Source organism: Xenopus tropicalis, chromosome 7 (genome assembly GCF_000004195.4).
Source record: "Xenopus tropicalis strain Nigerian chromosome 7, UCB_Xtro_10.0, whole genome shotgun sequence".
Taxonomy (NCBI): Eukaryota; Metazoa; Chordata; class Amphibia; order Anura; family Pipidae; genus Xenopus; species Xenopus tropicalis.
In genome coordinates, this window is record NC_030683.2 from 12937345 (window position 1) to 13081523 (window position 144179).

At 44.7% G+C, this 144179-nt stretch overlaps 4 protein-coding genes across 8 annotated transcripts in view; 1 reads left to right on the forward strand and 3 right to left on the reverse strand.

The window, feature by feature from the left end:
• Positions 1–963: 963 nt before the first annotated feature.
• pten (phosphatase and tensin homolog) lies at positions 964–40935 on the reverse strand. Its single transcript, NM_001123471.1, is given in 9 exon segments — positions 964–1533; positions 4688–4915; positions 7777–7940; positions 13434–13575; positions 14194–14429; positions 15537–15580; positions 16055–16099; positions 27078–27162; positions 40307–40935. Coding segments are annotated over 9 exon segments (1209 nt in total). The 5' UTR covers positions 40386–40935; the 3' UTR covers positions 964–1347.
• A 12028-nt stretch (positions 40936–52963) lies between these two features.
• atad1 (ATPase family, AAA domain containing 1) lies at positions 52964–64579 on the forward strand. 2 transcript variants are annotated; one of them, XM_012966196.3, is made up of 10 exons: positions 52964–53106; positions 54623–54787; positions 54907–55005; positions 56181–56301; positions 57606–57806; positions 58082–58188; positions 58710–58799; positions 59911–59961; positions 60584–60717; positions 62045–62536. In XM_012966196.3, exons 2-10 carry the CDS (start codon positions 54626–54628, stop codon positions 62160–62162), a joined length of 1083 nt encoding a protein of 360 aa, XP_012821650.1. In that variant the 5' UTR covers positions 52964–53106; positions 54623–54625; the 3' UTR covers positions 62163–62536.
• A 1973-nt stretch (positions 64580–66552) lies between these two features.
• papss2 (3'-phosphoadenosine 5'-phosphosulfate synthase 2) lies at positions 66553–102546 on the reverse strand. 2 transcript variants are annotated; one of them, XM_031905508.1, is made up of 13 exons: positions 102440–102546; positions 83721–83838; positions 82882–83117; positions 82446–82584; positions 81002–81120; positions 80778–80891; positions 80344–80455; positions 78615–78647; positions 75286–75491; positions 74856–74991; positions 72680–72948; positions 70823–71052; positions 66553–68356 (listed from the first exon to the last, which is right to left on the reverse strand). In XM_031905508.1, the coding sequence occupies exons 1-13, from the start codon at positions 102449–102451 to the stop codon at positions 68215–68217; spliced, it is 1866 nt and encodes a 621-aa protein (XP_031761368.1). In that variant the 5' UTR covers positions 102452–102546; the 3' UTR covers positions 66553–68214. The 2 variants fall into 2 exon arrangements, with proteins under 2 accessions (XP_031761368.1, XP_031761367.1); XM_031905507.1 differs by lacking the exon at positions 78615–78647.
• A 26492-nt stretch (positions 102547–129038) lies between these two features.
• minpp1 (multiple inositol-polyphosphate phosphatase 1) overlaps positions 129039–144179 on the reverse strand; it is a 40391-nt gene continuing 25250 nt past the window's right edge. For all 3 annotated transcript variants that reach the window (XM_031905308.1, XM_031905309.1, XM_002935426.5), the window contains one exon: positions 129039–130422. In XM_031905308.1, coding sequence (XP_031761168.1) covers positions 130023–130422 — 400 coding nt within the window. In that variant the 3' untranslated portion in view covers positions 129039–130022. The remainder of the gene's footprint in view (positions 130423–144179) is intronic.

Consider the following 144179-nt stretch of genomic DNA (forward strand, 5'->3'; position numbering starts at 1 on the left):
TTCAAGTAAAATTCCCTAACAGTTAATGACATTAAAAGTGTGCAAAACTGCAAAACGCATTGTAATAGAATGTGTACGATTTTTTTAAAAAAAAAAACAACGAAAACAAAAAAAAAAGTGGACCTGCTGACTGTAATGAATTTTACCCTACGCATCATGCCGGCTTGCCTTTCTTTTTTTTTTTTTTTTTTTTAAACCTATAAATTAAATCGATAGAATCACATTGAAATATCCTGTGCACCAATAAAAATGGATGTTGAATGAAAAGAGTAAGGGACCGGGAAAAAAAGTTGCAGGCAGCACATAAAGCATTCACAGCACGTACGTTGGGAATCAATGCAATAACTGGGGGGTAAGTGATTATCAGATCTGCCCCCACATGGGGGAAAACTGGCCCTGCTTACACAAGAGATGGAACAGCCAATAGAATGGAGGGATGGGGTAATAAAAAATGCCAATGTTTATTCGCTGTGTTGGTGAATGAAAACAAAAAGAGGGTTCCTGTACCTGCGTAACACAGAATCGCTCCCTACAGCTGCCCTTTCTAGCACCATTTGCTTTCAAAAAATATAAACGCACAAAAAATGAAGCAGCATTCCTTATTATGTTCCGGATTGGTTTCTCATCATAGCATGCTAAGGGGGAGGGGGGGGAAACAAAAAGGGGGCGTGGCAGAAGACACCACGCGGTGAATGCGGCTGGAATTGCGTTACTAAGCATCCCCCCTCGTTACCCCGCCCCATCTAAACGCAACGAAACCCCCTCGGCACGATGCGCAAGGTTACCTATTGCGTAGAGCCGGGGGGGGGGGGGGGGGGGGGGGTGTCACAATGCACGTGATTGGTTGTTTTTTTTTTTTTTAGTTGGTGACACAAACACATAAAAAAAAAAAAAGAAAAAAAAAAGGCATGATTGCTAAAGTATACAAATCTCCACTTTCAAAAAAAAAAAAAAAACCTGGAATAAAATGGGAAAGTGCCATCTTTATTTAACCTAATTAAGATATATATGTCCTCAGACATGAAAAGGGTATATACATAACAACGCTACGTAACCTTTTCATTCACGATTTTTTTCGCCCGTCTCTCTCTTTCCGTTTGGGCAGCAGCGCCATTAACACCTCGCTGGCAGGATTGGTCAAGGAATAGATAATTGCTCCTATAACTTGGTGTCTGACACAATGTCACATGCCGGGTTTTTTGTTTTTAAAAAGGTCCTTTTTTTCTCAGTTTATTCAAGTTTGCATTCCTGTGTGGTTTTCCCTCGATTTAAAAAAAAACAAAAAAAACAAAAAATTGGGGAAAAACAAAAAAAAGAGGAAAAAAAAAAAACACAACAAAACCCCCTTCAGACTTTTGTAATTTGTGTGATCTGATCTTCATCAAAAGGTTCATTCTCTGGATCAGAGTCAGTGGTGTCAGAATATCGATAATGATCAGGTTCATTGTCACTAACATCCGGCGTTACAGAGGTTGAGCTGCTAGCTTCCGAGTTTGAAGATTCTTCTACTGTCTTGGTGAAAAATAGCTTCACCTACGGGCGGAAAAGAAAGAGTTAAGTGTCAGGATCCCAAGCAGTTGGCCTAATGTTAGAGTAAACCCCCAGCCAGGAGTGATAAGGATCAGCCAATCTATGTTTATGCCTCATTGATGGATAATTTCCTGAGTCAGATTAGGGTTCTTCTTCTCTGTATATAATACTTAAGGGGCACATCCCTAAAGATCCCCATACACTGTAAGATCCACTCGCTTGGCGAGATCGCCAAGCGAGCGGATCTTCCACCGATATCCCCACCTACGGGTGGTGGGCGATATCGGGGAGCTTGAAGTTAAAAAAAAAAAAAAAAAAAAAAAAAAATCCGATCGTTTGGCCCTGGGGCCAAACGACCGGATTATGTAGGCGGCAATGGGGCAGTCGGTTCGGGGACCGCATCAACGAGCCAATGCAGCCCCCGATCCGACTGAATCTTTTAACCTGGCTGATCGATATCTGGCCAATTTCAGGCCAGATATCGGTTGGCCAGCCCGCTCGTTTCTGCCCCTACACGATAAGCTGCCGAGTTGGTCCAAGGGACCGATATCGATAGCTTCTATCAGGCCCGTGTATGGGGGCCTTTATAAAGGAACAGTAACAAAAAAAAATGAAAGCTTTAAAGTAATTAAATTATAATGTATTGTTGCCCTGCACTGGTAACACTGGTTTATATAAATAAAGGTGCCCATACACGGGGCAATTCTAGTTGCCAATATGGGTCCCTTAGACCGATTCGGGGCACTACCAACGGGCCTGCCCGACCGATATCTGGCCTGAAATCGGGCAGATTAAAAAAATCTAGTCGGATCGGGGACTGCATCGGCTCGTTGATGTGGTCCCTGGATCGACTTTGCCTATACCCGTCGTTAAAATAGATTCTCCCGATATCGCCCACCCATCGGGATATCGGGAGAAGATCCGCTCGCTTGGCAACATCACCAAGCGAACGGATCTGAGGGTGTATGGGGACCTTAAGCTGCTGTGTAGACATTGAAGCTGGTAAAAGGAGAAAAGCCACAGGATACATAGCAGATAACAGATAAACTCTATAGAATATAAAGGTGTTTTATCTGTTATCTCCTATGTAACCTGTGCCTTTTTTTCCAGATTGAATGTCTGCCCCCATATTTATATAAACTATAGTAGTGTCTCTAAGGCAAAAATACAACTTTTACACCAGTGCAGGGCAACAGTATATTACATGGTAATTATGTTTATACAGTTTCATTTTTTGGTGTAACTGTTCCTTTAATAAAGCTGCTAAGGAAGGGGTGGCCCCGTGGATTTCTGTGTCTCGTACATACGCATTCACGCCGCACTTCCATATCGGTCCGGTCGATCATATGCATTGAGCATATCTGTTTTTACCACTTGCCTATTGCCTTTCCCCTGCCTCTTCTGCTGCTTGGGCTTCCCCCCAAACAAGCAAGCGGCTCATTTGCAGTAGGAACAGTGGCATACTGACAGTCTGGCCCCTGAAGATCAGTATGCCAGTTACCAGCCACTAATAGTGGGGAGAAGACAGATGGGGCGGCCACGATTTGTAAAAAAATTACCCGCAGCGACAGTGAGCCCCGTAGCTGGCTAAGTTACCACATCCGCATGGGTACTAGTCACCGTCATTCTAGCTAGCTTGCAATTAGTAGCTGCAATTTTTCAAAATCGCCGCGACTAATAGTGAAGTCTGCCTTCGCCTATAGAGAGACACCTCAGACCTGGTTACTATGCACTTGATGAGAGATACGGCAGAAGAAAAGGCTGTCCAAACAAGTGAGAACAATGGAGACAAGCAGCAAAGCTGAACAGCAACATGAATCCAGGCAAACATAGCAAAGAATAAAGATATATTCAGTGTCTAATATTTACATTAGACAAAGACACATCTCTATTTTCTATCAGTAAAAGCGGCCAGCTAATCACCTGCAGCGGGAGATAACAGGGGAAAGAGGCAGCAGATGTTACTATAATATATATAATATAGCTCTAACACACAGACACAGTGTGTGCATTACATACACAGGGCCATGGAATATACTACAGTGGGAAATAGTAAATGGGCAGGGCTGAGAGGTCTAGAGAAAGATTATGGCCTACGGCACATCAGACGATTCTTTGCTTATACAGGTATGAGACCTGAATCCTTGGGGCCTGGGGTTATCTGCATAAGGGGTCTTTCTGTAATTTGGATCTCCATACCTTAAGTCAGGGGTCCCCAACCTTTCTTACCCGTGAGCCACAGTCAAATGTAAAAAGACTTGGGGAGCAACACAAGCACCATAAAAGTTCATGGAGGAGCCAAATAAGGGCTGTGATTGGCTATTAGGCAGCCTCTATGCACCCTATCAGCTTACAGGGGGCTTTATTTGGTAGGAAATCTTGTTTTTATTCAACCAAAACTTGCCCCCAAGTCAGGAATTCAAAAATAACTCTCTGGTTTGGGGTCACTGAGAGCAACATCCAAGGGGTTGGGGAGCAACATGTTGCCCCTGAGCCACTGGTTGGGGATCCCTGGCTTAAATCTACTGAAAGATCATTTAAACATTAAATAAACCCCATAGGACTGTTTTGCCTCCAATAAGGTACAAGGTACTATTTTATAATTAGAGAAAAAGGAAATTTCTAAAAAAAATTTTAATTATTTTATCAAAAAAGAGAGTCTATAGAAGATAGCCTCTCTGTAATTTCGAGCCTTCTGGATAACAGGTTTCTGGATAATGGATCCCATACCTGTAATAGCAATGTACTGAAGCTTGCCCACGACCTAACACTACCAGCCTTTGCCTTCAGTTTTGTGACATCATTGCAGGGTGGGATGGACGCGGGCCTATAAATACAGGGCAGAAGCTGGGTCGGGTAGGAAGTGGGCAGGTTAGGGGCGACTTTCTCACTCTGCACATCACTACTAATCACAGCTACTGTAGGCAGGTAATGGAGAACTCTCTGTGCAATTGCTGCAACCAGGGGAGCCTCACTGTGATTGGTCGCAATGCTATGTATTGCAGTTCAGTCAGCTGGCAGTGAGGATTCCTGCCGAGCATGTAGCTCAGTAAATGCCAGCTGAAGCGCCCCTCGGAGGGTATGTCAGATGCCAGCCATTTGGCTGCAGGGTACAGTACATTTGTGCGTTCCATCAAACAAGGCTTTGGGTACTTACTTTGAAGTTTGGAGAGAATAATCTGTTGGCTTTGTCTTTGTTAGCTTTATCTAGGTCGTTTTTAGTTAAAGTGAGGGTGAGATATTCCTTGTCATTATCTGAACGTTCTGTACTGTATATGCCATCAAGCTCCTGCTCCCCGACTAACGTTCCATTTTCTACTTTTTCTGAATACTCTTCCGGTCCTGGTATGAAGAATGTGTTTATCCAAAAATGGAACATCTTTTCCTGAAAACAAAAAACACAATTTTTTTTTTAGTAAACAGTGCTGCAGGAAATAACCTTCAATGGCTTCGTAAAAATGAAAAAGTATTCAAAAGGAGCTGTGTGGACTGGGCCAGGAGCGGCCATGTTGGTAAAGCCATGGCTGTGGACTGGGCCAGGAGTGGCCATGTTAGTAAAGGTATGGCTGGGGACTGGGCCAGGAGTGGCCATGTTAGCAAAGGTATGGCTGTAGACTGGGCCAGGAGTGGCCATGTTAGTAAAGGTATGGCTGGGGACTGGGCCAGGAGTGGCCATGTTAGTAAAGGTATGGCTGGGGACTGGGCCAGGAGTGGCCATGTTGGTAAAGGTATGGCTGTGGACTGGGCCAGGAGTGGCCATGTTGGTAAAGGTATGGCTTGTGTGTGTAGAGGACACGAGTCATCCAAGTAACGGTCATTTATAAGGAATATTTGCCTCTTGTAGGTGTGTGGGGAGTCACGAATGGCATTTGACCCCTTGCAAATTAGACCCTCTCCAGCACTACAGAATGGCTATTTCCATTGATACAATGGAACTGGTTTCTATGAACTACAAACATTACAGGCTCTAAAGTAAACACTGGATAGCTGTCACGAGGTCTGACTGACCACTGGTGGAACGCACAAGTACTTTAACACTTTGTAACCAACAGAGTCCATTGCCGATATCAAACAAAAAGCCAAAGAGATGTTTTAGTCAGCCAACTGCACATCAGGCATTTTGTCAACCACTGCCCCCAGTTGATGAACAGCGGAGGACAAACAACCCCCCCCCCCACATCTGTCATTACGGAGACTACTACTGAATGTGCCCTATTCAATGCACACAGAGCTGAAACAGATGGCCCTCTCTGCATGTCACTGCTTTACGTTTTTATCCTGTAGTATTTGGATTAATGACAGGTGGAGAGGGGCATTTTGTCTGCGCCTCTGTCTGTGGGCAGTGGGGGATAAAATGCCCCATGTGCCATAGGCCAAAGAGCACTGATAAGATGTCTGCTCTGCCAATTAATGCCTTTAGATTAGGGGATATTAATCGCCCATGATAAATCTCTACTACTGTGGGCGACTAATCTCCCCGAAAAGCTCTCCCACCAGCAATAAATGGAAAAGGCCTAAACCTCGAAGTTGCCTGCAGAAGGAAACACTGCGCCAGTGAAAATGCTTTTTGGGAGATTAGTTGCCCAAGGTACCAGAGATTGATGGTGGGCGACTGATCTCCCAGTGGTGCATTAGCCTTAGTTGCCTGAGATAGATCTCCGCAATGTATAAGCCTTTCCACTGGCGATTGGAAAGGCATTTTAGTCACCAGTGGTAGCAGATGACTAAATCACTCTGTAGGACATTAGCTTTAGTGTGGCTTTGGGCGATTTCTTAAACAAGCAATGAAATAAACAAACAATGAAAAGGCTATTTCGGTTGTATAATCTACAGCTGGTATAGAGAATGGTATATATAGTTAATGTGAGTTGAATAGATAGGTTGGTAAGACTGTCTATATGTGCACTGGGGTTCATTTGGAAGGGTTGAACTTGTTGGACTTTGGTCTTTTTTCAACCCAACTTAACTATATTATATATGTGTGTGTTTTTCTGAACAGGAGATTTTCAGAACTCCCACATGTTGCATTATTTGCCTTTTTTGACAAGTTTACAAAAGCAAAACGTCTTATTCCAATCCAAACCTTATTTCCGTGTAAGATAAACAAGGGCCTACTTGCCTGTGTAAATAAATTCCATCAGTTATACAAAAGCATAAATAGTGCGGTCAACATTTAGGGCGCTGTAGCACACAGCAGATTGACTAACAGTGGTTCCCAAGGAAACCAATGGCAAGAACAGAGGACTACTTATTAGAAAAGATAAAAAATGCCCTGTGACTGGGGGGTATAAAGACATTGGCTAGTGGCTGTGCTTAAATGCAGGAAGAGAAACAGCCCCCGCTGCAGCCTGAGAGTCGGCCCCGTGTGTGACTTGCTATCACAAGTAGCTGTGATTAAAGTACATGCCCCACAGCCCCAATGTTTAGTCTACAGTGCCACAAGTGTAAATGATCAACTGATAATCAATGCTGTCAGATAAAGGCTACTTTGTTGCAAAGGAAGAACAGTTTGCTTTATTTTTTATGATTCCTTTCTTCCTCAAACGATAAAAAAAAAACCTACAATATTCCACAGTGCCTTCACGCATGAGCCACCAATGGGAAGGCAAGGAGAGATGAAGCTGGCGTTCGTTCCCACAGGTCAGGGTTCAGCCTTAAACTAGTGTGTGGCTCTGTTTCACAGGGTGTACTTGCAAGTAGCTTGTGTGTAAATATTTAATTCAAGTGACAGAGCAGAGGTATGGCTGATAAGAGCCGGTCATTTATAGTTAATTACAGCTACACGTGATGCAAATAACGTCCCAGATGCAAACGTTCACATCGCCATACAGATTAAACAGGAATATTAGTCGGAATAAATGGACCAGACATTCTCTTTATGAGTGTGTGTGCACCACGTTTGTGCCAGGGCACCGTACCCAAAGCTGCCAGAGTCTTCAGGGGCAAGAAATCCAACGCCGTAAGGGTGAAGACACACTGAGCTACTAGTAGCAGCTACTTTTTCATGGCTACTAAACTCCAGAAAATCCCCTGCCATAGACAATACCGAGAACTGACCCTGCTAAAACACACGTAGAGACAATTATCAGTAAATAATCAGCATTGTCTATTTTAGTAGCCACGACAAGTAGCTGCTACTAGTAGCTCCGTGTCTCTTCACCCTAAATGGACACTTGTGCAGTTGTTGTGTAACCGTGTGTGAACATATTTATAACATTGCTTAGAAAAAAAATAAGCCACACTAACCTTTTTCATCACTTTGTTCTGTTTGTGGAAAAATTCTACCTTGATATCCCCGCAAACGGGCAAAGGCTGGGGGAAATCAAAATACATCAACTTCTCGATGCGCTTGGGACCTGCTGTTGAGGTGAAGATCTTGACTTTCAGCTGGTAAACGACAAACTGGGGATCTAGGAGAATACAGAGAGGTTGTTAGTTGGTCTGAAGGAAAGCAGGTTATTGAGAAAGAAAAGCCTGTTGTTCTAGGGTGAAGACACACAGATACTAGTAGCAGCTACAGATACAGACAATGCTGATCATTTACTGATAATTGTCTCTACGTGTGTTTTAGCAGAGGCAATTCTCAGTATTGTCTATGGCAGGGGATTTTCTGGCATTTAGTAGCCGTGACAAGTAGCTGCTACTAGTAACTCTGTGTGTCTTCCTTAATGTCACATCAGAGATCTGATGTCTGCACCATTGTATCATTTAAACCAGTGTTTTTCAACCTTTTTTGGGGAAAGGCACACTTGTTTCATGAAAAAAATCACGAGGCACACCACCATTAGAAAATGTTAAAAAATTTAACTCTGTGCCCAGCAGCAGTGCCCCCCTAGTACACTGGTGCCCAGCAGCAGTGCCCCCCTAGTACATTGGTGCCAAGAGCAGTGCCCCCCTGTTACATTGGTGCCCAGCAGCAGTGCCCCCCTAGTACATTGGTGCCAAGAGCAGTGCCCCTCTAGTACATTGGTGCCCAGCAGCAGTGCCCCCCTAGTACATTGGTGCCAAGAGCCAGCCCCCCTAGTACATTGGTGCCCAGCAGCAGTGCCCCCATAAGTCAGTGTGCCCCGTGGCCCCCCTTAATACATTGGTGCCCAGCAGCATTTTACTCTTCGGCGGCTTCAGCAGCATCTTCCCCTCACGCGCGCCGCCTCTGCACTTCTGCCTACACGCGACCGCACACAGGCCCTTTTATAACGTTGCGCCCCGTGCGTACTGACGTCACCCATACACACGGGGCGCAACCAATGACAGGGCTCGGATTTTTTTTAAAGTAAAAATTGCGGCCCTGCCTACGGCACACCAGGCAACATCTCGGAACAGCGGTTGAAAAACGCTGATTTAAAAGATGTGGTTTATTTGCTTATAATCATCCCTTGGAGTAGGGCCCCAGCCTCTATTCTTAGAGGTCTTGCAAGCATTTTCCCATGTTATAGTTTATAAAGAAAATGACATATACATATTTTGGCAATGCCCTATTAACTAGGACTATTGGGGAGGGGGGGGTTGTAGTTACTGGAATGAAACTCTGCTATACAAGCCCGGCTTCTTTGGCCCATGGTGATCAATGTTTTGCATTTCTAGCCTGTTCTTTGTTAGGCTTTAGTTGTCCATTATTAAAGGAATTTGTGTACTAGCCTTAGGCCACAACAGCCCATTAGCAATATTGATGCCCCCAGTAGCTTCCCATCTTCTTTTCTGCCGATGCCCTGGGCTGCCGCCATTTACCTCACTAACAATGTATAGTATACACACAATGTAAATTCACCATACAATGCTGAATTCACATTTGCAATATAGGGCAGTAAACAAACTAGTCCATTCTCTGGAATCCCATTATCTAGAAAGTTCTAAATTACAGAAAGTCTATGGGAGATGGCCTATTATAAGCAAATCATTCTAATTACTGAAAATTATTTCCTTTTTCTCTGTAATAAAACAGTACCTGTACTTGATCCCAAGATATAATTACCCCTTATTGGGGGCAGAACAGCCCTATTGGGTTTATTTCATGGTTAAATGATTCCCTTTTCTCTGTAATAATAAAACAGTACCTGTACTTGATCCCAACTAAGATATAATTACCCCTTATTGGGGGCAGAACAGCCCTATTGGGTTTATTTCATGGTTAAATGATTCCCTTTTCTCTGTAATAATAAAACAGTACCTGTACTTGATCCCAACTAAGATATAATTACCCCTTATTGGGGCAGAACAGCCCTATTGGGTTTATTTAATGGTTAAATGATTCCCTTTTCTCTGTAATAATAAAACAGTACCTGTACGTGATCCCAACTAAGATATAATTACCCCTTATTGGGGGCAGAACAGCCCTATTGGGTTTATTTAATGGTTAAATGATTCCCTTTTCTCTGTAATAATAAAACAGTATCTGTACTTGATCCCAACTAAGATATAATTACCCCTTATTGGGGCAGAACAGCCCTGCTGGGTTTATTTAATGGTTAAATGATTCCCTTTTCTCTGTAATAATAAAACAGTATCTGTACTTGATCCCAACTAAGATATAATTACCCCTTATTGGGGCAGAACAGCCCTATTGGGTTTATTTAATGGTTAAATGATTCCCTTTTCTCTGTAATAATAAAACAGTACCTGTACTTGATCCCAACTAAGATATAATTACCCCTTATTGGGGGCAGAACAGCCCTATTGGGTTTATTTCATGGTTAAATGATTCCCTTTTCTCTGTAATAATAAAACAGTACCTGTACTTGATCCCAACTAAGATATAATTACCCCTTATTGGGGCAGAACAGCCCTATTGGGTTTATTTCATGTTTAAATTATTTTTACCAGACATAAGGTATGGAGATTCAAATTACAGAAAGATCCCTTATCCGTAAAACCCAGGTCCCGAGCATTCTGGATAACAGGTGCCACAGTACCGACTACTATGACAGGGGTTGGATCAGGCTCATTACTTTTATAGAGCTGCCGACGTTCAGCTAGTTGGTTGCTAGGGTCTAGCTTATCTTAGCAACCAGCTAAGAATATGAATAATGACGGGGCTTTGATAGAAAGATAAGAAACAAAGTTAAAACAACATTGTAAGATCACAGACCAATAGCATTCTAGCTGCCGGGGTCACTGACTGCCATTTGAAAGTTCAATAGATGTAGAAGAGAGGAAGGCAAATAATTTAAAAAAGTAGAAAAAATAATACAGACCAAGTTTCTAGAAACAGAACATTTTATAACATATTAAAAGTTTACTTTAAACGGCGCAGGCATAAATGTGGCCTTAGACTAGAGAGACTGTCAGCTTTTGTTGGGGGAGGGGATTTTTTTCTCATTTATGTAGGAACAAAGTCCTGTTTGAATTCTACTACCGCATTGGAGATACTGTAGATATATATATATATGTGCATGGCTTGCATCTTGGCAGAAAATAAAAACTGTTTTTACTATAAAGGGGGGGTTACCAGATGCAAAGGGATCAGATGCCCGGGGAAAATAATTGATATTTACATAATTAAAGGGCCCTTGACACCCGGCTGAATGGATCAGGTTTTATTGCCTAGTTACCAAATAGAAAGAATAACTGTCCTTGTTTACAAGCGGGACAGGAAAATCTCACCCACCTGCTTCTCTGGCTACACAATCCTATGGCACCGCCGCAGCTCCAGCTACGCTGCACGGCTTCTGCCAGGGGTATCTATCTACAGGCATGTGTGCACTGCAGCTTGTCAGATACCGGCCCCCAGGCATCCCCGACACCCCGGCCACCAGGGGAAGGGACCCAGGCCCCCCCCAGCCACCAGGGGAAGGGACCCAGGCCCCCCCCCGGCCACCAGGGGAAGGGACCCAGGCCCCCCCCGGCCACCAGGGGAAGGGACCCAGGCCCCCCCCGGCCACCAGGGGAAGGGACCCAGGCCCCCCCCGGCCACCAGGGGAAGGGACCCAGGCCCCCCCCGGCCACCAGGGGAAGGGACCCAGGCCCCCCCCGGCCACCAGGGGAAGGGACCCAGGCCCCCCCCGGCCACCAGGGGAAGGGACCCAGGAACCCAGGCCCCCCTCGGCCACCAGGGGAAGGGACCCAGGCACCCAGGCCCCCCTCGGCCACCAGGGGAAGGGACCCAGGCACCCAGGCCCCCCTCGGCCACCAGGGGAAGGGACCCAGGCACCCAGGCCCCCCTCGGCCACCAGGGGAAGGGACCCAGGCACCCAGGCCCCCCTCGGCCACCAGGGGAAGGGACCCAGGCACCCAGGCCCCCCTCGGCCACCAGGGGAAGGGACCCAGGCACCCAGGCCCCCCTCGGCCACCAGGGGAAGGGACCCAGGCACCCAGGCCCCCCTCGGCCACCAGGGGAAGGCACCCAGGCCCCCCTCGGCCACCAGGGGAAGGCACCCAGGCCCCCCTCGGCCACCAGGGAAGGCACCCAGGCATGATAAAGTCTCACACAACTGGTGATTCAAGGGCCAAACACTACACAGAAAATAAGCAGAGCTGCTTTCTCTAGAGAAACTCTAGAAACTGCTCCATTTAGGTGACGATGGGCCTCCGCCCTTTAAATCAAAGGTGCAAAGACTGCACAGCAGATAACAAGGTTGCACCCTCTAATCAATTCACAGGTTAGCGTTTCCAGCCATGTGAAGTGGCAGCTTAGGTGTCAGTAAGGTGTAGATAGAAGCCCGGCGGTGTGGTTACTCAGGAAGGGTGGGTGTATGGAACTTACAGTGGAACAAAGGTAGCGCAAAACCACAGCAGCGAGTGCAGAGAGAATGCCCCGACTGCACGAGGGGTTTGTGGTATTCCGTTTATACAAAAGCAAAGAGAAAGACTGGTTCAGCTACTGCAGCAGTTATTCTAAAGTATAATCGGCACAGAAAGCAGATCAAATTGGGAATATTTATAGAAACGAGCTGAAAAGCTGAAGTGTAAGGGGAAACCGGGGGGGTGTTTAGATGCCTGTGACTATGCAAAATGGAACATGAAATTTGCTATAAGTTGGTTTGTCCTTTTGTGGTTGCAATGCCATCCCCCAAAAATGCCCTGCCCTTGCTTTTTATTAGTCGTTTAACTAGAAAAACCTGCTGCTACTGTGCAAGTTGTGCAGGGCCCAATCATATAACAAGCCTGGCCGTGCCACTCAATGGCTTCCTATGAATATAACGGTTCCGACAGAAGTGTAATTGCATAAAACCAGACCCCATGACCCTAGGAGAACCTAGTAACACCACCAATCCCCCCACCCTGTTGCCGTGTCTTACCTTACAGAGACCATAGTCTGAAAAATTTAAGGTCACCCTGCCTTTTGGTTGGTTGTTAGGTATAACACAACAGGAGGGTTAGGGGTAATAAGGTTCTATCTATAAAGCTTGGGAACACAGCAAATTATGCAATGCAAACTCAATTGGTAACACCTTAACTGGAGCCAAAAATACAAGTAACTGTATATCTTCCCTTAAGATTTCCATTAGACAAACCTTAAATGAACCTTTAAGGGCTATGCCACACTGACATCGACCCACATCAGAACACTTAACGCTAAATTTAAAGGGAAAGCAGCTGAATATGCAGCACACCCCATCTCAAACTCTAACCAACAGATGGAGAGCATATGAGGGGCCACACAAGGGGAGATGGTCTTCCTATTGCTCCAGTCCTTCCTGCTCTCAGCACAATAAGAAGCGAAAAGAAGCTGCAGCGTCCTCATCCACCAAAGCAACTGTGCAATGACGACATGGTGCATCAGCTAGGGAAATTTCCTAATCTAATCTCTAGGCTGTTGGATATCCAATGTACATGAGTATTAAGCTATCAATTCAAAAACTCTTAACTGCCCTCCCTTTTGGTTCATTATATACACACACAGGCAGCAGTGTCGGTGCCAGAAAGCAATAGTTCGAGAATGAAAAGAAAAATGGAATGATACTTACTGCATGTTGAGCCACTGAACATTGGAATAGTTTCAAATTCAATCTTGTGAAAGAGCAGGGGCACCGGTCTGTATTCCAGGTTATTTTTTAACAAGTAGCTATAGTAATATACATAGCGCCTTTGGCTGGGAATTGTAACTCCCTAGAAAGAGAAAGATAAGGTGAGCTTGGAATGTCTGAGCTCGGCATTAAATGGTTAAAGCTGGTCATACATTTTGCGATTTGCTCATATGGCAAGGTCATTAAAGAGCGGCCGATATGGCCACCTACGTACTGGGTCGAATCAGGCTGATCCGATTGTTGGACAGGAGGCCATGGATGACATCAAAAACCCATTGGACAAGGACTAAGCAATTGGATGCTGCCTTTGGCCAATAGGATTTTCAGTCATATGAAATAGTTATCTGGACTGTTGCTTTAAGAGATCTTTATATAAGGGACTAATATTTACCACAGTACAGCTCAATGTGGCCATCATTTTAGCTTAACATGTATCACCTCCATTTAAAAAGCAGCTCTGCAGCCAATGCTTCGGCCAATAAGTCAGTTTGTGCCAGAGGTTAAAGTTCCCCATTAGGAAATAAAACATTAACTGGACAGGCAAGCTGGTGAAAGGCTTGTAGCAATATTTAATCTACTCATGGAATGACACCGTGCATACGGCTCAGACATGACATTCGGGCAGTTTTTAGGATTAAAGCAAACAGACGACGAAAGTGTTTCTAGATTAGGTAACAAGACATTAACCCTTCAGACGTACCTTTTTATCTCTGGTCCGCACTTCTCCATAAAAATCTAGGGCTTCTTGTGCTCTAGGAAATTTGCCTCTGTGTAGCAAATAGGCACAAATCATAACCCCCGTCCGGCCCTTGCCGGCTTTACAATGTATAGCTGCTACGTTCTCATTTTCACTTAACCACTGGTCAAGATCTTCACAGAAAGGTTTGATTAGCTCTAGCTGTGGTGGGTTGTGGTCTTCAAACGGATACTGTGCAACTGTGGATTAAAGACATGGCAAATTCATTTTATACATTTATAAAATTCTTCAAGTAAAGGATGACTGTAAAAGGAGCTGGGGAAACTTAGCCATATATTCCTATATCCCAAGTGAAGGTCTGAAGGTCACAAATATGGGGTCTCAAATGCCCCCTCTTATATTAATATGCATTATTTTAGTAGGCGCAACCATATGCACCCGCAGGTCCCACTCCAACTCTGAAAGTGGGTTCTAACACAACAGGAAGGTTATGGAAGTATTCCTGCATCCAATCACTTTTACACATAATGGCTAAATAGACAGACTGCAAGCATTAAAGCCAGTGTCCCCTTCATCTTAAAGATTAAATTTGTGATTTGTAATAGAGGTTCCAGGAGGTGATTGACTGGCTAGGCTGGTAAAATACTGGCCAGATGGCAACCCTATATCCCTGACATAATTAGTAGATTTGCCCAAAGTTGCCCATTCACATCCCCTACAGCCAGTGTGCTTACCAATGCCTGGGTGTCTAAAGTCTTTTAGTTCACACGACCTACAAATTCCAGCTCTCAAATGTTTTTAAAAGCTGCTGCTGGAAGTATCAGTTCTCAACAGCAGGAAAGCAAAATGATCGACTCCCCAGTCAGCGGCAATCCTGGGGCTACTGCCGCCTAAGGCAGCAAACCTGATGCTGCCCCCAAAATGCAGCTTCTAACCCAAAACTGTTTAGTTATATTTTCAAATTGGAGCATTATAATAAATGGCTGCCTATCAATCTGAGGAACCAAGTACTAGTATTTATTTTTAGCAGGTCACATAGTGTTTATACACCTATTTTCACAGAAGCCCAACTGAATGAGCTTGTGACAAAAGGCGGTTAGATCTTTTCCTCTTTAAGAGAGGCACTGATGTGATTCCTGCAATTCCTTCGGCCTATGAAAAGCCAGAATGTCCACAGGGGAATGTTCTGCCCCATAATTCACCCCATCAAGCTGCAGAAGAGAGCTGCAAGCAGGAACTCAAGTGTCAAGATCTCTTCCAAAACATATCAGTCAATCGTCAACTCACACATGGTTACCGAAATATATATTTCAGCGTGAACGCTTATAACCGAGGTCTGAACTCACCTCTGCAGCTAAATTTGTTGGTATCATAATGTCTCTCCGCACATCTGCAAAGGCAAAAGAACTGAAGTTAGAGAAGCAATAGATACTGCAATACCCTGCAACAATATATACACACACATTATATATATATATTGCATTTACATTAATTTCAGCAACTTCAATCCACCTGTGATTTTGTGTGAGCTTTCTCCAAGAGTCTGCAAGTCAATTACATTATCTGTACCTTCTATTTCTATTCAGTGCACAGTAACAGGCCATAGCATGGGCCCCATTCCAAGCCATTTAAAAGGAGATCAAGTAACATGGCAGCCTTCCAAAATTCCATTTAACCTCATCACTCCACTAGCACAACAGAGCTAAGAGAACTCTCCATTAGAGCCCTCAAACTAATTGTTTCAGGCACACAAGTGTGTAAGACAATACCTTGTTCTCTTGCTCTGCAGACATGAAAAGCACTATACTTTCTTTTGCTAAGGTTTTTTTTATTGTTTTATCCATAATAAACACAGAATACTTACAAGTTGTAGATCTTGTAATGATTTTTATGCTTTGAATCCAGAAACCTGGCAGAGGGAAAAAAAAAGAATTAGAATCTTGAATGTATTCAAGGTGCGATTCACAAGTACACGCAGAATAAAACAGAGAAAGTCTATTTCTGTCAACTATTCTACCCATTCTAATGAACACAAATCAGTTAAAATACTGGCGCTGGGAAGCTGGACCGGAGTGAAGCACCAAAAGGTGAAGCTGCATTTGGTGGAGTTATCAAACAGTTAATGTCAAAGGGAAACAGTTAATGACAGGGAAATCAACAGTTCATCTATATGGAATGAGAGCTAAACTAGTCATGCACAGGGAACTTCACCTAGTACATTGCCTGTATATGGACAAAAATAAATGCCACAATTGATACCCAATTACCCTCATTTAAACATTAAATTGGCCAGGCAGAGTATAAGCCAAGGACTGCAACTGCATCAGACGTAGATTCAGCGCTATGTCAAACAGTCTATACAGGACCCTGTGGGTCCAACTGCAAATACTAAAAGTAAAGAAATAATATAATGGCGTTACAGCCTTGTTCCTTTATATGGTCACATAACCTCTCAGTGACTGCTAATATCCTTATCATTTACAGTAGGGGGTACATTATCCCTTATAATACATGAGTGATACTCAGAGTTCCCTGTATAACTCAGCCTGCAGCCTTGTGCCTTTATATGGGCACAGAACCCCTCAGTGACTGCTAATATCCTTATCATTTACAGTAGGGGGTACATTATCCCTTATAATACATGAGTGATACTCAGAGTTCCCTGTATAACTCAGCCTGCAGCCTTGTGCCTTTATATGGGGGGCACAGAACCCCTCAGTGACTAATATTCTTATAATTTACACTGCTTAGCGGTATCACTTGTAACATGACCGACAATTGTGCATTACAATTAATGTACTCTGTTCATAAATAACTTGTATTTTATTATTTAAAAGCCAGTGTTTTGGTAAAACCAGTGCCACTGAAGACAAAGTGAAGAAGCACCAATATAATTCTGTGTGACTATGCATTGAGGGTAAAGCCCTTTATATGTTGGCAATGCAATGAGAGGTGTGCAGAGAGACACGTTGAAGCCACAAGCAGAACTGGAAGTGCATGAAACTGTTGAACGCAGCTGAAGTTTTACAATAAGTACAGACAGAGATGAAATAGGGAAGGACTGGCTTTTGTGGTTAAACATGCAGGGCCGTTACCCATTTTCATAACCATAGGACCCTTTTTAACACCGTCGCTGCCAAGAGTGATGTACCCTCAGCCAAATCAGTCCCAATCGGTTATACCATTTGTATATAATGCATATTAGGGGAGAGTCTGCTTGTAAATATGGTATCTCCCGTAGCAAGTACAGGGATGGATACTGTTTGTATACACAATAAGCTGTACCCAACATTTTGTTACAAAGGAATCTGGTAATGAGTGTCGTCTAATTTAGAAAGGTGTTTGTGGGCGAGGAAGGACACGAACTAGGAATGATACATATGCACCTGAACAGTAAGTGTGAAGACACACAGAGCTACTAGTAGCAGCTACTTGTCGCGGCTACTAAAACAAACAATGCTGATCATTAACTGATAATTGTCTCTGTTTTAGCAATTCTCAGTACTGTCTATGGCAGGGGATTTTCTGGCCTTTAGTAGCCGTGACAAGTAGTTGCTAAGTAGCTCCATGTGGCTTCACTCTAACAGAGTTAATTGCATGGGGGGGGGGGGCTCAGCTTTCAGTTCCCTCTCTGCACCGCCCCTCCACTTCCTGAAAGCAGCAAACCCTTTTAACTCTATGGAGGTTGCCACTGAATTTTAGGCCTAAAACAAGTTACAATTGCAATTAATCCTAGCAGGAAAGCAATGAAGGATTTTATTTAGTCTCCAGCGATCTTACCCCAGCACTAACCTACCTCTCCAGTTCTCTGCCCGTAGCTTAATAAAACCTATTCTTAAAACAAAGGGAGCCAGGCCCTCCTATGCCTTCATGCCGCTGGTCACTATTCTTGTTCATGCACTTGTATGCTTAGCGCAGCTTACTCAAATTACTCCTAAATGACTGAATAATCCTACTCCTTCCTCCCTTGACAGCTCTGCAGCTTTTCCTATGGCCACTCAAAGCGTTCCCTGGGACCCACGTCATTCGCTTGGCATTCACACCAAACACCTTTCCTGCTTTCCCTACACTTCCCCCAGTACAGACATTTATTGTTTGCCTCCATTAAGCATTTTCTCTCTTTTTACAGGCAGAGTCCATCAAAACATCCAGCAAATTTAGCTCACAATCCCATCTTTCTGCGCTGGAACCTTCACCTTTAGTTCAAGTCTCCGGTTTCAAAATATCTTGGGGCAAGTTTTATACCGGACAGTAACATTCAGTAACATTGTCTCCTTGTCAGCACCATCAACATTCAGGCAAGTCCCTAAGCCCCTCTGCTGTCTGGCTATCATAACTGATTCTTTCCTTCTCATAAAAAACACAGACCCCAGCCGGCACCTCCACTTTCCCCTCCATTACACTAACAATTTAACCTTTCCTATGGCCAAATGGATTGTATTCAGTATTTAACTCTTGCATATGTTCAGATCCTTTCACTTCCACTGCTAGACTGGTATTCCCCAATGGGTAGTATGGCAAGCAATGGCTAAGCATGCCAAGCAATGGCTAAGCATGCCAAGCAATGGCTAAGCATGCCAAGCAATGGCTAAGCAATGGCTAAGCATGGCAAGCAATGGCTAAGCATGGCAAGCAATGGCTAAGCATGGCAAGCAATGGGTAAGCATGGCAAGCAATGGGTAAGCATGGCAAGCAATGGCATGGCAAGCATGGCAAGCAATGGGTAAGCATGGCAAGCATGGCAAGCAATGGCTAAGCATGGCAAGCAATGGCTAAGCATGGCAAGCAATGGCTAAGCATGGCAAGCAATGGCTAAGCATGGCAAGCAATGGCTAAGCATGGCAAGCAATGGCTAAGCATGGCAAGCAATGGCTAAGCATGGCAAGCAATGGGTAAGCATGGCAAGCAATGGGTAAGCATGGCAAGCAATGGGTAAGCATGGCAAGCAATGGGTAAGCATGGCAAGCAATGGGTAAGCATGGCAAGCATGGCAAGCAATGGCTAAGCATGGCAAGCAATGGCTAAGCATGGCAAGCAATGGCTAAGCATGGCAAGCAATGGCTAAGCATGGCAAGCAATGGCTAAGCATGGCAAGCAATGGCTAAGCATGGCAAGCAATGGCTAAGCATGGCAAGCAATGGCTAAGCAATGGGTAAGCATGGCAAGCAATGGGTAAGCATGGCAAGCAATGGGTAAGCATGGCAAGCAATGGGTAAGCATGGCAAGCAATGGGTAAGCATGGCAAGCAATGGGCAAGCATGGCAAGCAATGGGCAAGCATGGCAAGCAATGGGCAAGCATGGCAAGCAATGGGCAAGCATGGTAAGAGAATCAGTTGCATGTTCACTATACAATCTCTTTTACAGGTACAATTAAAGGGGTGGTTCACCTTTAAGTTAACTCTTGTAGTATGTTATAAAATGGCCTACTACTAGCAATTTTGCTATTGTTCTTCATTTACTCTTATTTACATTCTTCTTTCCAGCTTTCAAATGGGGGTCACTGACCCCAGCAGGCAAAAACTATCGCTCTGTAAAGGCTACAATTTTATTGATATTGTTACTTTATTATTTAGACACCTATTTTTTTTTTCAGTCCCTTATTCAAACTACTGCCTGTTTGATAAGGAAAATAAGACCCTAGAAACCACATTGCTGAAAAACCACACTGAAGAGCTGCTGAACAAAAGGCTAAACAACTGAAAAACCATCAAAATAAAAAAAATCTCTGCCGACATTATACTAAGAGTAAGATGTAAAGGTGATCAACCCCTTTAACCAACAACCCAAAGGGCCATCCCGTGCTGCAGCTTTATATCCAATACTTGCAGCTAACTCTCCCGTAGCCCCAACACAGCTAAGCGACTCCCCCAACATACATGAAGATATAGCTAAAGCTACCTCATTTCACACTATTTCTATACATAAACAAGACACAGAGGCAGAGTTGAGTTGGACTGCAGGCGATAGTGACTGAACCAAGACAATCTGTACCTTGCTGCAAGCCACGTGCTACACACTTACAATACCAACTGAGGGCTTCCCCCCTCCCTTATATACATAGTGCAGCAGCCAAGGTAAGATTCTGTAAGATAACTGGCCTGATATAGATTGGGATGGTTCATTTTTCCAGCTGGATTGAGGACCATTGATGTGGTCCTCACTTATCTGCCTGTGTATGGGCACGATTGGCCTGCCCCACTGATCTCTCGATCAGGCAGGTTTAATTTTTCCATCGCATTGGCGCCTATACCCACCATTCTAATTTGATCATTTGGCCCCAAACTACCAAATTAGCCCAATATCGCCCAACATTAGGTGGGGATATCCACTCGCTTGGTGACCTCGCCAAGCAAGTGGATCTTACCGTGTATAACCACCTTTAGGGTGAAGACACAGGGAGCTACAAAAGTAGCAGCTACTTGTTGTGGCTACATGTGTTTTAGCAGAGGCAATTATCAGTATTGTCTATGGCAGGGGATTTTCTGGTGTTTAGTAGTCATGAAAAAGTAGCTGCTACTAAGTAGTCTTCACCCTTAGGGCAGTGGTACATGGGGAGATTAGTCACCCCACGACAAATCTTCGTTGTCACGGGCGACCAATCTCCCCGCAATGCCATCCCAGCTGGTGGGATGGCATTGCGGGGAGATTGGTTGCCCGTGACAACGAAGATTTGTCATGGGGACTGACCTCCCTTAAGGTGGCCATACACGGGCCGAGCGTAGGCGCCGATATCGGTCCGCATCGGCTTGTTAATGCGGTCCCCGAACCGACTGCCCCATTGCTGCCATTATAACTTGATTGAATAATAATGGCGAATTAGCCTACATTTTCCCCGATATCACCCACACGTAGGTGGGAATATCGGGAGAAGATCCGCTCACTTGGCGACCTCGCCAAGCGAGCGGATCTTCACGTGTATGGGCACCATTAGGGCCATGGCAGACGGGGAGATTAGTTACGTACGACAAATCTCCCCAATATGCCATCCCACAGGCTTGAATGTGTATCGCCGGTGGGATGGCATAACAAGGGAGATTAGTCATGGGGCGACTAATCTCCCCATCTGCCACGGCCCGAGCGGATCTTTACCCGATATCCCCACCTACGGGTGGGCGATATCGGGTAGGAAGTTGCTTTAAAAAAAAAAAAAAATCCGATCGTTTGGCCCTGAGGCCAAACGATCGAATTACATTTGCGGCCATGGGCAGTCGGTTCGGGGACCGCATCAACGAGCCGATGCGGTCCCCGATCCAACCGGATTTTCTAACCTGGCCGAACGATAACTGGCCAATTTCAGGCCAGATATTGGTCGGCCAGGCCGCTCGTTTCTGCCCATACACGGGCCGATTAGCTGCCGAATCGGCCCAAGGGACCGTTATCGCCAGCTTCTATCGGCCCGTGTATGGGGGCCTTTAGAAGCAAATGAAAGATTCCAGGGAATGGATTGTACCGACGAGCCAATCTGACACACACATTACACCAACTATTCGTTAGAGCAAGTCACAACAAATTTAGCAGCCTGATTTTTATCACCACAAACAGGAAACAAGAGGGATTTCAGTGCTATTCATCAGGGCCGACCAACCCCACCACCTACAATCCCTTTGTTACTTTCTGTAATGATCATGCAAAGGAGCAGCCTTACAAATCCATGTCACAGCTGAATGCCGCCACACACGGCACATACTTGGCTATGGACCTGCGCTTCCTCATAACTTGCTGCACCACTTTGGCTTCCACCACATAATCAGTGCATTGTAAGCATTCTTATCTGTGTGTGTGTACACTCCTTGTGGAACCGGTATGCTCACTATGCTACACCTTTATTTGTCATTGGGCTTGGAGCTCGGCCAAATCAAGAGACTATTAAAGGGACAGCGTAGCACCTTTTTAAACATTAGCTCAATGAATAGGGCCGTACATACATTTTTGCCTGTTTTAATTAAGAAATATGTATGGTTTCTTTTGTTTCTGGCACTAAGCAGGAATATGGAGCCAGTTTATGGAGTCAGTAGTGCTTCCTGATCCTGAAGAACTTTAAAGGAGTTGATAAAATGAATTACCAGCACATTGCGACGCCACTGATAATGAGCTGCTCAGGGAAGGAAGGGGTTTGTTTAAGGGTGAAGACACACAGACCTACTAGTAGCAGCTAGAGATAAAGACAATGCTGATCGTTTACTGATAATTGTCTCTACATGTACTTTAGCAGAGGCAATTCCCAGTATTGTCTATGGCAGGGTATTTTCTGGAGCTTAGTATCCTTGAAAAAGTAGTTGGGTGAAGACACACAGAGGTACTTAGTACCAGCTACTTTTTCACAGCTACTAAATGCCAGAAAATACCCCGCCACAGACACTACTGAGACTTGCTTGTGCTAAAACACACAGACAATTATCAGTAAATGATCAGCATTGTCTATTTTAGCAGCCGTGACAAGTAGCTGCTACTAGTGGCTCCGTGTCTCTTCACCCTAAAGGTCAAAAGGCACGTCTGAACAAACTGTCCTGTTAAGAAAGGAAAGGGAGGGGGGGGTAAACTCAGTGAAAACCTTTCACTGCTTCATAAATGGCAAAAATAGCATTTTCATAATTAAAAATATAGGCAGACTGTAATTTTTAATACCTCAATACTTTCAAGCTCTGATTGTCATGTGATCAGGCAAATATCAGGGTTGTAATGGCCAATACAAGGCATGCCCAGTGCCAATCCTATAAACACAACACCATACAGGTAGGCTGTGTTTATGTTGTTCTTATTAATAATAAACTGGTGGCTACAATATCCAGTCTGAGTGCCTTGTGTGTAAGTATGATTCCTTTCTAGACACACAGCCAGGGCATCAGGGAGGGGATTTCTAGGAATGTAGTTTGGAGAGTCTGGCCAGTCAGCAATGTGGGCCACGCTTTTTCTAAATTAGGATGGGGACCTTACTACCTACTACTGGGATGGCTGTGACAGCAAATACTATTAATGCTCATCGGTGCAGCAAGGTTGCCCAACGAGTAGATCTTTGCCAGATTAACACACGTGCTGGGCCAAATTAGGCTGAGCCGATCATTTGCCCCCCTGCTGACAATGCTGCGGGACGTAACTATACATGACACACTGGAGAGGTTTTAAAAATTGGCCGATTAAAATACATGAGCAGTGAAACAGAAACAACGCCGCTCTGCCACCCCCTGCCGCAGCCTACACTGTCTGGGAGAGAGATTAAGTGTGACATTTTACTAGACATTCAGAATTTAAACACCAAGACATCTTACCCTTCCCTTTTTTGTGAGCATACATCTTTCTGTATTTATATATATATTATATATTTTCATATTCTTCTGAGGCACTTATACACTGCACTTATACACTTATTAAAAGTAGAACAAAACCCCCCAAAAAAAGATTAAAAAACACTCTGCCATGTATTTTGGGTTTGTGTACCTGCCCAACACCATAAATATCATTAGCAAAGAAGACCTGTCCTGTGTTTAGGGACTGACTCAGTACAGAAGTCATGATACACAATAAGTTCAGTACAGGTATGGGACCAGTTATCCAGAATGCTGGGGACCTGGGGATTTCCCATATAAGGGATTTTTCCATAATTTGGATCTCCATACCTTACGGGTGAAGACACACTGGGCTACTTAGTAGCAGCTACTTGTCATGGCTACTAAATGCCAGAAAATACCCTGCCATAGACAGTACTGAGAATTGCCTCTGCTAAACCACACAGAGACAATTATCAGTAAATGATCAGCATTGTCTATTTTAGTAGCCACAACAAGTAGCTGCTACTAGTAGCTCTGTGTGTCTTCGCCCATAGTCTGCTAAAAAATAATTTAACCATTAAATAAACTCAATAGGACTGTTCTGCCCTCAATAAGGGGTAATTATATCTTAGTTGGGATCAAGTACAAGTACTGTTTTATTATTACAGAGAAAAGGGAATCATTTAACCATGAAATAAACCCAATAGGGCTGTTCTGCCCCCAATAAGGGGTAATTATATCTTAGTTGGGATCAAGTACAGGTACTGTTTTATTATTACAGAGAAAAGGGAATCATTTAACCATTAAATAAAGCCAATAGGGCTGTTCTGCCCCCAATAAGGGGTAATTATATCTTAGTTGGGATCAAGTACAGGTACTGTTTTATTATTACAGAGAAAAGGGAATCATTTAACCATTAAATAAACCCAATAGGGCTGTTCTGCCCCCAATAAGGGGTAATTATATATTAGTCGGGATCATGTACAGGTACTGTTATTACAGAAGAAAAGAACTTTTTAAAAATTTGAATTTTTTGATTAAAATGGAGTCTGTGGGAGATGGCCTTCCTGTAAATCGAAGCTTTCTAGATAATGGATCCTATAACTGTATATATCATACAGCATTCCTAGTCTAGCCACTGTTAAGTTTATTTCTACTTTAACAGAACCTGTGGGTATTTTGCATTCACCAATCACATATTGCTCTTTGCACCCCCACAATGGTGGTGTTTTTCTCTGTATTAGGGACACATCAGCCATGGGATTTTGCCACAAGCCCAGCGATATTCCCAATACAGGTATGGGATCTGTTATCCGGAAACCCGATATCCACAAAGCTCCAAATTACGGAAAGCCCGTCTCCCATAGACTCCATTTTAATCAAATAATTCAGATTTTTAAAACGGATTTCTCCGAGATTTTTCTCTGTAAAAATAAAACCGTGCTTTGTATTTGATCCCAACTAAGATAATAAATCCTTACTGCATGAAAAACAATCCTATTGGGTTTAATTAATGTTTTATTTTTGAGTAGACTTATGGTATGAAGAGCCAAATTACGGAAATCCCCCTTATAACGGGTCCTATACCTGTACTAGAATCCTGTTCCAAATCATAATAAAATACACCTGGTACCATTGGTTTGGAACCTCCATGCAGGTACATATAACGGAGCGTACGACAGGTGGCTGATGTAGCTGAGGCCTAATGTTCCTTATTTCATTGTAGCAACTAATAAGGACAAACAAAAGCCAGCGGGAACAAGCTTTAACCAATTCTGAAATGTTACAGGGAAAGCAAAATAACAGTCTGTCATCCGCACCATTGGGACCCTGCGAAGCTGCAGCCTAACATGAAAACAAAGCATGTAGCAAGCAGCCGGCCAATGGCAGGGCAGAACATGGATGGCATGTTGGTGCCTTTGTGTTATTTCCCTTCCTGTTTGAGTATGAAGGAAGTTGTTTAAACAATGCAGTCTGGGTCACATCTAGTTCACTCACAACAATCTGCTAATACAGAAGTGCTAGTGGGGGGCCGGGGAACATTTTCATATAAAAATGACAAGGAGGAAGGCACAACAACATCTATTACGAGTTAGGAACAAAGGGCCATAGTAGGACAGGTCTCCCATTACAATTATCCAGAATGCTTGGTACCTGGGGTTTTCTGTATATGGGATCTTTCTGTAATTTTACCTCCATACCTTAAGTCTACTAAAAAAAAATATTTAAACATTAAACCCATTAGGATTGTTTTGCCTCCAATAAGGATGAATTATATCTTAGTTGGGATCAAGTACAGGTACTGTTTTATTATTACAGAGAAAAGGGAATCATTTAACCATGAAATAAACCCAATAGGGCTGTTCTGCCCCCAATAAGGGGTAATTATATCTTAGTTGGGATCAAGTACAGGTACTGTTTTATTATTACAGAGAAAAGGAAATCATTTAACCATGAAATAAACCCAATAGGGCTGTTCTGCCCCAATAAGGGGTAATTATATCTTAGTTGGGATCAAGTACAGGTACTGTTTTATTATTACAGAGAAAAGGGAATCATTTAACCATTAAATAAACCCAATAGGGCTGTTCTGCCCCAATAAGGGGTAATTATATCTTAGTTGGGATCAAGTACAGGTACTGTTTTATTATTACAGAGAAAAGAAAATCATTTAACCATGAAATAAACCCAATAGGGCTGTTCTGCCCCAATAAGGGTAATTATATCTTAGTTGGATCAAGTACAGGTACTGTTTTATTATTACAGAGAAAAGGGAATCATTTAACCATGAAATAAACCCAATAGGGCTGTTCTGCCCCCAATAAGGGGTAATTATATCTTAGTTGGGATCAAGTACAGGTACTGTTTTATTATTACAGAGAAAAGGGAATCATTTAACCATTAAATAAACCCAATAGGGCTGTTCTGCCCCAATAAGGGGTAATTATATCTTAGTTGGGATCAAGTACAGGTACTGTTTTATTATTACAGAGAAAAGGGAATCATTTAACCATTAAATAAACCCAATAGGGCTGTTCTGCCCCCAATAAGGGGTAATTATATCTTAGTTGGGATCAAGTACAGGTAGTTTTATTATTACAGAGGAAAAGGGAATCATTTTTAAAAACATGAATTATTTGCTTAGAATGGAGTCTATGGGAGATGGCCTTTCCATAATTCTGAGCTTTCTGGGTATCTGGTTCCCGGATAACTGATCCCATACCTGTATAAATAGAATCAGTGAGACATAGGAGTGGAAGAACCTGAGTGGCCTACACAGAGCCCTGACCTCAACCCAAATGAACGCCTGACCACCCAAAGACCCCCAAATACATTAACAGTCTTATCCATCTGCCTGATTTTACATTTTGGGCAATTTGTCTGTAATTTGATCCTAAAGCTTTGCCATCTGGCTCATTTTGGGGACCGTACTGTTTGGAAAGCCCATAAAACATCTGAGAACGTGACCAGATTAAAGAAAGGGGGGATTAGGGAAACATTTAATGTACATTTATAACCATAAAGCAACGTAAGGGTGAACACACAGCCACCCACTGTGCAAGAAATACATGTGAATCATAATCAGAACAGGTTATAGAAGATTGCGGTTAGCTACTTACCTCACTACATCATCTATGTTATTTCTGTATACACCTTCAAGCCTCTCTGCAGGAAAGCCCATGGCAATGATGTTTGGATAAATATCTGAGCAGTTGAGTCAAGGAAAAAAAACCAGCAGCGAAACAAGAAAAACATCTTGTGCAAGTAATCTTCATTTCATTTTTGATTTAAACATTGTAATGAATGGCAAAGACCTTTTTAAGTAGAATACAAAAGTAACTGGGCAATTGAAAACTTGGCCTAAGTGCATAAATACATTGTTTTCCCACAGTTACTTATATGATTTGGCATGGTTGCAACGCGTTTTACGCTCGAGTTAGATAGGTTGCAGTATAATTGCACATCTACCCATACAGAAGAGCAGGGGTCTCCAATGTTTTTTTTACCTTTGAGCCACATTCAAATGTAAAGAGTTGGGGAGCAAAAATGTTCCTGGGGTAACAAATAGGGACTCTGATTGGCAACTTGGCAGCCCCTATGTAGACAGTTTGGCAGTACACCTTGTTTTTGTGCAACCAAAACTTGCCCAGGAATTCAAAAATAAGCATCTGCTTTGAGGCCACTGGAAGCCACGTCCAAGGGACTGGTGAGCAACATGTTGTTTCTAAGCCACTGGTTGGGGATCACCGCAAAGCAGCGTAGCCCCCTATTCAGAAAAGCCAAATATCTTATTGCAACCTTCAATCCACCAAAACACTTGCCTCCAAGTTCTATCCATAGACACATACCTGCCAAGTTCTATCCATAGACACATACCAGCCAAGTTCTATCCATAGACACATACCAGCCAAGTTCTATCCATAGACACATACCAGCCAAGTTCTGTCCATAGACACATACCAGCCAAGTTCTATCCATAGAAACATACCAGGCAAGTTACCCGGTCTAACTAGTCATTTGGGCAAGCTCTACCCTCCAGTGTGACCCTAAAGAGTGTCAAACGTTTCACTGAGAGACCTACTTTCCCTACAAAAGAGATTACCCCTTCTACAGGCGCAGGAATGTTTGGAACAAATGGAAACAATTTTCAGTATTTCATTAAGAATCTGAGAGCACTTGGATTTCCCAGATCCATGAGTTAAATATATTAGAAGGGAGTATAAAGCGGTGTCTGTTCCAGCGGCAGTACAGACTTTCTGTAGAATCCCCCCCCTTTTAAGACAGTGAAGACTTTGTGCTCGTGCGGCCTTGGCCGGGCGAAAGGAGCAGGGGAAAAAGCCTTTGGTATTTTCAGCATAGGGGATATATTCATGGCATTTGCCAAGCTCATTTCTAAAGTGAATGTACTTGAAAACAGCTCTGTTATATTCCACACTTCAAATACTGTTGCAGGAAATAATCCTTTCTGGCTTAAGCCCGTGTAGAAAAAGTTCCTCGAAGAATGGCGATTTCACTTGCCCTGTAGTTAGCGGCGGCGGCACAGTTGTGCCACTCATAGGGCTGATCTTAATGACCAGAATCCACTGCAGCCTGGGAATCTGTATACTGAGGAGACGGTAAGCCCCTATGAAGTAGTTCAAGATAAAAAGCATAAATACTGCCATAGAAACTCAGCAGTCTCCCAACGATCGTAAAAAAGGCTAACTACAGCAAAAGAAAAAATGAAAGGCGATGTGAATGCACCATAAAGGCGGCCATACACGCTAAGATCCGCTCGTTTGGCGAGATCACCAAGCGAGTGGATCTTCTCCCGATATTCCCACCTACGGGTGGGCGACACTGGGCTAATTCGGTTGTTTGGTCCCCGATCTGACTAAATTTTTAAACCTGCCCGATCGAGATCTGGACGATTTCGGGCAGGCCCGTCATTGGTGCCCATACACGGCCATATCGGCAGCTAGAATCGGCCCGTGTATGGGGATCTTGCGTCCAAAACCTCTGTACCAGCCCAAAAACACCAGCAGTGAGACCCTATGCCTCGGATGATAGGCCCCATTTTGTTTCTGTTGAATCACAGCATTAGCTCGGGGCCCCTGAGCTTAGGGATTATCGCAATATACAGCATATAGCAATGTATGATTAGCAATTCAGATTCCCATTACATGGCAGTACAGAAACCAGTGCAGTCTGCATCACAACTGATTAATCACCAGCCCTGTAACATTAGATTCCATGACAATAACTTTCTGATAATATCTTTATGATTTCTGACAACCCCTAAAGCTCAGCTCTTCAAAAGAGCACACTGAGCATGTGCAGTGCCACTGACACTCCCAATATGGCCCAACAAGATCCAAGATGGCATTGCTCCTGTGACAAAGGCCTGGATCAGTACCGTAAATCCAGTATATTTAAAATCCAACATTTCTAGCCACTTCTTTATGGTTTAGTTCTGCCAGCATCTATACCATTTTTAGCAGCTTCTCTTCCCCTGCTCAACTAATGAAGCAATATGATTAAGCAACACTTTGCCTGAAGCAAGCAAATACAGTAAATACCTTCTTGTAATTCATCTGGCTGAGGAACAATACAAGGAGGAAAAACTTTGTGACCTCTCCCAGAGGTTAATCACGCTAACCATACTTGCTCATATGTACCGCAGTGTATGCACTGACAGCTGGGCCATTAGGTCTTTAAAAGGCACCGGTTAAACGTCTGTAGCACAGCGGAATACATATGGCGCTATTCCTTTTGTACAAGCATAGAGAATGACTAGAACCTCCATAGGTGCCAGCTGAAAGTGTCATATAAAGGAAAAATCTATGCTTAATACACAAAAACAGCAAAACAAAGTTTAAATCGAGCTGGATAATAGAAAATAACTGCAATGAACATTCTGCCTATTCCCTTTTTTAATAATTATCTATGGTTTTGGTTATTTCTTTCACTAAACAGAGAAAACTATGAAACTGAAAGTACTTTCATTTCAACACTTAATCACGATTTAAAAGAAACTGTGGTTAGAATAGAAGATAATCAATTTACCATCCCACTGATAAAGCCCCTGTATAATCAACTCTTCCTCATCTGTAAGGGCAAAGACACACAGAGATACTAGTAGCAGCTACTTTGTTGTAGCAACTACAATAGACAATGCTGATCACTTTCTGATAACTGTCTGTTTTAGCAGAGCCTATTCTCAGTATTGTCTATGGCAGGGGATTTTCTGGCATTTAGTAGCCGTGAAAAAGTAGCTGCTACTAGTAGCTCTGTATCTTCACCCTAAGCCTCAGACACACACTGCAGCTAGGGGGTGAGGCCTTCTGTACACAAAGGTCATTATTAGTATAATCCTGATTAACAGTTCTGGGAAATCAGTAAGTTCATGAACAAAGTTGAATGGCAAGGACGCACAGAAAATATACAGTGAATACCAGCAAATCAAAAGTTAGGAGAATTTTCTGGATTTATGAACATATAACTCAAACCATAGGCCTATGGGACGTTTTGGTCCAGATGCAACGCTTAATCTGCATTATATGTCAACCAGTGTACATGGCCACAAAAGGGTCAAGGGGAAACAAAACAGAAATTCGTCACATTTTGATGCCACTAGGCCATATGGGACAATGTAATAAAATCTGCACAATTTCCTTTAGGTCTAGTAATCCATAACAACAAATCCAAAAATGTTATATACCTGGACAAGATAAAAAATAAATCTATTCTGGTATGCCAATGAATCACCGGAGTAATTACATGGTGAAAATATACAGTGTGAAAGCAATCAACACCGAGTAGCAGAGTTAACACAACTAATGGGAAGAGACGATAAAAACAGCCTAAAGTGGCCCAATTTGTCTTCACCAGGAAACTAGACAAGTGATGGGCCACATGAATTTAGAAGCTCTAATGTACACGTTTATAACGATTCGCTATAATTCACTATAACATTTAAAGCTGTATTCCCCCCTGGATCAAGGCCGCACAATACATAATATACCTTATGTAGTAACGGTGTCAAATGTAAAATTCAGATGCCTTAGTGTGGCCATACACGATAAGATCCACTTGCCAAGCGAGTGGATCTTCTCCCAATATACCCATCAACAGGTGGGTGATATCGGTGCAATGGCGATGAAATAAGAACGGTGCGTATTAGACGCTGTCGGTTTGGGTACGGAATTGGCTCTTCCGATCCGACAAAAAATTAAACCTGCCTGATCGAGATCTGGCTGATTTCAGGCCACATGTTGGTCGTTCGTGCCCGTACATAGGCCGATAAAGCTGCCTAATTGGTCTAAAGGACCAATATCGGCAGATAAAATCAGCCCGTGTATGGCCACCTTGAGGGTAAAGACACACAGAGCTACTAGTAGCAGCTACTTGTCGAGGCTACTAAATGCTGATCATTTACTGATAATTGTCTCTACGTGTGTTTTAGCAGAGGCAATTCTCAGTATGGTCTATGGCAAGATATTTTTTCGCATTTAGTAGCCGTGACTTAGTAGCTGTTACTAAGTAGATCCGTGTGTCTTCACCCTACATTTTGTCTAATGAAAGAAAAAGTATTTCTAAGACACTTTTCAATTTACCTTCATTAACATTTTTCAGTGGTCTTCTTTAATTGTAATTCTTTAAAAGTAATTGCTGTTGCTTTTCTCTGCATTAGTGGTCCTGGACCTTAAAGAAAGTGTAGCAGGCTTGCCTTGGCTGGAGAAAAACCGACATCAACTGCATTTGTTGAAGAGTCAGAACCAGGGGTGCAGGAGGGGACAGACAATTCTTTCGACTTTTACCTTTTAAAACCACCGAACATTATGTTTTTTTTGTTTATATCGCCGTTGACTTTATATGCGGCACTGAACCAAGTTGCAGGATGTTTGTGTAGTTTCAATGTTTTGCAAGTAGCCCCCAGCTAACATTTACACCATTATAACCATGACCAATTTAGGACAAATATCAGACTAAGCAAAGGACTGCGACTATGCCAGCCGACCCAGCTTGATCAGAAAGGTGAAGTTCAAACACAGCTGACAGATTCTGTGCTGGTAGTGTTACACAGATAAGAAAAAAATATATACATTATGCCTGTGACATCTAATCAACAATAAAACAATCAATTCTACACGGACAGCTACTTCAAGCCTTTATCAGACTAATTTATGGTGATAGTTTAGGTAACCTTTGTATATTTCAATACACTGTAATCAATGAGTGATGCCACACAGTTTACTCTGGCACAAACAAGCATACTCTATACATTTTTGAACACAGCACTAATAATTGATTGGAAATGTTCTATAGCGTCTATTGGGAATGCTGCCATACAAACCTATACGGCAGAGCGCTGTATGTATGCAAAGACAATAAAACACAGAATACATTAGTTTAGCTGTACCCAATTCAGGTTCACTCTTACATTGGCTAATTTTGAAAATACTGCACGACATTCTTGGCATATAGGCCACGTCAAGGACCATCCAGCCGTCCTTTTGAATTGCTGTTGAATGGACACGTATGAAATGTTATCTGCACCTAGCAACATCTCACCGCTGAAGGTTGGGTTATACTAATAGGCAGAATGGTCAGGTACTGCATGCCAAGGCCAGTCAAATAACACAGATACTCACCCCTGCCCACTGGGCTAGAAAAACATAATATAAATCTAGTACTGTGGACTGTGGAAGAGTAACACCAAAAAACAAAAGTGTTTTAAAATATAATGTACTATCGCCATACACTGGTAAAACTGTTTTTTGATTCAGGAATGCTACTATAGTTTATAAAAAATAAGCTGTTTTGTTGCCATGTTGGTAGCTGGAAAAAAGGCACAGGTTACATAGCAGATAACCGCTAAACGCCATTGTATTCTACAGAGTTTCTGTTATCCACTATGTAACCTGTGCCTTTCTGCTTTTGAACGGCTGCCCCCGTGGCTACACAGCAGGATATTTATATAAACTATAGTAGGGTTTCTGTAGCAAACACCCCAGCTGTACCAGTGCAGGAATGGCTGCCCCCGGGGCTACACAGCGGGGTATTTATATAAACTATAGTAGGGTTTCTGTAGCAAACACCCCAGCTGTACCAGTGCAGGAATGGCTGCCCCCGGGGCTACACACCGGGGTGTTTATATAAACTATAGTAGGGTTTCTGTAGCAAACACCCCAGTTGTACCAGTGCAGGAATGGCTGCCCCCGGGGCTACACAGCGGGGTATTTATATAAACTATAGTAGGGTTTCTGTAGCAAATACCCCAGCTGTACCAGTGCAGGAATGGCTGCCCCCGGGGCTACACAGCAGGATATTTATATAAACTATAGTAGGGTTTCTGTAGCAAACACCCCAGCTGTACCAGTGCAGGAATGGCTGCCCCCGGGGCTACACAGCGGGGTATTTATATAAACTATAGTAGGGTTTCTGTAGCAAATACACAACTTTACTAGTGCAGAACAACAGTACATTATAGTTTAATTACTTTGATTTAATTTTTTGGTGTTACTGTTCCTTTAAGGTGGCCATACACATTAAGATCCGCTTGTTTGACGAGGTCGCCAAATGAGTGGGATAGGCCCACCTAAAGTATTACAGCAATGGGCAGACTGAGAATAGCATCAATTAGCCAATGCGGCCCCCAACCCGAAGGGAAAATAAACCTGATGGATCGGGGAGGCCCATAAGGGGTCCCATACATGGGCAGATAAGCTGCCAAATCGGTCTAAAAGGACTTGAATCAGGTGCTTATATCTGCCCATGTATGGCCACCTTTAATCTCAATGCAAGAGAGAAGGAAGTTGTGCTGCTAACACAGTAATGCAAGGATAACCTGTTCCTCTTAAAACCTTGAATACGTCTCTATCCATTTAAAGCAACATACATAGATTAGCAGCTTGTGTTTTATTTTCTAAATGGTGCATGAAGGACTTTAGTCCCAGGGCTTACTGGGAAATTCACAGGTATTATGCCTGACATTTCTCTAAACCTGAACGTGACATCAAAAACTCCCATAAATCACCCCATCCCCTCCCTAATTGTGTCACTGCATTTCTAGATACCAAGAAATGCCCCGTGTGTCATACAAATTAGTCACGACTACACACCTTCCCTGGTTTCCCAGCACCTGTAAAATTCAATTACTTCCTGGCAACAAGTCCTTTATCTCAAAAATTGGCTTTCAAAATGGATTAGTTAAGAGCCATAAATGCTAACTGGGATCTCTCTCCGAGCAGAATTGCCACGGTGTCTCAAAACTGGCACAGGTTTGGCATTCACCATCTCACCCACTTCTGACCATGTTCTGTGGGAGATGGCGGCTGGAGTAGCCACAGTTGAACACCACTGAGCAACTCCCAATTTTGTTAAGGAGGTATATGGAAAGTCACTTCTGAAAAATTATCTCCGTTAGCTTAGAAAACACAGGCGGAGAAGAGGCCGGTTCAACGGACGCACAAAGCAGATTCCGGTGTAGAAATGCATACTGAACAGAAGGGCCTTTTCTCCATTATGCCATTGGCCTAACGGGTACTATGGAGGGGTCCTGGGTTTTAAGTACTAATGCCAATGTAGCAAGCCCAGTGTAACTACACCACAGTTTATGTAAACTACATAAGCTTAGGAAGCAGACACTTATCAGTGCGGTGCAAAAATCCATTATATAAAACATGTATATTTGGTGTCTGCCACAAATCCTACATTTCAGTTTAATCTTATCTGTACTTTGGATCTCAGACTCAAGCAAATATTAATATTTCACTATTCATACATTTAAGGAGATTTCAATGGATTATTGGCAACATACAGTTTAAAATGATAATTATAATTTATAAACACTAAAGCCAAATATATTTGAAGCTCTAACAGGGGGCTCTTAGGACTGGGTGCTTTGGCATTTTTAAACTACAACTCCTAGTAACCCTTGGAACGATTTTGACAACCGTTGTCCAGTAACATCTGCTTGGGGTTTTAGTCTGGCTTATCAACAATGCCATAGGGTGAAGATACACAGAGCTACTAGTAGCAGCTACTTGTCACGGCTACTAAAATAGACAATGCTGAACATTTACTGATAATTGTCTTGTGTTTTAGCAGAGGCAATTCTCTTTCTATGGCAGGGTATTTTCTGGCGTTTAGTAACAGTGAATAACTAGCTGCTGCTAGAAGCTCAGTGTGTCTTCAGCCATAAGCATCACAGGTTAACATCCAAGTAATGGAGCCACCAAACAAAGCAACCAACAGATCCAGCGGATACACTAGATCAACAGTGTATGCAAAACGTCAGAATATATATTTCTCTACCCTTATGTTTCCTAGTTTAAAACATTACACATATTTGTATTCCAGAGCCCAGGACAGGAGGTGTAACTTTGTTTGGATTTATCAAGCAATACCATTTCATACTAAGCCTCCCCAACATCCAGGTATCAGTTTGCACTCTCCAATAACATCTATTCGATGCTTGGTTTAAACACTAACATCCATAATGAGTTTAACAAAGGGCAGGCATCTGTCAAACGTTGGAAAAGCTCTGGTCTGCTTTTAGTCACACGTAAACACTTCTACAGCATATAAAAAGCCACATTAAAGCTTCCAAGGATCACTTCGTATTGGCTGACAAGAGTGGGGATGGTCACCGTGAAATGTAATTATGTGGTGCCTCCTTGATAGTACAGTAAGAACATCAGCATGTGTGACTCAGATGACCCAAGCTGACCCAGCTCCCTCCTACAACAGAGTCAGAAGTGAAAGCCCTTACTCACCCCAGAGGCATTAACTGCAAGGGCTTGTAGAACATGACTAGTAGGGCTGCGCCACATAAGAATCTGATCTGACCAACTTGCATGAATCCAAACAGTAATAGCGAGTCCAGCACAACAGCTCCTAGATGCACCAATACCCACACACACTGATGTCAACTCCATGCATCCAAAAGAACATCTGTGCTGCAGGGACACTGCTGCAATGGAAAAACAATGTTTCATACACAAAAAAAACCCTACAAATTAAACCCTATTGATACTGGGAAATATTGCCTTGAAAGGGGATACATAAGGCAAAATTGTAACAGTTCTTGGCTCTTGGCTAACAAAGTTTCACCTTCCTTTCCTGCTCTCCCCATCCTTTTCCTTACCCTAACTCCCCTCTATCTTCAACTTCTAGCCATTTCCGCCTTCCCCTTTATCTTTTGCGCTCTTCTTCCAGATTCTCCAACATACTGCTATTCTCACAACCTATCCAGCAGACCTCCATCTTTATCATGACACCTTCACTACAGACTTGAACAGCAGCAGCCATTCTAACCCTCAGCATCTCCCACAGCTGTTATGGGCAGGATGATACTAGTGTAAGTCACGCCACTGCTTCATTATCTTCTCATTCTGCTCTTAGGCTGATGGACCACTTAGTGAGTTATTCGGCCACAATAGATCTCTGTTACCACAGGCAATTTACCACTCCAAATTGCCTTTCCACCAGCAACAATAGGAGTTGCCGGTGTTAAGGCCTAAGCAACAATTTGGCTTTCCAAAGTCGCGCAAAGTTTCGTCCTGCAGGCAACTTTGGAAAGCGATGTGTTGGCCTTTCCATCTATCATAGGCGACTAACTCGCTCTGTGGGCCATCAGCCTTCACACTCCTTCCCCCTACTTTCTCATAGTTCTTTTTATTCTTTCCCTTTTAGCTTTTGATTCCTCAAATTTCTACCCTTTTCCACAAACTACACCCTATACGCCTTCCCACTTTTCTTTGCAGCCAATCCCCATGCACCCTTTTCCCCACTTCATTTTACTGTTTGGATTTTCATGGTCTGCCCCCTCCCTAGTATATCTATATATAAGGGTGGTCACTAAGTACAATTAACACCGGGTACAAGCCTTGACCTTACATACCATTGATACATATTATGCAAACCACCTTACTCAGGGTCTCTTGTGAATTCTTTGCCTTTCCTTTCTCCCCTCAACTCTCCCTTGCATCCTTTTGCCTTAAGTGCTTTTCTAAAACTCTTATCCTCATTCCTCCTCTAACAATTCCAAAAAAGACATGACCTTGTTATATTCTACCTACTGCACTCAATTTAATAGTATTTTTTTACTTTTCCCATATATATTTTTATGACTTATTTTTCTAGTCATCTTTTGCTTTTAATGTTTCTTTTTTTTTTTAAATGTTATTATATGTTCTCTACCCTCGGCCCCCAACCACCTGCAGAGTGCTTTTCCCCTTTAATACCAAGCTACTGTACATGACCATTATACACGCAGATGCTGTAATTGCTTTAAATATATGTTGCACAACCACTTTCACTTACATTCGCTGGCATGCAGTAGGTACTACTTATCTGCCCTGTTCTACTTTTTAATTCCAGTGCTTTAGGCCACTAGAGAATTGGATGGGCTAGGAGAACTCTGAACATCACTAAAGCCTGTGCAATCTCCATTTAGCCAAGCCAGGTTGTTACCTGTGACTAGACAGGTGAATACAGCACATAAGTAGTACCCAAAGCCTAATGTAAAAGGAAGAGGATGACTGTATAGATTGGAATTTCAGTGAATGTGCACTTCATTAAAATGTGATGTGCCAACCTCTCTTTTCTATCACTCTCATTGCTTTACAGTAGCCATCATGTTCTGCAGGACAGACTCTCTGATTGCACAGGCAGCAGGTTTAAAGGTCCCAATACACGGGCCGATTCTAGCTGCCGATATGGGTCCCTTAGACCGTTTCGGCAGCTAATCGGCCCGTGTATGGGCACTACCGACGGGACTGCCTGACCGATATCTGGCCTGAAATCGCCCAGATCTCAATTGGGCAGGTTTAAAAATCTAGTCAGATCGGGGACCGCATCGGTTTGTTGATGCGGTCCCCGGACCGACTTTTCCTATACCCTTGATCGTATGGCCCCAGGGCTGTTAGCCTGGATTCTCCTAATATCGCCCACCCATAGGTTTGGGTATAGGGACAAGATCCGCTCGCTTGGCGACATCGCCAAGTGAGCAGATCTGAAGGTGCATGAGCACCTTTAGTCTGGACCTAATTGCTGCCTATTAAATCAGAGAGAGTGGTTCGCATCCTGCCCAATGCAAGTGAAGCAGTCAAGTAATCAGAGGGAAAAAAAGCATATATTAACTGTCATACAATAGGCCATGCAACCTTTTCATAGTAAATTATTGTCCCACTGTTCAGCAACCAATGATAAAGAAGTAGCAAGGGGAATTACCATTTGCCCTTCAAGGTCAGTCAGGGCAGGAATTGGGGTTAACACCCGTATAAGCTCATATGCAAACAGAAAGAAAAAAAATCAGCTCCCATGATTACATTGCATCTATGAAGAAAGAATGTAACATGCGAAAAAAAAAAATTGGAATAAACTGCAAAGAACCGTTTAATCCTAGCCAACTCAATACACGCTGTGGGCCAATTATCTAAAATACCAAATGTCAGAGGACCAAATTAGATTAAAATTGCATCATACTAAAACGAAGGCTGGCTTGAGAAAAAAAAAAAAAAAAAACCCTCTAGGAGCGCCACAACTCGCTCCTCCACATCCTGTTGGGCAGCCAAAGCCTACACTCACAGGGAGAGGAACACTTTTCATAAAAATTAAAAAAAAAAAAAAACTTCCTAGAATGGAAAGAGAATACTGCCCAAGTACTGTGCTCTACTATGGGAACAAAGCCAATAATGTTCTGCATCTGCAGCGGCCTTAACCATATTAAACCTTCTACCTCATCGTGCACAGAATCTGGGATCGGAGGGAATCGCAGCCTTTCAGCAGAATCTTTAACCGAACCCTTAAGGCAATGAGATTAAAATCCACAATTTTTGGGGAACGTCGCTTAAATTTGAACATGCCAATCAAGGTTCGGTATTACTGAATCTTATGCCAAGAAGGTGGTGTTCGGCTTAATCTAAAAACCAAGGGATTCAGTACATGATCCAAAAGGATTCATTTTGAGAATAAGAGGGCACTGAGCATACAAACATAGGTGCAGCGGTATAATAAATCGGGAGAATGTATTAATGTAAGACACCCCCACTGACATGGCAATCATATACAATGAAGCGGGCACTGCAATATAACCTCTACATTCCTACGTGGAATCCTGCAGCACACATCTATTTGCATTACCTTGCAGGACTCTCTGTAAATGGCTAATAATGAACCGCTTGTTAAATATTAGCCTTACAGCATGGCAACTCCGCTTTCTAAGAGGTTCCACAGGAACCAAGAGCAATGGGACAATGCCAGAGCATAGCCAGGGCCATTTTACAGGATGGAAGTCGAACTTCCAGGGAGTTTCAATATTAAGAGGCCTCAGTGTGGACCATCCCTAGATTAAAATACAGGTAAGACTGAATGGTAACCTACAGCGATGCTAATAAAGCTTTAGCGTGAAGACACACTGGGCTACTAGTAGCAGCTACTGAATACCAGAAAATCCCCTGCCATAGAAAATACTGAGAATTGCCTCTACTAAAACACACGTAGAGACAATTATCAGTAAATGATCAGCATTGTCTATTTTAGTAGCTGCGACAAGTAGCTGCTACTAGTAGCTCTGTGTGTCTTAGCCTTAGACCACTGCTAATATATGGGACATATATATGTTCTATAGTCTCCAAACAATGGCTGTCTCCCAATGACCCGATTTATAGGGTATTAGGGTTAACGTATTCGCCAAAGGGGATTTAGGACCTGACTAGTTTCCCTGCAGGAATCATGGGAACAATCAATGGTCAGGATTAGGGGGGATGCCCCAAATGCATCATTTTTTGGAACCGAAGCAAAACCCTAATCTCACCTGAGATATATATATATATATATATAGTGCCTATGATTGGTAGTCCAGGGCCATGAAGTCACATGACTTTTAGGGTTTGGAATCGGCCAAATTCGAACCCTTAAAAATGGCAGAATTTGGCCGAATCCCAAAAGGAACCCTGGAATGGGTGCACCCACAGTCAGCATAAGCAGACCCCCGTAGAACAACTGAACCCTTATTTTCCCAACATTCCAAGAACCCCGCTGCTCCCTGAATTTCCAATTTTCCAACATGGGCCATCCCATTATTGTAGGTGCCCCCCCCCCTGTATAACCATCCGCAGACATTGAGAGCAGAGTGACTGACAGGTTGCACATTCTTCCCTCGCCAAGAGGTTCTGCAGATGCCAAATCATCAGCCCCCCGTGTATATATCCAGATCCAAGCAAGACATTGAAGAAAAAGGGATATATCCAAGTAGATGTTGGACTACAATTCCCAGCATCCCACCCACCACACTAAAGCCATGATTTTTTTTTTTCGAGGGGGGAAGGGGATGGCACAGGATGGTGCTAGGAAGGGATACAGGTCAGGTCCAAGTCGAATCCATCCTCCTGGTACCGCCTCTTGTTCCTACTGACGAACTCCTTGATAATGGCGGTCATGTCGGGGAACCTGGGGGTGGGGAAGAAGGAGGAGAGGGGCTGCTGTAGGGAATGGGGGGCAGCAGCGGCCCCCTGATCCGGCTCCTCTCCCCCCCGGCCGCTCGGCTCTCCTCTCCTCCCCCTTCTCCTCCTCCTGCTGCTGCCGCCGCCGCTGCTGGTGTTGCCGGGGGAGGCCAGAGTACGGCCGGGGGTGGGGGTTACCCAAGCTCCCCGGGAGGCTCAGGGCCTACAATCACGTCCAGCGGAGGCTTGAGCCTGACGGGGAAAGGTTGGCCGCGCCTCCCCTCACTCTGCGGGTTCTTCCCCCAGGGGCTGCGTGCGGGGAGGGAGGAAAAAAAGAACAAGATATCCGTTCGGCTATTCCCTATGTCCGTGCTGTGGGCCGGGGAAGGGTCGGAAAGTGCTCTCTCTCAGGCGGCCTCTACTCAGTGCCGTGTGCAGGAGCCCGCCCGCCGCCACCGCCTCCGCCGCTGCTGCTCATGTCTCCTCAGCCCGCCGCCGCCACACGCTCAGGCTCCCATCATGGCTTCCTTCGGCAAAAGCCAGCGCGTATCCCTCCGCCTGTAGCGCTGCCAGTGCGATCCTTCCGCGCCTTCTCACCACTGCGCAGTGATCTGCACCCTAGCAAACTACAACCCCCACCGATCCTCCCGCCGCCAGACTAGGGATTGGGCGGTCGGGAAATGTAGTTCCGGAGCTGCAGTTCTTAGTTCCACACAGGTTGACGAAATCCTACAGATCCCTCCGCTTATAATACTTCTCTTCACAGCGCCACATCATCCGACCCCCACAGTCACCTCTTATCCCGCCAGCCGCCTTACACTAATCAGCACCTCTTCTTAACTATTTTTCCCAAAGGGATATTGGGGTGCTTAGCCAAAAAAATACACATTCTAATGGTAAAGACACCCTTTCAAAGATATGAATCTTGCATTACCGCGGAAGGATATAAGGAACTATTTCTTTTTTCCTTGAGGAGAGAGAGGGGGGGGGGGAGAGGTCACGTGGTGCAGGAGAGGAGGGAGGGGGCACTTTGTAAATGTCATTTTTTTCAAGCACTTCATTTCCCTCTCTTCCTCTCTCATGAATACAAAAAAGTGAGAGGCCTTTAACTGTTAGGGGGATGGTGCACAAGGCAAAGTCTGGCTACATGCAGCACACTCATGGCTCAGCTTGCATTCTCATTCTCCTTATACATGTGTATATTAACGTGTGTGTAGAATATAGTTATAACTGTACATGGTATAAGTGTTATATGCTGGGACTGTGTTTTAGGAAAAAAAATAAGCACCAACTTTACCATGTTGACAAGATGTGACGCATTTTTAGTCGAAAACCTAATTACAACATGAGCAAACCCCCTCAGTGACTTCTAATATCCTTATCATTTACAGTAGGGGGTACATTATCCCTTATAATACATGAGTGATACTCAGAGTTCCCTGTATAACTCAGCCTGCAGCCTTGTGCCTTTATATGGGCACAGAACCCCTCAGTGACTGCTAATATCCTTATCATTTACAGTAGGGGGTACATTATCCCTTATAATACATGAGTGATACTCAGAGTTCCCTGTATAACTCAGCCTGCAGCCTTGTGCCTTTATATGGGGGGCACAGAACCCCTCAGTGACTTCTAATATCCTTATCATTTACAGTAGGGGGTACATTATCCCTTATAATACATGAGTGATACTCAGAGTTCCCTGTATAACTCAGCCTGCAGCCTTGTGCCTTTATATGGGCACAGAACCCCTCAGTGACTGCTAATATCCTTATCATTTACAGTAGGGGGTACATTATCCCTTATAATACATGAGTGATACTCAGTGACTTCTAATATCCTTATCATTTACAGTAGGGGGTACATTATCCCTTATAATACATGAGTGATACTCAGAGTTCCCTGTATAACTCAGCCTGCAGCCTTGTGCCTTTATATGGGCACAGAACCCCTCAGTGACTGCTAATATCCTTATCATTTACAGTAGGGGGTACATTATCCCTTATAATACATGAGTGATACTCAGTGACTTCTAATATCCTTATCATTTTGGGGTGTATTATCCCATATAATTCATGAGCGATACTTAAAAAGCACTAGAAGGATATCCCCTTTTTGATCTGTCATTTTAAGTGTTCCTTGAAATTAAGTTTGAAGCCTAAGGATTTGGTGAAATCCAAACCTTGCAAAAAGTTCTGGAAGTTGGCTAAATTCTAGGTTCATTGCATCCCTAAAATATATACAATCTTACAGCTGTAGTTCAACCAGAACCATATCCACTACTTGTCCCAAGCTTTATGGGGGCCCACAGATCAGCAGTTCCAGGCAGCAGGAACATGATCAAATTCCATTGCAGCTCTCAGATTTATCTCTTTTCTGGTAAGGGCCTGTAATTGTGGGATAGTGGCAGTCCCTTCCCAGAGGCTATTATCCCCCCACTGCTACTATAGGCACCATCTCTCCCTACTATACCTGCTATCCCACAGCCCCAGTCCCTTCCCAGAGGCTATTATCCCTCCACTGTTACTATAGGCACCATCTCTCCCTACTATACCTGCTATCCCACAGCCCCAGTCCCTTCCCAGAGGCTATTATCCTCCCCACTGCTACTATAGGCACCATCTCTCCCTACTATACCTGCTATCCCACAGCCCCAGTCCCTTCCCAGAGGCTATTATCCCCCCACTGCTACTATAGGCACCATCTCTCCCTACTATACCTGCTATCCCACAGCCCCAGTCCCTTCCCAGAGGCTATTATCCCCCCACTGCTACTATAGGCACCATCTCTCCCTACTATACCTGCTATCTCACAGCCACAGTCCATTCCCAGAGGCTATTATCCCCCCCACTGCTAATATAGGCACCATCTCTCCCTACTATACCTGCTATCCCACAGCCCCAGTCCCTTCCCAGAGGCTATTATCCCCCCACTGCTACTATAGGCACCATCTCTCCCTACTATACCTGCTATCCCACAGCCCCAGTCCCTTCCCAGAGGCTATTATCCCACTGCTACTATAGGCACCATCTCTCCCTACTATCCCACAGTCGCAGTCCCTTCCCAGAGGCTATTATCCCCCCACTGCTACTATAGGCACCATCTCTCCCTACTATACCTGCTATCCCACAGCCACAGTCCCTTCCCAGAGGCTATTATCCCCCCACTGCTACTATAGGCACCATCTCTCCCTACTATACCTGCTATCTCACAGCCCCAGTCCCTTCCCAGAGGCTATTATCCCCCCACTGCTACTATAGGCACCATCTCTCCCTACTATACCTGCTATCCCACAGCCACAGTCCCTTCCCAGAGGCTATTATCCCCCCACTGCTACTATAGGCACCATCTCTCCCTACTGTACCTGCTATCCCACAGCCCCAGTCCCTTCCCAGAGGCTATTATCCCCCCACTGCTACTATAGGCACCATCTCTCCCTACTATACCTGCTATCCCACAGCCCCAGTCCCTTCCCAGAGGCTATTATCCCCCACTGCTACTATAGGCACCATCTCTCCCTACTATACCTGCTATCCCACAGCCCCAGTCCCTTCCCAGAGGCTATTATCCCCCACTGCTACTATAGGCACCATCTCTCCCTACTATACCTGCTATCCCACAGCCACAGTCCCTTCCCAGAGGCTATTATCCCCCCACTGCTACTATAGGCACCATCTCTCCCTACTATACCTGCTATCCCACAGCCCCAGTCCCTTCCCAGAGGCTATTATCCCCCCACTGCTACTATAGGCACCATCTCTCCCTACTATACCTGCTATCCCACAGCCCCAGTCCCTTCCCAGAGGCTATTATCCCCCCACTGCTACTATAGGCACCATCTCTCCCTACTATACCTGCTATCCCACAGCCCCAGTCCCTTCCCAGAGGCTATTATCCCCCCACTGCTACTATAGGCACCATCTCTCCCTACTATACCTGCTATCCCACAGCCCCAGTCCCTTCCCAGGGGCTATTATCCCACTGCTACTATAGGCACCATCTCTCCCTACTATACCTGCTATCTCACAGCCCCAGTCCCTTCCCAGAGGCTATTATCCCCCCACTGCTACTATAGGCACCATCTCTCCCTACTATACCTGCTATCCCACAGCCCCAGTCCCTTCCCAGAGGCTATTATCCCCACTGCTACTATAGGCACTATCTCTCCCTACTGTACCTGCTATCCCACAGCCCCAGTCCCTTCCCAGAGGCTATTATCCCACTGATATAAAATACTGTATCACAATTTTGCCCCTATATTTCCATCTCTCCCTACTATAGATGCCATTCCCTGGGTCCCACAGAGCAGTATTTAGGAAGACTGGACATTGCCATCAAAAGTTATGTATGCATCTAAGCCATTTGTAGGGGCAGCATCACATGGAAGCATTAGTGCCCCAGAATCTGCCTGGGATACAGTCAGGCTGTCCCTCGCTCATGGAACCTCCTGCTGGTATTTAATTTAATCCCTTCACTGGCAACAAGGACAGAAACCCAATAGAAGGTGATGCATTGCAGGAATCCTTATTTTGTTATTTTCTCTAATTATCTGTTTTTAATGATTGTCCTAATTTATTGTTACTTTCCATTACTGATTTAGGAGTAAGAGTTTTTGGCAGTCTATAGCCTCACTCTATATAAAGGGAAAGTACCGTCTGTTTCTTAATGTGCTTAATCATCAGTTTTATCTTTCTTTTGGCTAATTATTTATTGCAGCTGATGGTGCTGAAAAATTGGGCATTCACGTGAGTTATTTGCTGGCACATTTGGGTGTAGTGTGTTCTGTGGGATACTAATATATCTGTTACCTTTTTATGCATGCTCAACTAGTTCTGTCATTTCAGTTAATTTACTGTGGATAACCAATTTATGTAACATAGTAAGGTTGAAAAAAGACATACGTCCATCAAGTTCAACCTTAATGCCTACACATACACAACATAGAATCTCAGCCATAAAGCAGGGCATGACTACTGCTTACAATGGGGGGATCAGATAGGATCTGTGCCACTGTGACAGAATGCTCTGTTATACAGATAGCTAGAATCTCAGCCATAAAGCAGGGCAGGACTGCTGCTTACAATGGGGGGATCAGATAGGATCTGTGCCACTGTGACAGAATGCTCTGTTATACAGATAGCTAGAATCTCAGCCATAAAGCAGGGCAGGACTGCTGCTTACAATGGGGGAATCAGATAGGATCTGTGCCACTGTGACAGAATGCTCTGTTATACAGATAGCTAGAATCTCAGCCATAAAGCAGGGCAGGACTGCTGCTTACAATGGGGGGATCAGATAGGATCTGTGCCACTGTGACAGAATGCTCTGTTATACAGATAGCTAGAATCTCAGCCATAAAGCAGGGCAGGACTACTGCTTACAATGGGGGGATCAGATAGGATCTGTGCCACTGTGACAGAATGCTCTGTTATACAGATAGCTAGAATCTCAGCCATAAAGCAGGGCAGGACTGCTGCTTACAATGGGGGGATCAGATAGGATCTGTGCCACTGTGACAGAATGCTCTGTTATACAGATAGCTAGAATCTCAGCCATAAAGCAGGGCAGGACTGCTGCTTACAATGGGGGAATCAGATAGGATCTGTGCCACTGTGACAGAATGCTCTGTTATACAGATAGCTAGAATCTCAGCCATAAAGCAGGGCAGGACTGCTGCTTACAATGGGGGGATCATATAGGATCTGTGCCACTGTGACAGAATGTTCCGCACCAGTCTGTAATATTGGGCTTAGTAAGTAACTGGGCTAGTAAGCTATCAGGTACACTTTAAAAACTGGATACTCCATCTTGAATAAAACTGACCATCACTGAAGAATTCTGCCCTGGTTCTTGGGATAAGAAAGCTCAGCAGGGCAAAGGAAACTGGTCCAGCAGGAGCAGGAAGTGCACAAAAAATCATATAAACATATTAAAATGAGAAGTAATTTGGGGACGAGGGTATCCCTTTTACATTTATTACAGGCGTGGGTAAATGTTTTATCTCATTTCTCATTTCCTGGTGAGGTGAAACGTTTTCTTTTTTTCGGGTTTTTCGCTTCCTGGTGTGGAGATTCTGTAATAATACAAAGGGTGTGCTCGCTCTGTCGTCACCAATGCACCAATGCCAGGCAACGCTTTATGGTAAGCAGTGCAAATGTTGTAGTAGTGTTCCCTCCTCGCTGTATCCTCTTCTTTCTCCCTGGGCAGCTCCTAGGCAAACATGGAACAGCGCCCCCTACTGTGGATGGGAGCTTCGTTTTGTCCTGGGCAATATATCGGGGAACCTACCTCGGTGGTACTGGGAGAGGGGCCTTCAATACAGCAGAGTATAAGGAACAGAAGTGAGTGTGGAGCCCTAGATTGTAAGCTCCAGTGGTGTAACTAGAGAGAAAGCAGACCCCACAGTCACTGGGTGCCGCAACTGCAGGGTCTGCAACCCTCCCCAACCACGAGGGGCAGGCAGGGCTGGGTAGGGCCTAGGGCCAGGCACCCTTGGCAATGCGGCTGGCCACCTCGTCCCTCCCCGCAGATGTATTTATATGTTTTTTTATAAAGTGCTACTTATGTACACAGTGCTGTACAGTAGAATACATTAATACAAACAGGGGGTTATTAAGACAATAATAGATAAATACAAAGTATAACAATAAATACAGATAAATACAGTTGCAACAAGTTAAGAGTTACAAGCAGCCAACCCCACCGTCGCACCTTAGGTGGGTGCCTCTTCTGCCTACCCCTAGTTCCTTCCCTGCGTGCAACGGCCCACTCCGACTACTTCACTTTACTGTTTCTCCGACTTTATTTATATAACTTTTTCTATATATAACTTATTTCAGTGCATTTCTGCTTTGCATCATTCTCGCCAGAGCTGTCTTTAGGGAAGTCTAAATATGACGAAGTGCCTGCAGGCCCCCATACATTATGGTTCCCAAATATTTATATATAGCAGCATGAGATGGCGACAGTCGGGCAGTATTGTGACTGCCCAACCTGCTTGCCTTTGGTTCTTTTTCAATTGCAACTCCCAGCACCTGATGAATCAAGAGCCCCCGCGAGGTCTGTGTCCCTTGGCCAAATAAATGAAATAAAAATGAATACCAGTTGCAAACTAAAAAGTAAAATTTCTAAAATATTGTTGCCTTTCCAACCCCCAACCACCCTTTATTTAATTTAGCAGTTGATTTTAGAAGAGGGAGTAGTTACTTTTACAGGTGATGATGAAAAGTAACAGTTGGTGCTTTGCTCCCCCTAGAGAATTCTTTGTGCAATTACAGGGTGAAACATTCGAATTGAACGGGTTAAATAATCATGGCTGAATCTGGATATTCTTTGTTTACCTTTTACTCCTACGTGAGTGACTATTGGGGGACTACTATTAAAAGGGGATCTCAACGACTGAAAAAATTTAGCAGAAGTCGGTTCTCCCCCATGTTTGCTAATAAGCTGGTTTTGGCTATATTGTTTCAGTAGTGAGAACTAGAGAACAGAAACAAATATGACTTCCAATAGTGATTATACTAATATCTGAAAACCAGTGAAAATGTTTCATTGGGTTGGTTCACCTTTAAGCTAATTTTTAGTATGTTCTAGAACTACCTATTCTAAGCAACTTTTCAATTGGTCTTTATTTATTTGTTATAGTTTTTGAATTATTTGCCATTTTCTTCCCACTCTTTGCAGTTTTTAAATGGGGGGTCACTGACCCCGGCAGCCAAAAAAACTATTGCTATGTGAGACTACAGTTTTATTGTTACTTTTTATAACTTTATTTTCTATTCAGGCCCCCTCCTTTTTATACACCAATGTCTAATCCCAAACCACTCCCTAGTTGCTAAAGTAACTTGGACCCTAGCAACCAAATAACTGCTGAAACTCCAAACTGGAGAGCTCCTGAATTGAAAATGAAATAACCAAAAAAGTACAAATACAGGTATGGGACCCATTATCCAGAATGCTCGGGACCTGGGGTTTTCCGGATAAGGGGTCTTTCCGTAATTCGTATCGCCTACCTTAAGTCTACTAAAACAATTATTTAAACAGTAATTAAACCCAAAACAATTGTTTGGGATCCAATAAGGGGTAATTACATCTTAGTTGGGATCAAGTACAGGTACTGTTTTATTATTACAGAGAAAAGGGAATCATTTAACCATGAAATAAACCCAATAGGGCTGTTCTGCCCCCAATAAGGGGTAATTATATCTTAGTTGGGATCAAGTACAGGTACTGTTTTATTATTACAGAGAAAAGGAAATCATTTAACCATTAAATAAACCCAATAGGGCTGTTCTGCCCCCAATAAGGGGTAATTATATCTTAGTTGGGATCAAGTACAGGTACTGTTTTATTATTACAGAGAAAAAGGAATCATTTAACCATGAAATAAACCCAATAGGGCTGTTCTGCCCCAATAAGGGGTAATTATATCTTAGTTGGGATCAAGTACAGGTACTGTTTTATTATTACAGAGAAAAAGGAAATCATTTTTAAAAATATGAATTATTTGACTAAAATGGAGTCTATGGCATATGGCCTTTCCATAATTTGGAACTTTCCGGATAAGGGGTCCGATACCTGTACTAGAAAATGAAGAATTATTTGGGGATCTTACATAATCCCCCCCCCCCAGCCACCCAGAATAATTGTTGCGGACCCCTAAGATAAGCAACTGGGGGGTGGCTGACAGGTCCCAAGTTGCTATGGCCTTAGGGTGGCCATCTGGTTAGTATTTCACCAGCCTAACAAGTAAGAATGAGCCTTGATGCCAATTATATATGGAAATAAATAGAACATTGATAGAAAGGCCCGGGGCAATTGTATATGGCCCAGAAGCCACCACTCTTTCCTTGTGCCACCATGATGGCTGCCCAGGGAGGCTCCCAGCATGCTCGGCAAGGGGCTGCCATATTGAAAGAGGCACTTCTTATGATCATCGCACAGGTAAATATATATCCATTACTGTTACGTCGGGGCTCTGTGCTCTCTTTATGGGATGAATGAATGAGAGATCCTTTCTAACATTTGCATCCATAAGTGAGTCATCTTCATGCCCCCAGCCAAGTTCTTGGAAAGGGCCTGTCTGCTGCCTACGCTCAAGGGATCGATGCTCCATACCAGGGAGTTAAGGACAGACGGAGCAGTCATTATGCGACTGCATCATCTGATTTACTGCAAGGACAAATGGGAGACTGGAGAGGGGGGAGACAGCCACCTGGGGAAAGCTAATGTCTTCCCTATTGTAGGTCAAGGAAATTAAGGCAACTGGATGACAGAACTATAACATAAAACCAATTTCTTGTGCACATTGTTCCCAGGCACAAGTGAAAGAGATAAAGCAGCTCGGCTGAGGCAAAGTAAAAAGACCTGTAGCCATGGATAGAAATGGGATAATGTAATATCGGAATTATCCCTGGCACGTGGTCACGCTGAGAAGATAGCAGTCACAATGAGAATATGCTTACTATGTATTTGCAATTATGGAGAAAGCAAAGTCTGCTGATAACCATTTATGTTACCCTTAATAAGATAATTGCGTCCGTAAGGCATCCTGTTCGTTAGTGTGTCTGTAGCAATGTCGCTTTGATCCCTGAAATCTGCTGACGTTCCTATTGTGCCAGTATAGGTTTTCCACGTGGTGCTTAGGGCACAAGCGCACCCTCAGAAGAGAATGGTGAAGCCAAAGTTGTTATAAATGTCCTAAATATACAGGTATTTTTTCCAGCAACACAAGGTTGTGGTGGTTTTGTCATTTACAGTGGATCCCAAATCTTTTTCTATAGTAATAAATCTCCTAATTTAGTTTCTTATAATGTATAACCTGTAAGAATGTGGTTTAGGGCCTGGGTGTACCCCTCTAACAGGGATTTAGGTCTTTTTAAATATGTTGTACAAGCGTAAATGTGAGTTTAAAAGTATGGAGAAAGCACAGAAGTCTGACAATTATTAGTATCACTTACGGAGAAGAAACAGTGCCACCTACTGCACATTTAGTAGACTTCACAAATGTCTGCAAAGAGGTGGGCATATTTATCAAACAGGGGTAAATAGAGTAAACAGGGCTATTGAGAGTGTTTGGGGAGGGTGTAGCTCATCAAAATCTGAAGGGCTACAAGATGGACAACAACTATACTGCCATCTTTCTCTAATGACTTCTTACCCTACTATACCTGCTGTGGCTTTTATTACCTACAACTATGTGCAGATCCTGTGTAAGGAGAGACCCCCAGGAGTGAAGGAGATTCCCTAAAACTGGGAAAGCAGGGGGACAGAAAGGCACTAGAAAAAAACTAGATTAGGGGAAAGAGCTTGATGAAGGAGCAGGCAATATGAACAGGATACAGGTAGCATACGCAAGGTAAGATCCTCTCAGCAGACAAACAGGATACCCAGAACAGGGCGACAGGGCCGGAACTAGGGGTAGGCAGAAGAGGCAGCTGCCTAGGGCTCAATGATTGGGGGGCCTCTGTCATTGCCCCCGCCGCTTGTGGAGGCAATGACCGTTCGGATCGCGCCTCCCCCTCGCACCTCTCCCCCCCCTCGCTTGTGCTTTGGCTCGCATGCACCGTTTGGGGGGGAGGGGCCGACCAGGTTGCCTAGGGCTCCCTGTCAGCTTGGCCTGCCCCTGCAGGGCGATGCTCAGGCGAGACAAGAAAAAATATTCAGAACAGACAAGATAGGATACTGAAAAGAGAGATACTCAGAAGAAACAAGGCAGGATACACAAAGAGAGATACTCAGAAGAAACAAAGCAGGATGCACAAGGAGAGGCAAGGAATCATACTCAAAACAGACAAGGAAGGATACTCAGAAGAGACAAGGAAGGATACTCAGAAGAGACAAGGAAGGATACTCAGAAGAGACAAAGAAGGATACTCAGAAGAGACAAAGAAGGATACTCAGAAGAGACAAAGAAGGATACTCAGAAGAGACAAAGAAGGATACTCAGAAGAGACAAGGAAGGATACTCAGAAGAGACAAAGAAGGATACTCAGAAGAGACAAGGAAGGATACTCAGAAGATACAAGGAAGAATACTCTAAAGAGACATGGAAGGATACTCAGAAGATACAAGGAAGAATACTCTAAAGAGACATGGAAGGATACTCAGAAGAGACAAGGAAGGATACTCAGAAGAGACAAGGAAGGATACTCAGAAGAGACAAGGAAGGATAATCGAAAGAGACAAGGAAGAATACGCAAAAGAGACAAGAAAGACAGCCTTGTTTTCATGGTGCAAAGACTGGGTCCTTTCAGCCTAGTGGGGGCAACTGCCCTACTTCCACCGAGCACCAGAAAGCAGAGCTTGTTCTATTGGCTCCTTTGCCTGGTCTGGACGTTTGCAATCCCTTACATTACTGGGTACAGTTGGCAAAATAAAAAGATTTAGTTTTATTCTTAAAATAACATGTAATATTGTATAAAGATGTGTATTTTGGGTGTAAGTGCAAAAGATTTACTTTAGAAACAGCCAGTTCCATTTTGTGTTCCCATACCCAATGTATTTCTTGGTACTTGGTACAGCACTCTCTTCTTCCTAAGGCTTTTGACGATAGGGAGATTTCCCGCCCACAATAAATCTCTGCTACCGCGGGCAACTAATCTCCCCAAAATGTCTCCCCACCGGAATTAATGTGAATTACTAGTGGAAAGGCATACACATCACTAAGTTGCCCGAAGGAGACATATGACTTTCCACCAGTGATTTACATTACTGCTGACGGAGAGACATTAGAGAGATTCCTTCCTCCGATTACCAGTGACACCTGCCCGTCACTTTACCGCTTTTGTAAATACCCTGGGTTGGGGCACTTCTTCTATAATAAATGCAGGGCCCAGGGTACTTGGCTGGGGGTGGGCATTTTTTACTTTTGGCACATACGCTGATATTTGCCTGAATTGCTACACTGCGTGTCCAGCCCAAGGCAACACAAGGCTTCCTACCAAGGCTATTCAATATATATACTATTGTTGTATGGCCTATTCATAGCAACTTTTCAATTGGTCTTCATTTTTTTTTTAATCTTTGCCTTGTTCTTCCGACTCTTTTCAGCTTTCAAATAAGGGGGTCACTGACCCCGGCAGCCAAAAAAAACCCATTGCTCTGTGAGGCTCCTATTGTATTATTATTATTCCTTTTTATTACTTATCTTTTTATTTAGGCCCTCCTCTATTGATATCCCCGCCTCTCATTCAAATCACTGCCTGGTTACTAGGTTAAATTGGACCCTAGCAACCCCAGAGCAGCTGCAATTCCAAACTGCAGAGCTGATGAACAAAAAGCTAAGTCATTCAAAAACAATAAAAAAATCAAGACCAATTGCAAATTGTATGAGAATATCACTATAAACATCATACTTATAGTTATTTTAAAGGTGAATAACCCCTTTATAATGCCATAAACTAGGCCTTTTCCCGCTTATCCGTGCCCAACTCCCAGCAGCCATTGGGAGGCTTCCCAGAAGACTTCGCCTCATCTCTGCTAAGAAGGAATAGAAAGTGACTAATTAACACTCCTTAGCACGGAACTATTCACCTGTACAAATGTTTATAGGAACCGTCATGACTTGCTTCCGGGGCGGAACTAGAGACGCTGAAGCCTGGTTTCCGGGGGGATAGAGTTTGCTGGAGCACTGCGCCGGCGCAGCTTCTAGTTTCATTTCTTGAGCGGCCAGTGACGGGAAGCCGGTAAGTTGTCAGTGTCCTGCCTCACTGAGGGGGTAGGTAGGCCAGTAGGCGCACTGTAGGGCAGGGGTTGGGTTCGGCGGGGCTGGCAGGGCTTGATAGCAAAATCCGACCCTTGGGGACATACAGGAAGGTCACAATGACCGGATACTCACCTATATCTGTTGTCACATGGGAGGGCCAGGCCTGGCTGAGCATGCTGGGAGCCAGGATTATTAATACATTCTTGGTAGCATGGCACATCTGCATTTGTCTGGATCCTGATTGTGTAATAATGGGGGTTATATGGACTTTACAGGAAGTACAGCAGCAACTGACCCTACTCACCTGCTCCATAACCCTGGGCTCCCATGTATTGCCCCCATGTATTGTATTGCCCCCATGTATTGTATTGCCCCCATGTATTGTATTGCCCCCATGTATTGTATTGCCCCCATGTATTGTATTGCCCCCATGTATTGTATTGCCCCCATGTATTGTATTGCCCCCATGTACAGCCCCCATGTATTGTATTCCCCCATGGGTATTGTATTGCCCCCATGTATTGTATTGCCCCCATGTATTGTATTGCCCCCATGTATTGTATTGCCCCCATGTATTGTATTGCCCCCATGTATTGTATTGCCCCCATGTATTGTATTGCCCCCATGTATTGTATTGCCCCCATGTATTGTATTGCCCCCATGTATTGTATTGCCCCCATGTACGGCCCCCCATGTATTGTATTGCCCCCATGTATTGGCCCCCCATGTACTGGCCCCCCATGTACTGGCCCCCCATGTACTGGCCCCCCATGTACTGGCCCCCCATGTACTGGCCCCCCATGTACTGGCCCCCCATGTACTGGCCCCCCATGTACTGGCCCCCCATGTACTGCCCGACAACAACAAGATCTGGGAACACAAGGTTCCAAAATAGGATCCTATGTTTTCTATGTGTATTAATATAAAGCCCAAGAGCTTCTATCAAAGATGTCAAGCCCATGTCATTAGGGTGATAATGATCCAGGCCTGTTCATGTTACAGAGCAAAGAGAAATTGGTTGTAAACAAAAATCTAGGATTCAATTATCTCATTATATGCACTAGAGATACTCAGTCCCCTAACCCACAGCCTTGTGCCTTTATATGATCCCAGAACCCCTCAGTGACTTCTAATATCCTTATCATTTACAGTAGGGGGTACATTATCCCTTATAATACATGAGTGATACTCAGAGTTCCCTGTATAACTCAGCCTGCAGCCTTGTGCCTTTATATGGGCACAGAACCCCTCAGTGACTGCTAATATCCTTATCATTTACAGTAGGGGGTACATAATCCCTTATAATACATGAGTGATACTCAGAGTTCCCTGTATAACTCAGCCTGCAGCCTTGTGCCTTTATATGGGCACAGAACTTTTGCTTTAGCTTTTAAAGTTAAGTCCTCTTGATCATTCAGAGCCAGTGAACTACAGCTCTCAGCACGTGAGTTTTGGTGAGACTAACATCCCCCACGTATCAGTTATGATATTTTGTCTCACTGTAACTCTGTGTTGCCCTATTCTGCAGAAAATGGTCCACGGAGAAGCTTTTTCTCGTCCTTTGAGTCGCAATGAAGTCGTCGGCCTAATCTTCCGCCTGACAATATTTGGGGCCGTCACCTATTTCACCATTAAATGGATGGTGGATGCCATAGATCCCACCAGGAAACAGAAAGTGGAGGCCCAAAAGCAGGTACAAACCTTTGCCTCTGTGTGCAGGGGACAGAGCAGTAAGGGCCACGTCTCCCGACTGCTTGTTTCTATATGTTCAGTTAATGTGAATTGGTGTTTGATCGTTCCTCTGTTGTGCAGGCTGAGAAGCTGATGAGGCAGATTGGAGTGAAGAATGTCAAGCTTACAGAATATGAGATGAGCATTGCGGCACATTTGGTGGATCCGCTCAGCATGTTGGTAAGGGATCCCCCTATTCCTGCTTTTTCCTGCACTGTATAGAGATCTGATAGAAATTGGGGCCTCTGCACACAGCAGGTCTATAAACACATCTTTCCTCTAGCCCAGTGCTGTACAACTTCTGCGGTGCCGAGGGCCGGAATTTCTCTTGCATACATGGTGGAGGACCGATAATGGAAGTCAGTTTTGGCCACTCCCCATTTTAAACCACACCAATTTTATCACAATGGTTGCTGCAGGGATATCAACCATCATTCATATGTTAAAGAATTATATTATGTCATATTAAGACACCCATAAATCCATATGCCTCCTCCTCCCCTGTGGATAGCACAGCAACCCCCAGCATATAATTACACACCTTAGGGACCATTTAATGGCTATTTCCAACTGCTAACAAACTCCCAGAACAAACCCCTGCCAGGTTCATCTCCCACAGGCAGCATAGGGTAGGCAGAGTATGGCACACACAGGCAGCACTCTGCCTGTCCTATGCTGCCTGTGTGCGCCATACCCTCCCTGCCCTATGCTGCCTATGTGCCATACTCTGCCTACCCTTTGCTGCCTATACACAGGCAGCATAGGCCAGGCAGTACATACAATGTCTGAGGTGTGAACATGCAGGGGCCAGTTAATCTCAGTACTGATTCTATTTAAAACTAAAACAAAATTAAGCCATCAAAGCAGCCAGGGGGGGTTGAGGGCTGCATGCGGCCTGCGGGCCACCAGTTGGACAGCACTGCTCTAGCCCATTACACTTGTAACAACTACTTTCCCTATAAACAGCCCCCAGAATAACCTTTCTACCTGCATGGAGATTTATTTTGTGTCTCTATTACAAGCAGCTGAACTGCAGCTCTTTTACTGACTTCCCTCCCCCTCTCTTTGACTATGAAGACCTCAAAGAGGTGCCTACTGGGTATGCTCACTGCTTCTGTTCCAATTTAAAATTAAACAGGCATGCAAAATAGGCACCTCTGAAGGAGTGCTCAGAAAGCAAAAAGGGGCAGAGCTTCACGTTAGACAAGGAAGTCGGTAAAAGAGCTGCAGTTCAGCTGCCTGTAATCGAGCAAGGCATGGCTAGTAAATGAATTATATTGCATTCATACTTATGCTCCTTAAAGCGTATTTATAAAAAATTGGTCACCTTTTCCGTCTTGAATTGCGTTCCACAGGTAACATGGAGTGACATTGCTGGCTTGGATGATGTCATCACTGACCTTAAAGACACAGTGATTCTGCCAATAAGGAAGAGATATTTATTTGAAAACTCTAGGCTGCTGCAGCCCCCAAAAGGTACCAGGCAACCCTTTCTCTTCCAGACTGTGATTTTCCTAAGGGCAATGGCACATGAGATAATATGAAGCATTTGTGGCCCCGGCAGTTAGTAGTCCCACTGGGGGGGGGGACACAGCTCCCTCTATTAACTTGCATTGACAGAGTGAGAGCTCCAGGTGCAGCTGATACTGATTATTGTCTCTACGTGTGTTTTAGCAGAGGCAATTATCAGTATTTTCTATGGCAGGGTATTTTCTGGTGTTGAGTGGTGATGAAAAAGTAGCTGCTACTAGTAGCTCTGTGTGTCTTCACCCTTATCTGACTGTGGACAGAGAAATGTCTAGCAAAGAGATTTACACGAACACACCCAGGCCACTTTTTTAGTGATCCCACCTGGTGCAGGGACCTTGGGGAGATAGCACTCCCCCAGCAAAGCAGAAAAGAATAGGTGCCGGCACACAAAGTGATGCATATGGGGGACAATGGCGGCTGTGTGACTGAATAAACACGAGGGGCTTGTCCCCCCATTTGCATCACGCTGTTTGCATATTGCTGCCATATAAATGACATGGATGGCTATTAATGCACAGACACTATATTTATTGATTTCATGATCCAAAGGTTATTGCCTACATGATAAATGTGTTTGCCTTTGGACTGATAAAGGATCGTGTATTTGCACTGCAGAGATAGTAACCAAGGGATACAGTAGATAAAGAATATTTAGCTGGAGATATATACGTGTGTATTACACACACAAAGCACTATAATGTTAAGAGGCCCAATTACTTTTTGCTATATAGGGTTACTATTATTACATTGCTATACTAACCAACAGGAACCCAACAACCACACTGGTCTGCTTGAGCCCCCAGATGAGCCTGCTATAGTCCCACCGCTTTGGTGTTCAAATAGGGCTTGAGCTCCCCATACACGGGCAGATCTGCTCGCTTGGCGATGTCGCCAAGCGAGCGGATCTTCTCCTGATATCCCTACGGGTGGGCGATATTGGGAGAATCCAGGGTAATTCTAATAACGGGCATAGGCAAAGTCGGTCCTGGGACTGCATCAACGAGCCGATGCGGTCCCCAATGCGACTAGATTTTTTAACCTGTCCGATCGAGATCTGGCCGATTTTCAGGCTAGATATTAGTCTGGCAGGCCCGTCTGTAGTGCCCATTCACGGGCCGATAAGCTGCCAAATCGGTCTAAGGAACCAATTTCGGCAGCTAGAATCGGCCCGTGTATGGGGACCTTTAGACTTTGGATGGACTTTGCGTCTGTCTGTGCCTTTACCTTAGCGTGCACTGTTTATTTCCCAGGGGTACTTCTATATGGACCTCCGGGATGTGGAAAAACTATGATTGCCAAAGCCACAGCCAAAGAAGCCGGATGCCGTTTCATCAACCTGCAGCCATCCACTCTGACGGACAAGTGGTACGGAGAGTCTCAGAAGCTGGCGGCTGCTGTTTTCTCCCTGGCTGTGAAACTCCAGCCCTCCATCATTTTCATTGATGAAATAGGTAAATCTATGGTGCTGTTATTGTAAAGAAGGAAATAGTGAGGGGTAAAGTACACCATGTTTCTATATACAGAATCATGTGCGTCTAATAAGTGTTGGATAAAGTGCACAGGATTCTGTGGAAGGAGCAATCAAGCTTGGAAGTTGTGAAACTGCCACAATAAAAATACCATCGGCGGTTTATCTTGTCTTATAATTGTATTATGGGAGGGAGACCTTCAAGCACCATATTCTATATATATATATATATATATATTATCTTTTCCTACTGTACAGATTCCTTTCTCCGAAGTCGCTCAAGCTCCGACCATGAGGCGACAGCAATGATGAAGGCTCAGTTCATGAGTCTCTGGGATGGGCTCGACACTGACTTCAACTGCCAGGTACTCCTTTAAAAGAGATATATAGGATAAATCAGAAAACTTTAGATCTTGTAGGCAATTATGAATAATATGTGGTGCTGGTTTCACATTAATACTATCTGTAAAAGTGGCCCTTTTAATGGAGTTTCCTATAGATCCCCTTAGGTCCCTGTTTGTGAGGGGTGGGCGTGTCCTAACGGTCCCTGCCAGTAGCACAGTAGGAGGGGGATAGCCAATCACAGCCCTGCAGTCACACAAGCAAAGACAGGCTTCAGTTCCCTCTCAGGTCAACCTAGCTGCTGATTGGTTCCTATCCTATAGTGCAGTGTGCTGAGTGCCGCCGCCCCCCCTGCACAGCCTGGAATAGGAGGCGGCAGGAGGTGAACTAGTGGAGTTTCCCCTTTAACAGACTGTTGCACCCAGGTATAATTTCGGATATTGTAAGCTGTAGAAATGGCGTGTGGTTTTCTTTTGGTGGGTAAGCCCATTCTGAAGAGATGATTTGTATACATTGTCCAATTCTCCCCTTTGTATCTGTGTAGGTGATTGTCATGGGTGCAACCAATCGGCCTCAAGATCTCGACACGGCAATAATGAGAAGAATGCCCACCAGGTTCCATATCAACCAGCCTGTAAGTGATACTGCATACTATACAGAACAGTGTGCCCATGTAATACTCCGATACCTACGTACATCGGCATTCAAAATGGGTTGATCTTATTAAAGGTGCATAGGTTGCCTGTGGGAATGTGGTTGGCCCTGATGCTTTGCTGGGTTGGGGTCATGCGTTCTACACTGACCATGGAGCTGCATTACATCCTGCATTGTTGATAACAATAAGGGCATAAGTGGCAAACGGTGTTTGGTTTTCTTATTGGCACATTTGATGCATACATAGTTACATAGGGTTGAAAAAAGACCAGAGTCCATCAAGTTCAACCCTTCCAAGTAAACCCAGCACCCACAACCTATACTGACCTATCTATACACTCACATACATAAACTATATATACAACCACTAGTACTAACTGTAGATATTAGTATCACAATAGCCTTGGATATTCTGATTGTTCAAGAACTCATCCAGGCCCCTCTTATAGGCATTAACAGAATCTGCCATTACCCCATCACTAGGAAGGGCATTCCCCAACCTCACTGCCCTCACCGTGAAAAACCCCCTACGCTGCTTCAAATGGAAGCTCCGTTCCTCTAATCTAAAGGGGTGACCTCTGGTGCGTTGATTGTTTTATTGGGAAAAAAGAACCCCCCCTATCTGCCTATAATCCCCTCTAATGTACTTGTACAGAGTAATCATGTCCCCTCGCAAGCGCCTCTTTTCCAGAGAAAACAACCCCAACCCTGATAGTCTAACCTCATAGTTTAACCCTTCCATCCCCTTTACCAGTTTAGTTGCACGTCTCTGCACTCTCTCCAGCTCATTAATATCCTTCTTAAGGACTGGAGCCCAAAACTGCCCCCCATACTCAAGGTGAGGCCTTACCAGGGACCTATAAAGGGGCAAAATTATGTTTTCATCCCGTGAGTCAATGCCCTTTTTTATACACGACAGCACATTGAACACACGTGCTATCCGTGTATTGTACCTGCAGGTTGGAATGAAAATGTAACTTGCAATATACCCAGAGAGACAGACAGGCACAACCACTAGACATGCTTTGTGTATCCCTTTGTGTATCCCATGTATATGTGCTAAAATTGTGTTCTTAAAATCTTTTTTTCAGTCCTTGAAACAGCGAGAGGCAATTCTTGACCTTATCTTAAGGAATGAAAGTGTAAGTAAAGCATTGCGTAAATATTCTTTCATTATTATTATTATTTCTAAAGGTGGCCATACACGTTAAGATCCGCTTGCTTGGTGAGGTCCACCTACGGGTGGGCGATATCGGGTGAATTTAGGCTAATTCAGTCCTTTGGCCCTGGTAACACCAGTAATAGGCACAGTCGGTTCGGGGACTGCATCAACGAGCCGATGCGGTCCCCGATCCAACAAAATTTTTTTAGGCCCGTCGTTTGTGCCCATACACGGCCCGATAAGCTGCCAAATTGGTCTAAGGGACCGATATCGGCAGCTACAATCGGCCTGTGTATGGTCACCTTTAGAGATGATTGGGAGGAAAACGTTTGTTGCACAGCAGATAAATATTTCCACTTATTTTCCCTCTGGAAAAATAATTTTAATAGTAAATTGTAGGGAATATTGCAGTTTGAACACTGCTAATTTGATGAATGTGTAACTGGAGTGCCCCCTGCTGTTGTGTCTGGGCAGGGGCTGGAGAGAGTATCATCTCCTGACAGCAGGTGGCGCTCCTGTTTCACATTTTTGGAATTAGCAGGGTAAATAAACACCGCTCATTCTCCCCATCTCACTATTTCTCCCATTACTTTTCATGTTAGGTGGACAGCCATGTGGATTTGATGGAAATCGCGCGCGGCAGTGATGGCTTCTCTGGGAGTGATCTAAAGGAAATGTGCCGAGACGCAGCGCTGCTGTGTGTTAGGGACAGCGTGAACAACTCCTCCGAGGAAAGGTTTGTAATGATTCTATGATAATCCTAAACGCTTGTCCCTTTTCTCAGTGTATAGCACCTGTAAGGAGGGGGTCCTCTGCCTTTTTTTTTTAACCTGTGAGTTATATTCAAATGTAAAAAGAGTTGGGGAGCAGCACAAATGTAATAAAATGTACATGGGGGTGCTAAATAAGGGCTGTGATTGGCTATTTGGTTGCCCCTATGTGGACCAGCAGCCAGTTGTACTGTTTGGCAGTACAACTGGTTTTTATCCAACCAAAACTTGCCTCCAAGCCAGGAATTCAAAAATAAGCACCTGCTTTGAGGCCACTGGGAGCAACATCCGAGGGGTTGGGGAGCAACGTGTTGGGGATCCCTACTGTAAGGCATGGTGCCCAAATATATCTCTGTAAATCTGTACTCTATAATTGAATATATTGGGTATATTGTTTGCCTTAAGCTGTCAGTGGGATTCTGGCAATGGCAGACTGACTTGCCCTGCACCCATGACCCCACTATCATCCCCTTGCCCAAAGGCCAGTGCTTAATATTGTTAGTTAGGGAAAAATATAATCTATAAAGGCTGGAGTGAGCAGATGTCTAACATAATGGCCAGAACACTACTTCCTCCTTTACAGCTTTCAAGCTGTTAGCAGTCAGTAGCCAATCAGTGACCTGAGGGGGGCCACATGGGACAACTGTTCAGTTAGTTTGGTATTGAATCTGACCTGCGTGCTCACAAACTATCTGAACAGTTATGTCCCATGTGGCACCCCCTAAAGTCACTGACTAACTAAGAGGGTAGAGAGCAGTAAAGGAGTAAGAAGTGTTCTGGCTATTATATTAGACATCTGCTCACTTCAGCCTTTATTACATTTTTGCCTAACTATCTATATTAGAGAGATTTTTATATTGCGCAGTCTGTCTATTTTACCCAGTTTAATTTTTACTCTGAACTGTTCTGTTAATTGGGGTTATAGATTATAGCGGCCCTTTAAAAAGATTAATGACACTGATTTTTAGTCTGAAATTAAATAAGTATTACTTCAGTTCATTGAGCTCTGGACTGTGGCACTTCCAACTACAACTCCCAGCATCCTCCAACAGACAGTGGCAGCCATGGCTGAATATTATCAGTGCTACAGGGTAGGCATCTATGCCGATGGCAGCAAACTGGGCCTCTAGCTTTGGGCTGCATTGTGCATTCACTGCCAGTCAGGATCAGACAGATGGGGCAGGCAGTGACAAGGTGGCCATTGTACATTTGCAGGGTGGCCAATATTCATGTACAGGTAGCCTTTGGCTTATTAACATGGCATTTGTTTTTCTGTTCTTTCTTTCCCTTTAGTCCTTGCGAGGAAATCCGACCGATACACCAGCAGGATTTGCTGAGGGCAATCGATAAAATGAAAAGATCTAAGAGCGCAACAAACCAGAATGTTCTGATGCACGTAAGCTTGGACTAGCAGCGCGCGCCATCCCACGCATCCCAGCGGCACTAGCCAGCAGCTCCAGCAGCCAGCCGGGGGGCCGGGGGGGGCCTCTTCTGCAAAACAGAATCGGATCTCCTGAACCCTCCTTCTTCTTTTTTGTTTTTCTTTTATAAACACAAATCTCATTTCCAGTAAAAAATGGTCCTGGCTGCCAACCGTAAAGCAAAACGGGGAACACAGTGTGATAACTTGGAACTGGTCTGTATGCCGCCATGTTCATATCTTTCCATTACTGTTTGTATGTGAGTGCTGCTATAGCATGGGGGTAATTGTCAGGATGTCAGTTCCTCAGTAAGCCTGTAGGTGGCAGTCTCCGTTCCTTGATTAGATAGAATTCATGTCATTGTCCCATAGATCTCCAGCTAAGGTTAGTGAGGCTGAATGGGGGAGAGCGCAGTACTGTAAAGGGTAACATTTATTCATCTAAATATTTAAGGTTCATGCCAGGGACAGACAGCCCTCTACACCCCATTTGTTGCAGAACTACATACCCCAGCATAACTCTACTCTGGATACTGGGAGTTGTACTTCTGCAACAGATTCAGAGAAGAACTACTGTCCCTAATTTAATCCAGAACCTCACTCTTCCATCCAGCGCTTTATTTTTATTGCTAAAAGGGATATTGATCTTGTATTCTTTTGTAGAAGCAAGTAATAACGTTGCAGTTGGTCTTTATTTCTCTCTAATCTGGAATGAAAACCAAAAATAAAACCTGGTTCCTTAGGTGATGAGCCTTGGCAACAAGAAGGCAGATTGATGTGGTCTTGAACTGCAACTCCCACTCTCAGGGGATGCTGGGGGTTTGTAGTTCAAAAATAGCTGGAGGGCTCAGTATGCCCCTAATTGGTATAAATAGAATCAGCAATGGGCAGTACCTACCCCGGAGGCAGAAACATGGCTGCCTAATTATTTCGCTCATTAGTACAACCCCACTGTAATGACTGTACTTCCACAAAACGATTTTGACTCCCTGAATGACTCCCATATTAGGAAAGTGTGTGTACTGAGCCCTGATGCTGTGTATATAGTAAGGGCCCAGTATATGTATTGCCTGTGTGTGTGTGTGTATATATTATATACATAGTTATATATATATATATATAGTTTATCAAGCACACTGAGTGTTTATCATATAGGAACCTGGGGGTGGGGGGTCGTTTGTATGTAGAGTCACCTGTAGAACAAAGGGACTGTACTAAAGGACAAGAAAAGGGGGACGGGGGGCAATTAGTTAGGTACCCCGCAGGGAATGTAACCACTAACTATAAACACTGAGTGCCACACTGACCCCTTGTGGCTGCCCAGGGCTGTGCAGGTGTTCAGTATAATGTGGGAAAGGGCGGCGGCAGCCCAGGCTCCATGATTAGCGATATATTCGCTTTGGGGCCCCCACAGTGAATTGCTCTTCCCTTGCTGAATTTAAATGTAGGTTTTGTTGCCAAATGAACAATTTGGTCTGACAAGGGGTGGACTAAGTTCTTAGGCCTTGGGCAAACAATCAGCCCCTCGCACTGAGCCATTGGGGGGGGGATTGAATCTTCCCCCAGCTATTGCTGATACAACCCTGGGGGGAGGCCATTGCTTCAGCCCCATAGGTGGGAAAATAAGGTGCCCCGTCAGTGCAGAATGGGTTGGGCTACTTACGCCCAGCTTTAGTTCTATAGCAGATCCAATCTTTTACATCTCTGGGGGGGGGGATCACTGCGGACCTCTTGCTTTGGGGGAGAATGGGATGAGCTACAAGTATTGTTGGGCCTGAGGTTGTGGAGTCCTGCCCAATTGCCTCTACTGTGTACCCGCCCGATTCCCGATCAATTTGCGGGAGTACCCACGAGTACCCAACCCACTGCAGGCTCAGTACGTGGCAGCCATGCTTCCCCCCCCCCCCAAGGCAAGTGATCTGTGCCAAGTGGAGATCAGAGCACCCACATGTGCCATAAACCTGTAGCATAAATTGTTTAAATTTCAGTTGTGTTGGCAAATCCCTTACCCTCCTGTTGCCCCGGGCATACACGGGCAGACCCCATAGCCACACCCACACACCGTGTATCTGCCTGCATAGGAACCTGAGCGGCGCAACTTGGCCTTACCCAGGGGTCTCCACAGCTGCAAATTGCGTCTTCCAAATCGCCTCCTGGTTTATCATTGGCTGAAAAATCTTATTATTTTATGACTTTTTTTTTTTTTAAATCTTTAAAATGGATATTTTTATTTGGAATCATGTAAATACCAGAAAGATGATTTAGGTTTTGTTTTTTTTAAAGAGACAGATTATTAGTAATGTACTGAGTGTGTAACAATGTTCTCTATGGACGCTGACTTGACAGGATGATGTACTGACTCTCATTGGTGGGAAAAGAAGGAAATAAAGGTTTTTTTCCCCTTGAAACTTGTGTAGAACTTTTCTTTTTAATTCGCTTTTAAGAAGGAAGCAATCCCTCCATGGATATTTGCCTGTATATTTCTCATACTCTCTCCCATTCGCTGTATAAGATGAAAGGTACAGGAGGTGCTGACACAGGGGGGCGCCATGGAGTTAACACACACTGCTTTACAGATTGGAGATTTGGGAAATAAGTGCATTGTGGGTAAAACATGAGGCTTTTGCACCAGGAAGTGAGCCCTGGAAGTGCTGTTGTTGTGTGTTTGTACAGCAGCCCCACGGCAGAAACACACAGATTACCCATAGTGCACTCTGTGAGACCTTTCCCTCTTGCTGATAACCTTCCATCTGATCCTCCTACCCTTCTATGGCCCTAACTGTGGGTTGCTCCTATGAAATGTGTGGTGTAAATGGTATACAACATATCCCCCCCACAGGAGCCAATCAGCAGAACAATGGGAAGGGAGCAAGATAGCAGCTCCCAGTAGGTATCAGAATAGCACTCAATAGTAAGAAATCCAAGTCCGGCTTGGGACTCCTCCAGTTACATGGGAGTAGGAGAAACAATAGCTGAAAGCAGTTCTAATGTGTAGCGCCGGCTCCTTCTGAAAGCTCAGACTCAGGCACACTTTACTGCTGCGCTGCAAGTTGGAGTGATATCCCCCCCCGCCCCTCCCAGCAGCCGATCAGCAGAACAATGGGAAGGGAGCAAGATAGCAGCTCCCAGTAGGTATCAGAATAGCACTCAATAGTAAGAAATCCAAGTCCGGCTTGGGACTCCCCCAGTTACATGGGAGTAGGAGAAACAATAGGTTAGCTGAAAGCAGTTCTAATGTGTAGCGCTGGCTGAAATGCACAATGCACTGAGAACTCCGACTTCCGAACCAAATTGTGTTAAAGAGCCCCACACAACATAGAAACCCCTAATATCCCTATCCCTGTAATCTGTTCCTCCAAACAGTAGGAATAAATCCCATTTTTATATGCTGAAATCCAGCTGCAAAACAGTTCTACTCTTTCTGCATCATTTGAAATCCTGGCAGGGGAGGAGGGACTAAAACATTGATGTTACAATTGTAACAACTTCCCCACAGCTTACAGACAGCATGCAGGAACTACATAACCCACAATGCATTGCACTGGGATGTTCCTTTCCTTATTGACATCACATGTGCAAGGAATTGTGGGATTGGGAGGAGGCAGGCTTCTTAGCTTCTGGTTGAGGCCAAGTGAGACCACTTAATTAATTGGTGCATTAATGGTGCACAGAGCCACTGTCATAAATCACCTTAGCAGGGCTCTTTCCCCCCCCACAGGAAGCCCCCAGTGCCATGCCAACTGAGCAGTATGGGGCCCCAATTAAAAAAAAGTCACCCATGATCTGTAACCTTGTTATGGGCTAAGGGGGCCCAGCCTGAAGGCCAGTTAGGGGGGATTTGGGGTGAGTGCTTATTTGTGCCCTGGGTACCCCTGGAACTCTAGCAGGGTGACTGTTACCCCAATGTTTCTATATATCTGTAACCTTGTTATGGGCTAAGGGGGCCCAGCCTGAAGGCCAGTTAGGGGGGGATTTGGGGTGAGTGCTTATTTGTGCCCTGGGTACCCCTGGAACTATAGCAGGGTGACTGTTACCCCAATGTTTCTATATATCTGTAACCTTGTTATGGGCTAAGGGGGCCCAGCCTGAAGGCCAGTTAGGGGGGATTTGGGGTGAGTGCTTATTTGTGCCCTGGGTACCCCTGGAACTATAGCAGGGTGACTGTTACCCCAATGTTTCTATATATCTGTAACCTTGTTATGGGCTAAGGGGGCCCAGCCTGAAGGCCAGTTAGGGGGGATTTGGGGTGAGTGCTTATTTGTGCCCTGGGTACCCCTGGAACTATAGCAGGGTGACTGTTACCCCAATGAGACAAAATAGTCAGAAACCCACTAATATAAATAAATCACCCCCCCTCCAGAAAGTTACTCAGAGGAAACCGTTGAATACAGAAATATTTATTCTATATGAAATGTGAGCATTCGTATCACATCTATAGGGGGGCACATTATAAAGCATAAAGGTATCAATATCTTAAAAAGACACAAGAGTCCTGTCTTGTCCATAATAAATAGATTTCTTTACAATAAAAAATCAGCTACAAAAATGATTCTGATGAAAGTGTAATCAAACTACTATACATAGCAAGCAGTTCTGCATTATCCTTCATGGTCACCCAAGAGTTCTGTTACAGCATTAGGCAGTAGCAGCGCCCCCTGCAGGAATGGGAATCTCTGTGCATGGCTGGCTGATTAACTACGGAACGGGCAACCTCCCATTAATAAGGGCTCCATCCTTACTGTCCCAGGACCCCCCTATTCCCCAGTCCTGCCCCTGTGGTGGAAGTTGCCAACCCCTATATAAGTGTGTGGTAGCACCCATTTTTGGCTAAAATTCCACATTTAATTAAGACATTTACAATTTAACCCCTTCAGAAAGGCACAGACAGAACAGTAAAGGGCAAGTAAGAGCACTGGGGCGCACATTTGGTCCATCGTTACATATGAGGAGGTTTAAATAATTCACACAAAGATAAAAAACATACAAATCTCATATTAAAGCATTTTCACATATTACTGGGGTAAAAACAAAACGAAAAAATTGCCATGTCCTGCGGCCTAAATATTCCATGTGATTTCCCCTGATAATACCCTGTTTGAAAGGATTAAATTACATTTTTTTTAAAAAATATCTTCTATTACCATGTAATTCTTCCCATGTGTTCTAGGGATTATATAATTGTACAAATATAAATCTGGGTAAGAATTAAGACGCTACAATAAATATGATAAGGCATTTGCCTGTTTCCCAGGGTTGAGGTGGGTTTGTGCTGCATCTGGAATGTACCAACATGGCAGGCACTGGCATTGTGCTGCATCTGGAATGTACCAACATGGAAGGCACTGGCATTGTGCTGCATCTGGAATGTACCAACATGGAAGGCACTGGCATTGTGCTGCATTGGGGTTGGTTGTGCTGTGCCCGCTGAAGGATGTGGCACGTCACGGGGCAGTTATAGGTAGCTGGAGTCCCCTCATGCTCCATATAATCTCCTATAAAGAGATTTGTTTTAACCATGAATACAATTAATAGGTGAGCGTAAGCTCTGGGGCGAGACACGGCTAAGGTATCCCCAGTCGAACATGAACTTTATGACTTTTGCTAAGTGTTGGACTCATCGGGGCTGCCAGCGGGGGGCCCTCACCACAGTCCAAAGCTTCTATGTCCCCTTTACCCCCCACCATGTACCGCACTTCCTACTTGTGGGCATCATGGAAGGGGGAACGCGGGCGCCCACAGTTATCATGGGGGGGGCAGGCCTGGGTCGGCCCATGAAGGTTGGGGCCCAATGGGTTTTATCCCGGTGCCCCACCGGCCCAGTCCGACCCTACTTTTGCCTTAGATTCCATTGCACATTGTATCTACGTACTGAGATTTATGGGCACCAACGCCATATCTAGCCGGCGCGTTTCAATTTAGTACAAAAAGAGCCATTGAAAGAAGCATTGCAAAGATAAAAATTGATTTGTGTACTAATTGGCGTATAAAATAATTGTTAGTTAGAAAATAACGAGGCTACAATCTCTCCGGCGCGGCTTCAGAGTCAACAGTTCTTCTCCAAGGAGCAGTAATAATCAGTTAGGACTTTCCAGGCTTTGGGGGCCATGAAGCCGTCGGGTGGGTTCTGACCTTCCCGGGCCAGTTTCCTCATTCGAGTGCCGGAGATGAAGTCGAACTCATCGTGTCTGTGGAAATAGGAAAACATTGCTTGGTGAGGCTGGACTCAAAATTATTTCTACTATGATGTAGACATTGATCTGACCCAGAGCGACCAACTGGGTGTTTGCTTTGATACAGGAGACCAGAGGCTATTTAAAAGCAAATGCCTGATTAGTTACTACAGGTTACTGAAAAAGGTACAAGACAAACAACTACCAGAACTAGAACAAGACAAGCACCTACTAGAACTAGAGCGTGAAAAGTACCTACTAGAACTAGAACAATATAAGCCCCTACTGAATCTGGAGCAAGACAGGCACCTACTGTATCTGGAGCGAGACAAGCACCCACTAGAACTGGAGTAAGAGAAGTTACTTCTAGAACTGGAGCAAGACAGGCAAGTACTAGAACTGAAGCAAGACAAGCACAGGCTAGAACCGGAGACAAAAGAGTGCCTACTACAACTGGAGCAAAACAAGTGCCTACTAGAAGATAAGTAACTTCTAGAACTGGAGCAAGATAAGTAACTTCTAGAACTGGAGCAAGCCAAGCACCTACTAGAACTGGAGCAAGATAAGTAACTTCTTGAACTGGAGCAAGACAAGCACCTACTAGAACTGGAGCAAGACAGGCACCTACTAGAACTGGAGCAAGACAAGCACCTACTAGAACTGGAGCAAGATAAGTAACTTCTAGAACTGGAGCAAGACAAGCACCTACTAGAACTGGAGCAAGACAAGCACCTACTAGAACTGGAGCAAGATAAGTAACTTCTAGAACTGGAGCAAGACAAGCACCTACTAGAACTGGAGCAAGATAAGTAACTTCTAGAACTGGAGCAAGACAAGCACCTACTAGAACTGGAGCAAGATAAGTAACTTCTAGAACTGGAGCAAGACAAGCACCTACTAGAACTGGAGCAAGACAAGCACCTACTAGAACTGGAGCAAGATAAGTAACTTCTAGAACTGGAGCAAGACAAGCACCTACTAGAACTGGAGCAAGATAAGTAACTTCTACAACTGGAGCAAGACAGGCACCTACTAGAACTGGAGCAAGATAAGTAACTTCTAGAACTGGAGCAAGACAAGCACCTACTAGAACTGGAGCAAGATAAGTAACTTCTAGAACTGGAGCAAGACAAGCACCTACTAGAACTGGAGCAAGATAAGTAACTTCTAGAACTGGAGCAAGACAAGCACCTACTAGAACTGGAGCAAGACAGGCACCTACTAGAACTGGAGCAAGACAAGCACCTACTAGAACTGGAGCAAGATAAGTAACTTCTAGAACTGGAGCAAGACAAGCACCTACTAGAACTGGAGCAAGACAAGCACCTACTAGAACTGGAGCAAGATAAGTAACTTCTAGAACTGGAGCAAGACAAGCACCTACTAGAACTGGAGCAAGATAAGTAACTTCTAGAACTGGAGCAAGACAAGCACCTACTAGAACTGGAGCAAGACAAGCACCTACTAGAACTGGAGCAAGATAAGTAACTTCTAGAACTGGAGCAAGACAAGCACCTACTAGAACTGGAGCAAGATAAGTAACTTCTACAACTGGAGCAAGACAGGCACCTACTAGAACTGGAGCAAGATAAGTAACTTCTAGAACTGGAGCAAGACAAGCACCTACTAGAACTGGAGCAAGATAAGTAACTTCTAGAACTGGAGCAAGACAAGCACCTACTAGAACTGGAGCAAGATAAGTAACTTCTAGAACTGTAGCAAGACAAGCACCTACTAGAACTGGAGCAAGATAAGTAACTTCTAGAACTGGAGCAAGACAGGCACCTACTAGAACTGGAGCAAGACAGGCACCTACTAGAACTGGAGCAAGATAAGTAACTTCTAGAACTGGAGCAAGACAAGCACCTACTAGAACTGGAGCAAGAGGAGCAAGAAACGGAGTAGGACAAGCATCTACTACATCTGCAAGCATGGCTGCTACTACTAACAATCAGGGAAGTTGTGGTTTGACAAAGGCCCAAGCGACCATCCCATATAAATGGCAAAACTCAACTAGATATGGAACTCATTTTTTTTGTAAATATTTACTTCCCCTTAAATGCTCTGTTAACATAACTGGATGTTAGATAACAAATCCCTGACCCTTCCCTCGGGGCTCTGTTATGAAACAGGTTTAGGGCAACGACACATGGAGATATTTTGGGCATTTTGCCTACCTGGCAACCCAAACGCACACAGGGCTAAAGCACCTGGAATTGTTTCACTCGTCCCTATGAGAATATCACGGTAGCGGCAATGCTCGCTAGTCTTGCCTAAGAAATACAATCACCCCGGGGCCATAGTGGGGCCCATAGCAAATACCTCACATATCATGCTGGATTCCCAGGATTCCATTGCCGGCTGGGGTCATTTGTGGCCAGTGCTTGTGGGGCAAACACAGTGTTCTGTGCTTTTATTGGCCAATACTATAAGTAAATAGGCATGTTTGCTCAGCGAGGGGAGATAACGTGTGCCCTGTACCTTTCCTTGTCATAAAACTCCATGGCTTTATTCTTTTTATTGTACGCGGCGACTCTGAATGGAATGATCTCGACAGATGTCAGGCCGGGGGCCATGCTCAGCACCTTGCCCCCGTGTGTCACTTCATACAGATCCTGCTTGGTCTCCGGGTGAGGCATTCCCGCTGGGTCACGGCCAACAATGTAGAAGTTGGACCCCGCAATCATCCGGGCCCTGCAGTGCCACTGAACCTGCAATAAATTCAGAGGGTTATTCTACTGTCTACAGAGAGCTTGGGGGTCCTGGCCATGGCACAAAGGCTGGACACACAGGTGTTGGTCTAATCTGCTCCCCACCCGCTATCATCATCTATCTATCTATCATCTATCTATCTATCTATCATCTATCTATCTATCTATCTATCTATCTATCTATCTATCTATCTATCTATCTATATATCATCTATCTATCTATCTATATATCATCTATCATCTATCTATCTATCTATCTATCTATCTATATATCATCTATCTATATATCATCTATCTATCTATTTATCTATATATCATCTATCTATCTATCATCTATCTATCTATCTATCTATCTATCTATCTATATATCATCTATCTATCTATATATCATCTATCTATCTATATATCATCTATCTATCTATTATCTATCTATCTATCTATCTATCTATCTATCTATCTATCTATCTATCTATCTATCTATCTATATATCATCTATCTATCTATCTATATATCATCTATCTATCTATATATCATCTATCTATCTATTATCTATCTATCTATCTATCTATCTATCTATCTATCTATCTATCTATCTATCTATCTATCTATCAATCTATATCTCTGTGCTTTATAAATAAATGTAATAATAACAATCCCTATAATGCTTGTCTCAATGTGAAACATTCTCCATAACCTGCAGAAGCATGATCGCCATCTACTGGACATATAAGCATGGTGCTGAACTTTTGCACTCAATGGAGCAGAGATCCCAAACTAGCAGCTCGTAAGCAACATGTTGCCCCCCAACCCCTTGGCTGTTGCTCCCAGTGGCCTCAAAGTTGCTGACCATTTTTGAATTTCTGACTTGAAGGCAAGTTTTAGAGGCATAAAGACCATGTGTCTTGCTAAACAGAGCCTCTAGTAGCCTGCCAGTCCAATTTGCTATTGATTAACCAATCTGAGTCCTTACTGGTCACCTACTGGGTTGACTGCTTCTTCCCCAGGCTGAGCCCCAGGAGGCAGAGTGGTAACTAACTGCGATGGCTGATCATGCCTGTGCCCTGATTGGCTCACACATGTTGGTCACCTGATCCAGCTATAGGTAATTTCCCAATCAAAGGGATATTTAACCATGTCCCTTTGGGGTTTTTTGGAGGTTGTTTGGCTTTAATCTGGTTACGTAGCACATAGGCTCCTCACAGCCAATATTATAGCTGTAATTAAAGGAAAACTATACCCCCAAACAATATAGGTCTCTGTACGTAAAACCCTGCTTTATCTAAATAAACAATTTTCATAAAAATATACTATTTTAGTAGTGTGTGCCATTGGGTAATCCTAAATAGGAAACTGCCATTTTAAGTACTAAGGGCCGCCCCCTGGGATCATAGGAGTCACAGTGCACACAAACAAGCCAAGGCACACATACATGCTAGGCCCCATCAGCCAATGAATGGGCAGAGTTCTGCCTTTTGCTTCCACTCTACTTCCTGTTACAGTAAGAGCTGCATCACTTCCTGTCAGCTGATCTCTGAGGGAGCTCACAGCCCATCACAAAATGGCGGCTCAAGGGAAAGGATGTAAAAGGGCAATATTTACTGATATATATATTCCTACAGCTAGTTACCTCGGTGGGTCCGGCATAGAGCATTGGGGATGGGAAGATGGCCACAATGGTGGTCTTGGGATCCAGGACCCCCTCCTCCAGCACAGCATCGTGCTGCTTCATACGCCAGTCCAAAGGCACATCGTCGTCCTTTGTCCAACCCCCGAGGGGATGAAGCAAGAGAACGGGGCACTTGTAACCCCTGGACAGCAGGTGGCGCCGGGTGTCCTGCATGAGCAATGCGTGTCCGTTATGCACGGGATTGCGCAGCTGGAAACAGAATACAACATCTGGAAAAGAAAAATCCGAGTTACTCAAGGCCAACTATATCCATGTTATGGGGCGTGTTTATTAACATTGGCGACCGGTGATGTTACCCATAGCAACCAATCAGATCTTTGCTTTTATATTCTATATTGTAGATGACTGTTCAAATCTAATTGCTGATTGGTTGCTATAGGGCAACATCACCAGTGATATTTGTCTCCAATGTCAATAATACACCCCTACATAAGGGTTAATGTACCCCCTATGGGGTGAACAATAAGGGAACACAAAGCAAGTGAAAGGAAAATGATCTTTTTAGCCATACTGACCAATCAACATGAGACATATTTACCCTTTAAAGTACAAGCAGATTAGTTCTAAGCTTTACTGTCCCTTGAGTTAGAAATGGTGCAGTTATGGGAGAGGGAACGTCACAGGAGCAGGTTGGACTTTTACCCCTCCCCGGGGTTACATGTGTGCAAGGATCGGGCACGTCCCACTACCATATTTATTTATCATTGTAAACATGGGAGTGTGAGGCACGAGGTCACGCTGAGACTTCACTAATCTGATAAGCGCTCATCTGTCCTCATTACAGAAACATCATGTTCCGGACTCAGTACAGAAAGAGATCCTTGTACCTGCAGGGAACATCTGTAACTGCACCATAGAAAGTTCCACCTGGGAACAGAACATACTGAGACTTAGTGTTTCTTTTGTTCCAAGCAGGATAGTATATAGAAAGGCCAACAAAGCAGCGCATCTGGGTCAGAACGGGGCTGGAAAGTTCAATAAAGCACCACATATTTACCTCTCTTTTGTTCTGTGTCTATAGTAGTAGTTGGATAATAGCCTCTGGGAAGGGACTGGGGCTGTGGGATAGCAGGTATAGTAGGGAGAGATGGTGCCTATAGTAGCAGTGGGGGGATAATAGCCTCTGGGAAGGGACTGGGGCTGTGGGATAGCAGGTATAGTAGGGAGAGATGGTGCCTATAGTAGCAGTGGGGGGATAATAGCCTCTGGGAAGGGACTGGGGCTGTGGGATAGCAGGTATAGTAGGGAGAGATGGTGCCTATAGTAGCAGTGGGGGGATAATAGCCTCTGGGAAGGGACTGGGGCTGTGAGATAGCAGGTATAGTAGGGAGAGATGGTGCCTATAGTAGCAGTGGGGGATAATAGCCTCTGGGAAGGGACTGGGGCTGTGGGATAGCAGGTATAGTAGGGAGAGATGGTGCCTATAGTAGCAGTGGGGGGATAATAGCCTCTGGGAAGGGACTGGGGCTGTGGGATAGCAGGTATAGTAGGGAGAGATGGTGCCTATAGTAGCAGTGGGATAATAGCCTCTGGGAAGGGACTGGGGCTGTGAGATAGCAGGTATAGTAGGGAGAGATGGTGCCTATAGTAGCAGTGGGGGGATAATAGCCTCTGGGAAGGGACTGGGGCTGTGAGATAGCAGGTATAGTAGGGAGAGATGGTGCCTATAGTAGCAGTGGGGGGATAATAGCCTCTGGGAAGGGACTGGGGCTGTGGGATAGCAGGTATAGTAGGGAGAGATGGTGCCTATAGTAGCAGTGGGGGGATAATAGCCTCTGGGAAGGGACTGGGGCTGTGGATAGCAGGTATAGTAGGGAGAGATGGTGCCTATAGTAGCAGTGGGGGGATAATAGCCCCTGGGAAGGGACTGGGGCTGTGGGATAGCAGGTATAGTAGGGAGAGATGGTGCCTATAGTAGCAGTGGGATAATAGCCTCTGGGAAGGGACTGTGGCTGTGGGATAGCAGGTATAGTAGGGAGAGATGGTGCCTATAGTAGCAGTGGGATAATAGCCCAGGGATAGGGATATACAATATATATTTAATGTCTGCCCCTAAAAATCCACTTTGGGGGTGCAATGAAGCCAAAGACTACAGCAACAGAATCATATGTTTTACCTGCATTCATGTCCTTTGCTCTCTGCTTTAATTCCAGCGGTGTGAGGCGGTACTGATCCAAACCATCCCCCCATCTGATCCTCTCCAGGACTTCTAGGTCTCCCCCAACGAGCCAATCACCACTTTCCATTATCATCTGAAACAGATATACGTGTATGTTGGTTACAGTCAGTGGCATAACTTCAAGGGGGGTCCTAGAAAGGTGGTGTAAGAAGATGGGGACCCCAAAGCACTACCATGCCTAGGGCCCCATGTAGGATCCCTACAGGTCTGGTGTATTTAAGGTGGAAGGGCGCAGGGAGGAATGGAAGGCATGTATACACGGAGTTATGCAGTTAACATTCCATCTGCGGTTGCCTTGGAGACAGATATGATCTATAAATGATCTCCACTTCCTGGTTTTACCAGTTTATGAGGATCAGTAACATACCTTAATATGGGGGTGCTTGGCGCAAGTGGTACCCCAGACCCGGGCACACCTCTCTTCCTTCCTGTGCTCAAAGAATTCCGGGTTGCGCAAAATCGCCACATTTTTGCCTTCATATTTGAGCGCAATGGCATCAACGTTGGCCAGTCGCTCCTTGTCCTCGGCGGAGACGGGCAGCACAATGGGGATACTCATATTAATGGTTCCTCCTGCCGACACAAGCCAGTCATTAGCATTAAAGGGACCAATGGGTACGCAGACTAGCAAGGCCACGCTCCCTGCACCCATACACAGTATTATACTACTATTATATTAATAAGCATGTTTTTAAAGGAGAACTAAACTTCATATATTATGATTTTTAACTCTAAGGACTCCCCTGGGTCCCTAGTACCTTCTAGGGGGTTGGTGGCCACCATCTTTGATAGGGGCACCTTCAGTTGTGGCTCCCTAATCACTGAGAAAAGGGTTAGTTTTTTTAATGTGCCAGCAATAGAGCTGAAGAAGGGATGGGGGGCCTTACAGGGCTGTGCTAAGAGTTAATATAATAAGGTGAGGTTTAAGTTCCCCTTTAAAGAGATACACAATGTAACAGATGCACCAGCTGGGTAGTAGCTAACATAGCAGGTAAGTAGGGAAGAGGCTGCATTGGTACATACAAGAGGTAAAAGAAAGAGAAACTGATAGAAGTTAGGTTAATTTCCCCTTTAAAGCTAGTGCCTATTATGTGAGTGCTGTGGGGTGGCAGTGGCTCCGAGACCAACGGCTCGTTATGACCCTGACTTTGGTTAATGCTTAGGTGAACACATGGGTCATTCAGTGCCTTACGCAACCATCAAAGGACTTTCTATTGGCACCGGGAGCTCGGGCCCAGGGTCATCACTTAATCACACATAATGGGATTCTTATACCTGTACTTGTAACGAACATTAAGGGAATAAATACAATGAGAGATTCTGTAACAAAACATTAATTACTGTGCCTTGTATTATTCAGAAGTTGCAATTACTAACAGCAGCCCATCACTTGAAATTAGCACAACACCTATAGTAGCAGAAGGGATCATAGTATAGCAGTAATAGTAGTGCCTGTAAGCAGAACCTATAGTAGCAGAAGGGATGAAAGTATAGTAGTAGTGCCTGTAAGATTAGAGCAGTACCTATAGTATCAGTGGGGTTAATAGGAGAGCAGTACCTATAGTAAGAGTAGGGTTAATAGGAGAGTAGTACCTATTGTAAGAGTGGGGATAATAGGAGAGTAGTACCTATTGTAAGAGTGGGGATAATAGGAGAGCAGTATCTACAGTAACAGCAGGGTCAATATAAGAGCAGTATCTACAGCACAGCAAGAGTGGGGTTAATAGGAGAGCATTACCTATAGTAAGAGTTGGGTTAATAGGAGAGCAGTGCCTATAGTATCAGTGGGGTAAATATGAGAGCAGTACATATTGTAAGAGATGGGTTAATAGGAGAGCAGTACCTATAGTAAGAGTTGGGTTAGTATAAGAGCAGTGCCTATAGTAAGAGTTGGGTTAATAGGAGAGCAGTACCTATAGTAAGAGTTGGGTTAGTATAAGAGCAGTGCCTATAGTAAGAGTTGGGTTAATAGGAGAGCAGTACCTATAGTAAGAGTGGGGTTAGTAGGAGAGCAGTGCCTATAGTAAGAGTTGAGTTAATAGGAGAGCAGTGCCTATAGTAAGAGTTGGGTTAGTAGGAGAGCAGTGCCTATAGTAAGAGTTGGGTTAATAGGAGAGCAGTACCTATAGTAAGAGTTGGGGTACCTATAGTAAGAGTTGGTAAGAGGAGAGCAGTACCTATAGTAAGAGTTAATAGGAGAGCAGTACCTATAGTAAGAGTTGGGTTAATAGGAGAGCAGTGCCTATAGTAAGAGTTGGGAGAGCAGTGCCTATAGTAAGAGTTGGGTTAGTATAAGAGCAGTGCCTATAGTAAGAGTTGGGTTAGTATAAGAGCAGTGCCTATAGTAAGAGTGGGGTTAGTAGGAGAGCAGTGCCTATAGTAAGAGTGGGGTTAGTATAAGAGCAGTACCTATAGTAAGAGTGGGGTTAGTAGGAGAGCAGTGCCTATAGTAAGAGTGGGGTTAGTATAAGAGCAGTACCTATAGTAAGAGTGGGGTTAGTAGGATAGCAGTACCTATAGTAAGAGTGGGGTTAGTAGGAGAGCAGTGCCTATAGTATGAGTGGGGTTAGTAGGAGAGCAGTGCCTATAGTATGAGTGGGGTTAGTAGGAGAGCAGTGCCTATAGTATGAGTGGGGTTAGTAGGAGAGCAGTGCCTATAGTATGAGTGGGGTTAGTAGGAGAGCAGTGCCTATAGTATGAGTGGGGTTAGTAGGAGAGCAGTGCCTATAGTATGAGTGGGAATAAGGGTCTTTTATAAAGGACTGGGACATAAGGTTTCATCCTACTAATAATTGTAATGATAGTTTCAAGTGATTTGCTCATTTATTTCCCATTAAACATCAGAAGATAGTAACGATCTCTAATTAGCGGCCCCCTCTGATATACACAGGCAAGATTCTTAATTAACTCATTTATAGATAGAGGCTACCTTGCATTGTATTCCCTCTTACACCAACAGAGCAGTGGGAGGTAAGCCCTTATTGGCTCATTCCTTCTCTGCTTATTTGCCTTTGTACGTGCGAGCCGAAGCTGCCATATTGCTTTCTTCCAAGACAGGCTGATAGGTACAGCAATCATGGAAATACGCAGAGAAGGGATGTACCATGCGCACAGGAAGCCCCGCCCTCCTACTTTACCATTTGTTCAAGTGAAAATAAATACAAGGTCGTCTCTATGTATAAATAGGGAATATGTTCCCTTTACAGTAACGGAGAAGGTTCAGGGGCAGCGACTTTATAACAATAAGGTTAATTAAAAATGTATTAAAATCTTTGAAAGTTCAAAGAACGTAAGTAGTTTATTTTTTTAGGTTATTCAGTAACATGGCGGATCAAAGGCCGCCCCTGTACCCTCTGTCTGATCCAAGAACTTACAATCAGAAGTCACAAGTCTTTATATTTATATATAGAGAATTATTTCATGTGAATAATTGTTTTTCTTTTTCAGTTGGTGGGACAGATGCACAAATGAGTGTGTTACGTTTGCGGCAGTTGCGACAACGTTCGCTATTTCTTATATATCCATATTTTTAGTGCAAAATGAAGCAAATTCCCCTTGTTAACAGCTGAACTGCTCCTCCACAAGTGCAAGACACTCAGTAGAACTGGGCTCCTCCCTGCCGGGGGAGGAGGAGGAGGAGTTCCAGCCCCCGGGATGTGATTGGGTACAACTTCCCACAACACAGAGTCAACTCACCATTGAACTTGCTGTATAAGTTATGGTTCCAGTCTAAAGAGAAGTGCAGTTTGATACATCATGATGGGCACACTCACATTCAATAGGTGATATTATATATATATATAGGTGATATTATATAGGGGATCAATATGGACTTATCTATGTTCTAACCACATTATCCCTGCTGGCTTAGAAACAGGACTTGCAAGTCTGACCCATTGGCTGGGCCCTAGGACCCAGAGTGGTGGGATTGTTTGAGACTTGGTTTAGGGAAAAGCTATGGTAACAGTTGGTCATGGGGCTTATTAGGAGAAGCATCAATGTACGGGGCCCCATTTGACCATTATGGGTGGGATAAAGATCTATACTGGTCTATACTGATCTATACTAGTTATAAAGGCCTTTCTTTTCTTTGGCTTTAGTGCTGGGTATTTATTGTATTGATACAGGTATGGGACCTGTTATCCAGAATGCTCGGGACCAAGGGTATTCAGGATCAGGTATCTTTCTGTAATTTGGATCTCCATACCTTAAAGGAAAAATAAAGTCAAAGTCACTTGGGGGTGCCAAAATGTTAGGCACCCCCAAGTGACTTTGACCGCCACCTTTTACCCCGGGCTGGTGCCCCTGTGAGGAAGGAACAGCACCAGCCCGGGGTAGCTGCCGGCGCTTCCTTTTCCTGATTCGCTGCGCGCGCATGCGCAGTAGAGTGAAAAGCCGAACTTTAAATGTTAAAGTCGGCTTTTCACTCTACTGCGCATGCGCCCACCGCTGGCACTCAGGAAAAGGAAGCGAGGAAGACGGAAGCGCTGCGCTCCAGGTGCCCCGGGCTGGTGCTGTTTTCTCCTAACAGGGGCACCAGCCCGGGGTACGAGGTAAGCGGTTAAAGTCACTTGGGGGTGCCTAACATTTTGGCACCCCCAAGTGACTTTGACTTTCGTTTCCCTTTAAGTCTACTAAAAATCATTTAAATATTGAATAAACCCAATAGGGCTGTTCTGCCCCCAATAAGGGGTAATTATATCTTAGTTGGGATCAAGTACAGGTACTGTTTTATTATTACAGAGAAAAGGGAATCATTTAACCATGAAATAAACCCAATAGGGCTGTTCTGCCCCAATAAGGGGTAATTAAATCTTAGTTGGGATCAAGTACAGGTACTGTTTTATTATTACAGAGAAAAGGGAATCATTTAACCATTAAATAAACCCAATAGGGCTGTTCTGCCCCCAATAAGGGGTAATTATATCTTAGTTGGGATCAAGTACAGGTACTGTTTTATTATTACAGAGAAAAGGGAATCATTTAACCATTAAATAAACCCAATAGGGCTGTTCTGCCCCCAATAAGGGGTAATTATATCTTAGTTGGGATCAAGTACAGGTTCTGTTTTATTATTACAGAGAAAAGGGAATCATTTAACCATGAAATAAACCCAATAGGGCTGTTTTGCCCCCAATAAGGGGTAATTATATCTTAGTTGGGATCAAGTACAGGTACTGTTTTATTATTACAGAGAAAAGGGAATCATTTAACCATTAAATAAACCCAATAGGGCTGTTCTGCCCCAATAAGGGGTAATTATATCTTAGTTGGGATCAAGTACAGGTACTGTTTTATTATTACAGAGAAAAGGGAATCATTTAACCATTAAATAAACCCAATACCCCCCCCCCCCCCATTTATTTTACTAAAATCCGTCTATGGTATCTATCTTTGTTTCAAAAAAAAAAGGAAAAACCATTACCATCTAAGAGAGTGTCGAAGTGAAGAACCTGTAGATATTCGCTCTCGCGCATGAAGCCCCTGAGGGGAGTGGCCCAACCTTCGCTCAGAACTTGCACCCACTGCAGGTCAACCTGCCCAGGTAAGAGGGAAACATGAACACAAAACTCCGGAACCAACAGAGCAAGTCCCTCTCAGTCTCTATCAGCCTGTACCAAAATGGCGGACTTGATGTTGGTGAAACTGGCTCCATCACGCGCCACTTCTGATCTACCGTGTTTGTCTCCTCTTTAAATGGATACTTGCCCTTCCTGGGCTGTTAATAAAATATCATACTGACCCATTACGGAAGCACAAAAGTTAACTTTACAAGGTTTTTCCCCAGAATTGAAATAAATCATCTCATTGCAACACGACCCTATCACAATAGAACAATAAACACCCGATGGCTGGTACCTTATTGATCCCTACTGACGGCAAAGTCTCAGCTTCCCGCTTAACCTCATTCAACTTGTTCTCTGGAACAAACAGTTCATGGACTTCTTTCGTCGCTCCCGATGGGACAATCGCCTGGGAAGAAATGCAGCTACAAGTCAGCAGGTGTTGGAGATTGCTTAACTGCAATGCTGCAAATGGACACTGATAATGGAATCCAGCAGAGGACATGAAACAGTCCTTACCCGTTCCTGCAACAGCTCCACAATCTGCTGGATACAGTCATTCACAGAATGGACGTTAGTCTTCAGCACAAGTTCGGGGGCCTCTGGCTTCTCATATAAAGAGTCAATTCCCGTGAATCCTGCACAAAAACATGTTACAAAGGGAGAGACAGTGAGGGAAGTTCTATGCAAGTGCTCAACCTTACTTCCTATTTGTAAACAGGTGCGATGATGTATTATACATGGAATTGGCACTGTATTTATCCTGCTGTGTGTTCTGGGGTATTATACATGGAATTGGCACTGTATTTATCCTGCTGTGTGTTCTGGGGTATTATACATGGAATTGGCACTGTATTTATCCTGCTGTGTGTTCTGGGGTATTATACATGGAATTGGCACTGTATTTATCCTGCTGTGTGTTCTGGGGTATTATACATGGAATTGGCACTGTATTTATCCGCTGTGTGTCTGGGTATTATACATGGAATTGGCACTGTATTATCGGCTGTGTTTCTGGGGTATTATACATGGAATTGGCACTGTATTTATCCTGCTGTGTGTTCTGGGGTATTATACATGGAATTGGCACTGTATTTATCCTGCTGTGGGTTCTGGGGTATTATACATGGAATTGGCACTGTATTTATCCTGCTGTGTGTCTGGGGTATTATTACATGGAATTGGCACTGTATTTATCCTGCTGTGTGTTCTGGGGTATTATACATGGAATTGGCACTGTATTTATCCTGCTGTGTGTTCTGGGGTATTATACATGGAATTGGCACTGTATTTATCCTGCTGTGGGTTCTGGGGTATTATACATGGAATTGGCACTGTATTTATCCTGCTGTGGGTTCTGGGGTATTATACATGGAATTGGCACTGTATTTATCCTGCTGTGTGTTCTGGGGTATTATACATGGAATTGGCACTGTATTTATCCTGCTGTGTGTTCTGGGGTATTATACATGGAATTGGCACTGTATTTATCCTGCTGTGGGTTCTGGGGTATTATACATGGAATTGGCACTGTATTTATCCTGCTGTGTGTTCTGGGGTATTATACATGGAATTGGCACTGTATTTATCTGCTGTGTGTTCTGGGGTATTATACATGGAATTGGCACTGTATTTATCCTGCTGTGTGTTCTGGGGTATTATACATGGAATTGGCACTGTATTTATCCTGCTGTGTGTTCTGGGGTATTATACATGGAATTGGCACTGTATTTATCCGGCTGTGTGTTCTGGGGTATTATACATGGAATTGGCACTGTATTTATCCGGCTGTGTGTTCTGGGGTATTATACATGGAATTGGCACTGTATTTATCCTGCTGTGTGTTCTGGGGTATTATACATGGAATTGGCACTGTATTTATCCTGCCATGAAAAGGTGTCTTGAAAAGAAGTTATCCAGAATAACATCTGTAAAGAAGTGCTTTGGGCATCCATATACGCACCCTTAATTTCTCCAGCTCTGGCCTTCTTGTACAAACCCTTCACGTCTCGGCTTTCACAGATATTCAGAGGGGCATCAACAAAGATCTCAAAAAATGGGAGGCCGGCAGATTCATGAACCTTTCTTGCGTCCTCCCGATCCTTTTAAAATCACAGAGATACACCATATTTCTTATAGACGTCCAGCAATGTAACGCATACCCATAATGCAACAGATAACCAAACTGCAATGCAATGCTTTATTTTAGAATGCCCTTATTAATCTTTTTGGCCGTCAGTTGTTTACCAGTAAAATAAGATTTGCAGCCAATATATCTGGCCTATATATGTAACCATGTTATCCACTAAGGGGACTTGACCATAAGTTGGACTTCCGAGGGGAACTTGAAATGGTCCCTTTGAGAAGAATTGTGTGCAGTTCCCGGCCCAGTACTTTACCTTGGTGTAAGGAGAGATGAAGCTGGTGATACAGACCAGACCAGCGTCTGCAAACAGCTTGGCAACCTCAGCAATACGCCGAATATTTTCCTCTCTGTCCTCTGAAGAGAAGCCCAGGTTCTTGTTCAGCCCATGGCGAATGTTGTCGCCATCGAGAGAGTAGCAGGGGATGGCATGAGTGACCAGGTATTCCTCCAAAGCAAAGCCTAGTGTTGTTTTACCTGCTCCGGAAAGACCTGTAATGGCGGGGAAGAGAATTGATATACTGAAAGTTTCTGGGGGACACAACTTCAAGAAGACACTCTTGGGTGTTCCAGGAGTGAAGGTCCTATTGGTTGGAACCTGAGCATAAACAGAAATACTTGGGCCACTGCTGTACAAGTAGATTTTTGTAAGTGGGGGACTAAATCATGTTGATCCCTCTGGCCAAAAATCTCACCACACAGGGGCCCTTCTCACCCAACAGGATTCTTTTAGCCTTCACTACCAGTATGTGGCCAAGCCCAGATCCCATATGGATTGAGGATGTCATTGTTTTGGCCATATACATGGGCGAATAGGCTGCTGTCTAGTCAACAATGGACAAAGTAGTCAACATCAGTCATGTATAGCCAGACTTGGTTGCCCTGTGACTGATGGAACTGATTGATCTGATGTGTTGGCAGCTGAGATAAAACTAAGCTGTAGGCAAAAGTGTCAGGTCTGAGATGGTGATCAGGGGGTTCATTTTCTGGCACAAAATGGAATTCATTTAGGGGTTGAAATTAGAACTCTCATGTCTCGAGTCCCAGAATTCCCCAGTGAACAACTTGAGCGGCCAAGACAACCCAATGCCTTACCTGTCAGCCACACGGTGCAGCCACGGAAGCCGCCTCTGGTGCCTACAACTTGCCCTCTTTTGCTCCTGCTGACGTGGTGCGACTGGTAAACCACATTTGTGGATCGTAATATGTGGCCCTGGGGAAAGAGAAGGAATTGCTGTGTTACTGGTACAGGAACCAAAAGGGAACACTTAACAATAACAATAACAATGCTGAGATTTCACTGGGACTATGTACTAATGTGTGATGCAGACAGAGTAGAGTAGTTTGTTCATATTTAGAGAATTCCATAAAGCTGTGAGTAGTGAGACAAGCCTTCCTGGTATGGCAAGTTACAGGTACAGGAATCCTAAGGCCAAGGTTGCAGAACGTGCCATTGTATAAATAAATATAAATATGGCAAAGGTAAAGCTGATATATGAACTGTCATTTCAAGAGAGTTCATTGACCTAATGAGTCAGTATCATGTGAGGCCACTGTATATGGAATGTTTATTCTGGATAGTGTCTACCAGGCTGGGAGCTGCCATACTGCATACCTCGTCTGAGGCAGTTACAATATAAAGGTAGGAAATAACCTGGTTTCCTGATATCTCTTTCTTTGCCATTCATTAACCCTCATATTATTAGGCACAGTAATCTCTCACCCCCACTGTGCTGTGTGTATGGAGAATGGCTCGACGACAGCAAGTTACTGTATATGGCATTTCTGCTATAAAGAGTTGTGTATAAGGTTATGAGCCCCTATAAGATGTGAAGGAGGAATATAAGGAGACCAAGGGGCACAAGGTGAGATGTGTGTCGGGTTGGGCTGTGGCACAGTTGGAGAGTATCCTGGGAATCGGGGGAGAGTCCTATAGGCCCCGTGGCACTGAATGCCATAAAGCCGGTGTTTCCAACACAACTTGCGTGCACAGTGGAAGGATCAGAGTGGCAGAACCTGTTTAAAGGGCAAGTATGCACATATGTCATCTTTGAATTCCTGCTTTTCATCATGGGATGTCAGAGTTCATGGCAGTTCAGCTGAAGGGTAACAGCTAGGCAATCCTACTGTATATAAATAATGTGCAACTATACAAGCAGAATATCCAAGGCTATTGTGATACTAATATCTACAGTTAGTATTACTGGTTGTATATATATAGTTTATGTATGTGAGTGTATAGATTGGTTAGTATAGGTTGTGTGCTGGGTTTACTCGGATGGGTTGAACTTGATGGACAATGGTCTTTTTTCAACCCTATGTAACTATGTAACTATGTAACTATGTCTCCCCAGGGGACCCTCCACTGCCAAAGCCATCATCCCCATCCCATCATCGCCTGAATATTTCCCTTTGGCCTTGGTGCGGGAGCGGGCAGCGTCTGTATGTGGGGTAAATGATGGCTTTATCATGGGACCCTGAAGCACTGCCCATAAATATCACCATTAAGGTCATTGGCACCAAGTTCACCGACCCGATGTCAATAGCGGAATGTACAAGGGCAGTTCTCAGTTATTCCAGTTTTTTCACTGGCAGTTCTAGATAACCTTGTCCTATCTCAGATGATCTCTCGGGCACACAAAGTGCTCTCGGGGGCCCCAGACGTCACTAATGTGATTATGACGGTGCTGGCAGTACTGGTTACTTGTCCCAGGGCAAATTCGTTTTGACCCCTTGTCATGGCGCTATACAAGGGCCAATAAGATGCTGGCTTAGTCAAAAGTGGCCAATGTATTAGCCTATGTATAGTCAGCTTTAGTATGATTGTATCTGCTCAATGAGCTGCATTCAGATTATGTGACTGAGCCTCATTGCCTTGGCCCCATACAAGGTCCAACAAGCTGCCAACTGGGTCAAGTTAGCCCAACCAACTGATCGTTTAGTCATTTATAGACTGGGCAGCAGCCAATGAGTCCTGGCGTGTTGGAACAACTAAATAAATTGCAGAGCTGAATGAACTCCCCGAGACCCTTTGTTACTGGGAAATGGGTCCCTCGTGTTCAGAGTTAAATCATTGGGCCTCTTGGTTTTTGGAACCAAAGGCACCAAGTGTTTATTTTTCTCTCCAGGCTGCATCCTGAGTGTGCAATTAAGCGGACGCTGCTGGCTGGGGGGGGGGGGCTAAAGACCCCTAAGTTATTGCAATCAGCCATATAAGTTGCACAATTGGCAGATACTTTATCAAGCTGGCATTGGCACTGGCACTGAAAGGCACTGGGCACTGGGAGCGGCCAAAGCAAATCATCCTAAAGTTGCCCGAATATGGGCTGATAAAGCTGCAGCTTATTGGCCCTTTTAGGGTAAATCAAATAACAATCATGAAGGCTGGAGACCCCAGTTGCCCCCCCCCCATTTGCAGCACGGGGTCTGACGCAAAAGGCTACGTCCCCCCAAGGCAAATGCTTTACCCCTGTCAAGGCCTGTGTGGCCCCGAGGTTAATGAACACATTGGCCTGACCATGCTCAGCTCACAGGGAAAGTTCTAAGCATCTTTTGCATTGGTCTTCATTATCTATTTTACCATCCAGTTGTCAGAACCAAATACAGATTGGGTATGAGGGATATTTTTACTCATCTTTCTTATCAAGCCCTCTCCTAAAGATCTTCAGTTCTGACTTCCAAACGGCTGCTTGGTTGCTAGGGTAATTAAGGCCCGGCAACCTTGGAAACTCCAAACCAAAATTCTGCCCCTATTAAGGGGAAAATGTTAACTGATAATGTTGGGGGTTGTATTTGAGAGGAAGCAAATGAGACCCTGGGTGGTCGTTCCCATTATATAATATAGTTTCCTATTACTGGTTCCCAGTTTCCATGCAGGGCTATTGGGACGGTGCTGTCCCCCCGCCAGGAACATTGGGTTAATTAGAACCAGTCGGACCCCGCCCCGTGCCAGATTCATACTGTTATTCTTTAGTCTCCTTACGTCTCTCCTGCGTCGCTGGATTACACAATCCTTGTATTTGCAGCATTTGAGCTTTAAATTTATTAGCCCCTTTGCTTTTCTTCATCTTTATTACCCTTTTTATTGCCCTATTACCCCAACTCAACACCTCTCTTGGGCAGCAGCTTCTGCCCTGAATAAACCATATATAACCATAATCATCACCTCCATCTCAAGGGTTGGTCCTATAGATAAAGTAGGTTTGTTACCTGGTTGCTAGGGCTCAGCACTGACCCTAGCAACCCTGCAATGGTTTAAATGACAAACAGATTAGATAAATGATATAGGGCTTAAATAGAAAAATACCTAAATAAAGCCAGTAATCTAGCCCCCGCATTAATATGACTACTGGTCCTGATATCCCTTAAAGGAACAGTAACACCAAAAAAAGAGCTTTAAAGTAATAAAAATATAATGCACTGTTGCCCTGCACTTGTAAAACTGGTGTGTTTGCTACAGTAACACTACTATAATTTATATAATAAGCTGCTGTGTAGCCACGGGGGCAGCCATTCAAGCTGGAAAGAAGGAGAAAAGGCACAGGTTACATAGCAGATAACAGATAAGCTCTGTAGAATACAATAGTGTTTTATCTGTTATCTGCTATGTGCCTGTGCCTTTTCATGGCTGCCCCCATGGCTACATAGCAGCTTATTTATATAAATTATAGTAGATTTTCTGAAGTAAACACACAACTTTTACCAGTGCAGGGCAGCAGCACATTATATTTTAGTTACTTTTATACACTTACATTTTTTAGTGTTACTGTTCCTTTAAACTCAGCAATGTTGTTGGTTCTTTGCCCCCCCCCCCCCCCACGGGGTAAATGAATGGGCAGAATGGGGTAGCTATTATAGCTCCTCCTCACATATAATATTGCTTAGCAGCTGAGCCTACTGAAAAAAAGATAAGAATAGGTATAGTTCCCCTTTAATCTGTAAGCAATTCCTTAAGCTTATACATCTGTGAATGGAACATATGAGCCCAATCCGTGCCCCCCCCCGGCCCAGACACACAGACACATTGCTGTTTCCATGGACACTGACTCATTGAATATGAGCTGCTTGATGGGGGGGGGGGTTGTAAGTCTCAGGTTAACTCTGCGCCCCCCGTACAAAAGGGCCCTTTCAGCTGGTCCTGCCTTGGCCCCCGGCCAGACGTTCCCGTATCAATAGGCCCCTTGCTTGTGGCTTCTCTCCGCCTTAATGAAGTCAGCGGAGTCCCCTGTCTATTGACTGCGTCTGTACAACGCCATTTTTTGTAAATAAAAAGGGATATTCAGTAGAGAACGTGTGCTAGAATCAACCCAAGGGCCACTGGCCCCCAAAAACATATAATAAATTGTAAATATATTGTAATCAAGGCAATTGGTTATATATAGAAATCACCCCCGCATTGATTTGCATTGTAATCGCCTGGGCCCCGCCCTCATATCAGGTAATTATCACTTATTATCATATCAGGTAATCATCTAATTAGGTGTAATGAAATTCTAATGCGATCAAATGACTTAATAAGGTGTATGCATTCCTATTGGCTGACACTTAAGGTCCCCATACACGGGCCGACTAAAGCTGCCGATATCGGTCCCTTGGACTGATTCGGCAGCTAATCGGCCCGTGTATGGGGAGAGCAGAGCGGCCTGGCCGACCGATATCTGGCCTGAAATCGGGCAGATCTCGATCGGGCAGGTTAGAAAATCTGGTCGGATCGGGGACTGCATCGGCTCGTTGATGCGGTCCCCGATCTGACTGCCCCATTGCCGCCCACATAATCCGATCGTTTGGCCCCAGGGCTAAACGATCGGATTTTTTTTTTTTACCTAAATGCTCCCCGATATCGCCCACCCGTAGGTGGGGATATCGGGGGAAGATCCGCTCGCTTGGCGACATCGCCAAGCGAGCGGATCTGCTCGTGTATGGCCACCTTTACACTAAGGGGCTCAATAACTAACCATCGATTTTTCATTTTGAACTCGATTCGAATTCTTTTTTAAAAAAAAGTCGCCGAGAAAAAATGCTGCGACTTTTCTGAGATTTACTGTGCGTTTAAATGACTAAAAATCCAAATTCAATGTCAATGGCAAAAGTCCCGTTCCTTGAAGTTCTTTCTTTTGTCTCGAAACTTTAGAGATTTTACCGGCTTCTTTCCAAAAATCACGACTTCTTCGAATAGTCACAGCGACTAGTGATGGGCGAAATGTTTCGCCAGGCATGGATTCGCGAAGAATTTCCGCGTTTCGCCATTGGCGGATTGTTTCACGAAACGGATGAAAAAATTCGCTGCAGAAAAAAATCGCCACACGTCAAAAAATTTTCGCCGGCGTCAAAAAAGAATAGTTGCGGGCGTCAAAAGAATAGCAGCGCGACTAAATAATAGCCACGGGCGACAAAATAATAGCCGCGGGCAACAAATTAATAGCCGCGGGCAACAAATTAATAGCCGCGCGACAAAATAATAGCCGCGGGCAACAAATTAATAGCCGCGCGACAAAATAATAGCCGCGGGCAACAAAATAATAGCCGCAGGCGACAATTTTTTTTGTCGCACAACATTTTCGCCGTTTGCGAATTTGTCGCTCATCCCTAGCAGCGGCAGTTTAATAAAATCTGGATTTTTGCAGCGACTTTTCCTTGCGACTTTTTTTTAACTATTTGCCATTCGGGAAAACGGGTTTAGTCGAATTTGAAAATAAAAATCTGCTCCTTAGTGAATGGGTTATCTCACTCCCCATTGGCTGACGGCTGTGTGTCTGTGCGACTCTTTATACATAACGTTTCCCCAGATCTATGGAAAATTCCGACTCATGACAGCGGCAGTTACAATGTGATATTTTATATCTTTCCGTCCCCACGTTGGCTCAGAAGTCAGAATTTAACTCCTACGGGAAACTGCTGAATATTTATCATACTGTATCTGTGCTGCAAAATGAATGGCTCCAAACATATATACATAAGGTGCTAAGCTACACACTATAATTACACTCATACACAAGAAAAGGTAACACTGTCCCTTTAACGTTCCCCCCCCCGACCGCAAAGTCAGGCTGCACTACACAGTGAGACATTCAGTGACTCCCGCAGCGCTGGGGGGGCTTCATGTTGCTTAAGGTAACGTTTTCATAGTAAGAGCACAATGGCCCCTCTGTCTAATGAGACGTTCATTCAGCTGAGCAGTCTCGCTAGTGTTGGACTCTCAGGATTCCCAATGAAATATCTTTTTATAATTTAGATATGTAATTTCAGGCTTAGAATCATAGTAGGCCAGTTAGGGGGGATTTGGGGTGAGTGCTTATTTGTGCCCTGGGTACCCCTGGAACTATAGCGGGGTGACTGTTACCCCAATGTTTCTATATATCTGTAACCTTGTTATGGGCTAAGGGGGCCCAGCCTGAAGGCCAGTTAGGGGGGGATTTGGGGTGAGTGCTTATTTGTGCCCTGGGTACCCCTGGAACTATAGCAGGGTGACTGTTACCCCAATGTTTTCTATATATCTGTAACCTTGTTATGGGCTAAGGGGGCCCAGCCTGAAGGCCAGTTAGGGGGGATTTGGGGTGAGTGCTTATTTGTGCCTGGGTACCCCTGGAAACTATAGCAGGGTTACCCCAATGTTTCTATATATCTGTAACCTTGTTATGGGCTAAGGGGGCCCAGCCTGAAGGCCAGTTAGGGGGGGATTTGGGGTGAGTGCTTATTTGTGCCCTGGGTACCCCTGGAACTATAGCAGGGTGACTGTTACCCCAATGTTTCTATATATCTGTAACCTTGTTATGGGCTAAGGGGGCCCAGCCTGAAGGCCAGTTAGGGGGGGATTTGGGGTGAGTGCTTATTTGTGCCCTGGGTACCCCTGGAACTATAGCAGGGTGACTGTTACCCCAATGTTTCTATATATCTGTAACCTTGTTATGGGCTAAGGGGGCCCAGCCTGAAGGCCAGTTAGGGGGGATTTGGGGTGAGTGCTTATTTGTGCCCTGGGTACCCCTGGAACTATAGCGGGGTGACTGTTACCCCAATGTTTCTATATATCTGTAACCTTGTTATGGGCTAAGGGGGCCCAGCCTGAAGGCCAGTTAGGGGGGGATTTGGGGTGAGTGCTTATTTGTGCCCTGGGTACCCCTGGAACTATAGCAGGGTGATTGATATGATGAGGGTTCTCATATATCTGTAAAACTGCTAAGAGCTGAGGGGGCCCAAACACACCTAGACATGAAGTTATCGTGGGCATCACAAGAAGTCACCCAGGCAATAAGTTGTGCCCCCAGCTGCCCCACCGGATAAGCTGAAAGTGCAGGATAGTAATAAGGACTGTTCCAGTAACTGTGTATGTAGGGGGGGAACGGAACTTATTCTCCTATCTCCATTCTCATGTTCTCGGATGCCGAGGAGCTGCAGCTGGACAGAATTCCTTTGGCTCCTCTGAGAGAATTCTTTTGGTTTTCACAAGATACATTATTGCCAGATTCCATGTTTTCCTTGAAAACGCTGGCTCTTAGCCCAACTATCCACTGGGACCACCTCAAGTTCCTTGGCTTTCTTTATTTCAGAACCCTACCATCAGTTCTACCATTGAATAAAGAAGGTTTCCCAAAATGGGCCCCCTGGTTCCTGATTTGGAATAGGCGGAAGAACTTGGGCAGCAGTTGGCCAGGACAGTAAGGGCAAGTTAGACAAGACTAACATCCCATCGCTGCCGCCATCTTGCCCCCTGCCCACAACTCCAGCTGGAAACCCGGTCGGCCATTTATCAGGACGCGGAAATCGCCTGCATCTGTAAACTTTATGGAGCGGGACGGTTACACTGAGCAGAAACAATTGCAGGCTGCGGTACATATTGACTTTCTGTTCTGTTTGATTTACAAATGACAGGCTCTAAAAGAAGGCTTCCCCGAGGCCAGGCCAGTAAGAGCGAATGTTATCTATTAAGTGTAATATAAACAGCCTGGCGCGTTTCGGGCTTTCCCAAGCGCACCTTTACTGAGTGCCTGCCCTACATAATTCTATTATTATTATTAACATTTATTTATAAAGCGTCGGGACCCCCCTTTGGACCCTTTTGCAGGGGTCGCCTAAGACCATCGGAAAACACATATTTCCGATGGTCTTATTATTATTATTATTATTATTAACATTTATTTATAAAGCGCCAACATATCCCGCAGCGCTGTACAATAAGTGGGTTCCATACATTGGACATACAGAGTAACATATAAAGCAACCAATAACCGATACAGGAGGGGAAGAGAGCCCTGCCCAAAAGAGCTTACACTCTACAAGGAGTAACATATAAAGCAATCAGTAACCGATACAAGAGGGGAAGGGAGCCCTGCCCAAAAGAGCTTACAATCTACTTTGTCCAACAGATACACTCCATGCATTTTTACCCACAATTAAACATTATTTCCCAGAATTCCAGCATAATTAATCCTGTAGATAAATATTTACAGTTGTTAGTAAGCCGGGCACATTGTACCGAAACATATTGGCACCTAAAGTAGGTGCCCCGGGCAAACTGGCACCCAGCGCAAGTACGGATTAGAGCTAATAGCTTCAAGCACGCTGTGTATGGCATTCTAATAGGTGCAGTACAAGAGGTTAATGTGTCTGGGGAAATGCTTAATACTTTTGGGGTGCGGTAGGCCCATTAGGACTCACAAAACCTAAGGAAGGGGTGTGTGGCCATCAGGCCCTGTCTCTTTCTGACCTCCATTTAGGGTCAGACTGGCTCATCAGGATACTGAGAAAAAAATAGTGGTGGGCCCCGACCATGGCCACGGCACGGCCATCTTTAATTTTTTCCCTGGAGGTGGGGCCTAATTGACAGGAAATAAGTAGCTCAGCAAAGATGCAGTGGCTGTGGCCGCGGAGCAGCGGTGGCCCTTGGGTCCTTGGGCCCTGGGTATCCCAGTCCAACTCTGTCTTCACTTAAAGAAACCCTAGCGGCAGCTGCATCCAAGCCTGTAGGAAAGGGACCCACCTTAGCCATGAGGCATAGTAGGGTCTGAAGTCCCTTGTGCCTTTGTGCCTTATGGCAGGGGATAAAGGGACCCTCCCAAGAGAAGAAGGGCCTGAACACTTAAGAGAACTGAGGAAAGATACTGCCATTTGGTTTGGACCCAGCACGTGCACTTTTTTTTTGCACTAAGCACTTTTTGGGTGATGAACGGCCTAATGCCAGATTGTGTGTGTGACAGTAGCCCAAAGCAGTCTGCGTGACAGTAGCCCAAAGCAGTCTGCGTGACAGTAGCCCAAAGCAGTCTGCGTGACAGTAGCCCAATGCAGTATGCGTGACAGTAGCCCAAAGCAGTATGCGTGACAGTAGCCCAAAGCAGTATGCGTGACAGTAGCCCAAAGCAGTCTGCGTGACAGTAGCCCAAAGCAGTCTGCGTGACAGTAGCCCAAAGCAGTCTGCGTGACAGTAGCCCAAAGCAGTCTGCGTGACAGTAGCCCAATGCAGTATGCGTGACAGTAGCCCAAAGTAGGCAGTATGCGTGACAGTAGCCCAAAGCAGTCTGCGTGACAGTAGCCCAAAAGTCTGCGTGACAGTAGCCCAAAGCAGTCTGCGTGACAGTAGCCCAAAGCAGTATGCCTGACAGTAGCCTAAAGCAGTCTGGGTGACAGCAGCCTAAAGTAGTATGCGTGACAGTAGCCCAAAGCAGTCTGGGTGACAGTAGCCTAAAGTAGTATGTGTGACAGTAGCCCAAAGCAGTCTGGGTGACAGCAGCCTAAAGTAGTCTGTGTGAGCAGTCTGCGTGACAGTAGCCTAAAGCAGTCTGCGTGACAGTAGCCCAGTCAGTATGCCTGACAGTAGCCCAAAGCAGTCTGTGTGACAGTAGCCCCAGTATGCCTTAGCCCAAAGCAGTCTGTGTGACAGTAGCCCAGTCAGTATGCCTGACAGTAGCCCAAAGCAGTCTGTGTGACAGTAGCCCAGTCAGTATGCCTGACAGTAGCCCAAAGCAGTCTGTGTGACAGTAGCCCAGTCAGTATGCCTGACAGTAGCCCAAAGCAGTCTGTGTGACAGTAGCCCAGTCAGTATGCCTGACAGTAGCCCAAAGCAGTCTGTGTGACAGTAGCCCAGTCAGTATGCCTGACAGTAGCCCAAAGTAGAGTAGGAGACAGTTAGATAAACAGAAGTGATGTAGCCTCCCAGCCAGGACCAACTGTGGCCAAGTGAGGGCTGGTTTGTGTATTTCCATGGTGGGTACCTAGCAGGGCACAATGCCCAGACTGACTGGAAGGGATGGGGATGGAGAAGGGTGCGTGTCCCCTACACACGGCTCTTTGTTGGCCCCAAGCTTTCCCGAGCCCGTGCTGCCTGTGCAGCTATCCCTTCTGTATGTACCAAGTCTGTCTCAGCATTGCTAAATAAATCAGAGAGTCAGGGAGTCTCTCAGAAAGAGGCGCAGTTTTAAGCTAGCCATAATAAATCTGGCCATACATGTTTAGAATTTAGTCTTTTCTGATATCGCCCACATGTTTAAATGCAACGATTTCAAACTTACATTCACATTGAAATTGTAAGATAAAGTACTAAAAATAACAAATGGGAGGATGTTCTGAACATAAAATAATTGGCAGATAACAATCGTATGAAAGTGACGCCCCAGAAAGGCATTGTAGGTCCCCCAAGGGTATCGTGCAAAACATGAACAGATTTTATCATTATCCGACCGAAATGTTCTAACCTGTGTAATCGACTAAACGACCGATCGCCATGGTACGAAAAATAATCGGAGTGATAATTTGGAGCCCACAAATGGACTGAAAATCATACAAAACTATCGGTGTGTGTATTGCCAGCTTTAGGTTGCTAATTGACTGTAATCTTTGCCTGATTTGGGTCAGACTTGCAGTACCAATTATCACCACTAAAATTCCTTCCATCGACAGCTACAGGATAGCGCCACTATGCATCACTGATGTTTGACATACAAACAAAGTCAGAACCCTTTTCCAAATACGGGTGCTTCTCCGCCTTTCTAATATTAATTAAGGCACAGCCCAGTATCCTGCTCTGACTATTGGTACTGCCAATATATCCAGCTGGTTCCCTGCATGGCTACAGAGCCAGAACATCATCAGAACCAGTAATGGCCTATGTTACAGATGTGAGAATTGCAGCTGTGGGGATGTTCCTTGTGGCACAGCCTAAGAATGATGGGATGTGGAGCAGCTGGAGGCCCATAGAGCCGCACATTCCTGCTCTGTGTCGTACAAGTAATCGGGGAGAAGCCAAGCCCTGAGCAGCCACATTATCCAATCCAAATCTAATTACACGGTACAAAGTGAGTGATATCCAGAAATTAATTACAGAAGCTCCAGAATTAATTTCTGGATTGGAAGCTTTGTTCAACTTATAGTTCAACTACAACTCCCAGCATTCCCCCCAGCACACTGGCTCTTGTTGGTAAAATCCCCCGATGACCAGAAGGGAATTACAGTATAAATAAAATGGAATGTTCCCATTGGCCTTGCAGTGACGCTGTTGTACCTTCAGGGATACAATGTATGAAGTAAACGAAGCTGCTCCTCCCACCACAAACAGTGCTTAATTGCCCCAATACTGTGTGTGTACCTTAGCAGGGTAGCGTAGGTCGTGCCCCTATGGGCTCTTTATTAACACAAATACAACACTACTAGGCTTGTGCTTGGGTGGGAATTCATCTGCGGCCTCTCTCCCACCCAAGGTGACTTCTACTGATGGGGCAGATACATCCTTTTACATATAATGTGCAGGGTTTAGAGCTTATTTTAGGGAGGCGCTTACACCCCCAAACACCCCCAGAGACAACTCCGATAGGAAAAACTGTCACTCAAAAGGAAGGAATAAGTATTAAGCCTGCAGCCAATCAGGGGGATTTGTATAAAACCCACCATGAACCCCTTGTGGGATATATCCCACTGTGTAACAAATCTCATTGGTTCTCTTCTTCTTGGGGACCCCCATCTACCCAGGTGACCAATGGTTTAATCATTTGATTTGGTAGCGGTCCTGCCCAGCAATAGGTTGAAGGGGAAGAAGACATATTACAAGTGGGGGGAGAGAATGAAGACATAATCAATTGTTGTGCACATAAAAATACTTAGCAGCCATATCCATCTATCCCATTTTATGATGATCATAATTTATGGTGGAGCTTATGTTATATATATTGTACTTTAGCCATTATCTCCTTCTATAGAAACTGTAAAGATTGTAAAGTGGGGGGGGGGGCAATTAATCATATATGGGCCAATGGCAGCTTAGAGTGCAGCAAGGTCTCCATGATGGCACAAAGCATTGGGTACCAACTGGAGGCAGAAATTCCCAGAAAGGCTACTTTTTCCTCCATTACATTCCAGCAAGGGACTGTGCCCCCAGCGGGCAGCACTAAGGACGCACTGTACAACTATTGCTGAGTCGCAGCTTTATCAAAGGGCCACCGGCTGAATTCCAAGAGCAGCGACATTGACTCTTTGATCCTTGACGTCACCCCGAGGGACATCTACTTGCCCTGTAGGTGACAGCTCAGCACTTTGTGTCCTGGCAAAGCAGCAGTGCCTCCTGGGAAATACAAGTCACCTGGGGGGAGAGCTAGAAATATACAAAGGTAATAATTGGGGCACTTATGGCTGGAAGGGTGGGATCACTAGTGTAGTTAGAAATTCTTTTCTTACCTTGGCCACACACATAGAGATCTATTGGTTTGGCCACATAACCAAATAAGCAGATTTCTGATTTGTCCGCCTCCCTATGGAGACCCACTGGGCAAGGATTTCATCGATATTGGATGAGATTTCCAGACCTGCCCAGTAGATATCTGACAAGCTGTTGAAAGGGCCCCCAATAAGCAGCCGACTTACTACTACACTACTATGCCCACCGGCTACTACCGTGTCTGCTGTTTATATTGATATTCTGCTTTCCCTGGGTGTTACCCAGCCTGTGGGATTCCACACATCTGTAATCAACCTTTTAGCATCTCCCTAATGAATTACTCTGGGTAAAGGTCCCCATACACGGGCCGATTGTAGCTGCCGATATTGGTCCCTTGGACTGATTCAGCAGTTTATCGGCCTGTGTAGGGGCAGGAACGAGGGGCCTGCCTGACCGATATCTGGCCTGAAATTGGCCAAATATCCTTCGGGCAGGTTAAAAGATTAAAGGTGGCCATACACCTTCAGATCCACCTACGGGTGGGCAATATCGGGCGAATCCAGCTTAATTCGGTTGTTTGGCCCTAGGGTATAGGCGAAGTCAGATCGGGGGCCGCATCAACAAGCTGATGTGGCCCCCGGTCTGACTTAATTTTTTAACCTACTCGATTTCAGGCCAGATATCGGTCGGGCAGGCCGGTCATTAGTGCCCCTACACGGGCCTATTTTCTGCAGAAAAGGGACCAATATCGGCAGCTAGAATCGGCCCGTGTATGGCCACCTTTAGTTGGATCGGGGACCGCATAGGCTCGTTGATGCAGCCCCCGAACCGACTGCGCCCATTGCTCCCGTTATGGTGGGGAAATTGGGAGAAGATCCGCTCGCTTGGCGACCTCGCCAATTGAGCGGATGTTCACGTGTATGGGCACCTTTATGTAATCACCTCTGCAGACCATCTACAACTCACAGCAACCAATCAGAAGTCAGCTTTTACAGAGTTGTTCAAGCAGAATAATAAAGGACGGCACCTTGCTGGTTATAATAGTCAATGAAGCCAGCATTTACCCTTATGTTCCTACAAACATGTAATAAAAGTGCAAACAATGCTACTGGTCTAGTATCCCATAGCAACCGACTGGAATTTCACATTTGCTGTTTAAAAGCAAACATGATTGGTGTATATGAGCTTTATTGTATGTAGCACACAGACCCATCCCAGCACAGACTCTAATGAGCAAATATCTCATTAAAGGCACCCCTTCCCTTAACGTCACAATAACCTGGGGGCTCATGTTACCATGTAATCCTCATTTTATGGGATGTTGGCAATTGCAAAGCAAATACACTGATTGGATCATACAAATATTTAAATATATGCTTCCTGTAGCCCAGAGGAACACAAAGAGGGGCTGCGGGGGGCGCTGCTGAGGGAATGCATTAGCCGCTCCATGGCGGAACAGGAAACGCGGGGCTGTACATTTGGCAGAGGGGAGCGGGTTTGGCCTCATCACTGGCTGCTAATCTGTATTTGCTTCATGTAGATCAGGAAATGATTCTGGAAACCTTATCCTCTTCATTTGGCTACTGGGACGGGGAGGGTAAAGTTATGTACAGGGTGGTAGTATATATATATATACTGTGGTATATATATCCCAGATGTTGTTTATCTACAGAATAAAGGGGTGCTTCACCTCCAGGCTAACCTTTAGTATGTTACAGAAAGGCCTATTCTTAGCAACTTTTCAATTGGTCTTTTTCATTCTTTATAGTTTTTGAATTATTTGCCTTCTTCTTCTGTCTCTTTCCAGCTATCAACCAGGGCAGCGTTTTTCAACCACTGTTCCGCGGCACACTAGTGTGCCGCGAGATGTTGCCTGGTGTGCCGTAGGCAGGGCACCAATGTACTAGGGGGGCACTGCTCTTGGCACCAATGTACTAGGGGGGCACTGCTGCTGGGCACCAGTGTACTAGGGGGGCACTGCTCTTGGCACCAGTGTACTAGGGGGGCACTGCTCTTGGCACCAATGTATAGGGGGGCACTGCTGCTGGGCACCAATGTACTAGGGGGCACTGCTGCTGGGCACCAGTGTACTAGGGGGCACTGCTCTTGGCACCAATGTACTAGGGGGCACTGCTGCTGGGCACCAATGTACTAGGGGGGGCACTGCTGCTGGCACCAATGTACTAGGGCCGGGGCCACTGCTTGCCTGGGGGCACCCAATGTACTAGGGGGGCACTGCTCTTGGCACCAATGTACTAGGGGGCACTGCTGCTGGGCACCAATGTACTAGGGGGGCACTGCTGCTGGGCACAGAGTTAAATTTTTTAACATTTTCTAATGGTGGTGTGCCTCGTGATTTTTTTCATGAAACAAGTGTGCCTTTGCCCAAAAAAGGTTGAAAAACACTGAACTAGGGGGTCACTGACCCCGGCAGCCAAAAATATATTGCTCTGTGAGGCTCCAGTTTTATTGTTATTGTTACTGTCTTTCTGTTTAGGCCCTCCTCTATTCATATTTTGGTCTCTCTTTCAAACCACTGCCTGGTTGCTAGGTAAAATTGGACCCTAGTTACCAGATAGCTGCTGCAATTCCAAACTGGAGAGCTGCTGAACAAAAAGCTAAATAATTCAAAAACCGCAACTAATAAAAAATGAAGACCAATTGAAAATTGTCTCAGAATAGCACTCTCTTCATCATACTACAAGTTCATTTAATTGTGAACAACCTTTTTAAACAATGCCCTAAGAACAATCCAGCACTGCTACAGATCTCTATGGTGAGCAGAAAAATGTGAGTTCACTTTCATTTGTTTTTAACAATAAAAGTGTAAGAATAGGAACACTGAGCATAGGGGGCTTCTGGCCAGAGGGTCCCTGTTAGGCTGGAGGGCCCAGCCCTGGTTAATATAACAGGTGGGCCCATATGCTGGCTTACACAGTCACACGTGGCATCACTAAGACCCTCTAAGGATAGAGTTATTCATGTATTGTAGCCATGATTTGATTGGGCGTCCAATCAAAATCTTTTAAACCGCCCGATCGACGAAAGACTGCGGATATCGGTCGTCTCGCTGATCTGCCATACACACACCAAATATCGTACGAAACGAGGTTTCCTACAATACTATTGGTGCGTGTATGGCTGGCTTAACCCTGTAATGGTGTCAGCCCTACTCCCTAATTGTACAGCGCTGTGGCATGGTGGCACTATAAACATATGGTACATATACTATCCCACATACACAATGAATACAGTACCACGTGGCACAGCCACAAGCATCATTATGTTCCATATAGAACACATTAGGGCTTATTTACATCCGCAAGTGCAGCTGCAGCCCCCACACTTTCCCTGCAGTCAGTTGTGCTCCGTATAGTTGGGCTCAACCTGCCCTTTTACCTGCCCTATACCTACCTTATTACCTGCCCTATACCTGCCCTATTACCTGCCCCATACTTGCCCTATTACCTGCCCTATACCTACCTTATTACCTGCCCTATACCTGCCCTATTACCTGCCCCATACTTGCCCTATTACCTGCCCTATACCTACCTTATTACCTGCCCTATACCTGCCCTATTACCTGCCCCATACTTGCACTATTACCTGCCCTATACCTACCCTATTACCTGCCCTATACCTACCCTATTACCTGCCCTATACCTACCCTATTACCTACCTTATTACCTGCCCTATTACCTGCCCTATACCTGCCCTATTACCTGCCCTATACCTACCTTATTACCTGCCCTATTACCTGCCCTAAACCTGCCCTATTACCTGCCCTATACCTCCCCTATGTAACCACAAATGCAATGGCACTCAGAGCTGCAATAGGGACAAGCCCTTAAGTTCAAACTTTATTGTGGTAGTGCACTACCGCAATAAAGTTTGAACTTAAGGGCTTGTCCCTATTGCAGCTCTGAGTGCCATTGCATTTGTGGTTACTTTGGATTTTTGGAGGGTGCCGATCCCCCCAGCAGTGTGCACTGGGCGCATAATCTAAATTGGAGAGCTAAGGGTGTGCGAGGAAGGTCTCTGGTTCGCTATACCTCCCCTATACCTGCCCTATACCTGCCCTATTACCTGCCCTCTACCTGCCCTATTACCTGCCCTATACCTGCCCTATACCTCCCCTATACCTGCCCTATACCTGCCCTATTACCTGCCCTATACCTGCCCTATTACCTGCCCTATACCTGCCCTATACCTGTCCTATACCTGCCCTATTACCTGCCCTATTACCTGCCCTATACCTGCCCTATACCTGTCCTATACCTGCCCTATTACCTGCCCTATTACCTGCCCTATTACCTGCCCTATACCTGCCCTATACCTGCCCTATTACCTGCCCTATTACCTGCCCTATACCTGCCCTATACCTGCCCTATACCTCCCCTATACCTGCCCTATACCTGCCCTATTACCTGCCCTATTACCTGCCATATACCTCCCCTATACCTGCCCTATTACCTGCCCTATACCTGCCTTCCATATTGAAGTAACGGGCCCCTCAGTGCCCTGCATCTATTGGAAATGACTGCCCCTGATTTGTGACAAAGAAAACGCACAGTTGCATCAATTTGGCAAATTGGCGGCTACGGCAATAGGCTTAGTGACTGCCATGATGCTGGAATTCTAGGAAAAAATGCATTATGGGAAAACAACATGGAAAATACGCTCCAAATTGCACTTTTCTCACTTGCGGACATACATACCCCCTTTTCACTGGTTAATGCATATAATAGAACACATAGGGTTATAATACATCCACAAACAACTCATAAGTCTTCCCCAATAGCCACCCTTGAACTACAGTACCCATCATCCACCTCTAGCCACGGCAGCTGCCATGAAGTAGAGATTCTTGCAAGACGGAAAGGGAGGAGGGAATAAGACACATGCAAGCGAGATGCAAACAAGCATATTATACACATGGAATAGTGAGTTTCCCATTGCTACACTGTCACTGTGCCCTCAACCGCTTATGTCTCTCCAAGCCCGACCCCAAGGGGCGCCCCATTCCTAGAAACCATACCCAGATCCAAATACTAACGTGACCACACAGATTTATTCAGTACAGCGTTGCCCCCCTTCATTCCCTATTGTTTCCTAGTGTCAATCACTGAAAAGTTAGTGCCCATTCATTCATATTGTGTCACATGTCCTTATCTACAGCTGAGGATTCTGGGAGTTATAGTTCATGGCTGCAGTATACAGAAGCATTTGCAACATCTCTTTAAAGAAAAAAAGATCAACAAAATAAAAAGTTTAGAAACTGCTCTTTTGTATGGAATGGACCATGGATACGTTGTAACCCCCCCGCCCTTCTTTGTAATGATTTGAACCCCTAAACCAGTGGTTCTCAACCTTCCTAATGCTGAGACCCTTTAATACAGTTCCTCATGTTGTAGTGACCCCCAACCATAAAGGAGCGGTGTCTTGGTTTCTAAGAGTGTAAGCTCTTTTGGGCAGGGCTCTCTTCACCTCCTGTATCGGTTACTGATTGCTTTATATGTTACTCTGTATGTCCAATGTATGGAACCCACTTATTGTACAGCGCTGCGGGATATGTTGGCGCTTTATAAATAAATGTTAATTATAATAAGACCATCGGAAATATGTGTTTTCCGATGGTCTTAGGCGACCCCTGCGAAAGGGTCCAAAGGGGGGTCCCGACCCACAGGTTGAGAACGGCTGCCCTAAACTGATCCCTGTAATGAGACAGGTAAGTGCAAGGGATAAGTATTATTATTAACATTTATTTATAAAGCGCCAACATATTCCGCAGCGCTGTACAATAAGTGGGTTACATACATTGGACATACAGAGTAACATATAAAGCAATCAGTAACCGATACAGGAGGGGAAGAGAGCCCTGCCCAAAAGAGCTTACAATCTACAAGGAGAAAGGGGTGAGACACAAGGTGTGGGATACATTAACCCTTTATGTTAAAGACACCTTATAGAGGTCCAATATCACCCATTTCCAAGGGTATTGGGCATTGGGCACTGGTCAGCCCCTCAGCCCTAGGGAGCCTCTGTGCCAGGGTGGCACTGCCATGGGGACCAGTTCAGGACCCTTCTGGGCAGCTGTCAGTCAGTGAGACAATGAGTGCAAGAGACAAGCTGTGGGAGTGAGTGCAAGAGACAGTTAGACAGAGAGAGAGAAGTTTCCTACCGTTTGGGACATGCTGGTTGGATGCGGCAGGCAGGACGGTAGAGCCGGGAGAGTGCAGACCCAGCGGCTGCAGGCGGGTATTATAGGCTGGAGACACGTAGCAAAGTCCCCGGACCTGCCCCTCGGTACGCCCTCCTCTTATTAACCATTCAGGGTTCGGGGCAGCGGGGCTGGATCCAAGGCAGAGATTGGGGGGGGGGGGGGGGGGGGGAGTGCTCTTGTCCCCAATATACTTCCTTCTCTTTTGCACAGTAACCTTCCCCCCCCCTCACTCTCTCTCCTCCTCCCACATTCCTGCGCTCTCCTTTGCCCCCTCCCAGCTCAGCCATCAATGGACTCATTACTGAGGGGCTGTAGCCTGGGATGTAGGGGCAAAGCTGGGATGTAGGGGCAAAGCTGGGATGTAGGGGCAAAGCTGGGATGTAGGGGCAAAGTGGATCCTGTGGGGCACAAATCTATTAAAGTGCCCTTCTTTTGTCCGGGCTGTAGGGGTGCAGGGCTGCCAGCCGGTGGGGCCTTTGGGGATTAGTATAGGAGCAGTAGCTGCTAGAGAAGCGCACGTCTCTAATGCCTTCAGGGTCTGTTTGTTTGTTTGTTGCACTAACCCCTTAATTACCCAGTGCCCAAGGGCAGGGGTAACAAGTCTGACTGGCACCCCCATTGGGGGTAGAGAATATATTATAGTAGTTGCTAAAATCACGGATGCCCAGTCTGCTCTATTCCAAGTTGGCTGGGGCAGTTCATGGGATGCAGAGTGTTGTAGTACAACAACAGCTAGGAGGTTACAGCTTAGATATGTACTTACTTTACACAAGTTTCTTCATCTCCAGGAGCCCAGTCCTGAGTGTCAGGCACTGCCCCGAAAGGGTTAATTGCTGCCTGCCAGGCACATACAGTACTAGAGATTATCCAGCCACTCACTAGCCAATTAACTGTTGAGAGGCTGTTAGCTGCCAGTTAGTACTGTATGCAGAGAGCAGGCTAAAGTCCAGCAGGAAGCTGCCTGAGTCACTGTAGTAATACTGGCCATGCACACACTTAGACTGTAAGCTCTGTGGGGCAGGGACCTCCTACTGTGTCCCATACCAAATGGCACTTACTCCCTGTGTATTTATACTTTTATATTGTATTTATTTATTATATCACTTGTCCTCCCTGTGTGTAATTTTGTATATTGTAAGATTGTACAGCGCTGCGTACCCTTGTGGCACTTTATAAACAAAGTTATACATACATACATACATACATATATATACACACACTCAAACACATAGACACCCATACATATAGTTTATATATTCATACACACATATATATACATTCACCCCCCCATACATACAGTGTATATATCCATACATACATATACACAGTGTATATACACTCAAACACACACACCCATTGATGCAGTGTATATATTTATACACATATACACACACATATACACACACTCACCCCCCCATACATACAGTGCATATATCCATACATACACACACACACATATATATATAGAAAACAGTGTATGTAGAAGCTGCACACCATAAGGAGTGATAATACCTGGGTGCCTGTGCAAAAAGATACGACAGAAGGCATAAAGTGATGGCACACTCAGGATCCTGAGTGTGCCGTCACTTTATGCCTTCCACATATATATATATATATATATACAGGAATATGTTGGCGCTTTATAGATAAATGTTAATACAGTAATAATAATAATAATATATATATACACTCAAACACACACACCCATGGATACAGTGTATATATTCATACACACACACACACACATACAGTGTATACATACATTCAAACACACACACATACACCCATTGATACAGTGTGTATATTTATACACATATACACACACACACGTTTACACACAAACTCACCCCCCCCCCATACATACAGTGCATATATCCATACATACACACACACCCATTGATACAGTGTATATATTTATACACATATAAACACACACTCACCCCCCCCATACATACAGTGCATATATCCATACATACACACACACACCCATCGGTACAGTGTATACAGTGGTGTGAAAAACTATTTGCCCCCTTCCTGATTTCTTATTCTTTTGCATGTTTGTCACACTTAAATGTTTCTGCTCATCAAAAACCATTAACTATTAGTCAAAGATAACATAATTGAACACAAAATGCAGTTTTTAAATGAAGGTTTACGTTATTAAGGGAGAAAAAAAACTCCAAATCTACATGGCCTTGTGTGAAAAAGTGATTGCCCCCCTTGTTAAAAAATAACTTAACTGTGGTTTATCAATTTCAATTTTCAATTTCAATATCAATTTCTGTAGTCACCCCCAGGCCTGATTACTGCCACACCTGTTTCAATCAAGAAATCACTTAAATAGGAGCTACCTGACACAGAGAAGTAGACCAAAAGCACCTCAAAAGCTAGACATCATGCCAAGATCCAAAGAAATTCAGGAACAAATGAGAACAAAAGTAATTGAGATCTATCAGTCTGGTAAAGGTTATAAAGCCATTTCTAAAGCTTTGGGACTCCAGTGAACCACAGTGAGAGCCATTATCCACAAATGGCAAAAACATGGAACAGTGGTGAACCTTCCCAGGAGTGGCCGGCCGACCAAAATTACCCCAAGAGCGCAGAGACAACTCATCCGAGAGGCCACAAAAAACCCCAGGACAACATCTAAAGAACTGCAGGCCTCACTTGCCTCAATTAAGGTCAGTGTTCACGACTCCACCATAAGAAAGACACTGGGCAAAAAAGGCGCAAACCACTTTTAAGCAAAAAGAACATTATGGCTCGTCTCAATTTTGCTAAAAAACATCTCAATGATTGGCAAGACTTTTGAGAAAATACCTTGTGGACCGACGAGACAAAAGTTGAAATTTTTGGAAGGTGCGTGTCCTGTTACATCTGGCGTAAAAGTAACACAGCATTTCAGAAAAAGAACATCATACCAACAGTAAAATATGGTGGTGGTAGTGTGATGGTCTGGGGTTGTTTTGCTGCTTCAGGACCTGGAAGGCTTGCTGTGATAGATGGAACCATGAATTCTACTGTCTACCAAAAAATCCTGAAGGAGAATGTCCGGCCATCTGTTCGTCAACTCAAGCTGAAGCGATCTTGGGTGCTGCAGCAGGACAATGACCCAAAACACACCAGCAAATCCACCTCTGAATGGCTGAAGAAAAACAAAATGAAGACTTTGGAGTGGCCTAGTCAAAGTCCTGACCTGAATCCTATTGAGATGTTGTGGCATGACCTTAAAAAGGCGGTTCATGCTAGAAAACCCTCAAATAAAGCTGAATTACAACAATACTGCAAAGATGAGTGGGCCAAAATTCCTCCAGAGCGCTGTAAAAGACTCGTTGCAAGTTATCGCAAACGCTTGATTGCAGTTATTGCTGCTAAGGGTGGCCCAACCAGTTATTAGGTTCAGGGGGCAATTACTTTTTCACACAGGGCCATGTAGGTTTGGATTTTTTTTCTCCCTAAATAATAAAAACCCTCATTTAAAAACTGCATTTTGTGTTTACTTGTGTTATCTTTGACTAATAGTTAAATTTGTTTGATGATCAGAAACATTTTGTGTGACAAACATGCAAAAGAATAAGAAATCAGGAAGGGGGCAAATAGTTTTTCACACCACTGTATATTCATCCACCCCTATGTACATAACCCATAATTATTATACCTACACACTCATCCATACAGACTCACACAGTAGAGAATCACCCATTTATTTATAGCCCGGTGCAATAGGTTGGGGCTGTATAAATAAATGTTAATTATGAAAATAGTACATAATAAATCTCAGTTGCCGACTAAGCAGGGTGGCAGGAAGGATTCGCTTCTCTCCCCAGCTCTGTAGGGAGGTGCTACAGTCTAAACTCCTACCCAGAGGGAAACCAAATGGCACAGGAGAAATCTATAAGTTTGCCCCCCCCCCCAAGGTAAGACTAGTAGGGATACCAGATCTCCCATTGGCACCCAGCTTGGGTGTCTTCTACTCTTCCCACTAGAATAAAGTCTTACATTAGGGCTCTGGACCCTGTGGGCTGTTTCTAGAGCCTCCACCGATTGTTTGTGCACAAGTGAGTTTTTAATTCAAATATATATATATAAATACATTTATTCCTGGAGAATAAACTGGGGGGGGGTATCTCATTTCCTGGAGATGTTTATAACTCACTGCAGCCACAACATATTTAGTGATTTGCGGCATCTCCTTATATCTGGCCAATCTATTCTGTATATTGAACAGCAATGCCAGTATCCAGCTCAGCGCCACCTAGTGGCAGAATGCTGAACCTATTGAGAAAATGTTAAAGGGGAAGTAAAGCACGCCTTTAAAGAAGTCCCTTTGCAGCTAACACCAATAAAGTTTCACTTACCGCGTGCATGGTATGGGCACTGATTTTGTAGCTGTAACAGGTCCTGCTCTCCTGACAGCAGGAGGATTTGCAGCAGTGCTGTGTAGCAGGATCCAGTTGGAATTCATAACACCGGGCATCTTACGGGAGCCAACATATTGGGCAAATGTGATTGCTCGGTATCTTAGTTCATATGCCCAAGCAGTATGGCATGTTTACTACTTTCTTTTCCTAAGCCACACCTACATGGCAGCATTACCTTAATTATAATTGTGCGGCTTGGCTACTTGATTTTTCCATTGGGCCTCCACCCATCATGACAGTTCAAACCAATTAAAAAGGTAATAGCTAGGATAATTCACATATTTCCAAGCTGTTAAATGAAAGGGATAGAGTCATCTAAATTTGAAACGTGGTCCTTTTTATTTTTGACTCAGGGACCAGAGGGATAAATAGTGCCCCTCGGGCCCAGGGGTGCAGGCCTGGACTGGCAATCTGTGGGTTGTGGCAAATGCCAGAGGGGCTGCTGTAAGGTGCCACAGACAGTCACTATTTATTGGGCTGGGGGGGCTGTTTGTGCCTCTGGGTACTGGGAATGCCAGGGGGGCTGTAAGGTGCCACAGACAGTCACTATTTATTGGGCGGGGCTGTTTGTGCCTCTGGGTACTGGGAATGCCAGGGGGGCTGTAAGGTGCCACAGACAGTCACTATTTATTGGGCTGGGGGGGCTGTTTGTGCCTCTGGGTACTGGGAATGCCAGGGGGGCTGTAAGGTGCCACAGACAGTCACTATTTATTGGGCTGGGGGGGCTGTTTGTGCCTCTGAGTACTGGGAATGCCAGGGGGGCTGTAAGGTGCCACAGACAGTCACTATTTATTGGGCTGGGGGGGCTGTTTGTGCCTCTGGGTACTGGGAATGCCAGGGGGGCTGTAAGGTGCCACAGACAGTCACTATTTATTGGGCTGGGGGGGCTGTTTGTGCCTCTGAGTACTGGGAATGCCAGGGGGGCTGTAAGGTGCCACAGACAGTCACTATTTATTGGGCTGGGGGGGCTGTTTGTGCCTCTGGGTACTGGGAATGCCAGGGGGGGCTGTAAGGTGCCACAGACAGTCACTATTTATTGGGCTGGGGGGGCTGTTTGTGCCTCTGGGTACTGGGAATGCCAGGGGGGCTGTAAGGTGCCACAGACAGTCACTATTTATTGGGCTGGGGGGGCTGTTTGTGCCTCTGGGTACTGGGAATGCCAGGGGGGCTGTAAGGTGCCACAGACAGTCACTATTTATTGGGCTGGGGGGGCTGTTTGTGCCTCTGAGTACTGGGAATGCCAGGGGGGCTGTAAGGTGCCACAGACAGTCACTATTTATTGGGCTGGGGGGGGGGGCTGTTTGTGCCTCTGTGTACTGGGAATGCCCGGGGGGGCTGTAAGGTGCCACAGTCACTATTTATTGGGCTGGGGGGGCTGTTTGTGCCTCTGGGTACTGGGAATGCCAGGGGGGCTGTAAGGTGCCACAGACACTCACTATTTATTGGGCTGGGGGGGGGGCTGTTTGTGCCTCTGGGCACTGGGAATGCCAGGGGGGCTGTAAGGTGCCAGAGACAGTCACTATTTATTGGGCTGGGGGGGCTGTTTGTGCCTCTGGGTAGTGGGAATGCCAGGGGGGCTGTAAGGTGCCACAGTCACTATTTATTGGGCTGGGGGGGCTGTTTGTGCCTCTGGGTACTGGGAATGCCAGGGGGGCTGTAAGGTGCCACAGACACTCACTATTTATTGGGCTGGGGGGGGGCTGTTTGTGCCTCTGGGCACTGGGAATGCCAGGGGGGCTGTAAGGTGCCACAGACAGTCACTATTTATTGGGCTGGGGGGGCTGTTTGTGCCTCTGGGTAGTGGGAATGCCAGGGGGGCTGTAAGGTGCCACAGACAGTCACTATTTATTGGGCTGGGGGGGCTGTTTGTGCCTCTGGGTACTGGGAATGCCAGGGGGGCTGTAAGGTGCCACAGACAGTCACTATTTATTGGGCTGGGGGGGCTGTTTGTGCCTCTGGGTAGTGGGAATGCCAGGGGGGCTGTAAGGTGCCACAGACAGTCACTATTTATTGGGCTGGGGGGGCTGTTTGTGCCTCTGGGTAGTGGGAATGCCAGGGGGGCTGTAAGGTGCCACAGACAGTCACTATTTATAGGCCTTTAGGGGGCAGTTTGGGCCTCTGGGAATTTTAAAAGCCAGGGCCTATTTTGACTCCCAGTCCGAGTGTTGGGGAGATTATAAATGGCTTTCCTTTCTCATTGTAGCGGTCCCTGTAGCTATACCATTGTTTGTGGTAGGGGGGGGGGATGGTAATCAATAACTTGGCCAACCAGGTTGCTGAAGGCAGGTTTCTTTCCATTGCAATCATCACTTCCTAATTTATTTGACATGGCAGCTCCCTGAGCAGGAAGTCTGGAATGCAAAAATTACAAAAACTTCCCAGGCCACACCCAACCTAAATAAATGGTGAAAATGTAGCAGAGCAAGTCACAGTGGGTTATTTACATTCTAGTGGCATTTGTGGCAGGGTAGAACCTTGGGTGTTTGGGTGGTAGCAATGACTCCAGGTAGAAAAATCTAAGCTAATATCCTGGCAGTAGCCATCTTGCTCTGCTGAACCCCTTACCGATAGCTTTGCCTATATACTATACAGATGTACCGGGGCAATCACCCTCTTTGCCCAGAGACGGCTCTTATTGTGAATGGGCAGCACTGATTTTCCTGAAATGCAGAGAAAAACACACTGAAGGATGGGGCCGACCCCCTAAAACTCAGTGTTGGAACAGAATGTACCCTAGAAAGTACAGGGTTTGTATAAAGCCCAGTGGGACACAAGTCATTGATGGTGCAATGTCAGGTATGGGCCCTGGGACTCCCAGTGCATAAGGGAAAGGATAAAATGTACAAAAACAGGTTTTATTCTGAAAACATTAGTTAGGGAAATGCAGAACAAGGTAATAGATTGGTTTTATTTACAAACTGTGTAATTTGTATGGTATCTCGCTAGGAGCTGGCAAAAACATGTGGTACTTGCTTCGTCCTTCCTGATCAATATCAGCCAAATACCGATCAAGCAGAACCTCCCCATAAAGCTTTATTGGCCCAGGTGTGGCCAGCTTGACTTACCTCCATTGCCCTATTGAAGGCAAATAAGGCAGAGATGACCCAATGGGCCTGTCTGGTTTCAGAACTGTATAGGTGCCTTCAGGGACATAAGGCTGACCGGTTATGCTCTCCGACCAATAGACCCATAGGTTGAACAGATGGGGGGGCACATGAAGGGCCACATGTGGTATGACAACCATTCTGTTGTTTCAGTCATTTGTGCAAAGAGCCCCAATAACTGGAGCATGTATGGCCAGCTTTGCACAGTGGTGTATAGGAGCTCCTAAAATACCAGTCACAAAGGTACCAAAATGTAGTGAACATTCAGTAAATACATATTAATAATAAAATGATAAAATACATTTATTTGGATGGTACCACTGACAGGCTAAGACTGTTATATGGCATAATACAATCCCCTACAGTGGGGTTGTCATACTTGGTTGAAGTCCATCTTTGAGGACCAACATTTGGACACATCAGCCATTTAGCCGCAGTTCCAAGAATATCTTGGTCAGAGGGTTCCTCCCCAAACCTTGCTCTAATTCTAATCCAAGATGGGCCTGCTGGGCTAGGATCTCAGAGGTCAAAGATACATTGTAGCCAAATCCATCCCTAACTGGCCTTCAGGCCCGAGCCACCCAACCAAGGCTCTAAACCCCCTGGCCCCACAGTTTTATATAACAAATGTACAAATAGGGTGGATCATTCACTAGTTTCCCCTAAACAGTAAAGAATGAGAACATAACCAATTGTGAGCTCAAGATATTCCTTCAAAGCTTATTTATATATATATACTAGAATGGAAAGCCCTATCTAATCGGACAGGACCTACAAGAACCTTTGGAACCTTCAGATGTACACCATGGTACTGCCACCTAGATAGGGGCTTTCCTAATGGTTCTTCTCTTCCTGGGGGGGGGGGGTATAATACAAATGACACAATCCTGTAGAGTTCAACCTGTTTAGCATTCCTGCAGTCCCAGTGTAAATAATCAGGACATTTTATCCCATGTAACTGATGTACTCAATGTGGAATGGGCTCAATGTGACCCAGAGTCAGTCCCCCCGGGTTCCTGTGGGATTAGGGAATATTGCATAAACTCGCTGTTTGCTGAAGCAGATTAGGCAAGATTCCTCCCATCATAATGACTGGACTGGCTGCTCCGTATCCATTGCTTAGGGCTATTGTCCTGTTCAGCACACTATGCTCTGGGCTGGGGGGACACCCCACTGGGCTTTACAGCATATCATTCATTCATAAAGATATGTACCATATTTTATTTAAACCTGCTTTAAATCAACTTTTAGTATGATGTAGAGAACGATGTAAAACAATGTTTTTTTATATGTGGCTTTTAAATGATTTAGCTCTTTTTTTTCAGCAACTCTCCAGTATTGGAGTTTTGAACAGCTTTCTGGTTACTAGGGCCCAAATGTCCCTAGCAACCAAGCAGTGGTGTGAATGAGAGACCGAAATATGAATAAGAGAGGCCTGAATAGAAAGGTAAATATTAAAAAGTAATAACAATAAAATTGCAGCCTCACGTAGCAATAGTGTTTGGGGTTTCTGGGTCAGTGACCCATATTTGAAGGTAGGAAATAGGAATGGGGATGTATTTAGGTCCGGTGCCACCAGAGTCAGACTGGGGAGTGTAGGGCCCACTGGGGCTCCCGGCCCAGGTGCCCCACACCCCCTCAAGGGGCCCCGGCCCCCTACACACACCCCCGGGGCTCACCTAACTCCCTCCCCTGAGCACGCCTGCTTGGGATTGGGTGTGGCCCGGCGGGGCCCACCAGGGCCACATGTACACCATATTTCTTCCCGGTGCTCCGCCAGCCCAGTCTGACCCTGGGTGCCACCCTAGGCACCGGATCTAAATACATTGCGGAAGTGACATCACGCGCAGTGTGTGAAGTCACTTCCACCGAGCAACCCAACCTTATACCCTCAAGCTCCCATGGAAATCCGTGGCGGAAGCTGGGGGTATATTCTATTTATTTTGTTTTGCCAAATATATAGGCATTGCGGTTTGACTGGGATAAGCAACATGGCAGCGGCCACTCCTAGATAGGAAATGAAGCAAAGAAAGAATGTGCTGTGTACACAAGGCTTTGCTTTACTGTCAATGGATGGGAATTCAATGGAACTTACACTTTACATTCCATGGGTGCTGTGGGCGGGTGTATGTGTATGATTATGGGTGTGCGTATAGGTGTGTATGCTACACTGTGTATGTAAGAGGGTAGCTACTAGTAACAGCTACTTGTCACGGCTACTAAAATAGACAATGCTGATCATTTACTGATAATTGTCTCTATGTGTGTTTTAGCAGAGGCAATTCTCAGTATTGTCTATGGCAGGGGATTTTCTGGAGTTTAGTAGCCATGAAAAAGTAGCTGCTACTAGTAGCCCTGTGTGTCTTCGCCCTTATCAGAGGCAATTCTCAGTATTGTCTATGGCAGGGGATTTTCTGGGGTTTAGTAGCCGTGACAAGTAGCTGCTACTAAGTAGCTCTGTGTGTCTTCACCCTTATCAGAGGCAATTCTCAGTATTGTCTATGGTAGGGTATTTTCTGGAGTTTAGTAGCCGTGACAAGTAGCTGCTACTAAATAGCTCCGTGTGTCTTCACCCCCTTCACTGCCACCATAGCCTACATTTACATTTCTGTAGCCACAGGTACCACGGAGAGTCCGAACCCGGGCCCTACTGTAACCCAAGAAGGACAGAAATACACAGATCAATACGTTTCAAGTTTTCATTAATCAGAATTATTTTATTGAGCTTGCAGCAAAGTGCACTTTGGACCTAGTATTTATTTTATCAGCCAACGTCAGAAGGCAGTAAAATTTTGCTTCAACAAATCATTTTATTTGCCATGTTAATCCCACACTACGATCCAATAATCAATTAGGGCAGTTACAACCCTTTCCTTGCTGAGACCTTTTAGTCTTGTGTTGCCCAAGATATTGCTGAAGGGTACGGCTGTGAGTCTATGATATGGGCTAATATATCCAAAGTGGTCAATTGTGCTCTGGGGGCCATAAAAATTGTAGCTTCAGTTCTCCCATAATATTACAATTTAATACATTCAGAGCTTCAGACCCTACTGAGCAGAGGAAGGGAAATTAAACTCATTCATTTGCAACTCCAAAATGGAAGAAAAAAAAGAAATAGAAGTCATTATTTTTGGTTCCCCCTTTGAACATGGCAAGTTTTGCAGGGGTGAACTTCCCCTTTAATACTCACATTCTCGATGGAATTACAGAAATGTAAGGATAATCCACTGTATTACGTTGAACTCGAGCAAAGAACGGAAGGATTTACAAACACCAACACATGGAAATGTTAGTTTGATGAATGCGGCAGGGTCCTGGCCTATTGTTCCAGCTGAGGTCTGGGCTATTAGTGTGCCCCAAAGAAATCTCCATAACCCACCCTAAGCGAAAAGGAAACAGGTCATATTGATAACGCTGCTGCTGTTTACTAACGTGGCCTTGGGGTTGGTTTCCCAATAACGAATGAGGTGAGAGCGACTGTGCAAGAGTAATAAATTGGAGATAGAGCCTGGGTTTATTAGGGTTATAATTCAGCAGGTAGAGCTGTCTTACAGAGGGTACATTCAGGGAAGACCACTAAAGGACCTTGTAGTTAGAGCCATTGTGAGCAGTAAAGCAAGGTGCTGCAAAATGCATGGCTGTGCACAGTCCCTGTATAAAATGTCTGTGAATGACACCTCACCATGTGCAAGTCACCTGTAGTACAGGTATGGGATCCCTTATCCGGGAAACCTGTTATCCAGAAAATTACAGAAAGGCCATCTCCCATAGACTCCATTATAAGAAAATAATTCTAATTTTTAAAACTGATTTCCTTTTTACTGTTATAATAAAACAGTACCTGTACTTGATCCCAGCTAAGATATAATTACCCCTTATTGGGGGCAGAACAGCCCTATTGGGTTTATTTAATGGTTAAATGATTCCCTTTTCTCTGTAATAATAAACCAGTAGCTGTACTTGATCCCAACTAAGATATAATTACCCCTTATTGGGGGCAGAACAGCCCTATTGGGTTTATTTAATGGTTAAATGATTCCCTTTTCTCTGTAATAATAAAACAGTACCTGTACTTGATCCCAACTAAGATATAATTACCCCTTATTGGGGCAGAACAGCCCTATTGGGTTTATTTCATGGTTAAATGATTCCCTTTTCTCTGTAATAATAAAACAGTACCTGTACTTGATCCCAACTAAGATATAATTACCCCTTATTGGGGCAGAACAGCCCTATTGGGTTTATTTAAAGGTTAAATGATTCCCTTTTCTCTGTAAAGCCCCGGGTCCCTAGCATTCTGGATAACAGGTCCTATATCTGTACAGTAAATCTGTAATTACTTGTAGGATAATGGAGCCAGCACAACTGGTGTATGTGCTTCAGCACTGGCTGAACTGGGAGGCACATAGGTACCCCCCCCCCCTTTTGCCCCCTATACGCTTGTGCATCATTCAGATCCGCCCCTGGGGCCAGAGCACAGACCCCCATATGTAGGTGCCACACTCGGCTGAATGAACCCACGGGCGCTACTATTCCTGCTGATTACAGCTCAGTTCTCTGGCCATTAACCTGTGCCCTACTGTGTGCCAAGGATTTGTACGGCACAGCTGTACCTGAAGTTCTGGGTAGAGGAACAATTTCTCATGATATTAAGTATCAATAAACAAAGAGCAGGGAAGAGCAGCCTGCAAATCCTGTTTAAGAGATTACTTGGATCTTGTGTCCCAGTAAGTAGGTTTCACTTTTTACTTTATTCCATATAAACAACCCCACGGCCGGCAGAGCTTGCAGGAAAGAATATTAAATAAAACAAAAAAACCACCAAATACAATCAATAGTTGAGCTTTATTGCCCACGATATTGGTGATATTATTATAGCGGCTGCCAGGACATCCGTTGCCTTGAATTGTGGCATTTTTGTGGTCTTGCTCTTGTTCATACTTTTTTAATTGATGTATATTGCAAAGTTGCTTGAAATTATGTTTACTTTGCAAAAATTGTAAGTGTTTGGGTGGAGTTACCCTTTAAGATGGTCCTAGGGCTCTTTGTTTCTTTCTGGCAGTACTTTCTGCTGGAAGTCTCAGTTCCTCTCTGGGATACAACTTCCTGCTGGAATTCTCAGTTCCTCTCTGGGATACAACTTCCTGCTGGAATTCTCAGTTCCTCTCTGGGATACAACTTCCTGCTGGAATTCTCAGTTCCTCTCTGGGATACAACTTCCTGCTGGAACTCTCTGTTCCTCTCTGGGATACAACTTCCTGCTGGAATTCTCAGTTCCTCCTCAGTACTTCCTGTTTGAGCTCTCCATTCCATACAGGAATAGCACTTACTGCTGGTGCTCTGTGTTCCACTATGATATAGTACTTCCTGTTTGAGCTCTCCATTGCATTCTGGAATAGCACTTTCTGCTGGATCTCCTTGTTCCACTATGAGATAGTACTTCCTGTTTGAGCTCTCCATTCCATACGGGAATAGCACTTCCTGCTGGATCTCCCTGTTCCACTATGAGATAGTACTTCCTGTTTGAGCTCTCCATTTCATACGGGAATAGCACTTACTGCTGGTGCTCTCTGTTCCACTATGATATAGTACTTCCTGTTTGAGCTCTCCATTGCATACTGGAATAGCACTTCCTGCTGGATCTCCTTGTTCCACTATGAGATAGTACTTCCTGTTTGAGCTCTCCATTGCATACTGGAATAGCACTTCCTGCTGGATCTCCCTGTTCCACTATGTGATAGTACTTCCTGTTTGAGCTCTCCATTTCATACGGGAATAGCACTTACTGCTGGTGCTCTCTGTTCCACTATGATATAGTACTTCCTGTTTGAGCTCTCCATTGCATACTGGAATAGCACCTCCTGCTGGATCTCTCTGTTCCACTATGAAATAGCACTTCCTGTTTGAGCTCTCCATTCCATACTGGAATAGCACTTCCTACTGGAGCTCTCTGTTCCATTCCACTCTTGCAAAGTATTTACTTCTTGAGCTTTCAGCTTCACTCTGGGATTCTGACACCTGCTTGAGCTTTCTGCTTCAGTCTAAAATAGTTCTTCTGTAGCTCTCTGCTTCACATTCAGATAGTACTTCCTTCTATAGCTCTCCATTCCTCTCTGGGATAGCCCTTTCTTCTGGAGCTTTCAGTTCCACTCTGGAATAGAAGTAGTTTTCAGTTCTGCTCTGGAATAGCACTTACTTCTGCAGCTCTCCATCCTACTGAAGTTCTTGGCTCCATATTGGGATGGTATTTCCTTCTGGAGCTCTTTATTCTACTGTGGGATAGTATTTGTTTCAGGGACTCTCTGCTCCACTCTGGGATACAACTACCATCTGGAGCTCTCTGTTCCACTCCCTGTTGCACTGTGCATTAGTACTGACTAATGGAGAACTTGGTTCTCTACTAGGATTGTATGTCTTTTAAATACCAGACAGTGGAAAAAATAATAAACCCTAGAGAACTAAGGGTAAATATACTCTTCATTAACAATGCCATGTTACATGCATTATTGCCATTTCTATTAACACAAAAACAATGACAATGAAATCTCCAGCTGACAGCCGTGTTTGTTGAGTGTTCACCGGGGAGGAGAGATTAAGTGCAGAGCAGGTTTTGTGACCGGACTTTCTCACTCTGCCATGATCCTTGATGATGACTGCGTTCAGTACAGTTGTGCCGTCTGTAGGAGCCTTGGAAGACTCAACTTGCTGCACTTTGAACCTCACAAGCAATGTCACTATGAAAAGAAACTTACATACAACACAAAATGCTTAGTATGTCATATTTCTACTCTAGACTCACTCCAAAGAACTGATCCTAAACAGGGGATAATGCAACATATGGTGAAACAACACCCCAAAGTAACCTCCTGTGTGGGCCTCTATGTACTTGAAATGCCAGGGAATATTTTGAACCCCAGTCCAGGCTTGCTCGGGAGAATTGGAAACTTCTAACAGATCTGACAGGAGGGTAGAGTTGGCCATAGAGGTAGCTCTTCAGGTCAAGTGAACCTGACTAATTTATAGATGAGTAGAGTAGCACTATTTTAGTACACTGACTGGAGAGATAAAATACTAAGTTGACCTGAGGGTGGGAGAATCCTCTAATAGAGTTGGCTGGAAGTGGTCTGGACCTCTATGTACTTGAAATGCCAGGGACTATTTTGAACCCCAGTCCAGGCTTGCTCGGGAGAATTGGAAACTTCTAACAGATCTGACAGGAGGGTAGAGTTGGCCATAGAGGTAGCTCTTCAGGTCAAGTGAACCTGACTAATTTATAGATGAGTAGAGTAGCACTATTTTAGTACACTGACTGGAGAGATAAAATACTAAGTTGACCTGAGGGTGGGAGAATCCTCTAATAGAGTTGGCTGGAAGTGGTCTGGACCTCTATGTACTTGAAATGCCAGGGACTATTTTGAACCCCAGTCCAGGCTTGCTCGGGAGAATTGGAAACTTCTAACAGATCTGACAGGAGGGTAGAGTTGGCCATCGAGGTAGCTCTTCAGGTCAAGTCAACCTAATTTATAGATGAGTAGAGTAGATCTATTTTAGTAGACTGACTAAAGAGATAAAATACTAAGGTAGAAATGATTGAAGGGGGGGCTCTAGTTGACCTGAGGGTGGGAGAATCCTCTAATAGAGTTGACTGGAAGTGGTCTTATTTGGTAATAATGGCTGGAGGGGACTATTCATGTAGAGTTCAGATAGACATGATTTATAAGGAACTCATGCAAAACTAACAGGAGAATGATTGTTCAGCGAGGCCTAACTGGAGGATTGGACTATTCCTCACGAGTTCCTGCAATCTACCCGCAACATTCCTTCCATCTCTAGTAACCCACTGAACCCAATCAGCAACAACCTACATACCTCTTGCTTTTGAAGTGATACATAGATGATATGTGTATTGTCACAGACTGATTATAAGAAGACTTGGATAAGAGGACTTTGATTGGATAATCACACAGCCAATGGCAAGATAGCGGGATGAAGCTGCCATAAAAAAAAAATCCTCTCGCTCCGGACTAATCTTTGGCTGACAGATGGGGTTATTATTAATAAATCTAATAACAAAGCCTGAGATAAATGAATCAACAGCCCAGCACTTTCTGATGCTTCAGGTAAAAAAAGTATTTACGTCAACAGAGGAATCGGGTTAATGTTTTAGTTGAATGAGTAACTGCAGGGTACGTTACTGTCAACAACCATCAGCAAAATGAAATGTTATGTCATGATGAGTTGTAGTTGCGGTGAAATCAAGGGATTGAGTTTATAGGTTCCATATCTCCTTCTGATAAACCAGCTATGTTTAATGGTCAAGATAATCCAATTACCCTCAGACTTTCTTAAGATAATGGCTCTGTGTTTGCTTCATTGTTTGCACTCAGCGCTACAGGCCGCGGTGTAACTGGCTGACAGTATTACATGGAAACTCTATATTATATGCACAATCATACCTTGTTGCCTTGCATTGCTCAGGAAATATCATTTGTAATGCTCCTATGGGTCCCCCCTGGCTAAACAACTGGTCCCACACTTGATTTGCCCCCATTGCTGTTTTCCTTCTAGGGTAGAACCCTAGGACAGTCCTTCCTAAGGGAGAGTTTTATTTCACACTTAGAAATTACTCCTAATTAGAGCTGTTGGTTCTGCATTAAGATGGTCCTTCTTTGTTCCACTCTGGGATACAACTCCCTGCAGGACTTCTATGTTCCACTCTGTGATACAACTCCCTGCTGGAACTCTCTGTTCCACTCTGGGATAGAACTTCCTGCTGGAACTCTCTGTTCCACTCTGGGATACAACTTCCTGCTGGAACTCTCAGTTCTCTGGGATGCTGTTTTCTGCTGGAGGTTTCTGTTCCTCTCTGAGGTTGTTCTTCCTGCAGGAACTCTGTCGTCTTCTCTGGGATACAACTCCCTGCAGGACTTCTATGTTCCACTCTGTGATACAACTCCCTGCAGGACTTCTATGTTCCACTCTGTGATACAACTCCCTGCTGGAACTCTCTGTTCCACTCTGGGATAGAACTTCCTGCTGGAACACTCTGTTCCACTCTGGGATACAACTTCCTGCTGGAACTCTCAGTTCTCTGGGATGCTGTTTTCTGCTGGAGGTTTCTGTTCCTCTCTGAGGTTGTTCTTCCTGCAGGAACTCTGTCGTCTTCTCTGGGATACAACTCCCTGCAGGACTTCTATGTTCCACTCTGTGATACAACTCCCTGCAGGACTTCTATGTTCCACTCTGTGATACAACTCCCTGCAGGACTTCTATGTTCCACTCTGGGATACAACTCCCTGCAGGACTTCTATGTTCCACTCTGGGATACAACTCCCTGCAGGACTTCTATGTTCCACTCTGTGATACAACTCCCTGCAGGACTTCTATGTTCCACTCTGTGATACAACTCCCTGCTGGAACTCTCTGTTCCACTCTGGGATAGAACTTCCTGCTGGAACACTCTGTTCCACTCTGGGATACAACTTCCTGCTGGAACTCTCAGTTCTCTGGGATGCTGTTTTCTGCTGGAGGTTTCTGTTCCTCTCTGAGGTTGTTCTTCCTGCAGGAACTCTGTCGTCTTCTCTGGGATACAACTCCCTGCAGGACTTCTATGTTCCACTCTGTGATACAACTCCCTGCAGGACTTCTATGTTCCACTCTGTGATACAACTCCCTGCAGGACTTCTATGTTCCACTCTGGGATACAACTCCCTGCAGGACTTCTATGTTCCACTCTGGGATACAACTCCCTGCAGGACTTCTATGTTCCACTCTGTGATACAACTCCCTGCAGGACTTCTATGTTCCACTCTGGGATACAACTCCCTGCAGGACTTCTATGTTCCACTCTGTGATACAACTCCCTGCAGGACTTCTATGTTCCACTCTGGGATACAACTTCCTGCTGGAACTCTCTGTTCCACTCTGGGATACAACTCCCTGCTGGAACTCTCTGTTCCACTCTGGGATACAACTTCCTGCTGGAACTCTCAGTTCTCTGGGATGCTGTTTTCTGCTGGAGGTTTCTGTTCCTCTCTGAGGTTGTTCTTCCTGCAGGAACTCTGTCGTCTTCTCTGGGATACAACTCCCTGCAGGACTTCTATGTTCCACTCTGTGATACAACTCCCTGCAGGACTTCTATGTTCCACTCTGGGATACAACTCCCTGCAGGACTTCTATGTTCCACTCTGTGATACAACTCCCTGCTGGAACTCTCTGTTCCACTCTGGGATACAACTTCCTGCTGGAACTCTCAGTTCTCTGGGATGCTGTTTTCTGCTGGAGGTTTCTGTTCCTCTCTGAGGTTGTTCTTCCTGCAGGAACTCTGTCGTCTTCTCTGGGATACAACTCCCTGCAGGACTTCTATGTTCCTCTCTGTGATACAACTCCCTGCTGGAACTCTCTGTTCCACTCTGGGATAGAACTTGCTGCTGGAACTCTCTGTTCCACTCTGGGATACAACTCCCTGCTGGAACTCTCTGTTCCACTCTGGGATACAACTTCCTGCTGGAACTCTCAGTTCTCTGGGATGCTGTTTTCTGCTGGAGGTTTCTGTTCCTCTCTGAGGTTGTTCTTCCTGCAGGAACTCTGTCGTCTTCTCTGGGATACAACTCCCTGCAGGACTTCTATGTTCCACTCTGTGATACAACTCCCTGCAGGACTTCTATGTTCCACTCTGGGATACAACTCCCTGCAGGACTTCTATGTTCCACTCTGTGATACAACTCCCTGCTGGAACTCTCTGTTCCACTCTGGGATACAACTTCCTGCTGGAACTCTCAGTTCTCTGGGATGCTGTTTTCTGCTGGAGGTTTCTGTTCCTCTCTGAGGTTGTTCTTCCTGCAGGAACTCTGTCGTCTTCTCTGGGATACAACTCCCTGCAGGACTTCTATGTTCCTCTCTGTGATACAACTCCCTGCTGGAACTCTCTGTTCCACTCTGGGATAGAACTTGCTGCTGGAACTCTCTGTTCCACTCTGGGATAGAACTCCCTGCAGGACTTCTATGTTCCACTCTGTGATACAACTCCCTGCTGGAACTCTCTGTTCCACTCTGGGATACAACTTCCTGCTGAAAATCTCTGTTCTCTGCTCGTTGTAGGTCTATGTTCATAGTTCCTGGGTACGTGTTTGTATTGCTTTCTGTTACTGAGTTCTGCCTGTTATTTGAACTTGTTTGAACTCTGCCTTTACTTATCCCTGCCTAGTTTTCCACTACACTGGTCTCACTTGCTACTACTTGGCCCCTTTTGTCGTCCAGAACTCTCATCGTGTTCCTCTCACATTAAAGGAGAAGGAAAGGCTAAGTCACTTGGGGGTGCCAAAATGTTAGGTAACCCCAAGTGACTTTAATGGCTTACCTTTTACCCCGGGCTGGTGCTCCTGTTAGGAGAAAACCTCACCAGCCTGGGGTACCTGCAGCTGGTGTCTCCTCTTCCTTCAACAAAGACAGAGTAACTGAGGGCTCCTCTTGAAGCCAAAAGCAGTTGCTATAGGCAATGAGCTTGATGTTAGTTCTGGGTTTAGGGTGCCAGTCGTGACAGTACCCATTTTCTTTACCCGAAGCTAGAGCCATGAGAGATTATATCCAGGAAAATCTGGAAAGGGGTGTAGCACGGTGGATTTTATAATGATTTACATTATATATCTGCTTTGACATATGAATCAAATCTTAGGTTTGAGTCAAGTAAAACCAGCAGATTTTGGGACAGCTATTGTCCAGTGTTCAAGGTACAATGTCTTTGTTCTATGTATATTGCTGGGTAAACAGTAAACACAGGTATTGTTACCCAGCAAATATCCTTGGAATAAACAGACAGCATATAGACAATACACTTTATGTACAACTTATTTGAGAAACAAATAAGGCTTTCTACTAGTTAGTAAACTGTCTAGTTAATTGGTTTTGTTCATGACAAAAGTTTGTACACAAGTCAGCACTTGGTGTTGGGGGTTTTGCTAAGAACTCTAGTATAAAAGGGAGCCTCCACCATGTGTCAGTAGCTTCGCCTAGGACTCCTGAACGAGTGCCGGGACATTTGGATCATCGCTTGGTTATCGGGAACCTGAAGGTCTTGCGCCAAAGGTTGTGGGGCTCCCCGATTGTGCTGAATTGTGCAGAACTGGCTACACTTGTAACTATAATCATACCAAGATAAGTAAATCTATTTGATTCTATTATTACTTGTGTGTGTAAGTTATTGCTCACTAACAGTTTATCAGAAGGCTTAATCATTGATCCTGCATATTTATTAATATTTGTCATTAATGTCAATTAATACAAATTATTAATATTAATAAAGGTTCACCCCCTTTATTACAAGGGGTTTTATTAGACCCTCTAATTCTCCTCATTGGCATCAGAGAAGGGGATGAGTGGAAGACGACCTTCAATACCAGGGATAGGCATTATGAATATCTAGTGATGCCGTTTGGCTTATATAATGCCCCGGCAATCTTCCAAGAATTTGTGAATTATGGTTTTCAAGACATCCTTGGCCCATTGTACTGTCACGACTGGCACCATAAAGAGGGAACAAAGACTCGTGCGCACCAGAAGGCTGCAGGCGTCCCCATGATGGCGGCAGAGTGCATCCCCGCTGCTGCCCCACTAGACCGCCAAGTAATCTTACAGTTTTACTCTGGGACAGCACTTTCTGCTGGAGCTCTCCATTCTACACTCAGATAGTATTTCCTTATATAGCTCCCAATTCCACTCTGAGCAGCACCAGCTCAGTGACCCTTTGCCATTATCACCTAAACTGGTAACATTTTGGTACAATAGTTGCTGGCATGTCTCAGCAGCTCCCACCCCAGTGGCCCTGCAGGTGCCTGTGCCGCGCCGCCCCCCCCCCCCGCGGCCCTCCTAACCCCACTTGCAGGGCCCTCCACCCGATGTCCTCCCCTGAGCGTGTAAATTTAACATGTCAGGAGAGAAACAGTCGAGCAGGGGAAGTGCTGGCAAGGGTCGGGTCTGGGATTTGTCCCGGCGGCCCAGTCCAACCCTGGCTGGTATAATCTGACATATTAGTTGCTGGCATGTCTGAGCAATAACTAAAGTACCAACCTGTAACGGGTTTGCTGATCTGCTACTGAGACACACGCGAGGGGGCAAGAAGAAACAAATGGATTTTAAGCATGAAAACTGTATAAACTACAAAACAGAAAGAAACCATTAAACAATAAATGTTCAAGTAAAGACTTGACAGGACATAATGCTGGGAACCAGCAAGCATTTCATTTATATAATGACATAAGGCCTGTACAAACAGCGAGCCAGACATGTTGCGCAATAAAACATGTTTCCATGCCACAATGAGATGACAAGTGGTTGCACGGGAGCTCTCAGGCATTACCAGGGAAGGTGATGGGGCAAACATGGCACCAGGTATTTAAACCAAAGCATCAATCAAAACTCTCAGCTCTCTTTCATGTGCTATAGGAGGCGCAGCCCTGTCTCACTTCCTAAACTCACACCAGCTGCTCTGGGTCTATATGCCTAGGGCAGAACCATGACATGTTGCTGATGGAAGGATCAAGGAGCTATGGAAATATCAAGTTCTCCTACAAGTAAATAGAAATTTGTACATGTAAATAACTGGCATTTCAGAGCAATCCATAGGCCAGATGGATTATTCTTTAAGCCCTCAGTCGAGCAGCTAATACAGAAATGGGAGGTTTTGCTGAAAAGGGCATTTCTTGCTTTACAGGATGCTGATAAGTAGGACGGTTACTGTGCGACTGATACAATCTATCAGCAATAACTGCCACGTAGTCTGTCTGATATGCCGTCTGATGTACTTGCAGGCAGAGATGGAGGCTTATTCCACAGTAATTTGCTGATTTGAGGAGCATTATTATTATAATTAACATTTATTTATAAAGCGCCAACATATCCCGCAGCGCTGTACAATAAGTGGGTTACATACATTGGACATACAGAGTAACATATAAAGCAATCAATAACCGATACAAGAGGTGAAGAGAGCCCTGCCCAACAGAGCTTACAATCTACATGGGGGGCTGGAGTATGACAGCAGTAGCTGTAACCTAAAACACTAATCACTAAGGTGGAATTACAACAACGGAGATGGGAGCATTTGGAGAGAGGAGCGTATCAATGAGCCAATGCAGTCTCCGATCAGACTAAAAAAATCAAACCTGCCGATCTTTGCCCAGATATCGGTGCATGAGTCCCATTGGGGAGTTCCCATACATGGGCAGATAAGCTGCCAAATGGGTCTAAGGACTCGAATTGGCACTCAGCCGAGCAGCTAATACAGAAATGGGAGGTTTTGCTGAAAAGGGCATTTCTTTCTTTACAGGATGCTGATAAGTAGGACGGTTACTGTGCGACTGATACAATCTATCAGCAATAACTGCCACGTAGTGGTCCTGTCTGTCTGATATGCCGTCTGATGCACTTGCAGGCAGAGATGGAGGCTTATTCCACAGTAATTTGCTAGATTGAGGAGCATTATTATTATTATTATTATTAACATTTATTTATAAAGCGCCAACATATCCCGCAGCGCTGTACAATAAGTGGGTTCCATACATTGGGCATACAGAGTAACATATAAAGCAATCAATAACCGATACAAGAGGTGAAGAGAGCCCTGCCCAAAAGAGCTTACAATCTACATGGGGGGTTGGAGTATGACAGCAGTAGCTGTACCCTAAAATACTAATCACAGAGCACAAAGGCAAATTTCTTTTACCTAAATAAAAGTGGCCATACGAGATCGCCAAACAAGCAGATCTTTTCCTCATATGGCCACCTAAGGTGGAATTACAATGATGGAGATTTTGCCGATGGAGCATTTGCCAATCTTCGCCCAGATATCGGCCCCGTCGTGGGTTCCCATACACGGGCAGTAAGCTGCCAAAAGGGTCTAAGGACTCGAATCGGCACTCATTCAGCAGTTTAAATCGACCTGTGTATGGGCACAATAAGACTGTTCAGATATTGCCATTAGATATGATGTTAGGAGTGGTTTGTGTAACCCAAGGAACAATTCGGACAGGCACCCTTGTACCATGCCGTCTGTTCTTATATAGTCAGTCTGACAGCAACAATAGATCAAGGATAATGAATCATAATCATATATAACACTCTCCCTTAATGATAAACCAAACAGATGGTCTGTGGCTGCCTTTAAGGTTAAACCACTAGCTCTGATGGATGCAAAGAGGCCACGGCTCCGCCTGCGCTAAGGGAAGGCCAAACCTCAGGTGGGATGAGGGCAACATGGAGTAAGTGAATAAACCTTCAGAAGGCTGTCAGAGTGGCTTGGCTTTATCTGATCTAAAATACAATCAAAAAACCATGTTTACTATAAATACATGCATCTGGGTAATGGCCTGTAAAAATGCCTTTCAGTTGTTGGTAGGGGGCTGGCTCTAAGGTGCTATAGTTTGGGCTTGGGCTGGGCGGTAAGGGGCCTGTGGGGGGGCTGTAAGGTGCCTATTTATTGGGCTGGGGGGGGCTGTAAGGTGCTATAGTCACTATTTATTGGGCTGGTGGGGCGGCTGTAAGGTGCGGGCGGCTGTGGGGGCGGCTGTATTGGGCCTGTGGGGGGGCTCTAAGGTGCTATAGTTACTATTTATTGGGCTGGTGGGGGGGCTCTAAGGTGCCATAGTCACTATTTATTGGGCCTGTGGGGGGGCTCTAAGGTGCTATAGTTACTATTTATTGGGCGGGGGGCTGTTTGTGCCTCTGGGTACTGGGAATGCCAGGGGGGCTGTAAGGTGCCACAGACAGTCACTATTTATTGGGCTGGGGGGCTGTTTGTGCCTCTGGGTACTGGGAATGCCAGGGGGGCTGTAAGGTGCCACAGACAGTCACTATTTATTGGGCTGGGGGGGGCTGTTTGTGCCTCTGGGTACTGGAATGCCAGGGGGGCTGTAAGGTGCCACAGACAGTCACTATTTATTGGGCTGGGGGGGGCTGTTTGTGCCTCTGGGTACTGGGAATGCCAGGGGGGCTGTAAGGTGCCACAGACAGTCACTATTTATTGGGCTGGGGGGGCTGTTTGTGCCTCTGGGTACTGGGAATGCCAGGGGGGCTGTAAGGTGCCACAGACAGTCACTATTTATTGGGCTGGGGGGGCTGTAAGGTGCCATAGTCACTATTTATTAGGCCTGTGGGGGGGCTGTAAGGTGCCATAGTCACTATTTATTAGGCCTGTGGGGGGGCTGTAAGGTGCTATAGACACTCACTATTTATTTATTTATTGACTAAATCAACATTAAGATTTCTGGCTCCCCCGTTTCTATGATCTTCATTTCCAACAGCTGAAAGAAATCAACGGCAGACAACTGCGATCACAAGGTTTATTGCACCCAAATACCAATACATGAAATATATATGAAATTAAAAAAAAAGAAACACAAAAATACAAAAACAAACACCCTGTGTATAGTCAGCATGCATGGAAAACACATATTATTCCCATAAGGAAAGGGGTAGTGCACCTTTAAATTAATCTTTAGTATGATATAGACATTGATAATCTGAGACAACTTGCAATTGGTCTTCCTTTTTTATGGTTTTTCAGTTATTTAGCTACTTGTTTAGCAGTCCAACACATACCAAAACAGGGGCGGTTCCCCTTTAAGTTAACTTATAGTATGTTATGAAATGACTAATTCTAAGCAACTTTTCAATTGGTCTTCAGTATTTTTTATATAGCTTTTGAAGAATGATGTGATTCAAAACTGTGATGATTTTCAAATGGGGGTCACCGACCCCAGCAACCAAAAAAAAACATAGCTCTGTCACTCAAACCAATCTCTGGTTGCTAAGGTAATTTGACCCCTAGCAACCAGATAACGGTTGAAACTCCAAACTGGAGAGCTGCTGAACAAAAATTAATGACCAATTGCAAATTGTCACCGGATATTATTTACTACATGATACTGAACAATAACCCAAAGGTGAACATCCCCTTTAGATACAAGATTCCATCTTTTTCTCTTACTGAAAATCAAAAATCCAGAAATAATCATTTATATTTCAAATACAATGAAAGCGGTAAACTGGCCAAGTGGCATTAAAGCTTTGGGCAACTGAATGCACCAATTTTTGGGTCACAACTGATTGGCTGCTGGGTGTCTCCAGGTGGGTGTAGCCTAGAAGGGGGGCCTCACGTCTCATTAAAGGAAAACTATACCCCCAGAATGAATACGTAACCAACACATTTTTACATCCTTTCCCTTGAGCCGCCATTTAGTGATGGGCTGTGTGCTCCCTCAGAGATCAGCTGACAGGAAGTGATGCAGCTCTAACTGTAACAGGAAGTAGTGTGGGAGTAAAAGGCAGAACTCTGCCCATTCATTGGCTGATGGGGCCTAGCATGTATGTGTGCCTTGGCTTGTTTGTGTGCACTGTGACTCCTATGATCCCAGGAGGCGGGACTTAGTAGTTAAAATGGCAGTTTCCTATTTAGGATTACCCAATGGCACATACTGCTAAAAAGGTATATTTATATGAAAATGGTTTATTTAGATGAAGCAGGGTTTTACATATGAGCTGTTTATACAATATATTTTTATATACATTGTTGGGGGTATAGTTTTCCTTTAATCTGCCACTGGTCAATTCAGTGCATATTTAATACTGAAATCTAAATGCAGTTCTAGAGGGTTACAAATGGTTGTGCGTCAGTGCCAGCCTACGCCCGTGGAGCCGGTGTCCCAAACAATAATGCCTTCACGCGGCCACACCCTTGGTCTGTGCCTGGACCAGTCGTGTCAGGGATAAAACTCCCAGCGCTTCACTGGCAGTCCAACGGGAGTTGCTGGGATGTTGGATGGAAACCCGCAAAGGAATGCTGATAATTGGGCGCAAGGGTAAGTGCTGCCTGGCTATTCGCTGAATTGTGAATTTGTGCTTTGATTGTTCTTCACATAGAGGTATATTTAATCATGCCCGGCTCAGGTCAGAGAGCCTTTTTATTCTGAAACAATTACATTTATTTACTATACAAAGACTCGCTTTGGTCAGTAACAAGGAACCCAGTGCTGGATTTTATTGTTGTCGCTACATTGCTTTATCCTTCAATATAAATAAATACGAGGTCACTTAGTTGAAACTTCAAATACACACAATATAGAGCGCATAAGGAATACAGCAAGCACCAGGATCATTTACTAACATTGCCCAAGAGCAACCAATCAGAGACCCGCTTTTATTATTTTACCTGCAGAGGACTGTTTAAAGCTAACTGCTGATTGGTTGCTGTGAAAATTGCTTGGATTTCAACTTATTGGGAAGACTTGTTTGTAAATAAGTCCCACTTTGTTCAGTCTCTGCACTCCTTATACCACTTCTTTTCATAGCAGTGCCCTTACCTACTATTGTGTCAGTGTATAGTGTAAATGATCAGTTCAGGTGTATAAAGCCAACTCTGAGTGTGTTTCAATAGGTGCCATAGTGTGGGAGCAGTGCTGTATAGAGAGACCCTAGCACAGATTTGGGTTACAAATGATTGTATGTCAGTGACAGTAAATGGCTGAGTGGTTAGATACATGTCAAGGTCTAAAACAATGACCAACCTACCCCCACAGCCAAACAATAGGAGTCTAGGGGGGTATATTTATCATATATGCTGTGTAAAAAGTGGAGTGAAGCATTACCTGTGAAGTTGCCCAGGGCAACCAATCAGCAATTAGAGTTCAACACCAAATTAAAGCATCTGATTGGCTGCTATGTGCAACATCACCGGTAATTTTTTACTCCACTTTTTACAGAACATGATAAATATACCCCAATGTGTGGGATTAAATTAGGATCCTATAGTTCAGTCAATGATCCATTGGAATATGCACAGCCAGTTCCGACTCCTAACCCACCTGTACCACCACTTTGGTTTGTTAGCAGACTTTCCATAGCATTGACTTAGTGAAGTCTGTGCATTAGAAGTCCCTGTTGGTTCTGTTTATCTGCAGTCACAAGGATAGGGTTCTAGAGAGGCAACAGGCCGGGGTATGATGTAACGGCTGTGAAACGCATATACCATATATATATATATATATAACTGGGATTCCAGTGCAATGTAGGTGCAACCTCACAGAAAACAATGGAAAGGGTTGGTCGGTGTCTGACTTGCAACTATTAAACACCATTAAGTCAGAATGAGCTGAGAGTGTGACTAAACACTAACGCTGAACTGACCCAGTTGCACAGTTATCCACAGCAGCCAATAAGCAATAGGTAACTGTTGTAAACTTGCCTATTGTTGCCTGGGTGCCACCTAGAATATGGTTTGGTTTGGTTCTTTTACTGCCAACTTAAATCTTTTAAAGAGAAAGTAAACCTTTTTAAATCTTTAAAATTACTCAGTGCAGCTCCCAGAATAACATTCCTTTCTCCCTGCATCCATGTTTATTTTGTTTCTCAATTCCAGCTCTTTTTGTTACTTCCTTGTTCAGCGTGAAGCTCCGCCCCATTTGCCCTCTGATAACTCCTTTCCTCTCTGACCATGATGATCTTAAAAAGGTGCCTACTGTGCATCCCTGATTGATTTTAATTGGAGCAAAGGCAGTGAGCATGCCCAATAGGCACCTATTTGAGGTCTCCATAGATGGAGAGAGGAGGAGGGATCAGAAAGCAAAAGGGGTGGTGCTTCTTGGTAGACAAGGAAGTAGCTTAGATAACTGCAGTTCAGCTGCTTTTAATAGAGAAACAAAATAAATCTGCATGCAGACATAATTCTACTTTATAGCAAGAAATAATAGCGGCTATGTTCTTTATAAAATTAATATAAATCACTTTAAATTACCCTTTTTTTGAATAATATCTTAAATGGATTACCAGATAAATCTCTATTATTTAAGGGAAGCATGGGTAACTTGTGGCACCTCCAGCCGTTGCTTGGCTACAACAATCATGGTTACAAGGAGTTGAAGTTTGAGAAACATCTAGAGGAACCAATGGCTGCCCAGCTCCAATATGGAAACTCAGGCACATTACTGCACTGGGGTCTTGTTCCGCCCCCGCTCACGGTTTGATTATTTAAAGCTCATCCTCCGAGGAGCGGTTGGCTTTCACTATTGCACATTCCTTAGCGATCTGGCAGCCATCCAGGAGGTGGCCATACTGCTCCTTCATCTCGTCAAAGAGGCAGAGTGAATTGTGGGAATGTGGGAAGTGAAGGAGCTGTTCGTTGAGCAGCAGTTGTACCTGGTACCTCTCTCTGGGGGTCTCGGCCATGTCGCACCGGTGCAGCACAAAGGCCAGGTTGGAGGCGTACGGTACGATGTGGCCACTGCGGAACTTACGCTCACTCTGGCTAATGAAGTTCTCTGCCGTCAGGGGAGTCTCGTCCTTAAACAGGCCCAAGAGAGCGAGCAGCGGCAAGAGGGTCTCGGCATGGCCAAACTGCATGACCACTGGCATGGAGACCTGCTGGGAGCTGGAACATAGACAGAAACATTGGAGTCATTGTTGGGATAGACTGAGTACACACTCACTTGTGCGGTAGCCCACGGCAGCCAATCATCTTTTGGTTTCTCATTGTATCAACGAACCCAACTTGTGCCTGGGGCAATGAATTCTACATTCACTATAAATGGGGGCTTGTTACTGCTATACACTACGCAGGGGGGCACTAACATTAATTACACAAAATGTTTATATATTTTAGCAATTGCTGATGTGACAGTAAACAAATATTTCCCTTTTTTCTCAGTTACGTAGAAGTGTAATTTGCTCAATTAGTTGTTCATGTTCCATCCCGGCACATATAATAAAGAGCAAACAAACAGATCCCCAGTTGCTTAAGGGCAAATGCTGCCGTGCCGGGGTTCCATTATTCTTTGCCAGGGATCTGTTTGCACTCACTACTTGCACTTATTACCTTTATGTTCTCTATTTACTCTCCGGTCCATATTTAACCATTTACTAACTTGGCACATAGTCACTGAGAAATTCATTAAATTCAACTTACAGAATTTTCCATGCCGATTGAATGAATTAGGTACTTTGTGTTCAGTCGGTTCAGCCCTCTTTTTCTGGTTCATTGTACCAGCAACGCAATGGAAAATTCGGATTTGGAGAATAATATATATTGTATACAATGTGTTCATTTTAGACAGCTCAGTCTCACTCACAAGAGTCATTGGTTTGAATTCACTTTGTTCTCTAATGGCAGTGACTCCGGGCAACGTGGGAACTGCTCCCTATTCTTATGAACGGCAAATGCATGTTTTAACAGTTCTGAGTCATGGATTTGAAAGGATTGGGATTAATATAACCATTATATAGTGGAATGTTTACTGGCAAATATATATGGAATCTGATTCCCCTATGACTATGGCTGGTATACCATAATGGCCAACTTCTGGTTGATCACAGCCCAAATCATAACAGAACATGCCCTCTCTAGGTCATTATCCCAGTCATTTAGCTACTAGAGAAAGGTATGGGAAGTGCTGAAATTGGCCAGATATTGATCGGGCAGGTTTAAAAATCTAGTCGGATCGGGGACTGTTTCGGCTCGTTGATGCAGTCCCCGGACCGACTTTTCCTATACCCGTCGTTATAATAGGAACAACCCAGACCATTATGTATCAACCTTTACCATTGGCATTCAGACATGTAGAGCTTTCCTGGCATCTTATCTGCCTAATTCAGACCTTTACCAGATGGTGAAATGCCATTTATGACGCCAAAGGACAACGTTTGCTCCAGAGTCCAATGGCAGTGCGCTTTACACTGTTCCAGCCAATGTTTGCCATTAGACACGGTTATGTTAGGTGACGCGCCCTACAAATAGTTCTTGTGCTTCTCTGCAGGATATGTTCTACCTAAGGAAATGTCATTTTACACAGTGCCTGGGCACCTTGGGCCACATACTGTATCCTCCTACAGGCCAGTCATAAACAGAACACACATGACATTTTCGCAAATCGTTCTGTGACTATTCTCTTCCTCTTGTAAATGTCTTATGGAAACAAGTTTAATGTGCCTTTATTCTCCTCATAGCCTGTACAGAGGAATATCATGAAGCTGTAGGTATTCTCTATGCTGAGAACAATTCAGCAAAACATCACCGACAATAAGTCCACTTTGTACAGAGAGGTACCATAATGGGTATTCCCCAGTACTGAGCACAGTTCATTAGAGAGATCTCAAGGTACGGTGGCCATACACAGCCAGATTTAAGATGCTTATTTGGGTCCTTCAGACTGATTCGGCAGCCTATCTGCCTGTGTATGGGGACCCTCGATACCCCAACCTGACCAATATCTGGCCTAAAATTGGCAGATGTTGTTTGGGCCCCATCCCTGTCAGATCGGGGACCACCTTGGCTCATGGGCCCTATTCCCTTAGGTGGCCATATCGGTGGAAAGATCCGCTCTTTAGCAACCTCGCCAAACAAATGGGTCTTTTTAGTGTATGGCTGCCTTTAGAAAGAGGTGATCCAAACAAGGTGGATACAGGCAGCAATAAAACTATGTGTATAAGGGAAAGAGAAGAAAGCGCTTTCCTTCAGTAGATAAGCTTATTAGCTGAATTTATATGAATGCAGATATGTAGGAAAGAGAGATAAAACCTTCCTGGAACACAAACCGCCCTTCCCTGAATGTTATCAGCGCAGAGAGTTAAAGGAAGCCCTTAGGTAACAAGGAAAGGTCGTCGATCAACCACCCTGCTGGGGTCACTGAGGGGAATGCAAGAAAATGTATAAAGAAGTAGTGAGATATAGCTCTTTACAGTAAGTAGAATAAAAATGGCCAAGATTTGCTATAGTGTCACTTTTGAATTGAATGACAAGCCCTACAAGCCTAACACAGAAAGCATAACGTACAGAATGAGGCCTTATGGGAGGCTAATTTGACTTATGGCATTTATACACAGCCAAAGCGCTCACAGGTGTACATCCCATGTTCCCAGGGGCAGGGCCGGACTACATTTCAGGATGCCCCGGGCATAGTGCCCCTTTAAATAGATCACTGCACTGTGTGGTATTAATTAGGAAATATTACACCCTAGTGTTTATGCTCCGGGTCTTTGTACTTTGCACCTTGCTTTACATGTTGTAAATGACTCTTAAGGTGGCCATACAGGGTCCTTTACACCGATTCGGCAGCTTATCGGCCCATGTAGGGACACTAACGACGGGCCTGCCCGACCGATATCTGGCCTGAAGTCGAGCAGATATCGATCGGGCAGGTTAAAAAATTTAGTCGGATCGGGGACCGTGATGACACATGGAGCTACTAGTAGCAGCTACTTTTTCACGGTTACTAAATGCCAGAAAATCCCCTGCCATAGACAATACTGAGAATTGCCTCTGCTAAAACACACGTAGAGACAGTTATCAGTAAATGATCAGCATTGTCTATTTTAGTAGCTGTGACAAGTAGCTGCTACTAGTAGCTCCGTGTGTCTTCACCCTAAAGGTCCCCATACACAGGCTGATTGTAGCTGGCGATAACGGTCCCTTAGACCAGTTCAGCAGCTTATCGGCCCGTGTAGGGGCAGGAACGAGGGGCATGCCCGACTTATATCTGGCCTGAAATTGGACAGATATCGATCGGGCAGATTAAAAGATTTAGTCGGATCGGGGGCCCGCATTGGCTTGCCCATTGCTGCCGTTATAATTCGATCGTTTGGCCCTGGGGCCAAATTAGCCTACATTTGCCCGATATTGCCCACCCTTAGGTGGGGATATCGGGAGAAGATCTGCTCGCTTGCCGACCTCGCCAAACGAGCAGATCTTAACGTGTATGGCCACCTTAAGAGACACATACAGTTAAGGTAGATTTGTTTGGAAGTGGGCCTTTCCATTCCTTTTACGCACATACTTGCACTGCCCCCCATTTTAATCAATCTGAAATGTAGGCAGTTGCTATTGGCTTTAGGCTGTGTTATTGATCTTTTCCTTTTTTTACATATATTGATTATAGAAATCTAAATAACGTCCGATCTATTTTTCTAGTTGACACGTGTGAACCCAATGTTTAAAGGTCCCAGGAAACAAATAAGCTTTTTTTTTTTTTTTTTAAACCCAAAGGCAATAGGTGAACAGAGAAATCTAACAGAGTGCCAGCAGGGAATATGTTGCATATTTTACAATGTTTTTTCCCATTTTCTTTGTAAAATGTTTTGGCCACTAATGCCACTGTATGCTGTCACTGTCTAGGTGGGATATTGCTGACTGGCAGGCAGGCCCAACTGGGAAAAAGATAAGAGCTAAAACAACTGTAGCAATAACTAATAGCATTCCAGAAGCCAGAGTTGCTGTTTTTATGGTTTTAAGCTTCTAATCTTTGACCAGAGTTAAATGTGGTGCATTATTGTTCTGCAGAAGGAGAAGGTCACTAGAGGTACCTGGGGACACCTGGGTAACCCAACCAAGGCGTGAAGCATTGCTTTCTATAGTAAAGGGAACGTCAACAAAAGATGAATGACGTAGAGCAAGGTGGCTTCCAGACTTGTTCATATTCTGGCAATGCACCATTCATGTTACTGCCCCAGCGGACCAAGAGACATTGTCATGGTTCCCTATCAGATTAACATGTTCGTTTCCACATCACCTCGCATCATTTCCGGTGTTTGTTGTGTGCAACCTATTCTTTCGGCCCAAGTGAACTGCAGGGATTGATGCACGGCCCAAAGGGAACCCTGAAGGTACCTCCTGATCCGAAGGTAGTGGTAGCTTCAGGGTTCCCCTGTGTCAATAGCTGCAGCAGTGCTTAATTCAGAGCAAGGACAAAAGGGGGTGGGGCAGTGACATGAAAGGGGGCTGGATAATGATACACAGGGGCGTGGCTATGACACATGACAGACAGAGGGAAGGATGTAGAGCAGCGGTTCTCACCCTGTGGGTCGGGACCCCTTTGGGGGTGGAACGACTCTTTCACAGGGGTCGCCTAAGACCATCGGAAAACACATATTTCCGATGGTCTTAGGAATAATTTTATGGTTGGGGGTCACCACAACATGAGGAACTGTATTAAAGGGTCACGGCATTAGGAAGGATGAGAACCACTGATGTAGAGTGATCGGGAAGAGAAAAATGTAAGTGTGGGATGGATTGGGGGCAGATCAGGAGCTTAATACAAAGGTATTACAAATATTACTGGTAAATCTGTAATACTGGCCCCGGCCTTGGCGGGTATATTACTGGCTAGGTACCGGCGGGTATATTACTGGCTAGACTGGTAAAATTCCAGTTGGATGGCAACCCTATTCAGAATGGAAGGCAGTATGGAAGAACTGAATAGCACCAAGCACAACTATATGGGAGTTCAAGGAGCGCATTTTGAGGCCAATACCATTAATAAAAGTGGTTTAATATGCAACTGTCTGCAGGGAAACAACAGCGACTGCAACTGCAGACGTACATGAGCTCTAAAGTTGTTCAAAACCATGAATAATGGTCACGTGAGACTACGGCGGAACTTTTTGTTGTTAATTCCAAAAGAAATTCTTGGAGTGAGGCCAACGCAGCTCATCTTACAAAGCCCACTGAACCAACAATGGTGGGTGTAGCCTCATACAAAGAAGCTGCTGAACTTAGAAAAGAAGGGGAAGTGAGTGAATAACTCCCAATATCAATATATTTCAGAATTTCACCCTTCAACAATATTATATGAAGCACAAAGCCAACTCAAAAAAAAACAGAAGATCTATGTCCAGGCCAGTCCCAGTTGAAACCAAGTTCTTACATAAACATGTTTATAGACCAATCCTTTTCACGCCCTTCAACTACATAATTGCAGGGTGATTAGACTTTTACTTCATTTTCGTGGACCCCTAAAATCTAAGCTCCCATTGTCCACAATGCGTAATGTGTTTATTGTTATCTTGTTGCTAAGAAATATTGATTGAGCACAACGGGCTAATATTTAGCTCATAATCGCACGTGCAATTCATTTTTCTGGTTGACACTTAGAACCCAATGACACCTTCTAGGTATATACGTGTTTATACTCCAGTGTAAGGTAACAATGCTATAAAAATGTCTTTTACATATACCCCATTTGGAACCCCGAGACTACACAGATGGTACTAAAATAAGGCTGAATTTTGGGAATAAGTGTGTGAGAGCCAGGAAAGGTATGATGCAGGGTAGGTAGGTTATTACAGAGCAAACACGTGCAATTCATTACATTAAGCATCTCCATTTCTAGCCATCCAGATACACAAGCACCCCCAGTATCCACAATGTACCTCCATATTAGTTGTGGGGCATTCTGTAGACCAGGGGTCCCCAACCTTTCTTACTCGTGAACCACAGTCAAATGTAAAAAGACTTGGAGAGCAACACAAGCACCATAAAAGTTCATGGAGGAGCCAAATAAGGGCTGTGATTGGCTATTAGGCAGCCTCTATGCACCCTATCAGCTTACAGGGGCTTTATTTGGTAGGAAATCTTGTTTTTATTCAACCAAAACTTGCCCCCAAGTCAGGAATTCAAAAATAACTCCCTGGTTTGGGGGCACTGAGAGCAACATCCAAGGGGTTGGGGAGCAACATGTTACCCCCAAGCCACTGGTTGGGGATCACTGCTGTAGACCAAGTGAAGGGTTTGTAAGAAAGTGGATGGGCTTGGTATAGAATGGGGAGGTGCTTGGGTGTAGCTGGGTGTGGCCATGGCAGACCAGTTCATTGCACAGAATGTACAGATGGGAAGAAGTTAAGTAGGAATAACTGTAAAACCATTTATCACAAATCATTGCAGAGCTGTGGAGTCAGATTTTGGGCACCAGTCGGAGTCGAAGGCTTTATGTACCAACTCCACAGTCCTAACTCTTTGTAATCATCCTTCAGCCAGTTCTCTATCCAAGTAGAGGTATGGGATCCGTTATCTGGAAACCTGGTATCCAGAAAGTTCTGAATTATGGAACGGCCATCTCCCATAGACTCCATTATAAGCACTATTCTATTTTTTAAAAATTATTTCCTTGTATTTGATTTCAACTAAGATATAATTAGTCTTTACTGGAAGCAAAACAATTTTATTGGGTTTAAGTAAAGTTGAAATGATTTTTATTAGACTTAAGGTATGGAGATCTATATTACGGAAAGACCCCTTATCTCGAAAACCCCAGGTCCCGAGCATTCTGGCTAACAGGTTCCATACCTGTACATATATTATGTTCCAGACCAGTGGGGAGAGAAAGGATCAGAATGGATCTGTCAGGCTGACCAACAAAATTTGGAATAGGGCCGATTACGTACCCAGAACAAATATAATAAATAACTTTAGAATTTAGAGCTTCCATGTGAGCCAGCCCGTTAATAAGCAGCAATGTCAAGCCAGGACAGGAATGAGCAGTCTATAAAAGTATAAAAAATGCTTAATAACACACAGTAAAACTGATGGCCAACCAGGTGAGAGCCACCACCAAGCAACATTCTGGAACAGAGCTACGCCCGCCATGCCTATAAACCATAACAGGGTTTGTCTGTGCCACTTGTCTACCTCCACATCATCGCTTTTCGGCAGTGCTGCCCTTTGACAGAGGCCCAACCAAATGCATTTTTGGCCTTATTTAGGAAATGTGATAAAATGTTCTTTTTTTTAAGCCGGAGAATTTTAATTTATAGCTGCATAATATTTTAGTAATGCACACTGTAGTTACTTGGAATACTCTCTAGCAGGGTTGTCCAACTGGAGGCCCATAGAGATTTTAAAAGCTCCCTGCGCCCCCAAAAATCTCCACAGACTTCTTTAAATGGCTTCAATGTTTTACAACCCACGGCTGTGAGTATGCCCTCCATGTCGGACTAATTCTGAGTGAGTTAATGAGATTAAGAAGCAAGCAATGGACAAAGCTTAGTAAGAAAGTGCTTTGGGGACGAAGTCTGAGCATTTACGTCTTTGTGAGCGTTACCCAAAGGGTTCCAGTTCATTAGCCAGTAGACATGTACGGAATGAACCAAACAGCGAACCTTGATATCCACCTTCTTATGATTCTTTGCTTACTGTCTCTCTAATTTGCTTGGCTTTTCAGTTTTATTGAGCGCTGAGCAGATCAGGCTGAATGCCAAGCACTATTGTGATATTCAGTTACAATTTGTTCCCCCCTAGATATCTAGAACCCCTTAGGGAGAGGGGCAGCTTCTGTCTCGCTTTTAGTGTTGGCATAGATGTTGGCTGTTCTCTAAACAAAGACCAAAGGTCCCCATACACGGGCCGATAGTAGCTGCCGATATTGGTCCCTTGGACCGATTCTGCAGCTAATCGGCCCGTGTATGGGCACTACCGACAGGCCTGCTGAACCGATATCTGGCCTGAAATCGGCCAGATCTCGATCGGACAGGTTAGAAAACCTAGTCGGATCGGGAACTGCATTGGCTCGTTGATGCTGTCCCCGGACCGACTTTTCCTATACCTGCCGTTATAATTCGATCGTTTGGCTCCAGGCCCCTGGGTTCTCCCGGTATTGCCTACCCGTAGGTGGGGATATTGGGAGAAGATTCGCTCGCTTGGCGACACTGCCAAACAAGTGGATCTTATGGTGTATGGGGACCTTTTAAGGGGCTGATGGCTATACCTCAGTTTCCCTTCCGTGGAGAAACTAGATGATGCCCCTTCATTTCGCTATCTGCCCACTTCATCCAGTCCTTGAAGAACACAAACAATCTCACAACTTGTAAAAACGTCTTTGTAGTTAGTGCAGGTCAATCTATATCAGACCCTAACCCACCCGCTTCTTATCTACATTTGACCCTAACCCACCCGCTTCTTATCTACATATGACCCTAACCCACCAAGCTTTTACCAAGGCGCATGGTAAAGTTTAGCCTGAACCCACCCACAAAAGTTGTGTAGCTGACCCAGCAGGCCGGGCTGTTCCAGCAATGTAAGGTATGGAACAAGGGAGCAGAAGCGCACAGGCTACTCATTTCAGCACCCTCCTAAATACAACCCAAACAATCAGCCAATAAATACAATGTACTTCCTTCCTGGGAATAAAACAGCAGCCTTTTTATGGTATATGGCTAGGGTTTATTATTATTTTTGCAAAAAAAAAACATTATTCCCAAGTATATCATGGGCAGGCCCGGACTGGCAATCTGTAGGTTCAGGCAAATGCCATATACACTATTTATTGGGCTGGGGGGGTGGTCTGTTTTGGCCTCTGGGTACTTGATATGTCAGAGTCTATTTTATATTCAAGTCTGGTTCCGATCATGGGTTCCCTGACTGTTCATTAACTTCCACTCTCAATTTAAGTCTCTTGAACATTCAATATTTACAACAAACAAGTATTTGTTTCTGCAGGGAAACCAGAGTTGTGGATTAAAGGGGAAATATTACAATTAACTTGAAAGAAACATAGCTATTTGGTGACTGTATGCAAACAGCTGTTTACTTTCCTTGTGCTTTTTTTAAATTGTATTTTAAATACAATTTCATAGCCAAGATAGGCCCTGGCTCAATTACTTTCAATTTCTAACTTCCTGTCTCACTTCCTGGTTCGGCCAAGTCAATGGGACTCATTTATCAACCCTCGGCAAATTTGACCGTGGGCAGTAACCAATGGCAACCAATCGGTAATTAGCTTTTTTCAGCTAGCTGCAGGTAGAACAATAAATGCAACAATTTGATTGGTTGCTAAGGGTTACTGGCCATGGGCAATTTTGCCCAGTGTTGATAAATGACCCCCACTGTTTGAGGAGGGCTAGGTCTAGGGGTCCAATTGTGCTTTTTAATAGTAACAGGAAATATTTTTTTTAATGTAAAGAACTGGTGGAATACATTTTCAACACATGTCTTATTTATTGTACTCATGTCTAGCAATGCTGTATGTGAGTGTATACTACCCCTTTAAGTTGAGATGCCCCTCACCTTAAAAAAAACAGACATTCCTTTGTTGAAGGACCTGATTTCTGCCTCCGGGGTAAATGTCATTTTAGGGGAAAGGTCTGTCAAGGTCTAGTAACCCAGAGCAACCAATCAGATGTTTTTCTTTTGTTATTCCACCCGCACTATGGGTTAACAGCCCTGGAGTGAACTTTGCTTACATCCCTGCAGTCACCTTTGTACGAGCGCCGGTCTCTTGCTCCATTCCGCTGTCACTAGAGCGTTAGACTGAGTAGCAGTGAGGTTGTATGAGTTTGTATGAAAGCCTCTCTAGTAAAAGCTTTTTGTGAGTTCTGACGCTTGTAAACCTTAACCTATTTCTCTTAAACTTGTGTGCCCCCCAGGTAAAGGCGAGTGCACCTGTACTGTGACTCAGCAGTCACGCGCCCAGCACAATATCGCACATATATGTTACACAAGGTGAGTACAAGCAGAAATAGCACACACAACCGGGCTGCAATGTAAGGATAATCCCTCCGCCCATCAGCTATTGTATCAGCAGGTCATGGGCCCGTTTCTTTTAGATTGTAAGCTCTTTTGGGCAGGGCCCTCTTTACCTCTTGTATTGGTTACTGGTTGCTTTGTATGTAATTCTCTATGTCCAGTGTATAAACCCACATATTGTACAGCGCTGCGGAATATGTTGGCGCTTTATAAATAGTGGGACAGGGCTTATATAAGTTTGTACATGTTCCATGCAAGCAGCTTGTTAAGCCAATAACAGACTGAATGCTCTAAGCTTGGTCAGCCAATAACACATCAGTTATATGCAGTTGGTCAGCCAATAACACATCAGTTATATGCAGTTGGTCAGCCAATAACACATCAGTTACATGCAGTTGGTCAGCCAATAACACATCAGTTACATGCAGTTGGTCAGCCAATAACACATCAGTTATATGCAGTTGGTCAGCCAATAACACATCAGTTATATGCAGTTGGTCAGCCAATAACACATCAGTTACATGCAGTTGGTCAGCCAATAACACATCAGTTACATGCAGTTGGTCAGCCAATAACACATCAGTTATATGCAGTTGGTCAGCCAATAACACATCAGTTACATGCAGTTGGTCAGCCAATAACACATCAGTTACATGCAGTTGGTCAGCCAATAACACATCAGTTATATGCAGTTGGTCAGCCAATAACACATCAGTTACATGCAGTTGGTCAGCCAATAACACATCAGTTATATGCAGTTGGTCAGCCAATTACAGACTGAATTCAAAAGATCAGCCAATTACAGACTGAATGCATATGTGGCTTGTGTAGGCAACGATCGATTAGTGAGTGATTAATTATTATTTTTATATGACATTGCCACTTGTTTAGGTGCATAAGGTTTCTTCTACTTCTAGGCATGATCCGTGGCCCTTATCTAAATTACTAGTAATTGCTTAATAAACTAGGGAGATAGGAAAAGGCAAAGTCATAAGGCTGGGCAATTTCATTTGTATTCATAGCATTTAATAGGGCACTGATAAATTCAACCCTACAGTAGTAAATAAGCAGCAGCCTCCTTCAGAAATAGGCTCATTTAGTTCTTCCGCACCAAACAATAGGAATGTAGGTGTTGAGCATTTCCATATATATATATATGATTGCATACATGGAGCTAGGCAAATAATGTTGCAGCTTGATATAATAATATGACAATAATGATAGAATTTAATCAGCAGTGTGTGGCTGGGCTACAGCTTAGGGAGACATGGGGGAATCCTACATTTATATAAAGTGCAAATATTAAACCAATGACATTTCACTTGTTGTGAGAGGATGGAGGGTGTTGTATTTTATCCACAGGGTGGTAGGTTGGTAAATACAGGTATCAGTTTTATTTTCTACATCTTGCACTACGTTTGCCATATTGACCTATTGCCGCCATCTTAGCCTACTGACACCATCTTGCTCTACTGTTGCCATCTTGGCCTACTTGCAACACAGGGCTGGAACTAGGGGCAGGCAGAGAAGGCACCTGTCTAGGGCACAACGGTAGGGGACGCCAGGCAGGCACCTCTCCTCTACCGCCCCTGCTGCAACATTTTGTTCTACAGTCAGCATTTTGACCTGCTGACACCATCTTGCCTGCCCTACTGACACCATCTTGCCTGCCCTACTGACACCATCTTGCCTGCCCTACTGACACCATCTTGCCTGCCCTACTGACACCATCTTGCCTGCCCTATTGACACCATCTTGCCTGCCCTACTGACACCATCTTGCCTGCCCTACTGACACCATCTTGCCTGCCCTACTGACACCATCTTGCCTGCCCTACTTTTTCCATCATGGCCTACTGACACCATCTTGCCTGCCCTACTGTTGCCATCATGGCCTACTGACACCATCTTGCCAGCCCTACTGTTGCCATCATGACCTGCTGACACCATCTTGCCTATCCTACTGTTGCCATCATGACCTACTGACACCATCTTGCCTGCCCTACTGTTGCCATCATGACCTGCTGACACCATCTTGCCTGCCCTACTGTTGCCATCATGGCCTACTGACACCATCTTGCCTGCCCTACTGTTGCCATCATGACCTACTGACACCATCTTGCCTGCCCTACTGTTGCCATCATGACCTACTGACACCATCTTGCCTGCCCTACTGTTGCCATCATGACCTCCTGACACCATCTTGCCTGCCCTACTGTTGCCATCATGACCTCCTGACACCATCTTGCCTGCCCTCCTGTTGCCATCATGACCTACTGACACCATCTTGCCTGCCCTCCTGTTGCCATCATGACCTACTGACACCATCTTGCCTGCCCTACTGTTGCCATCATGACCTCCTGACACCATCTTGCCTGCCCTCCTGTTGCCATCATGACCTGCTGACACCATCTTGCCTGCCCTCCTGTTGCCATCATGACCTGCTGACACCATCTTGCCTGCCCTACTGTTGCCATCATGACCTGCTGACACCATCTTGCCTGCCCTCCTGTTGCCATCATGACCTGCTGACACCATCGTAGTAAAAGCTTTTCGTGAGTTCTGACGCTTGTAAACCTTAACCTATTTCTCTTAAACTTGTGTGCCCCCCAGGTAAAGGCGAGTGCACCTGTACTGTGACTCAGCAGTCACGCGCCCAGCACAATATAGCCCATATATGTTACACAAGGTGAATTACAAGCAGAAATAGCACACGCAACCGGGCTGCAATGAAAGGATAATCCCTCCGCCCATCAGCTATTGTATCAGCAGGTTATGGGCCCTTTTCTTTTAGATTGTAAGCTCTTTTAGGCAGGGCCCTTTGTATTGGATACTGGTTGCTTTCTTTTATGTAATTCTGTATGTCCAATGTATAAACCCATGTATTGTACAGCGCTGCAGAATATGTTGGAACTTTTTAAATACATGTTAAATACATGTACCCAGAGTACAGAGAGAGTGGGATGGGGCTTATATATGTTTGTACACGTTCAGCTTGTTCAGCCAATAACAGACTGAATGCACTAAGCTTGGCCAGCCAATAACACATCAGTTATATACAGTTGGTCAGCCAATAACACATCAGTTATATGCAGTTGGTCAGCCAATAACACATCAGTTATATGCAGTTGGTCAGCCAATAACACATCAGTTTTATGCAGTTGGTCAGCCAATAACACATCAGTTATATGCATTTGGTCAGCCAATTACAGACTGAATGCATTTGTGGCAATGATCGATTAGTTAGTGATTAATTATTATTTCTATATGACATTGCCACTTGTTTAGGTGCATGGGAAACACAGGTATCAGTTTTATTCTCTACATCTTGCACTACGTTTGCCATATTGACCTGTTGCCACCATCTTACCCTACTGACACCATCTTAGCCTACTGTTGCCATTTTGGCCAACTTGCAACACAGGGCTGGAACTAGGTAGGGGCAGGCAGAGAAGGCACCTGTCTAGGGCACAATTCTAGTGGCAGGTACCTCTCCTCTCCCGCCCCTGCTGCAACATCTTGTCCTACAGTCAGCATTTTGACCTACTGACACCATCTTGCCTGCCCTACTGTTGCCATCATGACCTACTGACACCATCTTGCCTATCCTACTGTTGCCATCATGACCTGCTGACACCATCTTGCCTGCCCTACTGTTGCCATCATGACCTGCTGACACCATTTTGCCTATCCTACTGTTGCCATCATGACCTGCTGACACCATCTTGCCTATCCTACTGTTGCCATCATGACCTGCTGACACCATCTTGCCTATCCTACTGTTGCCATCATGACCTGCTGACACCATCTTGCCTGCCCTACTGTTGCCATCATGACCTACTGACACCATCTTGCCTGCCCTACTGTTGCCATCATGACCTACTGACACCATCTTGCCTATCC

Coding starts and splice junctions, on each gene's coding strand:
- atad1 (XM_012966196.3), top strand. CDS start 54,626: ATGGTCCACGGAGAAGCTTTTTCTCGTCCTTTGAGTCGCAATGAAGTC. Junction 54,788..54,906: donor AAGTGGAGGCCCAAAAGCAG/GTACAAACCTTT, acceptor TCTGTTGTGCAG/GCTGAGAAGCTGATGAGGCA. Junction 58,189..58,709: donor ACACTGACTTCAACTGCCAG/GTACTCCTTTAA, acceptor GTATCTGTGTAG/GTGATTGTCATGGGTGCAAC.
- papss2 (XM_031905508.1), bottom strand. Junction 71,053..72,679: donor TCTATGCCGGACCCACCGAG/GTAACTAGCTGT, acceptor AATTTATTGCAG/GTTCAGTGGCACTGCAGGGC. Junction 68,357..70,822: donor GAGTTTTATGACAAGGAAAG/GTACAGGGCACA, acceptor CTATTTCCACAG/ACACGATGAGTTCGACTTCA.